The 143,603-nt window shown below is 38.8% G+C and overlaps 10 protein-coding genes, 3 long non-coding RNA genes and 4 pseudogenes across 18 annotated transcripts; 11 read left to right on the top strand and 6 right to left on the bottom strand.

Moving 5' to 3' along the window:
• Positions 1–895: 895 nt before the first annotated feature.
• On the bottom strand, positions 896–4,888 carry LOC121804841 (alpha/beta hydrolase domain-containing protein 17C-like). Of its 2 annotated transcripts, XR_006051218.1 has the most exons (6): positions 4,259–4,888; positions 3,684–3,720; positions 3,232–3,468; positions 3,109–3,156; positions 1,354–1,745; positions 896–1,037 (listed from the first exon to the last, which is right to left on the bottom strand). XR_006051218.1 is itself a non-coding variant. In XM_042204537.1 (5 exons), the coding sequence occupies exons 1-5, from the start codon at positions 4,558–4,560 to the stop codon at positions 1,485–1,487; spliced, it is 885 nt and encodes a 294-aa protein (XP_042060471.1). In that variant the 5' UTR covers positions 4,561–4,888; the 3' UTR covers positions 1,088–1,484. The 2 variants fall into 2 exon arrangements, 1 of the variants encoding a protein (XP_042060471.1); XM_042204537.1 differs by lacking the exon at positions 896–1,037 and having other exon boundaries at positions 1,088–1,745.
• Positions 4,889–12,175: 7,287 nt separating this feature from the next.
• Positions 12,176–17,089, bottom strand: LOC121804924. Of its 3 annotated transcripts, XM_042204638.1 has the most exons (9): positions 16,911–17,089; positions 16,784–16,834; positions 15,241–15,262; positions 14,976–15,090; positions 13,494–13,526; positions 13,245–13,370; positions 12,871–12,977; positions 12,714–12,785; positions 12,176–12,612 (listed from the first exon to the last, which is right to left on the bottom strand). In XM_042204638.1, exons 1-9 carry the CDS (start codon positions 16,947–16,949, stop codon positions 12,263–12,265), a joined length of 915 nt encoding a protein of 304 aa, XP_042060572.1. In that variant the 5' UTR covers positions 16,950–17,089; the 3' UTR covers positions 12,176–12,262. The 3 variants fall into 3 exon arrangements, with proteins under 3 accessions (XP_042060572.1, XP_042060573.1, XP_042060574.1); XM_042204639.1 differs by lacking the exons at positions 16,784–16,834; positions 16,911–17,089 and adding an exon at positions 15,493–15,825 and having other exon boundaries at positions 14,976–15,262; XM_042204640.1 differs by lacking the exons at positions 15,241–15,262; positions 16,784–16,834; positions 16,911–17,089 and adding an exon at positions 14,666–14,868 and having other exon boundaries at positions 14,976–15,117.
• A 613-nt stretch (positions 17,090–17,702) lies between these two features.
• Positions 17,703–18,299, bottom strand: LOC121803900 (annotated as a pseudogene).
• An 8,271-nt stretch (positions 18,300–26,570) lies between these two features.
• Positions 26,571–27,684, top strand: LOC121803899 (annotated as a pseudogene).
• Positions 27,685–42,593: 14,909 nt separating this feature from the next.
• Positions 42,594–44,270, top strand: LOC121803280 (nod factor hydrolase protein 1-like). Its single transcript, XM_042202959.1, has 3 exons — positions 42,594–43,035; positions 43,278–43,984; positions 44,086–44,270. The coding sequence occupies exons 1-3, from the start codon at positions 42,635–42,637 to the stop codon at positions 44,106–44,108; spliced, it is 1,131 nt and encodes a 376-aa protein (XP_042058893.1). The 5' UTR covers positions 42,594–42,634; the 3' UTR covers positions 44,109–44,270.
• A 21,069-nt stretch (positions 44,271–65,339) lies between these two features.
• Positions 65,340–66,626, top strand: LOC121803386. 3 transcript variants are annotated; one of them, XR_006050980.1, is made up of 3 exons: positions 65,340–65,639; positions 66,101–66,338; positions 66,473–66,626. It is a non-coding gene; the product is annotated as an uncharacterized LOC121803386 (long non-coding RNA). The 3 variants fall into 3 exon arrangements; XR_006050979.1 differs by lacking the exon at positions 66,101–66,338; XR_006050978.1 differs by lacking the exon at positions 66,473–66,626 and having other exon boundaries at positions 66,101–66,392.
• Positions 66,627–73,833: 7,207 nt separating this feature from the next.
• LOC121805415 (ATPase 8, plasma membrane-type-like) lies at positions 73,834–77,809 on the top strand. Its single transcript, XM_042205258.1, has 11 exons — positions 73,834–74,034; positions 74,106–74,324; positions 74,563–74,700; positions 74,782–75,096; positions 75,163–75,609; positions 75,676–75,798; positions 75,884–75,988; positions 76,058–76,361; positions 76,439–77,127; positions 77,200–77,358; positions 77,433–77,809. The coding sequence occupies exons 1-11, from the start codon at positions 74,002–74,004 to the stop codon at positions 77,511–77,513; spliced, it is 2,613 nt and encodes an 870-aa protein (XP_042061192.1). The 5' UTR covers positions 73,834–74,001; the 3' UTR covers positions 77,514–77,809.
• A 1,549-nt stretch (positions 77,810–79,358) lies between these two features.
• LOC121804575 lies at positions 79,359–80,204 on the top strand (annotated as a pseudogene).
• A 1,864-nt stretch (positions 80,205–82,068) lies between these two features.
• On the bottom strand, positions 82,069–83,040 carry LOC121803498 (the record flags this gene model as incomplete). The annotated part of the gene is made up of 1 exon (XM_042203152.1): positions 82,069–83,040. A coding segment is annotated over exon 1 (846 nt), but the record flags the coding sequence as incomplete, so codon positions are not given.
• Positions 83,041–86,442: 3,402 nt separating this feature from the next.
• On the top strand, positions 86,443–89,234 carry LOC121802127 (DNA damage-binding protein CMR1-like). The gene is made up of 5 exons (XM_042201704.1): positions 86,443–86,762; positions 87,036–87,666; positions 88,055–88,461; positions 88,586–88,684; positions 88,811–89,234. The coding sequence occupies exons 1-5, from the start codon at positions 86,626–86,628 to the stop codon at positions 89,022–89,024; spliced, it is 1,488 nt and encodes a 495-aa protein (XP_042057638.1). The 5' UTR covers positions 86,443–86,625; the 3' UTR covers positions 89,025–89,234.
• Positions 89,235–91,198: 1,964 nt separating this feature from the next.
• LOC121805323 (probable hexosyltransferase MUCI70) lies at positions 91,199–94,957 on the top strand. Its single transcript, XM_042205132.1, has 7 exons — positions 91,199–91,454; positions 91,551–91,727; positions 92,601–92,669; positions 92,759–92,997; positions 93,523–93,938; positions 94,109–94,293; positions 94,392–94,957. Exons 1-7 carry the CDS (start codon positions 91,385–91,387, stop codon positions 94,760–94,762), a joined length of 1,527 nt encoding a protein of 508 aa, XP_042061066.1. The 5' UTR covers positions 91,199–91,384; the 3' UTR covers positions 94,763–94,957.
• A 4,122-nt stretch (positions 94,958–99,079) lies between these two features.
• LOC121803897 (probable serine/threonine-protein kinase glkA) lies at positions 99,080–100,331 on the top strand. Its single transcript, XM_042203474.1, has 3 exons — positions 99,080–99,391; positions 99,474–99,683; positions 99,762–100,331. Exons 1-3 carry the CDS (start codon positions 99,080–99,082, stop codon positions 100,329–100,331), a joined length of 1,092 nt encoding a protein of 363 aa, XP_042059408.1.
• Positions 100,332–100,370: 39 nt separating this feature from the next.
• Positions 100,371–101,818, top strand: LOC121803896. The gene is made up of 3 exons (XM_042203473.1): positions 100,371–101,096; positions 101,234–101,518; positions 101,759–101,818. The coding sequence occupies exons 1-3, from the start codon at positions 100,371–100,373 to the stop codon at positions 101,816–101,818; spliced, it is 1,071 nt and encodes a 356-aa protein (XP_042059407.1).
• Positions 101,819–108,284: 6,466 nt separating this feature from the next.
• LOC121802245 lies at positions 108,285–110,164 on the top strand. The gene is made up of 2 exons (XR_006050751.1): positions 108,285–109,785; positions 109,887–110,164. It is a non-coding gene; the product is annotated as an uncharacterized LOC121802245 (long non-coding RNA).
• Positions 110,165–117,992: 7,828 nt separating this feature from the next.
• On the bottom strand, positions 117,993–122,731 carry LOC121805859 (DNA replication licensing factor MCM5-like). Its single transcript, XM_042205885.1, has 18 exons — positions 122,380–122,731; positions 121,876–122,019; positions 121,620–121,799; positions 121,451–121,549; positions 121,221–121,351; positions 121,031–121,142; positions 120,781–120,915; positions 120,619–120,696; positions 120,338–120,442; positions 120,138–120,229; positions 119,923–120,055; positions 119,734–119,829; positions 119,395–119,486; positions 119,213–119,303; positions 118,915–119,024; positions 118,568–118,697; positions 118,391–118,492; positions 117,993–118,275 (listed from the first exon to the last, which is right to left on the bottom strand). Exons 1-18 carry the CDS (start codon positions 122,665–122,667, stop codon positions 118,192–118,194), a joined length of 2,202 nt encoding a protein of 733 aa, XP_042061819.1. The 5' UTR covers positions 122,668–122,731; the 3' UTR covers positions 117,993–118,191.
• A 173-nt stretch (positions 122,732–122,904) lies between these two features.
• Positions 122,905–123,221, top strand: LOC121802971. The gene is made up of 2 exons (XR_006050883.1): positions 122,905–122,995; positions 123,114–123,221. It is a non-coding gene; the product is annotated as an uncharacterized LOC121802971 (long non-coding RNA).
• A 2,150-nt stretch (positions 123,222–125,371) lies between these two features.
• On the bottom strand, positions 125,372–133,321 carry LOC121803895 (annotated as a pseudogene).
• Between the last annotated feature and the right edge of the window lie 10,282 nt (positions 133,322–143,603).

Here is a 143,603-nt window from a genome sequence, read left to right as displayed (position 1 = left end):
CACCTTCAAAACACCCAAAAATTAAGTAACACCAATGATATCTTCTACATTCATATTCCAAAACTTGAAAGTTCTTCTTTATATATACGACTATCTTTGTTCAAGATTAAGTTTGTCTTTTGGATTATTTTTCTTTTTATTCCCATACCCATAATATGTGTAGGTGTCATTCGGTTGATATGATTCGTTATCATATGATCATCCAATTAGGATTAAGTTCTGAGATTACTTTAGTTAGAGGTGGTGGCTATGACTCATTATCATATATATCTAAGATTAAATCGTGAAATTCAATATCATAAACCAAACATAATACATATTCAATCCTCCCCCGTCCCATAAAAATATGGAATTTGAGATGTCACGAAAATTAATACATAAATGGTAAAGTAAGAGAAAGATAGAAAGAAAAAATAATTATAGTATTATTAGTAAAAATGAGTCTCACTTTATTAAAAAGAAATAAGTTACCAAAATAGAATAGAATATTTTTATGGGACATCCCAAAATAAAAAATATCCTTATTTTTATAAGAAGAATGGAGTATTATACTATTATCTTTCAAATAGAACGGACCTACAGTTTGTTTCTTTCCATCTTGTTTCCTATTTTTGGTAGTTTTACTTTTATGGGTTTTCATCATTCATCATGACCCAGAGTTCAGTTGAGGATCTTGGCCGTTGGATTTTAATAAATCTACCAACATTTCCGGCCCTTGTTTCTTGGGTTGCATTTGAAAATTTTTAATCTTAATTAGTTAAAAATATTTATCGGAGTGCGTGTATGGTTTAAATTACTGTTATAAATCAGAATCTTAGAAATTATTTCCAATTTGAATGCTTTTACTTAATCCTTTTTTTTGGAAAATTTGAAAACTATGGACTGGAATAATTTTCATTGATATACAGATGAAGTGTACAAGATCAATGTAAAATCAGAGGACATGCCATATAGAAATACATGTTTTTTATTTATTTTTTTCAGGAAAAATTATGCTAGAGATAAATAGAGGGAAAGAAACCAACAAGAATCTCCACCTGCGAGGAACATGCAATAATCTCAAAAATAAATCAATAAATATGTAGAATAAACAATAAGGAAAAGCATGAAAGAATTGTATAGAGCCTCAGCAGGTGTATATGCACAAGAGTTCACATAAATGTTAGAACATCATCACAACCACGTTCTCACGAGCATAGGCACTATACGAGAATGAATAACGGTGCATTGTAAACAATCTATTACTACACTAACTCTTGCAGCTAAACAAAGGAATTCTAGTAGTATACACTAGGTGATGATAAGTCGAGTTTTCGGGAAATATAGGCATCACAGACAGCAAATCAATTTTACCTTGATGGATTGCGAAAAGCTGTTGCGTAGATTGGATCATATTCAATCTTGATATGCATCTTCATCCCCTATACAGCTCTGCAGCTGAATTGAGTAACTGGTTTTGTTGAGGTGAACTTCTATGAATAGAGCTATTTTTTTGTAAACATCATGCATTTGTTGGTTTTTAATTCTCCCGAGGCAGGGCTAGGATCAGTTTGCATCTTGTCTCTTTTGGAGAAGGAAAGTTTTTCCATTGCATTTACGAATTTCCTCAAATGTTTGATGTACTCAGGAAATGTTTCTATATTGCAGTGGCCTGCACCTTTAACCCACAACGGATCATATTTCTCCCTGGCAAGCTCCCATAGTCGCTTGCCATGTGAGAAGTCAACAATCTCATCATTTGTACCCTAGAAGCAAAATTCCATATTTAGATGCAAGAAATAAAGAGTTGTCACCAAAAAGAAGGGAAAAATGACACTATCTGCAGCAGTAGGCATTGATTGCATCCTACATTATCAGAAACCTTAAGTGGCAAATAAGCAAATTCTGGTACCAAATAATCGGAGATAATTTTGAAGATAAGTATCAGGCTAAAGGAAGATCCAACAGCTAGGCTTTAAGTTTCACCTCTTGGTCTTAAAATCATGAACGATAATAACTAGAAAAGAGATGAAAGCCATTCTTAATTCATCCTAAAGTATTGCAATATAACGGAACTTCGTTTCTGGACGCTAGAAGGAAAACTTGCTTTCTGTTCCTTCTTTTGAGAGACTGGAGACGCTACTGATCACCATCAATAAAGAAACAACACTCCTTTTATGTCTGTTAGTACTACCTACACTCTAGTATCTGAAGTATTACATACAGAAGATTTTTTCTTTCTTTCAAAGTGGTAAAAAGCCTATGCCAAGAATTAATTATGTAGTTCTGTCATAGTTGAGGATGATCAGGACATTGTATTCCTCTGTGTTGCTTTTATGCTACATCCTTACAAGATACTTAATGTTCGACAACTACAGCTGTAAATGTTCAATTAATATCCGTAAAGGAAATTTTGCAAGAAATCCAAATACTTGAATCAGAGTTTTGAAGCCTATAGGATTAGGAGCAACAATATATGTATGGTCTATTCTTGGTTTCTGTACAAGATGAAGTTGACGAGTCCAATTCCTACCTACTTGGTAAAAGGTTCATTAAGAGTGAGCATCAAAACTTTATAGCTACAGCATTAATTTAGCCAGCCAGCCCCCCATCACACTAGTAAAGCTGGCTTTGAGATTCAGCTTAACCAACAAAGAATTCACATGGATGAGGATTATCATCCAACTAGGGCGGACACAAGGAGCAGTATAAGGTCAATGCCATAGCTGGACAGAAAACATCAAAGTACTTAATATGCCTTATTGTAATTAGAAGAAGAAACATTTATTATCATGTGGCATTTTCTAGAAATTTAATGGCCATTATTCCTGAGCCAGGACAAAAATAAATGTTTCCTTAAGTTATTGAATCAGAATCTCACTTCTAACCCTCACGGTCCGCACCCTTCATGATTGTGCCAGAACAATATCAAATCAAATCCTGAACTAAAATATCACTGCATTAAGTATGGCCTGTCCTCGAATTTTAAGGTTGTTTTTTGAGGATTTTAGGTGCCTTGTGGATCAGCTTATAGTTCCGGACAGATTTTGGTAAGAGTTTGACGCAGCGTATACTAAGAGGCGCAAAACAGTGCCAACACATAAAAGAGAAAAGTTGCAGATTACTTACATGTATTACTAGAACAGGGCAGTTGACATTCCTTATCTTGTCTATGTTCTGCACAGAGATTTTTCAGTTAGACAACATCAGCAATAGTAGCAGAAGATATCTGTCAAAAGGTTGAGAGCTTACTTTGAAAATGTCGAACCAGAATGTGACCTTTACATTATAAAGAACTCGTATCCCCGAAAGAATAGCACTGTGGAGAACTACACCTCTCAACATAGGAAAGCGAGATGCAAGATGTAACGTGGGACCGCTCCCAACAGATTGGCCGTATAGAATGACATCCTCTTGCTTGATCCCATACTCGTTCTTCAAACATTCATAGACAGCCTCAATGTCGTAGTATGTGTTTAATTCAGACGGCTGCAGCAATTGTAAAATTAGTTTACTAAACCAAGTGGTCAATGCTCAAAATTATAAAGAGTTGTGTACTCTTTTTACAAATTATAATTCCATTTACCTCCCTTTACAAGGTAAGTTTGAAGCATAGATCACCTTTATGTTGGATAATAATCATTAATCATTAAACAGTACTATAAAAGGAATCTTGACATTAGTGCATGATCAAAATTTCTCACCTTACCAGAGGATGCTCCATATCCAGAATAATCATAGCTGCAACGAGATGAAGAAAATAAAAGTCATTAAGAGTGAGGTAAGCATATACTAGCACAACACAAAACACTATCCAATCCAACTAACACAGATCACTTGCCAAAAAAAGGGATAAAACATAAGTGCTTGCAAGAACTCTTATCTGTTTGTGTTACTAATCAAATCCCAGGATTGAAATTTTATCCATACAAATATAGAATAAAACCATACTCACAATCAAATTGAAGCAAACGACAAAGAATGACAGATGAACCCTATCCTGAACTAGAATGCAAAATAACATTCATCACCATCAATTCAAGCAAAATTCAGAATCCCCAATTCCCAAACATCAAAACTCTAATCACCAATTCCCCACACAATCTCACCCACATATCCAATTTTTGGATCAAAACCACCTATTTTTGCCATTTCTGGAAAAGGTCAAACAAGCCATCACAGATTCACAGAGCACCTCAAGCAACCCTAGAAAAAGAAACTAAAAATCCAAAGCCCACAACACCCAGAAAATCAAGAATCACGAAGTCTACACACGCACCTCATGATGTTGACACGTAGATGCGCTCTGAGCTCAAGAAAGAGCTCCAGCATCTGCCCCAAATCGGCGGCGTTCCCGTGAGAATAGAGCAGCGTAAACCTCCCCGCCGGGTGCCTCCAAAACGTGGCCACAATTTTATTCCCGCCCTTGGTGTCCAATAAATGCACGTCGACGTTCTTCTCCGGCGAAAGCCCGCTCATCACCAGCTTCCCCTCCACCTCATCACTGTACACGTCGTACGTCGGCGGCTCCGGCGGGAAAAAGGCGAACTTTGCAGCCACGTTCGATGTCACATTTCCCATTTGGTCTATTCAATCAAATGCACGCCAATATTCCACCTTTCAACCATCAACAGCCCTGTTTAATTTTCTATTTTCTCGGGTTGTCAAAATATCGGATTTTTCTCCACCCCTTTTTTTTTTCTCCCCGTATTATTTATTAGTCTGCCTTCTCCCTATTTCTCCATCTTCTAATTTTTTTAAAGTTTTCTGGAAATTTGGGCGGTTTGTGTGTTGACGACGATAGAGATATTGGAAGATCCGATCTAAGCGGGAGAAGGAGACAGGAGAATTGAAAGAAGCGAAAGAGAGAAGGGAATTGGATATGTATCTGTGTGTATGTATTTGTGTGTTGCATGTTTGTTTGTTTCTATTTTTTATTGGTTTCTGTACACTTTTCAAACATGCAAATATTTTTATTTTTTATTTTTACTCTTATTTTCATTAGAGAATATCTTTTTAGGTTCACGAACTATGTCAAAGTATCATTTTAAGTTCGTGAACTTTGAAAATGTCATTTTAGGTCCGTCAACTACAAGTTAATATCATTTGCGGTATTTTAAACCTTTTCTGGACGAAAATGCCCTTAAGGCATTCAAAAGACAATTTGGACAATTCTTTCGCCACTCATCTTGCATCAAAGACCTAGAGTCCAACAATTTCTTTTACTACTATTTAATTTAATTACCATCCAAATTGAATTTAAATATAATTATAATTTGACGTAAAAAATATGTGTTAATTTTTCAATTATTAAATGACCAATTATTTAGGGATAGTGAATTGAGACTTGATACTTTATTTTATTTTTTCAATCTAAACTGCATTTTAAGAACTTACTATAGGTGATTTGTGAATTATATTTAGTTTATTTATTTTGAAATTAGATAGCTATTAATTTGGATTGTCATTCGGAGTATTATTTATATGAATTTCAGAATGGAGAACAATTAACATCCAAATTGAATTTAAATATAAAAATTTGTCATTAAAAATTGTTGGACTCTAGGTCTCTAATGCAAGATGAGTGGTGAAAGAATTGTCCAAATTGACCTTTGAATGTCTTAAGGGCATTTTCGTCCGGAAAAAGATTAAAATACCTCAAATGATATTAACTTGTAGTTGACGGACCTAAAATGATATTTTCAAAGTTTACGGACCTAAAATGATACTTTGACAAAGTTCGTGGACCTAAAAAGAGGTTCCCTCTATTTTTATAATTTTATGGTTATGGACTGCCACCATGCTTCACCAATTGTCGGTTTTGCCCTGCATTTCCTATATATATTCTCATAAAATTTTACATTAATTCATATAGTACTATGGAGTGTTAAAACTTTGGCACTTGGCATGACAATACACAATCTTTTTAATAGATTATGGGGTGTTCGGTTTGCAAGATTGTATACGAGATTAAATTTATAGTGTGTTTGGTTTATGAGATTCAATCACACAACTTAATCCTAGATAAATAATTATGAGATAATTAGTCATAGCTAATCTTCTATGGTGGCGTTCGGTTGCCATGACTAATATCATTGAAACTATCCATCTAGGATTAAGTTGTGGGATTATTTTAGTTGGAGGGGGAGGCTATGACTAATTATCATGAAACTATCCATCTATGATTAAGTTAAAGGGTTCAATCTTATGAACCAAACATGATACATATTTAATCATGAGATTTAATCTTGCCAACCGAACACCCCCTTATGACTAAAATAATCTCACAACTCAATTCTAAATTGTATCTTGTATTATTTTATCTTGGAAACCGAACATCACCTGTGTATTATGTCATACTAAATATATTCTTAAAAATCTTAAATTTTATGTATAGTATTAATATCAAATTTATTTATTGGGTACTTGCATGTACTATTATAATTGACAAATAAGGTAGTAATATAATCAATTTACAATTGGAATAGTAGCTGGATATCTAGAATAAATCACAAGAAATTCGATTTTTAATTGGATCCAGATTTTATCAAAATTCATTTGAGCCATAGGGTGATCGTGTGTACTCATCTATCAATATTCACGCTATTATTAGTTTGCCATCATTAACATATAATCAGATAATAAACTACAATTTCATTGGATAACTAATGCAATTACTACCTTCGTCCCACAATAAGTGTTACATTTTGCCATTTCTGTCTATCTCACAATAAGAGTCACATTTCATTTTTACCATAAATGGTAAATAGATCTCACGTTCCACCAACCAATTCTACTCATATTTTATTATAAAACTAATATATATATATATATATATATAGAGAGAGTCGTGATCATATGATAACCCCTAAATATCGTAATAACCCTATAACCAAATTTGGACCACACATATTTCTAATCATGCGGTTGAGATTCAAACTTAGATTTACTTCATAAAAAAAAGCGTGGGGTAAAACTGTCATTTCTCTCATTTAATTTCTGAATTTTGCCAAATATCACGTAAAGTGATAAAATGATAGGTTTATTGCATAGAATGATAGTTTTGAGATTCAAACTTAGATTTACTTCATAAAAAAAAGCGCGGGGGTAAAACTGTCATTTCCCTCATTTAATTTCTGAATTTAGCCAAATATCACGTAAAATGATAAAATGATAGGTGTATTGCATAGAATGATAGTTTTGCCGGATAGAATGATACTCTGAGTTGATAAAATGATACTTTTGATTGACTGATAAAATGATAAAATGATAGGTTTATTGCATAGAATGATAGTTTTGCCGGATAGAATGATACTCTGAGTTGATAAAATGATACTTTTGACTGACTGATAAAATGATAAAATGATAAAATGATAGGTTTATTGCATAGAATGATAGTTTTGCCGGATAGAATGATACTCTGAGTTGATAAAATGATACTTTTAGCTTATAAATGTTAGGTTTACTGCATAGAATGATAGTTTTGCCGGATAGAATGATACTTTCAGCCGATAGAATGATACTTTTGCCGGGTAGAATGATACTTTCAGCCGATAGAATGATAGGTATTTTTGGTGTATAAAATAACATTTTTGTTTAATAAAATGATACTTTTACCTGATAAAATGATAATCTAAGCGGATAAAATTACAGAAACCTTATAAAAATGATAGTTTTTCCGGATAGAATGATACTCTGAGTTGATAAAATGATACTTTTAGCTTATAAATGTTAGGTTTACTGCATAAAATGATAGTTTTGCCGGATAGAATGATACTTTCAGCCGATAGAATGATAGTTTTGCCGGGTAGAATGATACTTTCAGCCGATAGAATGATATGTATTTTTGGTGTATAAAATGACATTTTTGTTTAATAAAATGATACTTTTACTTGATAAAATGATAATCTAAGCGGATAAAATGACAGTAACCTTATAAAAATGATACTCTGAGTTGATAAAATGATACGTTTACTGCTTTGTAGGTTTGTATATTATGTATTGTGCCGATTATATTAGGTTTATTGCATAGAATGATAGTTTTGCCGGATAGAATGATACTCTGAGTTGATAAAATGATACTTTTGACTGACGGATAAAATGATAAAATGATAGGTTTATTGCATAGAATGATAGTTTTGCCTCCGGCTGGTAGTTCGTACTGCCGGGGGCGTACTCTTCGTTCGTTGCCGGAGGTGGCAACTTCGTCGTGACGTGCTTGGTCCGCTTCTTTCTGGCGGGAGTGGCGGCGGCGGCGGCGGCGGCGGCCGCGCGACGTGAAGCGGGGGCATGGCGAGAGCTCCATGTCGGAGAGATAGTACGAATCTGTACTGAAGTTTGGATCGTACGTTTGGTTGGCGTCGAACGATCGATATTCACCAGGATGTGTACCAGGCCACCGTGCGACATCTCCAAACGTCAGGCTATTAGGACTTGAGTATCCACCGGAATCCATTGTATAGCGTAATTTGAGAGTTTAAAAGTGAATCGAAAAGTTACAAATGAAAAGTGAAGCCAGGGTATATATATAAACAAAATTTTTGAATTTTAAAATAAAAAAAAAACTAAAATGCGTTGCATCGTCCGCGCCATATCGTCCGCGCTTCATCCGCGGACTAAGCGTCGGGCGCTGACGACACATCGTCCGTCGTCCGCGGTGTCACAATGGCGGACGATAGCGCGCCCGACGCATCGGGCGCGCTATCGTCCGCCCCATTGCTGATTCTCTAAATTTTTTAAATTTAATTTATATTACAAATTAGTTTTGTTATTACTCCTACTATATTACAGTATTGTGTATAATAGAAGTGATATGAAAAATTTATGATAATTTTTCATATAATTTCAATGATTCGAAATAAGTATATAATACTCCCTCCGTCCCAAGGTAGTTGAGTCGTATTCCTTTTTAGTTTGTCCCAAGGTAGTTGAGTCATTTCCTTTTTTGGTAAAATTTTTATTCCTTCTCTTACTTTCCTCTCTCCACTTTAACCTTTAACAAATCAATTTCTTAAATCTCATGCCCAAAAGAAATGCCTCAACTACCTTGGGACGGAGGGAGTATTCAATAAAAATAATTTGTATAATGTGTGTAATGTGTGCAATATGTGTAGTATGTGCAGTGTGTAGTATTGCAATGCATGTAGTGTGTAGCTAGTGTATATTCTGTTTATGTGTGTGTGCAGTGTGTATAGTGTGTGTGCACTTTGTGTGTAGTGTGTCAAGTGTGTGTGTGCGTTTTGTATAATGTGTGTAGCGTGTCAAGTGCATATGTGCATTTTGTGTATAATGCGTGTGTAGTGTGTATATTTATGTATAATGTGTGTAATAAGTGTATTTTGTACTGTGTGTATTTTGTGTATGATGTCAGTGTATGTATTTTGTGTCATTTGTGGCATAAAATAAAGAAAACAGATTAATTTTGGCAAACAAAAACGTTGTAAATCTTAAGTTAGCTTCTTGAGGTTTTATTAGGTATTGGTATTATTTGTGCATACTTGATTGAATCGATTGTTGTGGACTGTGGATTAGTCTTATCCAATTTAATATTTGGACATGGCTATTTGAATATTATATCAAATCAAATACTCCTACAAGTTTTATCCGAAGAAGAATAAGGTTTAAGTCTAGCAAAGTAATACTGATGTTAAAAAACAATACTACTATACTAACTCTTTTAGAAGTTGATGATAAGAAAAAACCCATCCAAAGTTTCTATCATTTATGACGATACAGTTAAAACCACCATTGAGTTGGACCACTACTTATGTGAACTCATTTTCTGAAGAGAATCAATAAAATGTTGTGTTTTTTAGGAAGGAACAAGAAATTTAATTAGGTAGGGCAAAAGGTGGGGTGAACTAAACACGAGACACTTGCAGTGAGGGCGGACCACAACAAGTCCAACAACTTTAGAACGTGCCCTACCATTCACTTACCTCTCAATTGGAGCACCAAAATAATACCTCCAATTACAATTATTTGATAGCCATGTAAGGAAAAGTCTTGTTAGTTAGTAATTTGGTTTCTTTATTTTGTGTTGTGTGTTTAACATGACATATTCACGTATAAAAAATTGACAGTAGATGTAGAAGCTTCTAAAATCGCTATAACACTGAAAGTTTCATGAACAAAAATAATAAAACGGTAGTATTAGCTAAGAATAGATTTTATGTTATTATTCCATCCAAGTCTTATTAAGCGTGAAGCATTTGTTTTTGTTTTTTTTAGCATGAGATTTATATTGTTTTATAAATTGAATAGAGAGAAAATGATATTATTTTAGAAAAAATGTCACTTAGAAAAAAAAATGCTTCACATTGGACATTGGACGTAGAGGAGAAACTAATGGAGCTCCCTTTGATTATAGAAAAATAATGTAGACTCGACCTTCGACAGTCTAACAAATAACAAGCATTTGCGAGAGTGGTTGGTCTACCAAAAAGTAGCCATCATTATTATTAAAATGACAAATTTGATATTTATTCATCTTTTGAGTGTTACTGCAAAGACAATGCAATTACTATGTGTGGGGCTATACTTCAGTGCTGTCATAGTATCTAGGGGAAAAAATCGATATAGAAGATTTATCTAGAAAAAGGGTTAGCCATAGAGAGAACATTTTCATAATTTAAAAATGATACTACTATACAAAAAAGTAATAAATCTAAATTGATGTACTAATCTCATTTATATATAGTACTATAATTTTTTGCATATTCTCATATATTTTGAAAAATAGAGTGAATTATATTTTTAGGCTCTATACTTTCAACGACGAACATTTGCAGTCCCCATACTATACAACTTGCTCGTTTTAGGTACTTTTACACTTTTTTACCACGTTTTTGGACAAAAACGCCCCCAAAAGCCTAAAGGGCATTTTTGTACACTTACTCACTAAAATTAGGTATTTATATTGATATTTATGTTAGTTTGAGTACTTTAACTATGATTTGTGTTTTATTCGAATAATTTTTGTTTGGATTGGTTATGGGCGGAACTAGTAAAAAGAAGGTTGTGGCTTAAGCGCTTACCCAATTTTTTTTTTCCGTTTTCTTCTTCAAAACTTTTCTAAATTTTTACAAATTATGTTTAGCCCTTGTAGAAATTCTGCAGAAGAGTAATTGGTCATTGTTGAATGAATGAGAAGGGATGAATCTGTGAGGGTATAAACTTACAGAGATTTAAAAATGATTTTTGAGAGCGTCAGGAAGAAGCAACCTAGTCGGCAATAAAAATGAATTAATAGCAATATAATGTTATTTTTAATTGCTATCACTCTATACTTTTGAAATATTAAAATATTAAATTATTTGTGCTTAAAAGCCACTATATTTTAAAGATTTCTAAATACTTTTAAAATGTGAACCCCTTTTTTTTTTATAAATCATCATTTCAATTGATTTATCTTAGTTTGAGGAAATAGAATATGTGCTTTATAATAAATCGTTTTTTATTAAGTTTAAATCCAGGATTAAAACTATGCGTATTTTTTATACTATAATCAATCCAAACAAAAATTATTTGAATAAAATATAAATCACAGTTAAAGTATCTAAATTAATATAAATATCAAAATAAGTGTATCTAATTTTGGAGAGTGAGCGTATAAAAATGCCCTTTAGACTTTTGGGGTTGTTTTTGTCTGAAAATTTGGTCAAAAAATGAAAAAGCACCTGAAACGAGCAATTGGTATAGTATGGAGACCGCAAATGATATTTTGCAAGTATACGGACCGCAAATATTCATCGTTAAAAGTATAGAGCCTAAAAATATAATTCACTCTATTTTGAAAAATGCTCTGTCTCTGTTATTGATAGTAAAATAAGTTAGTAAAAGTTAATGAGGGTCCATATGAATATAATTGGACTTCATCTACTACTAAATGGATGCTCTGAAGTTGCGAAAAGCCAAGGTTGCATGGTAGTTGATGCACCAATAAAGACATGCCTTGATCAAAGTGAAGATGAAAATGAAGCAAAAAAGGGCCACCCACAGGCATAAATGTTTCATAAATAAAGGAGTCAAATACATCAATAATATGATTCGTTAAATTTGTTGCAGTTGCAGACCCCCTTTGCTTCCCTTTGTTCGACATTATTAACTACTTTTGACTAGTTTCTTTGAATTTGCTCTTTTATCTTTTTCAGTGAATAAATAATGGCAGACAACTTTGTACATTAACACCACCACAAAATCAAAGCTCCTGTTTTAATACCACAAATCACACAAATTGAACAATGTCATAGATGATAGTGTCACAATATCTCTTTCTAGGTACCTACAGCAGCCTCGCTCCTTTGCTAAGCAATACCAGCTCCTCCTCTACTCTGATGTCATCTCCGATCACTGAAACCCAAGTTTCGGTGATTTTCTCCAAGTTCCCGTCTGATATGTCAGCAACAGTGAAGGCTCGTATAGTGCCTGATGCAACTCCTTGTTCATTGCTGCTAATTGTTTTAACCCTTGGAACAACAGCTCCATTGAGGTACACGATGTTGTCATCCTCAACCACTATCATTTTCCGAAGGCCATTTCCAGAGGCGAGCTGTTTATATGCGTGACCAAACACTACCAACTTGATTGACAATTTGGTGCTCTCTTTTAGTTGGGATATGGCATGTGCCAAATCTATTTTTGTCATCACATACATGTAGGGAATACAACAACGGGGGGTTAAGAATGCGAGAAACAAACATAATAAAACCCAAGTAGTAGAGAATCAGAATTACCAGGGTCACCATAATCACCACCTCCAGGTATCCAATCTTTTCCGCATATATCATCCATATTGGAACCTAAGCCTGCGTGAATTACCTGCGAGTTTAATATAAAGCAACTCTTTGGCACCATGTGAAAAAACAGATTTTGCCCATAAATTTACTACACCTGATGGCCCGTTATGAGCAAGAAATATAACTGAATGATCAGCAGGAGTTCCTAAAGCAGCTTGATAAATCCGCTCCGCACTTCCATCCATATCATGTATGCCATATCTAGGGATACAATTGCAATGTGCACAGAAGGAATTAGGTAAGGTCAAGATGAGAGAATGGCGTGCTAAATATGCCTATAGGTTACGTATAGCTTCCTATTCATCAATTGGTTCTATATGCATAACATTATAAGAAAGAAGAAAGTATTTCTGACTAGAATAAATTTCAATAAATCGCTCGAAAAGCAAATGGGCTTCTATAAAAGGATGATGCGAATTGCATATGTGAAGAATAAAATTTGAGAAGTGGCACAGATGGTCTACTGACCTAGCAGTAAGAAGTTTTTTCCGGAACACCTGTGGACCACCACAAGAAAATGGCCGTCCACCAACTATACTCAACTTCAGATTTGAAAAATCCATACGACGGTAGCCAACATGCTCATCACCAAGGCTGGTTCACAAATATTTTATACACAAATTGTTGAAAGTACGGCAATTTCAACATCTCGAATAATATGGCAGAAGAAAATATGTGGAACATGTAATTCTACAAATTATGACTTGTAAGACTTACCATTCAAGCTGCAGTTGAACAGCATCTTTTTCCCTGCATTAAGAAATGATGCATTTAGAAAAGGTAAATAATTTATACAGGATGATACAATGATACGATCCCACATCGGTTTCACACGAAAGTGTGGAATAGCATATAAGAGGGAGTCAACCCTTTGCCTTTGACCATGGTTTTGGGTTAAGTTAGGGCTTCCTGTCTTATATGCTTATCATACAATGATGAAGGTAATTATTCACCACAGATATCAGACACATTTGCAATTTTTACATGTATTCAACTAATGATAGGATGCAAACATAGCAAGTGAGAAGATTTCCAAGAGATAGCGGAAATCAAGCAGGGCAGATACATGATGTTATGGAGCAAGGCTAATCATGTTTCTAAGCCATAAGACTACATTGAATCCTGTGTAAACTCATCTTGTTTCCCCATTAAAAAATGTACTATTGTTTCTAATCACAGCATATATGTGTTTGAGTATCTGTCAAAATTATTACCATCTTAGAATCGCAAGCATTTCATCCAGGCATCCTAACAAGAAAGAACATAACACAATTTTATAGAGGATGAAGGGGTATTAATCTTAGTTCAGAGAACAGAAAATAACTAATCTAAAGTATCCACTAGCCGAGTCCAATGGTTGCGAGACACAAACTCCATGATATTAAAGTCCCTGCAGAGCACTGCTCAATACAGAGGCCGGATCCTTTAGAACATACGAGTGTACTAATTGATAAACATTCACTTTCGAATGAATTAACACCCAAGTCTCATGGTTTTCCTACAACTAAAGATAGAAAAGGTAAAGAGTACCAAAAAAGTGGCAATACTTAAAGAAATACGCCCAAGGAATAGTCCTGCAGTAAATGCTCACCTATCTCATCAGGACTTCACTAGGATAGTTCGTTCAACTGGGGCGGAGGGGGGATCCAAATGCCACAAGTCGGTATCAATACTGGTCTCTATATGATAATATGTTTTATGTTTGATTGATAATGCTCTGGCAATCAATATGATTCCTAATATTAATCTTGAGTTGTAACACCTATTCCACAAGTAAAGAGTACTGAAAAATCATTATATATTTTGTTCAGAAAATTTTATCCTTTCAAAACTGGAGGACAAGGAAGTTTGAGATTGAGTGTGACAAACTATTCAAAAGCAATGTTTACCAGCATGAAACATAAGGGAGCACCACAAATTGAGCAAATTTTTTGCTTTTCATCCAAGTAGACTGCTAGTGTAGGTGGACTCTGAAGCCGATACATGGATGGTCGGCAGATCTCAGAGCATGATGCATGTCCATATCATAATTGATCATCCAACTTAGTGGGTGTTTGGTTGAGCTTATAAACTCTTTAACCATCCAACCACCCTGTGGAACCCACCCAGAAAAGGAAAATGTAGAGTGATTCTTACTTAATCATGGAAAACGAACGCAATAACTCTATTTCAGGGATTTCATTCATCATTTAAGCTAACCTCGCAGAGAACTTCTGGGTGTTCCAGGCATCATGGTTCCCCAAAATGACTGCTTTTGCAAAATCAACAGTTGAAATACGTTTAACAAGTTCAACATTCTCATTGCCAAAATCACCTGAAGAAAAATCCCACAGCATAAGCGAACCAACAGAATCTAAGGTACCCCTCAAATTAATCTAGATAAATGCAGGATGAGATGACTCAGCTCAGCTGGCATGCCCATCAACAAACAGCCTGACTAGAGAGTGAAGAAGAGATCACCTGCCTGTGAACAGCACAAGATCCGGCTGCATTCCCCAGAAACATTTATTACAAGAAGAAATCCAGAGAGTATAAAAACATTAAAAGAAACTGCGAGGGGTGTAGCCAAGTTGATTTTATTTAATGAGAAAAGTAACTTTAATAATTGTAAGAAAATTTTTTACTCCACATAGGAACAAGGAAACACACAAAACATAAGAATACTGAGAAGATGAAAGTGTACTATTCCACATCCAGTTGAATCCTCTTCCCATACCTGATAAACGGATTCCTCTGAGTTCTCAAAAGTTATTATTATTTCCTAAGCATAGGGACCAACAAAGAGTGGGGACTATCACTTCCCACGATAACTGTCCCATTTAACTGATGAAAGTTCCAAGTTTTGATGAGAGAAAATCATGGAAAGTACCAAGTCAATCAAAACAAACACTTTTCACTCCTTTTACATAACTTTTTCTCAATTTAATAAGGGTATCCACAGTGGTGATAGCCCAGCAATAACCCAGCCATAGCCCAGCCACAAACTCCTCCTGCCACATCATCAATACTAAAAATCCTCCTGCCACATCAGAAATAGCCCAGCCATAGCCTAGCCATATCATAAATAGCCCAGCCACATCAATAGCCACATCACTAATAACACAATATACGGAATTTAATTTACGAGACATATACGGGAAACATTAATAATACTATTTTAATTTTAAAAAAAAGTACAACAAATTAAAAAGTACAATAAATTTTAAAAAGTACTAAAATTTTAAAAAAGTACATTAATAATAAAAATTACATTAAAAAAAAGTACATTACTTAAAAAAAATCACTCGTCCCTGAACTAGGCTCGTTGTTTAGATCCATTTCTCGGTGTTGATCTTGTATAGAAATTAAGATAGAGAGAGTATTCGTTAATACAAGTGGTGCGAATAAAAATGAAGTGCAAATCGCGTATATATAGTGTCTCGAAAATTTAAAAAAAAAACAAAAAAACCGCTGGGCGATCCCGACGCTGCAATGGCGCCGAGCGGATCGCCCAGCGCATCGCCCAGCGCCCGTCGACCGCCTAGCGCTAGGCGATTTTTAATTCCGAAAAACCGCTCGGCGGTTTTCGGAAGCTGCAATGGTTCGCCTAGCGACCGCCTAGCGCCGGCGCTCGGCTAGGCGGTGCGCTAGGCGCCATTGTGGATAGCCTAAGTAAATCGCAATTCCATAACTGTCCCATTTAACTGATGAAAGTTCCAAGTTTTGATGAGAGAAAATCATGGAAAGTACCAAGTCAATCAAAACAAACACTTTTCACTCCTTTTACAGAACTTTTTCTCAATTTAATAAGTAAATCGCAATTCCAACAAGAATCTGCTGATAACTTTCTCATGATCAACAAATCACAGAGAATGCAAAACTTTCCTCACTCAAATAAGAAATCAATTCATGTAATCGACAGCTAGTCATCAATTACATTAAAAAAGAGAGTTGACCACAGATAAACTGAATCAAAACAAAGTACCAATAAATTGATCACATAAAGTAGTAATAGCGAGAAAAAAAACCTTCAACAGTTGCAGAGCTTTGGTATCCTCTTCGAAGCTCCAATCATCATGCTTCGAGGGGGAAAAGAGTCAGCAATCGTTTTCAAAAGTTAAAAAATTCAATCACAGAGAAGTGGAGAGAGATTACGACGTCGCCGACGACGGCGATGCGGCAGGAGGTAGGCATAGGAAGGTTGCAGCAACAGAAGGTAGAGGCCTGCGGAGGGGAGATTCTACAGCGGCGCGTGTAACCACGTGCAATCGCTGAGCACTAACATGTGCGCATTTTTTCACACCCTTCATATTCTCTTTAGAGGCCACATTCGGTAATTCGCATCTTTAGAATTAAATTATTGGTTTTATGCCATCATTTGATTGATTAATCACAAATATTAATTTAGGTGACATTTTTGCCTGCAACATTTTTTATAAATTTAATGTGTATTTTTGTTTGCTCAAGCCCACATAGTAATTACCAACACAAATAGAATTATTTTGAGTATATTTTGAAAGTCAATGCATGAGACTCTACTCGTACCAACATGATGAATCTTTTAAGAAAATACACAACCACAATTAATTTCCTATTAAGCCCAAATGAATGCAATACAGCTTGATTTCTGCACTTAATTGAGATCGATCTCCCTCGATCAGAAGCATCAAAATCCCTGTATACGTTGAAAGGAAATAAATAAATAATAAAGAGGTTGAGCTACTAATGAATCATATCATATTAGTAATTAATGCATGTATATATGCCATCAATTAATTAATAAATGTATTAGTACCTCTTAATTATTTTGAAAAGGTAGTTGACCAAGCTTTCCTCCACCACCAATATTGCCATTTTGAGCAGTCACTCCTAATTAAGAAAGCAGAATTAATATTGAGAAGAAGAGCAAAGATGAAGAGGATGCACCTACCAATACCATTACCAAGATCACGAATATTTTGTTGTTTTTGCTACATATTTATCATCGAGTGGCACCGGTTGTTGAAAAGAGAACTGCGACAGCTTCATCTTTTCTTCCACATACCTTGGATTGTCTTCCATATACCTGAATTAATTAAAGCATTGCAAATTGAATTCCACAAATACAATTTTAAGGGGTTTGGATTCAAAATGTTGATTAATCTAATTATGCACATCAAAGAGAAAATAGAACGACCTTCTGAGTTCAACCATAGAACGTAGCCTCTTGTTTGATGGAGAAACATAATACCTGTGAATAAATAAATAAAATCAATCTCAAACCAACCAAAAAAAGGGATGCAATGCAACTGACACATCAGCAAATTTGGTGCCGCCTTCAGCCCTAATCCTTAAAATGAGCTGCCACCTGAGGTTAGTGTCATCCTGGTTTACATCTCGAGCTCTCTCGCATTCAAACATCTGTTCGCCCAATTAAGCCCTAATCTCTTCGTATTTGTGTTTGGAGGGGATGAGTCTCCACTTGGAACATAAACCGCATCGAACTGTGTACAGCTTCACCGATTCCCACACCTTCTTTGCTTGCACCGCATCTGTTTCTTCCATTGCACTAATCAAATTATTCATTGCCGGCTACTTAGAGAAAGAAGGGTTTATATGCATGTATTTATGGGGATAATTAAGTCGTATATTATTTCCCCAAAAATGGTTGTGTGTTGTGTCGTTACATGTAAACACATTGAATTCTAATAATTAACGAGATTAATACACCTTTGATTTCATGGTATTATGGAGATTCATGATATTTGGTGTTTGCCAAAACAGAACAAAGAAACATGACAGAGAAGAAGAAAATAGCACATGCATACATAGATAAATAGATTTTCTCCACTCAAAATACCAGAGAAAATCAATATAGCAAATCACTTTCTTTGTTGAGAATATGTAACTAATATTCCATATAAGAATACTAGAAAAAAGGGTGATAGGGTCCAAACTTAAAATAATTATATTCAGTTTGTTTACATACAATAATATTAAGTTATAATTACAAGATAAGATTATTAGTACGATCTTAAAGTAAAGAGTTAAAGATTAAGTTTGTATTCATTTTATGTTGGAGTCTCGCTGACTTACAAGTTAGCGACTCGCTGGGATGACACAAGAATTCAGAATGGGCCAGCGAGTCGCAGAGTTGCAACCTAGCGACTTGCGGCGGATAAGTTCGATTCAATTTCAGATTTCTACCTATTTAAGGGCCGGGCCGCAAACACACCTCCAAAAGCGCACACACGTCCTATGTCACGACCGCCCCCTAGGGTTAATAAAAGCGGGCGATCGCGACTTAAAGGGGCTTAATGAACGGGCATAGAAGACTAGGGTTTCAATAAAGGTTTGACCAAAAATTTAAGTTTAATAATTAAACGACCAAAGATATTTATGTGAAAATAAATGCAAAGACCAAAGATTTGACATTATTAAAAGGTAGCAAGTTTTCAACTTTCAACCAAACAGTTTCATAGTTAAATAAAAATATAAGTAAAGAAAATATCACAGCGGAAGCATCTAAGAGAAGAGTGAAGTCATGTGTGAAGACACAACGACACTCGGAGTTTCAAAACAACCATAGCATTTTATTAATTCTGCTCAACACCGCCAACCGCTCGTCGTTGCTCAACCTGCACATAGAGAAAACATATGCAGGGCTGAGTACTTTTGAAAATACTCAGTGGCTCATGCCGAAAACATTTTAAATAAGAGTACATATTATCATGCCATACGTAGGTAACCATCGGGGTTTGAGCTTTATAAAGGCCCGAGGCACCAAAATATTTTCCATTGTTCAAAATAGCGACTGCGCAGTCATTTTTCCCCATCGTCATCAATCATATCTGCCAATACATGACAAGGAATGCGGCCGCAAACCAGGTCAGTAGACCGGCCAGCCCGTACGCTAGCACACAGTCTACCATAGGTGTACACTAATCCAAGTAGGGTTTGCGGCCCTACGAGGACCCGAATTCGATTTATATAACAGTGGCAACAGCCACATCAGATAGACACGTTAAAACAAATCACGGCATGATAATCGCTTTAAACCACCCTTATAGCTCCACAGTCATACGTAAAAGATTTTAGTAAAAGAAAACCCACAAAAATGTAGGGTAGAAAAGAAGCCCACCTCGACCGTTTAGATTTCGACTACTGCTTTCCCTTTGTTATCACGCTTCGCGCACGAGTTATTACCTTTGGATAATATATATATCTTATCAGTCACAACCATCGACTTAATATTATGCATGTCTCTATCGTTTTCCCTTTTCCCCCCTTTGAACAGCGCATCATGTCATCACATATATCAATCAAGTAATTCACTTATAACAACATAGTGTTTTTGTCAAGATAGAAATCTGGCAGCACTGCGCAACCATTTGTAAAAATTATTAAAACTTCACCCGACTTCCGTTGGGGCTAAAACTTTACCACAAAGCAGTAGACTCATCAAATAACTTCCAGTTTAAAAATCACGCCAAAATAACCTTTTTAGGTCGACCAAATAGAAAACGTAACCTACTGGTCGAGAAAACAGTTTCTGCCAGAATTGCGCAGTCAACTTTAAAAATTCACCAAAAATCAAATTTTTATCCAAATGAGTTGAAATTCACACACAACACAAAAAACATCATCATGAAGTTTACTCAGGAAAAAGAATCGATCAAATTGGAGTTCATTTGGTGGGTCTAATACGTATCGGAACCTACTGTCCGAATTCACAGTTTTAAATGCTTCAAAATTTCGAATTAGGGTTTTATCCCCATTCATTCAAACACAACCTTTTCATGGTTTTAACACACAAACATGCTTAAAAGAGTCCTCACACTCATGTTTTCATAACATCATATATCATTCACCATAGATTCATTAGATCATCATACGATTTCATTCAAAACGCATACACACATACAAACACAAATTCCCACCGATTAAATCCCTTAGATTTTAAATCCCTACACTCACTAGATGCATGAGGGAAAAAAAAGAAGAGTTGGGATGGAGAGGATGAAGAATGGAGGTTTGATTTTACCTTCTTTGGACGAAACACACGGTAGGAACGAATAAAAGTCTTGCTTCTTCAACAATCTCCTGGAAATTCGAAAGGATCTTTGAGTAGAGTGGAAGAACAAGCGGGAGAGAAGTGGAGCAAGGGGAGGGGGCGTGTGATTTGGGGCTAGGGTTTGGGGTTGGTTATATTTATAAGGTTAGAATAAAATCTCCCATTTAATTGCATGAAGATGTGGAGGATTTAAAAGATATTTGGAGGAGATTTGAGGGAGGAATTGGCGTGAATTGGAGGGAGGAATTAAGGTGAGATTTTCAAAAATCATGGCTAATTAACTAGCCTTTGATTTAATTTGGTATTTTCACGGAGCAGAATAAAATAATACGGAGCAGGAAAATTAATACAAATTCTCCCCAAATTAAATGGTAGTAGGCGTGTGATTTAACTCCTTCCCCAAGGAATAATTTCCAAATCTTTAACAAAATAAGACAAGGCAAGATTTGCTAGGATATTCCAATTTAAATCATGGAAAGAAAATAATTAAGGGATCAAAATAAATAATGAATAATTTCCTTCTCCCACAAATTAGGAAATTTCGAAATCTGCCTTAGGAAAAATAATAGGGCCGATTTTTATCATGAAGAAATAAGATAATTAGGCTTTGGATTTAATTTGGACAATTATCCCAACACAAATAATTAAATCCAAGAAAAGAATTCCTCTCCAATAACCAATAGTGGTCGAAATTTTCTCCACAAAAGGGCAAGGTAATTATTTATGATCCTAATTAAATCTCACTCCCCTTAAAAAAATAAGTTACCGCAATATATTTCATTCCACATCAATTAATTTAAGCCACGTCATAAAATCAACGAATTTGACTCGGTCAAATCAAAATTAGGTCACCAAAGCAAACACATAACGATTCGCCATTTAATTGCGACAATCAAAGCAATAAATGCAATGTCATAGGGTTCCAAAATTAGGGTTCGAAAAGTGGGGCGTTACATCCTAATCATCATACCTTCGTCGCAGAGCAAGATGAAGGCACCCAGAAGACTTCCAACCGTCCAGCTTTCTCCATGACATCCATTCTCCTATTGTTCATGTTTTTATTGTTATCAATCTAATATTTTGCTAGATTACTTATGAACAAGAGTAGTTAAAAACCTTTCTATGTTTTCGTGAAGGCTACAAATTTATGTTTTGATTTATGCAATTGAACCTTTTTAGCTAGCTCTTATGATTGTTTTGAGTGTTCTTGTGCTTTTACTGTTCTTTTGCCTAATCAACATGAAAACTATGCTTGTTTAGCTAAATTAATCAAGAGATAGTTAGCTTTACATGGCTAAGGGAACGATCATCACTTAAATTATCTACACTCGAGAGAGGGGATCCTTTATGAGGGATTTAGGTCTGTGATACACTCGGATTTTGCACTATTTTAAGGCCTTTATTTGGTCTGTTTTTAATGTCAAAACCACAATTCATGTCCATATTTTGCATATTTTCTCTATTTTGGTATTTTGACGTGTTTTGTGAGATTTGTGCGCCTAAAAGACAGCAAAAGGTCGAAGTTGGAAATCTGGAGCATTCAAGATGCCCAGCGGTCCGCTGCAACATGCACAACGATCGCTGGGGCCCAGCGACTGCCGAACCAGTAGCTGTCCGCTCCGGAGAAAGTTGTGCTGAAACGAAGAACACGCCCAGCGACCGCTGGGGTGTGCGCAACGACCGCTCGAAGAGTTTCCGAAGCTACTGGAATATTCACAATGACCGCTGCAACACAGTGTAGCGACCGCTACCAAGAGGCAGAGGCTACGGATCATTGTGCAGCGACCGTTGGCCAAGGTACAACGGCCAGCTGCGAAAACGCGGGGCACGAAATTGACCTACTTTCTCCCCAAGATTTACCAAACTTAGCCACTTTTTGTCTTATTTGATGGAGCTTGATTTTCCCTCTATAAATAGCCCCTAAAACCTCTTCATTAGCATCTTCTTTTTGCCATATAATTTTAGAGCATAAAATTGAGAGAGTTCTTCATTGTGCAAGAGGTTGAAGAAGGAATCAAGAGAAGATCAAGGCTACAAGGATTCAACATTTGGGTTTTATTGCTTTAGTTCTTATGTTCACTTTATTTTCCATTCATTCTATGTTTTTAGCTTATTCAATTATGTGTAACTAAATTCATAGGATTCTAGGGATGTGTTAGTAACGACTTTGGTTATACAATTCCGTTTTGCTATTTAATATACGTTTTATTTTTTACTTCGTTTCTTCCCTAAGTCGTTCTATAATACTTCACGTTTGAGTGACACATTCAGTGATGATTTAATATAACTTGCTATATAATCGTGAGAGGAGGTTGGCGAATTAGATCCACTTAGACACTACAATTAGCTTCCCTTAAAACGACACTGTTAATTGAGAGTGAGGACTTTATAAGGGTCTTAGGAGCTTTTAGGAGTTACGGATCTAGGATTGACAACCCTAGTGTTAGTAATCTACACTTGTACCGCATGAGCAAAACTTAGGTGACTCGTTCTATCGAAGTATAAACTGTGCTAGGGTATTGTAGTTGGAATTTGTATAACCATAACTGGAAAGGGTTGGTAGCGGAAGCATGCACTTGTTTGATCACATAATATCTTGATCTATTTAGCAGATTATTTAGACAAAATCTATTCGCGTAATTCTCACTAACTTGAATTTTATCATGCTTTAGCGTAATTGAAATCTAAAATATGCTTACTACGGAGTTAGCCAATTCACCTCGTTAATTATCCAAAGAATCGAAGTTGGCTAGCGCCTTCTCCACGTGAAGATCTTGAGTACTAAACCACAGATCTTCTGACTAGTTCGCGGACTGTAAACTGATATCAGTGTGGGCTGATCTCACCAGAATACTAGGACTTAAATAAAGAAGACGAAAATTGCTCACGGAGGGAGCTGAAAAAAATCGTCCTTCTTGTGCAGGGAGAGGGGGACGAAAATTTGGAGAAATATTAAGTGTGTTTTCTCTCTTCTTTATTCTCCTATTTATATTAAGTCACATATTGGGCCCAGTCAAGGATCTATGGAAGAATTTGGATATGGCCTCCCCCAATTAGCTTCTTACTAATTAAATTGAACCCACAATTTTAATATAAGCTTATATTGGAATATTACGAGCAGCCACTACAGAAGTAATATTGCACTGCCCATCCAAATCCGAAATTACAAGTATTCCAGGATTCTATTTATTTGTCGTTCATTTTCCGTACTTAAGATAGAAACGTCCATTAATTAATTAATGTCTGCTATGAACTTAATTAATTTAACATATTATTAACTCCAATAGTAGACTTTGCATGAAACACTTCTTTATTATTCATGCAGTAATCAAACTCCAACTGGCTAGGTTCCGAATAATAAAACCTTGTTTCGAGCTCCTCTTGTGGACGTTATCAAACGAGACTCACCTCGCGCACGATTCAATATAATAGCAATCCTAGCACCGCTAGATAATAATCACCACTACCCAATATACCAGGATTCTTGGGTTGCGAAAACCCCGCACCATTTGATAAGTCAAAGTAGTGCATAATCAATACAGTATGCTCAATGCTAACGTACATTGATTAAGAAATTAATTATCAAGACCTCGTCTTTCAGTAGATAGCATAAAGACTCGTCTTGCTGTTAGATCCAACTGGCTAGGTTCCGAATAATAAAACCTTGTTTCGAGCTCCTCTTGTGGACGTTATCAAACGAGACTCACCTCGTGCACGATTCAATATAATAGAAATCCTAGCACCGCTAGATAATAATCACCACTACCCAATATACCAGGATTCTTGGGTTGCGAAAAACCCGCACCATTTGATAAGTCAAAGTAGTGCATAATCAATACAGTATGCTCAATGCTAACGTATATTGATTAAGAAATTAATTATCAAGACCTCGTCTTTCAGTAGATAGCATAAAGACTCGTCTTGCTGTTAGATCCAATTCAGTGCTATACCACACCAATGTCATCTTATTTCAGTAAGGCTTAGAAATATGCAAACTGACATTACAACCTTTCACGATAGGTAGTCTAGGCCTATCTAGGTTGTGAAATTCTTATTTTTCTTTATTCAGAACTGACCGTGTTACCTTAAAGTGGACGACGCCCATAACCGGTCTACTAAAACAAAGACTTAGACTTTGTTATGTTGCTTATACATTTAAATATGCAATAAACATTCATTAAATGTAAAACATAACAACATTATGATAAAAATAATCCGTTGCATCCATTGAAAAATAAAATATAGAGTTTTACAGTATTCAATCACTCGAAAGGTGATTTCTAGTATACAAACTCTAACATAATTGTGAACGCACATCCCTGGAATTCTCTTATCTCTCATACTTTTACCTTTTTAATTATTTGCATTTAGTAGTTTATTGCTTTCAAACTGTTTTTAGTTTTCAAAATCTCCAAAATACTCGATTTTCCAAATAGTGAACAAAGCTTAGTAGAAGGTAGTCAGTCTGTGACTTTATTCCCCGTGTTCGATATTCGGTACTGACTTTTAGCTATATTATATATACTCTGTATACTTGCAGGTTTATTTAGTGTTAATAAAAAGTGCATCAGTCTGGGAGTTTAAGGAGATAGAGTCTAATCTATTGGAATGAGACTTTGTAATTACTACCTCCGTCCTATTCATGATATTCATCTTTCTTTTTTAGTTTGTCTCACTCAAGAAGTCCACTTTTTATATTTGGAAAGAATCTCTCTCTCTCCTATCTCCTCATTAAAAAATATAACTACTTTTTTCTCTGTATTTACTCCACCTAACAACTTCTACTGAAATCCCGTGTCACTCAAGAATATGGACATCTTGAGTGGGAGTGGGAGTGGGAGTGGGAGTGGGACGGAGGGAGCAGAATTTAATCTACTAAATAAGTGCATTCGAGAGAGAGGTTATCCTAGGATCGCGACTTTCCTTGCAACCCTAGAGACACAAAGTAGGTAATAGGTTTAGTTAATTGAATCAAAACAGAGACTTGTCCGTTACTTCCGAAAGCTATGCTTCTTCTGTATATTTTAATCACAACCAAATTGTCTTTTGCTTTGTTTTACTTTTATTGCTTTAGTTAGTAATTTTAGAATCCTAAAACAAACCCCTTTCTGTCGTCTAGATGTTGAACGATTATAATTCGAGCTATTGAAGTGCTAATTAGTCCACATGAACATGATACTCTAGGTTGCTTTTACTACAGTATCATATAGCTTCGTACACTTGGAGAGTATTGCTTACACAAAGTTAGGCGAGGTGAGTCACCTACTTAAAACTAAAATGAAATAATGATTTTGATCTAATTAGACTCTAACTCCTTAAATGTCGTCCGTGAATATGATATTATAAATTAATTGGAAGAAGGCATTGTTCTTTTGAGAGGTTTACAATGATACTTTAATCAAATGCATGACTCAAATCCAAATCGATGGAACAACTAAAGGCTTATGTAGAGATCTATTTAAATTGAAGGACGCGTTAATAATTTTGTGTATCCAATTAGATTACAATGAAATGATGCAACTATATATATGTAGGTTTGAAAGTTTCTTAAGTTAAAGTTGAACGCGGCTTAAAAATATCCCAATTGATTTATAAACGATAGGGAAGGCTGGTGAAAGAAGTACTATTCAACATTGGTAATGCATCAACTTCAAAAGAAACTTTCAAACGCATCTCTCTCCACAGACAAGGATATATATATATATACACACATAGCCATATGCATAGCAATCATAACCCACAGTTAGCTTCCAACTCCAAGAATGGCAGCAGCAATCAAAGGCGTGTATTACCCTTCATGGTCTAACATGGACCCCTCCTCCATCAAAACCAAGCATTACACTCACATCTTCTACGCATTTCTCAATCCACACAACTCCACCTTCCAATTCCAAATAGACCAAACCCAAGCTCCACTACTTCGCAACTTCACCTCCACTCTCCATGCAGCCAATCCTCCCCTCATCACACTCTTCTCTGTAGGTGGCGCTTCCGAGGGCACCGCCCTTTTCTCCCGTCTCGCCTCCAACCGTTCCTCACGCCACGCGCAGATTTCATTCACTCCAGCATCCAAGTCGCAAGAAATTTAGGGTTTCTTATCTCGTCTTTGTTAACTAATTATGTATGTATTGGCCCTAAAATTCAGGTTTGTTGTTGAACAGATTTGATGGAGTAGATTTAGATTGGGAGTTCCCTCAAACTCCCACGGAAATGGAAAATTTGGGATTCCTGCTGGACCAGTGGCGCGAGGCGGTGCAGAACGAGGCGGCCAACACAAGGCGGAGGCCGCTCCTCCTCACAGCCACGGTGTACTACTCGGCCGAGTTCTCCTGGGGTGTGCCGCGGGCATTCCCGGCGGCCTCGATGAGCAGGAATCTGGACTTGATCAACGTCATGAACTACGACTACCACGGCTCGTGGAACACGTCCTTCACCGGAGCCCATTCGGCCCTGTTAGACCCGAACGGCAACATGAGCACGAGCTACAGGCTCGGGTCGTGGATCCGGGCCGGGGTGCCTCTCAGGAAGCTGGTCATGGGGCTGCCCCTTTATGGGAGGACGTGGAAGCTCAGGAACCGTGGGGTCCACGGTGTGGGTGCTGCGGCTGTCGGCGTGGGGCCTGGCAGTGATGAGCCATGTATGCTGACTTATGCTGAGGTGGTGGAGTTTAATTGGACTAACAACGCGATGGTCGTGCATGACGTGGAGACGGAGTCGATGTACTCCGTGGCGGGTGATAATTGGGTGGGATACGATGATGAGAGGACTGTGGCTGCCAAGATTGCTTATGCTAGGAACCTTGGCATTCGTGGCTACTTCTTTTGGGCTATTGATGGTGATTATAACTGGACCATCTCCAATGCTGGTCATCTCTAAACTACAACTATTATGTTATGTAAATGTTATCAATCCTTTTTTACATTGATTTAAATTTAAATTTACTCAAGTTTGAGCTAACTTTTTCTTGCTATGTTGTGCTTTGCAGCTTCAAATCTCATGTGGTGACTGAAAGAAAGCTTCGGAAGCCATGAACACACACACAAGAGATATATTTGCAGAGAGCTCTCAAATCGCATTTTTTTATATTCCAATGTAGCCAGATGCAATACATATATACTACATTCAAACGATCTAAAACATTGTACTAATCTACTTTAACAAACTCTGAACATCGTACTAATCTACTTTAACAAACTCTGCAAGGCTTGTTTCCTCTTTAAACCGCGCAATACCACGTCGCGCCAAGTACATATGTGGTCCTCCATCTTAGCTGGCTTGTCCGCGGTTTCAACACGTGCGAGGTTGATCATTGGATCCTTTTGTGCCACACACTCCTTACTCTTCTTTGTCCCATTCTCAGCTTCAGCTCTCGTGGAGTTCATGATTGTTTTGGCTCGCGCACAATGCATTGCAACTTGATCAGCTTGACGGTCCAGTGACTTGAGACAATGTACTGCAGCTTGATCAGCTTGGCGGTCCAATGACTTGAGATCAGACATTGTGGCTTGTTGATCAACTCGGCATGTGGTGGCTTGATCAACTTGGTTAGCAGCGGCTTGATCAAGTTGGTTAACAGTGGCTTGATCCAGCCTAGGCGTCCGATCATCTCTTCCTTGATCAACAGCTTGATCAATTTGGTATGCAACGGCTTGATCAACTTTGATATCACTTCCAACACGCCCCCTCAACCCAAGCGAGGCTAAGGACACAACACCTAATCTCTCTCTTAGCTTCACGAAGGGTTGACGACTTATAGGTTTGGTGAAGATGTCTGCAATCTGATCTGCAGTAGGCACATATCTTAACTCAAGTTCTTTTCCAAGTACTTTGTCACGAACAAAGTGTATATCCAACTCAATGTGTTTAGTTCTTGCATGGAGAACAGGATTCGAGGCCAAAGCTATTGCACTGAGGTTATCCACCCAAATCACTGGACTCCCTTTCCTTTTAATTTTCAATTCAACAAGTAGAGATGACAACCATGATACTTCTGCCGCAGCTTGAGCTAGACTTCTATACTCTGCCTCTGTACTAGACCTAGTCACCACGGTTTGTTTCTTAACAAACAAGAAACAAGATTTCTTCCATGATATGCTCAAATGCATGTAGTGGACCTTCTGTCATCCAAATCAGATGCCCAACCTAAATCTGAGAAGGCTGATATTTCACCAGTTAACTTCTTGATCCGAATTCCATAATCTAAGGTTCCTGAGAGATACCTTAAGATTCTCTTGACAACTCTCCAATGTGTATCCAGGGGGTTCAGCCATATACTGACTTACTTTGTTCACAGCAAAGTTAATATCTGGCCTAGTGATTGTTGGATATTGCAAGGCACCAACAACACTTCTGTAAAGTTTTGAATCAGTGACCGGCTGTCCAGAGTGCTTGCTTAACTCAGAACTTGAAACCATGGGAGTTGGACATCCCTTAGCCCCTGACATGTTAGCTTTCTTTAAGAGATCTTTGATGTAGTTGGATTGACAGAGATGGAGGCCTCCATCAGTAGTCCTTACAACTTCAACTCCTAGAAACAAGTTCACCTCCCCAAGATCTTTTAAAGAAAAATGCGAATTCAATTTAGAGATGACCCATTGGATAGAAACTTGAGAGTTTCCTGTAATAAGCATGTCATCAACATAAATAAGAAGATAGATGATTTTCCCACCCCTCTGTCTAATAAACATAGAATCATCAGGCTTAGATTGTGAGAATCCAAGCTTGAGGAGAACAGAGTGCACAGTGAAAAACCATGCTCTAGAAGCCTGCTTTAAGCCGTAAAGTGCTTTGTTGAGTTTACACACCAGATGAGGTCCACCGTGTTCAAAACCAGGAGACTGCTTCATATAAATATCTTCTTTAAGATCACCATTCAAGAAAGCATTGTTGACATCAAGATGAGTTATTCGCCAACCAAGAGAGACTACTAGACTCAGAATGATCCTGATAGTGGTAGGTTTGACAACTGGACTGAAAGTCTCACTAAAATCAAAACCAGGTTGTTGAGAGAATCCCTGTGCAACCAATCTGGCTTTGTATCTAGCAATGGCTCCAGATAAATGCATTTTAAGTTTGAAAATCCAAGTGCAGCCTATAAGATTCTTGCCTGGAGGAAGTGTGGTTAATATCCATGTTTTATTGTTAAGAAGTGCAGTAAACTCACTCAGCATAGCAATTTTCCAGTTAGGAATGAGAAGGGCTTCTAAGGCTGTCCTAGGCACAAGAGGTGACAGTGCAGAAACAGTAAAGACCTTAGGTTTAATGATGCCAGATTTGGATCTGGTTGTCATTGAATGTATGGGATGAGATGAGTCTGATGGAAGTAATGTAGGAGATGGATCAGGATGAGATGATGCTTGAGAGCCCTGTGGATGGATATCAGAGTGAGGCTGATCTGGTGATGGAGCATCGTGGTCAGGTGTTGAGACAGAAGGTGAGTGAGGTGAGGAAATAGATGGAGTAGATGAAGGTGGATTATCTGGAATGAAAGGTGCAAGAAAAGGATGTGAATGTGATAGGAAATGATGATATGGGGAAGCTGATGAATCAGTTATGGGCGAATCAGAAGACTGATTTTGAAAGGGGAAAATGGACTCATCAAAAATGATATCTCTAATTACTATCACCTTCCCATCAGGTAAGAGTACTTTATATCCTTTGTGAGGGAGACAATACCCCCAGAAATGTTCCTCTAACTAATCTAAACTGAAGCTTATGTCTATTATAGGGCTTAGTATAGGGGAAACAAAGGCAACCAAACGCTCTTAAAAATGAATAGTCAGGCTTTTTGAGGAAAAGAGTTTCATGTGGAGAGATGTTGTTTATAGGAGTGTCGAAACAGGTACCCGCACCCGACGAGTCGGGTACCTGCACCCGATTTTGGCTGAAAAGTTAGTCCCGATACCCGTCCCGCATTTAGTCGGGTATTACCCGATACCCGAGTCGGGTATCCCGCACCCGACACCACGGTTACCCGACCCGAAACATTTTTTATTTTTTTTGAAATCTTTTTTTTTAATATTATTTGTATATTTTAGATGTTTTTTTAAAAATACTACTTGATGAATGTAATAGTCTTACTTGAAACTTTTTATTATTATTTAATTTTGTTGAGAATTGAGATCAAGCCATGTAAAATATTAAAAAAATTACATCACGAAGAGCAAGTATTAAAATAAAAAAATAAAAAATTATAAAATATCAATATATATCGGGTATTTTTGGGACTATCGGGATTACCCGGTCGGGTATCGGGATACCCGATACCCGCAAAACCCAAAATTATTATACCCGACCCCGCCCCGTTTTCCGATTCCGTCGGGTAACGGGTACCCGATACCCGGCGGGTAACGGGTCGGGTTCGGGATTACCCGTTACCCGCTACCCGTTTCGACACCCCTAGTTGTTTATGATCTTGGATGGCATCAGATTGATCAAATAAACGGCTGTAACAAAAGCATCATCCCAAAATCTTTGAAGAAGAAAGGATTGAGCTAGCAAGGCCAGACCTGTTTCAACTATGTGCCTATGTTTCCTCTCTGCTAAATCATTCTGCTGTGGGGTGTATGGACAGGAGACTCTATGAACAATTCCACACTCTTTTAGGAAATGAGCTAGACCTTGGAATTCACCTCCCCAGTCAGACTGGAGTTATTTGATTTTTGAACCCAACAAGATCTCACTCAAAACTTTGAATTGTTTAAACACAACGATCAGATCATTTTTGTGTTTTAGTAGAAAAATCCAAGTGAACCTAGAAAAATGGTCTATAAATGAGACGTAATATGAATATCCATTCCTAGATTTAACAGGAAAGGGACCCCAAAGATCACTATGAACAAGCTCAAGAGGTGTTGTATACTGAGAAATGAACTGAGACTAAGGTAGCTTATGAGCCTTAGATACACAGCATGGGTAGCAAAGTGAAGGAGATTTCATTGCATGATAAGAAATATTACAACTATTAAGAGCAAGTTTCACCACATCTAGAATGGGATGTCCTAGTCTACTATGCCATAGAAACAAATCTGAATTACAAGATTGACTAGAACTACTGCTGGCCAAGCTCAGGGAATGAATAACTGGTTTCTCTGGACTGGAAGAAGAAATGGGGACAGTGCCTCGCTTGATTGGGGAATGGTCTACCAGGAAGTGGTATAAGCCTCTCTCGAGAGTTCCTTTGAGCACAATTTCCTTGGTGCTCAGATCCTTAACAAAACAAAAGCTTGGGTGAAATTCAAAAAATACAGAATCATCTTGAGCAAATTTGGAGACACTCATCAGATTTTTGGTTATGTTAGGAACATGCAGGAGATTTTTGAGATGATGAGTTCTATAAAGGTTAGCTGAGTGAGATTTAAATGCACTTTCACCAATATTTTGAATATTAACCGCAACACCATTTCCAAGCAATAAACTCTTACCTCCAGTATACTCAGTACTTATGTTGAGGTTGCTCAGGTCATTCGACACATGGTGTGTCGCTCCCGAGTCCGGATACCAGCTTGAAGAGGCATTGGAAGCATAGCCAAATTCTGATGGAGTTCCAGTTGAGAAGGCTGAAGGGGATCTGGGGACTGATTGCACCAGATGGGCTAAAGGATTAAAGAATCCTTGATTTTGTTGTTGAGGAGCACTCCCTCTAGGCTGAAACTGAGGTGGTGTGAAGTTTTGCTCAAACCTATGCCAGCACTTTGCAGCTGAGTGTCCTGGCTTTTCACACTATTGACAAATGATTTTGTTGTTGCTACCTCTGCCGTAGCTTCTTCCACCTCTTCTTCCTCTATTAGATCTGCGTCCAAAGCCTCTTCCACCACTCGACTCAAATCTGTTGTTACTGAAGCTTTGTTGCTCCCTTCTTTGCCCAGGTTGCTGTCTAACCATGTTGAGTGATGGCTGAGATCCATCTGAGCTAACGGAGTGTGATCTTGTTGACTCCATTCTTGACTCAAAGCTGAGCAAGAAGGCACTAACATCTCCAATGCTCCATGGATCAGATCTGGAGGTTACTGCACAAACTGCAGGATCATAGTCCTGCCCAAGTTCTCCAAGTATATATGTGAAGAACTTTCTCTCCTTCTGAGATTCTACACCCAACAAAGGCAAGCAAATCAAAATAGGTTCTCATTTTTCCTAAGTAGTCATTCATTGACATTGATTCTTTCTTCAAATTCTACATCTGCTGGCGATATTGCATCACTTTAGTTGTGGAGCGGCTTGCAAAGTTGGTCTCCAATGCACTCCAAATGTCTCTAGCAGATCTGAGCCCTACCACTAAGGTTAGAGCATTCTCTGATAGTGAACAGAGAAGCCATCCAACCACCATTCTATCTTGTCGCTGCCAGGTTACGAAGGCTGGATTTAGCACCATGGACTCTCCATCTCGATCCAGAATCATCTGTGGAGGAGGTTCTGATTATCCTGTGACAAATCCTTGAAGGCCATTGCCATACACAGCAACATCAACTTGTTGCTGCCACATGAGGAAATTTCCTTCAGTGAGCTTCACTGAGATTGGAGGCAACTGTGAGAATATGGGTGGCAGTGTTGCCACGGGGATTGCTTTATTGGCTTCTGCCATTTTCTTAAAAGGGAAAAACTAAAAAAAATGGATGGGAGCGACGGGATCACAAGGAACCTGCTCTGATACCATGAAAGAAAGCTTCGGAAGCCATGAACACACACACGCAAGAAATATATTTGCAGAGAGCTCTCAAATCAGCATCTTTCTTATATTCCAATGTAGCCAGATGCAATACATATATACTACATTCAAACGATCTAAAACATTGTACTAATCTACTTTAACAAACTCTGAACATCGTACTAATCTACTTTAACAAACTCTGCAAGGCTTGTTTCCTCTTTAAACCGTGCAACACCACGTCGCGCCAAGTACATATGTGGTCCTCCATCTTAGCTAGCTTGTCCGCGGTTTCAACACGTGCGAGGTTGATCATTGGCTCCTTTTGTGCCGCACACTCCTTACTCTTCTTTGTCCCATCTCAGCTTCAGCTCTCGTGGAGTTCATGATTGTTTTGGCTCGCGCACAATGCATTGCAGCTTGATCAGCTTGACGGTCCAGTGACTTGAGACAATGTACTGCAGCTTGATTAGCTTGGCGGTCCAGTGACTTGAAATCAGGCATTGTGGCTTGTTGATCAACTCGGCATGTGGCGGCTTGATCAACTAGGTTAGCAGCGGCTTAATCAAGTTGGTTAACAGTGGCTTGATCCAGCCTAGGCGTCCGATCATCTCTTCCTTGATCAACAACTTGATCAATTTTTGATCAATTTGGCATGCAGCGGCTCGATCAACTTTGATATCACTTCCAACAGTGACCCTGAAATCAAAGTGAAATGCATAATTATGTTTTTGGAATAAGGTCGACTGTATTTTGTTTTATAAGATCTATTACATCACTAAAATTATTTCCTATATTTTCTTCGTGTTTACTTACATCTTTGTCCTTTTTCCTCTGTATTCAGTTGATGACCAATGTATATATAAATTGATTGCGTGGTTTTTGGAATAAGCTCGACTGTATCTTTGTTCTTTTTTCTCTGTATTACATGTTGTTTTAGTAAAGTCATCACCAAGCACCCTGTGAAAAACAATTCCACAGTTGTGTTGATCGAAAAGAACAAACAAATAGCAACAAGCAAAGAAGAAGAACGCAAGCAATTACGTGGTTCGGCGTAAGCCTACATCCACGGGCAGAATCTGGTGTGTTTCTTTATTGATCACTCAAGAACTTACAATTACAAGAACACTCAATGCTCTCAAGAATTACAAGATGAAAAACTCTCAACTCGCCCGAAAACTTCTTGCTTCGAGAGCGAACAACGCACAGCTGAGATATATCACTCTCTCTCTCGAATTCTCTTCTAATCGCTCTTGATTTCTGATGATGTGTTGTTGTGAAGTCATCGCAGCTCTATTTGTATCGTCGAGCTCAATCAATTGAGCTCGAAGAACCGCCAGCAAGCTTCTTCCAAAAATCAGTTATAACTGTCCCCAACGGCTAGTTCCGGTTTCAGCTTCCAACGGCTATTTTCAAATTAGTACTTTCATGAGCTTAATCTGATCTTGATGAGCTCAAACACTAACAAATCCTCCACCTTGAGCGATTCAAGATCGACCACATCCAGTTCCACCTTTCTCCCGTACTCACAAATTTCGAACAACCCCAACCAAATCCAAGCAATGTCGAAACTTGGATCTTGGTAAGGCTTTAGTAAGTGCATCAGCTGCATTGTGCTCAGTGCTCACCTTTTCAATTCTGACTGCCCCCTTTTCAACTTCATCTCGAATAAAATGCAACCTCACGTCGATATGTTTGCTGCGTTCGTGATAAGTTTGATGCTTCGAGAGACAAATTGCGCTATTACTGTCACACTTAATCACAACACTTTCTTGCTCTACTCCAAAATCACCAACCATACCCTTAAGCCAGAAGCTTTCCTTCACCGCTTCAGCGAGTGCTATATACTCTGCTTCCGTCGTCGACAGAGCCACCACGGATTGGAGATTGGATTTCCAGCTCACCGCAGAGCCGAACAAGGTAAATATGTATCCAGATTGTGAGCGTCTATTATCAAGATTAGCTGCATAATCTGAATCACAAAACCCAACAATGCTATCCTTATTTCCTTCGTTTTCTGACTTGAACATTATTCCCAGATCACTACTTCCCTTGAGATACTTGAGAATCCCTTTCAAAGCCAACCAATGCTCTCTTCCTGGACAAGACATGTACCTGCTGACTACACTCACCGCATGAGAGATATCAGGCCTTGTGCATATCATCATATACATCACACTGCCAACTATGTTGGAGTAAGGTATCTGGCTCATCTCTTTCTCTTCTTGCTGATTTCTGGGACATTGTGATTTGGATAGCTTTGTCTGCTGTGATAATGGAGTTGATGTTGTTCTGCTTTTATCAATCTGATATTTTTGTAATACTTTCTGAATATACCCTCCTTGTGACAGCCATAACACCCTCTTATCATCATTTCTGCATATATCCATTCCCAAAATTCTGCTAGCACTTCCCAGATCTTTGATCTCAAATCCTTCTTTCAATAAGCTCTTTACTCTGTCCAACTCTTGTCTATCTGGCCCAGCAAGTAGTATGTCATCTACATACAATAGCAAATACACAGCTGGTCCCTCAGAGTTTGATTTGAAGTAGACACAACTGTCATACCTGGAACTTATGAATCCCATATTCTGCACATGCTCATCAAACTTAATGTGCCATTGTCTACTTGCTTGCTTCAAACCGTATAGGCTCCTTTTTAGTAAACAAACCTTATCCTCACTTCCATGCATCACAAATCCCTCTGGTTGATTCATGTATATGGTCTCCTCAAGATCTCCATGAAGAAAGGCAGTCTTCACATCAAGTTGGTCCAAAAACCAATTTCTTTGAGCAACTATAGCTAGCAAAATTCTGATTGAGGCATGCTTTACCACTGGAGAAAACACTTCATTATAGTCTATTCCCTCCTCTTGTGTGAAGCCCCGAGCCACAAGCCTAGCCTTGAACCTAATCTTGTTCCCAACCTCCACCTTTTTCTTGTATATCCATTTACAGCTCACTGGTTTCTGTGTGGTAGGTCTTTTCACAAGCACCCAGGTTTTGTTCTTGAGTAGAGATTGTATCTCCTCTATCATAGCTTCCATCCATTGCTTGCTTTCCTTAGATCTCATGGCTTCCTTGAAGGTTGCAGGCTCTGCATATTCTATGTTTTCTGCAACACATAATGCATATAACAAGTACTCTTCTTCACTGTATCTAGTTCATGGCTTAGGGGCTCTTCTGACTCTGTCTCTAGCCAGCATATACTCACTTAAGTCCTGCTGATCTCCCTCAGTATCCAAACCACCAGCATCTGCTCCTTCTGGTTCATCAAGATTTTCCACCTGCTGATCTGATTCAGTCGCTCTACTGGCCCCAGAAACCTCCACCCGAACTGATCCCTCAGTCTCTTCAGGCTCTGAAATTTCTACTTCCATGAATCTCTCAGATTCTGGCTCCTTTCCAGACTGAGATGACCTATCTTGAGCCTTCTCCAGAAATGGCATTCTACTTTCTTCAAATTGCACATCTCTAGAAATAATGACCTTTTGATTGCCTGGCTCTATGCACCACAGCCTGTAGCCCTTCACTCCCTTTTGGTACCCAATCATCACACATCTCAAGGCTCTTGGCTCTAATTTACTTTGCCTGATGTGTGCATATGACATGCAGCCAAATATCCTCATATTCGAATAATCCATCACTCTCCCATGCCATCTCTGATCAGGAGTATCAAAACCTATAGCTGAAGAAGGACTTCTATTGATGAGAACTGCTGCCATACTCACAGCCTCACCCCAGAATCTTTTAGGCATTCCAGAGCTGAAAAGCATGCATCTAACACGCTCTAGGATGGTCCTATTCATACGTTCAACAACCCCATTTTGTTGGGGATTACATGGAGCTGTTCTATGCCTCTTCACACCTCTCTGCTTGCAAAAAGAATCAAACTCACCACTCAAGAATTCCAGCCCGTTATCTGTTCTTAAACATTTCAAAGAACACCATTTCTCCACTTCCACTTCTCTACACCATTCCTTGAATTTCATGAACGTCTCAGATTTTTCTTTCAAGATAAACACCCACAACTTCCTAGAAAAATCATCAATAATGGATAGGAAATACCTTCCCCCACCCAATGTAGTTGGTGTAGCTGGCCCCCACAAGTCACTGTGGGCATAGTCTAGTGGTGAAGTTGAGCTGTGGATTCCTCTTCCATAGGGGAGCTTCTTACTCTTGCCGAGCACACACTGTTCACACAACCCCAACTGCTCATTGAGATTTTCCAGTTTAATCAGCCCTCTCTTGGCCAATTCTTTGACTCCCACCTCTCCTAGGTGTCCAAGCCTGAGATGCCATGTTCTCAGATTCAGCACTTGTACCAAGTTTATTGATCCAGCAACCACACTAGCCTTTAGGTAATATAGGCTTCTTCTTCTCTCAGCTATCATGACAACATCACCATTCTTGACAATATTCATCACTCCACCAGATAATATGCAGCTGTACCCAGCAGCATCCAAGACTCCAATAGAGATTAGATTCCTCTTGATCTCTGGAATGAACCTCACACCAGTAAGTAGTCTGACAGATCCATCATGAAGCTTGAGTCTTATGGTCCCTATCCCTCTGATTCTACATATCTGATCATTTCCTAACAAAACTGATCCAGTAGCCTCTCTGATCTCATCAAAATGGCCTTTGGTTGGGCACATGTGGAAGCTGCACCCTGAATCCATGATCCATGGAAGCTCCTCCACATTCTCAGCCACACACAAAGCCTCTGGGACTGCCAACTCTTCTGCAATATCAGCATTATTCTTGCCATTCTCTTCCTCGGTCTGCTTCTTCTTCCAGGACCAACAATTTTTCTTTATGTGCCCCGGTTTCTTGCAGTAGTGGCATGACCTGCTCTCCTTCCATTCACCTGTCTTGTTCTTCCATGGCTTCTTTTGTGATCTCTTCTTTACATTCTTCTTATGATCAGTGACATTCAGACTCTCAGACACCATTTCAGTGGATTTAAGATTGGTTTTCTGGATCTCCTTGAGTCTCAAAGCAGAATATACCTCTTCATATCCAATCTTGGACTCCCTACCAAGAAGTATAGCATCCTTGAAGTGTTCATAGCTGGGAGGCAGAGAATTTAGCAACATCAGCGCCTTATCTTCATCTTTAATTTCTTCATCAATGTTCTCAAGATCATCGATGCACTTCCCAAATTCTTCAAGTTGTTCCAACACACCCTTTCCATCACCAATCTTGAATGTGAGAAGTTTCTGTTTCAGATGCAGCCGATTTGCCAAGGACTTGGCCATGTACAATGACTCCAACTTGGACCAAACTCCAGCCGCTGTCTCTTCCTTCGAAACTTCTCTGAGGACTCTGTCATTGAGGTTGAGTATCAAGGTGCTATATGCCTTGTACTCTCTGTCTTGAGCCTTCGCCTTTTCTTTCTCATCAGGTTCAGGCTTCTTCTCCTCAGTACTACCTCCACCATTTAGGATTTCCCACAAACCCTGTTGCATCAAGATTGCTTTCATCTTTAGCCTCCATAGGCCAAAATCATTTCGGCCTGTGAACTTCTCCACATCGAACCTTGCTGCAGCCATCATTCAAACTGATTGAACTCTTTCTTGAATCGCGAAGCACCAAGAAAAGAATTTTCCCAAACCTCACGCTTTCTCGATCAATTTCCAGAAGTAGTTCCCACAGACGGCGCCACATTGTGAAAAACAATTCCACAGTTGTGTTGATCGAAAAGAACAAACAAATAGCAACAAGCAAAGAAGAAGAACGCAAGCAATTACGTGGTTCGGCGTAAGCCTACATCCACGGGCAGAATCTGGTGTGTTTCTTTATTGATCACTCAAGAACTTACAATTACAAGAACACTCAATGCTCTCAAGAATTACAAGATGAAAAACTCTCAACTCGCCCGAAAACTTCTTGCTTCGAGAGCGAACAACGCACAGCTGAGATATATCACTCTCTCTCTCGAATTCTCTTCTAATCGCTCTTGATTTCTGATGATGTGTTGTTGTGAAGTCATCGCAGCTCTATTTGTATCGTCGAGCTCAATCAATTGAGCTCGAAGAACCGCCAGCAAGCTTCTTCCAAAAATCAGTTATAACTGTCCCCAACGGCTAGTTCCGGTTTCAGCTTCCAACGGCTATTTTCAAATTAGTACTTTCATGAGCTTAATCTGATCTTGATGAGCTCAAACACTAACACACCCAAAAGGGATAGCCTCTAAACCCTTAAGCCCAAACGAAAATACTTCGTATTGTTTAATACTCTCTCGTCCGTGAATAGGAGTCATATTTCATTCTGGGAATATAAAACATAGAAAAATAAAATGATGAACTACAAAACAAACAAGGGATCAAAATCATTTGGTGATTGAAGTTGAACATGATAGATAAATGCGGCATATGCAAATATCTAGGGATGTCAATCGGGTCGGCCCATCGGGTTTCGGGCCGGCCCTACTCGGGTTGCGGGTCAATCGGGTGCGGGCTAATCGGGTTGTGAATGTTTTCGGGTTGTAAAAGTTCAACCCTAACCCTAAAAGCTCGGGTTTTGGGCTAGCCCAGCGGGTTAATCGGGTTGCTACCGATAAGGTTAACATGTAATCAATCCAATAAATAATGATGAAAATTAGTTATATTTATAAAATGTAAAATATTTAATTATGATACATTTGAGATATATGGTCAAACTCAATCATAAACATGATCAAATACTAATATATGAGATATTTTGAGAAATTTTAATGCATGTTGTAGAAATTTAAATATTTTTTAAGTGAATTTGAAGTTTTTAATTTATTTATCAATTATTATATTAATAAAAATTCAATATATAATTTATATATTTAATATAAAATTGAAAGTTATTTTTTTAGTTATCTATATTATAAAATTAATCAATAAAATGTCGAATTATGAGTAAAAAATAGAATAATAGAAATTTTATCGGGTTTTCGGGCTAACCCATCGGGTTTTCGGGTCTAGCCCTAACGGGTCGCGGGTTAATCGGGTGCGGGCTAATCGGGTTTTAATTTTATCGGGCTAGAAATTTCCAGCCCTAACCCTATAAATTTGGCCTCGGGTCAGCCCACGGGTTGCGGGCTACATTGACATCCCTACAAATATCTATATACTCCCTCCGTCCCATAAAAATATGTGCACTTTTCATTTTCGTCGGTCCCACAAAAATATATGCATTCCATTTTTGGAAATTTATATCAATTTAATAATATAGGTCCCACTATCCACTAACACTATTTTACCACACCATTCTCCTCCTCTCTCTTATTTTACCACACCATTCTCCTCATCTCTCTTACTTTATCAATTTTATCTTAATTCTCGTGACATACCCATTGTACATATTTTTATGGGACAGAGGAAGTATTTTATAGTCAATGAAATCAGAAATTAAACCATGTTGGAAATATTGACTTGCTATTTTTTCACTATAAAAACTATCCACTAGTGTATGGAATCATTGCAATAACAAGTAAGAATATCATATTTCACATAGACTAATGGTAGCATACATCGATTTTTCGTAAAATTAAATTCTCCTTTCAAAAACATATAAGAATACCAGAGAAAATCAATATAGAAAATCAAATTTCAGTTGAGAATATGTAACTAATATTCCATATAAGAATAATAGAGAAAAGGATATGATACGGTCCAAACTTAAAATAATTATATTTAATTAGTATGCTGATACGGCTATTATTATTATTATAATTATTTAGTTAGTTAATTATGGATTTTCATATCTTTTTCATATCTTTTGTCTTGCTCATTAAGTTAGTATCCACTATTATAAATAGTGGACATTGTTCTTTAGTTCTATCATTCAAGAAATATCAATTATCCTTCTATTTTATTTTCTCTTACTCTCTTTCCGTTCAAACGTGCAAAACGCACAAAACCCTAATTTTGACGCCGGATTGATCGACGGGCAAAAGCTCCCGCGACGTTCGACGCGAATCAACGAGTTAAGGAACTTCATCCTTAACATATGCATAAGATAATAATAAGATACAATTAAGATTATTAGTACGAGCTCAAAGTAAAGAGTTAAGATTAAATTTCTATTAATTTTTATGTTGTAGTCTGGTCGATTAGATTATTTCGTAGATTAAGATAAATTCTCCACTCAAACCTTGCAACAAACACTATAAAAAAACATAACTTTTCTTCTCATATTTAAAAAACTATTTCCTCAATTCCTCAATATATGTCCAACTTTGATCCAACACGAGTTTTAAGAAATACCGAAAAAAGTTGGTGGAAAACAGTTAGTGAAATATGAGTCATATTTATTCTATAATAAAATATGAATTGAATGAGTAAATGGAATGTGAGGTCTATTATTAAAAATAATATTAGTAATAGTAAAGCGAGACACATAAGAGACATTCCAAAATTTAAAAAAAATGGGATACGTATCCATTAATTTTTTTTACTAATTTCTGTACAATTTTTAAAATAAGTTGAATTAAAGTGAGACATTTGTTTATGGACGATAAATATATTTATTGATTTGGTGCCTGAATTTGAAGAAAATAATAATGAGCACAATCCTCATACGATTAACTGACACGTGTTCTATAAGGGGCTTAATTATGCAAAATGAAATAATGATATTTGATTCATAGGAGTCTAAAAGATACTTAATGACGTCCGTGAATATGACATTGGAAATTAATTGGAAAAGGCTTTGTTATGAGACATTGAAAGCGCTTATAATGATGATACTCTAGTCAAATGACTCAAATCCAAATTAATGGAACAACTAAAAGCTTATATAGCAATCAATTTATATTGAAGGATGTGTTAGTAAATTTGTCTATCCAAATAGATTATATCGAATTGCAACAACTACATATATGTACGTATGTAAGATTCTTCAATTCCAACAAATAAGTCAAAAGTTTGAGTAAAGTTTAGAAATTTCCATGCGGCTTAAAAATATCCCAAATCCCAATTGATCTATAAACAAAAGGGACGGCTGGTGAAAGAAATATTCAACCTTGGTGATGCATATTTTAAAATTGGTCCTTCATAAAAAACTAGCCGAAACTTACAAATGCATCTATCCAAAATAGGACGTAAAATAATCACATATTGTAAACAACTCTCCTCTCTCTTTCTCAGCACAGGCATGATATAAACACATAGCCATAGACATACCACTCATAACCAAGTCCTAAACATGGCAGCAGCCCAGAAAAGGATCGCGGTAGCGTGCGTGATCGCAGCATTGTTGACGACTCTCGCAGTCTCATCGCCTTCGTGCATTCCCGTCAAAGGGGTGTATTACCCTGAATGGTCTAACGTGGATCCCTCCTCCATCAAAACCAAGCTTTACACTCACATCTACTACGCTTTTGTCACTCCACACATCGACACCTTCCAATTCCAAATAGACCAAACCCAAGCTCCACTGCTTCTCAACTTCACCTCTACCATCCGTGCAGCCAACCCTCCCCTCATCACACTCTTCTCTGTCGGCGGCGCTGCTGAGGGCACCGCCCTCTTCTCCCGTCTCGCCTCCACCTCTTCCTCGCGCGCACCTTTCATCCACTCCAGCATACATGTTGCAAGAAAATTCGGGTTTCTTATCTCATCTTTAATCACTTTTGTTTAACGTTTAAATCATGAAATTTGATCAAATTCTAGTCTGTCGCGCAAGATTGGAATATTAATTCGTTTTGAATACCATCAAAAGCCACATTTTGTATGTAAAAGAAACAAATGAAAAAAATTGAAACATTTTAATTTAATAATCTAATTTTAAACCAAACTTCATAAATTAAATGACCAGTAGCCCTAAAATTCAGTTTGTTGTTGAACAGATTTGATGGAATAGATTTGGATTGGGAATTCCCTGAAACTCCAACGGATATGGAAAATTTGGGATACCTTCTGGACGAGTGGCGTGCGGAGGTGCAAAAGGAGGCGGCCGCTACAGGGCGGCCGCCGCTCCTCCTCACGGCCGCGGTGTACTACTCTGCGGACACGTTCCTCGATGGCGTGCCACGGGCGTACCCGGCGGCCTCGGTGAGCAGGAATCTGGACTTGATCAACGTCATGAACTACGACTACCACGGCGCGTGGAACAAGTCTGTCACCGGCGCGCAGGCAGCCCTGTTCGACCCGAGCAGCAACCTGAGCACGAGCTACGGGCTCGGGTCGTGGGTCCGGGCTGGGGTGCCTCGCAGCAAGCTGGTCATGGGGCTGCCCCTTTATGGGAGGACGTGGAAGCTCAGGGACCGCGGGGTCCACGGTGTGGGTGTGGCGGCGGTGGACGTGGGGCCAGGCTGGAACGGGACGGGTGTGCTGACTTATGCTGAGGTGGTGGAGTTTAATAAGGCCAACAAGGCGAAGGTCGTGTATGACGTGGCGACGGTGTCGGTGTACTCCGTGGGGGGTGATTATTGGGTGGGGTACGATGATAAGAAGACTGTGGCTGCCAAGATTGGTTATGCTAGAGCACTTGGTCTTCGTGGCTATTTCTTTTGGGCTATTAATGGTGATTATAAGTCTAGCATTTCCAAAACAGGTAATCTCTAAACTACTATAGCCATTATGTTACCAATCTTTCTTTTTCATTGATTCTAAGTGAATTGAACTAATTTTTTCTTGCTATGGTGTGTTTTGCAGCTTCAAAACTGTGGCATCTCTGAAATCAAAGTTGAAATGCATAGTGATGGTTTTGGAATGAAGTTGATTGTATTTTGTTTCATAATTAAGATCGATTGTATCACTCAGAATTATTTCCTACATTTTCTTCGCATTTTAATATTTACTCTTGTCTCTCTGTATTCAGTTGACAACCAATGCTTATATTAATTGATCACTTTCAAATTTAATAGGAATAGCCGCTGAGCTCTTTAGCCTAAAATACATATTGTTAAATATGGTTTGAATAATTGCCTGAAAAACTCTTCGTTTTGAACCTCTAAAAGTACTATTGTATTTAATTAGTTCTTCAAAAATACTCATCTAAAGGGGTACATAAATGCGGTAGATGCAAATATTCAGTAGTACCCATTAGAAGTCCCGGTTTACTATTTTAGTCTGTCCGCCATTAGAAGTTTCGATTCATTATTACTATAAATGGTAGGTAGGCATCACTTTTCACTAACTCATTTCATCCACATTCTATTACTTCCTTTGTTCTGGCTAAGGTTATATACATTTTTTAGTTGACACGGAATTTTAGGAGTTGTAGATTAATGTTGTTACTTGGAGAGAGAAAGAGTGATATAAATCATGAATGGAGAGAGAAAGATAATTGAATATTTAATTGGAAAGAGAAAAAATTGGTTGGGTGCATCAATTGGAAAGAGAAAATTACTAAAAATAGAAATATACCATCTTGGATTGAACAAACTAAAAAGGAAAGTGTGTCATGTTAGTTGAGACGAAAGGAGTATAAAACTAATAGTACTATATAAAAATAGACCTCACATATATTCCACTATTTTTTCTCACTCACTTTTCTTTACATTTCTTAAAATCCGTACAAACTCAAATATGACTTTTAATGGCGGACTAAGTATATTTTATAGTAAATTGTGAAATAAAATATTAGAACATGTCGAAAGACAGGTCTATAGTGTTGGATATTTGACACAAAATATAAGACTCAATGATGACATATGGAGGATAAGAAAAAATTATTCTTCTCACAAAAGTTATACCAAAAACACACACAAACAAAAGTGGTTCAGCACTGCAAAATTTCTCTCTATCTATTTATAAGCTCTGTCTCTTTCTCTTGCTCTCAATTCTTTCAGCTTGCAGCCATGTTTGGATTCATATTCTTTAAACTTGTATTAATTCAGAAAATCATTCATTGGATCATCATAATGGACCCTCTTCATCATGAAAGCTTCCACACGCTTTTCAATCCATCTGTTTGCTCTCATCAACTCTGGCCTCGTCTTCTTTATTTTGATTCTCATTCTCCTCTATTCCATCGTATTTGAGCTTGAAAATTCTTTGCATCTCTCTCTCTCATGCTATAATTTGGATCAGATTTCCACTTACTTTTGGATTGATTTCCTTTCCATCTTCATCCAATTCGGCCTCTTCAAAATATTCGATTTAATTGACATGCACCAGGAAGAATGAATGATACCTCTAATTTGTGGTTTTATATTTAAGAAAAAAGTTAACATTGTACAATAACGAATGTTTCAATTACTACTCGCTCCGTGTCATGATGTCTCACTTTCCTTTTTAGTTTACCTTACTAAAGATGTCAAATTTTCATTTTTAGAAAAAGTTCTATCTCACAATAATATAAATATTATATTTTCTCTTTCCCCCTAACACACAAAACAAAATCTCCTAACATCTCGTGCCGTCCACCTTTTGTGGGACGGAGGGAGTACTATTTAATTAAAACAAGTTTACATTAGTTTCAATTATTTTGTATAAGGAAAGTTTGATTTATTTAATTAACGCAAGAGATATCATTATAAGGAAAGTTTCAATTATGTAGCATCTTTAGTAAAAACACGTAGTATTAGTGAGGAAAGTTGTAATGTAAATTGGGCCGTTTGGGCCGTGTGAGTCGGCCATTGAGTCCAGATCGGCGTCTATATATATGAATGTAATTTCCTCAACTCAAATCAAAGTAATCAACTCTTATATTACTTATAGCATTATAATCTAAAATTAAGATCAAATCTATACCCTTAGATTTTAAAATAAATAGATAAGATTAAATTTCACGAATTTCAATAAATAATAGACAAAATATCAACAAAAGGGTAAGATCGTCATTTAGTTAACATATGATAATTTTCGAGATTTTTTTTATATCAACATAGTGTTCAGTAATACGAGAATCTCAACACAGTTTTATTGATATTGTACATGCATAATATTGAGATTGTTTGATGCATTTATTGATAAAAATCAGTTTATTAACATATACGTAAACTGAAATAAAAATTACTCAAATTTCATCATTCGAATGTCGTCGGAGCATATGCAATTGAGATCTCGTTAGAATCTTATAAAATTATCTTTAATTTGATATATTTTTTACGAAAAAATAATTTAAATCGAGATAGTTATGTAAATTTAAAGTTTTGAGATGATTTAGAAGAGATAGAAAGTAGTTAGTTTTAACTATATATTTATGAATTGACATTAATACCATTTGAATTTATTTAAGTATTATTTAAATTTATATTATAATCCACCTACATTATTTCAACCACTAGATCTCCTCGTCTAACGGTTAAAAATTGGTCTCAATTCTAGATTACTAATTAGTTGGCAATTGATCACCAGCTTAGAAGAAAAAAGAGAAATTTCGGAATATGCGTTTAAATTCGCTGGCCTTTCGAGATAAGGGATTCGCTCACCTTTCGAAATATGGGTCCGAGACACGCGAATTTTTCGGAATAAGGGTTTTACACCTTTTTATATTTATTCTGTTCACTTTTCTTATTATTTCTCTTCCAATAATTATAGATTTACTAAACTATCCTTTTAACCCATCTCTCAAAATTTTCATTTTACCTCCCTCCAAATGATTTGTGCTCCACTCTTAAAAGTCAATCTTCTCTCTCAAATTCTCACGTTCACGCCGCCAAGCACTTTATTCTCACAACCTCAGCCCTTTTCCAGTGGCTGTGTATATGTTCCAGTGTGTTATGTGTAACACCTCCTCTCCCTATCATCACATTGGGATCCAAATCAATCAATTCATCAAGGAAAGCAAACATATTTTATTCACAACGTTGAAAACACCATGGTCGAAACTTACTTCGCGAAAGGCAGACCACTCAGGCTGCTCCTTGTACTTGCTCGCTAATCCTTCTCGGCTCCCACTATCTCCAATTGTAATGTGTACAAATCCACAAGGATCGGATTTGCCATTGAAGACACGTTTCTGTGTAGCAAGATATTTCAATCAATCAATTCTGTGCAGCTGAAGCAGAGGCTAGCCGGAGGAGAGAGCGGAAACGTGGATTATTACGCGTTGATGGGATTGAGGAGAGGTTGCTCGAGATCGGAATTGGAAAGAGCGGCGTGTACAGGCGTGTGCCTTTCGCGTGTGGATTTCTCACGTGGCAGCCGTGTAGGCTTTGACTGTGCCACGCTTGACAATGTGTCAAGCCACTTAGATTGCTGACTCGGCGGTGGTCTAAAAAGATTAGTAATGGTCCAGACCCAAGCCCAAAGACCACCCAAAGACCAATTGCCAAGATCCAAGTCCAAGTCAAGATCAAGATCGAGATCGAGATCTAGATCGGGATCGGGCCCGGGTCCTAGGCCCGCGACCGCTACCACGACCACGACCACGACCACGAGCATGGGCTCGGGCTCGGGCTCGGGCGGGCGGCGGCGGCGCGCGCGTGTGCACGTGTGTGGGCTCTTTCACCCATCTTGATCCACTATAATTATCAAGTAACATAAAGTCACTTAATTTAAACACATTAAAAGATGTGTTACTTCTCCAATGTGGGATAATTAATACTAGTTAATCATTCCCTAAACTCTAACTTAAAGCTTTAATTAAAAGCTAATTATGCCCAACTTTGTGTCAATTGCGGTCTTGGACACCACTTTGGATTCATAAGTGTGTTTTATGAAGCGACCACACTTCGCACTTACATAGGTGATTCTTAGTCAAGTACCTTGCCATACTTGGTCTTTTTGAGAACTACATCTCTTTGAGATCCTTAAGAACCATTAAAAGCCATAGACTTAACCTTTACCACTAGGCAAGTTCTTCAACACTCTATTGCTCTTCTAGAGAATAGATATAGTTGAGTGTTTCTCATGAACTCTCATAGCTTAGTTGTCCCTTTGAACCAAGTTCTTGGGATCTCCAGTCATCATGGTTGGGTTACCACTATGATAATTCTTTAGTTTGTGGATTTCAAACCCATTCCCTCTAGCAACTTATTCATCTGATCACGGTTTAACCCTTTGGTTAGCGGATCCGCTAGATTATCTATTGACTTCACATAGTCAATTGTAATCACCCCTGTTGTGATCAAATGTCTCACAGTGTTATGTCGTCGACATATATGTCGAGACTTACCGTTATAGAAACCATTGTTTGCCCTTCCAATAGCCGCTTGGCTATCGCAGTGGATCAGCACTGGTGGCACTGGCTTAGACCAACATGGAATATCTTCAAGGAAGTTCTTAAGCCACTCAGCTTCCTCACCCACCTTATCTAAGGCAATGAACTCCGATTCCATTGTTGATCGGGCTATACATGTCTGTTTTATGGATTTCCACGATACAACACCACCTCCAATAGTAAAGACGTATCCACTTGTTGAAAGTGAGTCTCTATTTTCGGATATCCAATTTGCATCACAGTACCCTTCAAGTACCGGGGGGTATCTCGAGAAGTGTAGCCCATGATTTTGAGTATGTTTCAAATATCTCAAACCCCTCACAAGAGCTCTCCAATGCTCTTTGCTTGGATTGCTCGTGTAACGACTCAACTTGTTCACGGCACAAGCAATGTCAGGTCGAGTGCAAATAGTTATGTACATAATGCATCCGATGACCCGTGCATACTCTTCTTGTGCAAGGGGCTCGCCTTTGTTTTTGCTCAAGTGAACGTCGAGTTCAATTGGAGTCTTAACCGGCGCGCCATCATAGGCTTTGAATTTATTCAATATCTTCTCAACATTATGTGATTGTGTTAAGATGATTCCATCAGACGTTCTTAGAATCTTCATTCCAAGAATTACATCGGCTAGACCCATGTCTTTCATATCAACGTTTCTCTTTAACATAACCTTTGTATCGTTAATTACTTGAGTGTTGCTACCCAAGATTAACATATCATCAACGTATAGACACACTATAACATGGCCGGTTATTAGTGCTCTTGATGTAGACACATTTGTCGCACTCGTTGATTTTAAACCTATTTGATAACATCACATTATCAAACTTCAAGTGTCATTGCAATGGCGCTTGTTTTAGTCCATATAGAGACTTTACTTGCATACCTTTCTCTCTTATCCAGGTACTACAAACCCTTCGGGTTGTTCCATATAAATTTCATCTTCTAGTTCACCATTTAGAAACGCGGTCTTTAAATCCATTTGATGAATCTCAAGATTGTGCAATGCAGCAATAGCGAGAAGCACTCGGATAGATGTAATCCTTTTTATAGGTGAGTAGGTATCGAAGATGTCATATCCTTCCTTTTGTTTAAAACCCTTTACTACTAATCGGGCTTTATACTTATCCACTATTCCATCGGCCTTAAATTTCCTTTTAAGTACCCATTTGCAACCTAGAGGTTTCGCACCTTCAGGTAGATCTACCAACACCCAAGTGTGGTTTAGCAAAATTGAATCAATTTCGCTTTGAACAACTTCTTTCTAATGTAGCCCGTCTGGGCCATCAAAGGCTACTTTTATAGATGTCGGTTCTTCATCTAACATAAAAGCAATATAGTCAGGACCAAATGTTTTTGGTGTTCTGACCCTACTACCACGTCTTAGAACTGTATCATTTGGATCGTGCCTTGCACGCTTGCTCGATTTAGGTTTCTCATCCACTGATTTAGAACTAGTGGCTTCAATATCCACTGGTTTAGAACTAGTGGCTTCTTCTTCAATTCTTGTCTCAGAATTGGTTAAGACTTTTTCCTTGTCTTTGCAAGTAAATGTATTTTCGAGAAATACAGCATTCCTTGACTCAATTGTTGTTCCTACAGTAATAGTCGATATTTCAGACTTGTGAACAATAAATCGATATGCACTACTATTAAGTGCATATCCAATGAAGATGCAATCAACCGTTTTAGGTCCGATTGTAACTTCTTTGGGCGGAGGAACCATCACCTTAGCCAAACACCCCCACACTTTGAGGTATTTGTAGGATGGCTTCCTTCCCTTCCACAACTCATAAGGAGTAACATCTTTTCCTTTGAGAGGGATTTTATTCAAGATATAGTTGGCTGTCAAAACAGCTTCCCCCCACATGTTATGTGGTAATCCTGAAGTCAGAAGCAGTGCATTCATCTTCTCTTTTAGAGTTCGATTTTTGCGTTCTGCAACACCATTAGATTGTGGTGAGTATGGTGCAGTCGTTTGATGAATTATACCACTTGCGTTGCATAACTCCTCAAACGGGGCTACATATTCATCTCCTCTATCGCTTCGAATCGTTTTGATTTTACAACCAAGTTGATTCTCAACTTCGTTCTTATAATTTTTGAACGCTTCTATTGCTTCATCTTTACTTCTTAAAAGATAAATATAGCAATACCTTGTGCAATCATCTATGAAAGTGATAAAGTACTTTTTACCACCTCTAGTTTGCACCATCTTTAAATCACATACGTCTGTGAATTAATTCAAGGGGTTTTGTGCTTCGTTCAACCGAGTGAAACGGCAACTTAGTCATTTTTGCTTCAAGACAAATTTCACATTTATCTTGGGAATCCACTTCATTAGCCTTTAGTAAATCTAAATTTACTAATCTTTTAATGTCTTTTGAATTTACATGTCCCAATCTACAATGCCATAAATTTGAAGACTCAGTCAAATAAGATGAAGTAGATGCTTTATTATTATTAGCCAATGGCTTTGCAACACTGCGAGTTGCTATACTAAGCTTGAAAAGCCCATCGGTTACATAACATTTTCCGAGGGATTTTCCAAACTTATACAAAGCAAACCTATCAGACTCAAATACAAGTTTAAACCCCTTATTAACTAGTATTGATCCTGACACTAAGTTCTTGCGGATGTCCGGGACATGCATCACATCCTTCAAAGTGATAGCGACGACAGACGTCATCATGAGAATCACGTTGCCAATGCCGAGGATCTCGGACGATGCTTGATTCCCCATGTTGATCTTCCTCCCTTCAACAGCAGTGTAGGAGGCAAACTTGCCCCTATCTGAGCAGACATGAGCAGTAGCACCGGTGTCGATGTACCAGCCACCCTTGTTATCAACAAGGTTAAACTCTTCAGTGACCACAACAAAGAGGTCGTTTTCATCCCAGTCCTTGAACTCCTTCTCAACGACGTGGGCAACCGGCTTCTTCTTCTTGCTGCGGCAGTCATTTGCAAAGTGGCCCAGTTTGCCACATTTGTAGTAATCGCCTTCAAACTTCTTTGTAGGTTGCTTTCTCTTCCCTTTGTCATTTGGATGATTTGGGCGAGGGCGTTTGTTGGAGGGACCGCCCCGCTCCAACAGATTGGCTTTGGCTTCAGGTGGGGTGAAGCCCTTAGCCTTTTGGTCGCTTTTGCGCACATCAGCCTCAATGCGCAATTTCACGATCAAGTCTTCAAGGGTCATCTGCTTTCACATGTGCTTCAGATAGCTCTTGAAGTCATTCCAACTAGGAGGAAGCTTGTCAATGATCGTGCAGCTTAGGAATTTGTCGGGCAAGGTCATCCCTTCAGCGACTAATGCGTTGATGATCATTTGGAGCTCTTGAACTTGCTCCATGATGGGTCGAAAATCGACCATCTTGTAGTCCATAAACTTAGATGCTACAACTTGTTCAATACCTGTAGCATTATCTAAGCTATACTTCTTTTCTAGGCTTTCCCACATTTGTTTAGATGTGGTTACATTGGAGTATACATTGTAGAGGCTATCATCTAATACACTTAAAATAAAATTTTTACATAGATAATCCCCTTTTCTCCAAGCTTCATAGTCCGCCATGACTTCAAGCCTAGTCTCTTGATCACTTGACGCGGGCGGCTCATTTTCCGTGAGGAAGTTGGCGACGCCCAATGTTGTCAAATAGAACAACATCTTTTGGTACCACCTTTAGAAGTCAAATCCTCCAAACTTTGGTGGCTTCTCGGCAGGTGGCATCATTCTTGGTGCCAAAGGTGCCGCACTTGGTCCATGGAAGGAACCAATTCCGTTGCCCCCGAAGGAGCCAACAACATGGTTGGGCAAAGAGCCCCCACCATTCATGTTGGGCATAGAGCCCGCCATGATCGTACTATCCCCGAAGAGACTAGCACCCGCATGAGACCCGAAGGCCCCAACATTCCTGTGAGACCCGAAGGCCCCAACACTCGATCCATTAAAGGATCCGTACCAGTGTGCCAAATGGGGTTAACGAACTCCATTGGCGCTAACTTTAATCCACTATTTCTCACTCACCGGAAATCGGATTAGAGAAAGTGAATATACTATTTTTATCTACGTAAAATGTAGATTGGCGCTATATCATTTAATTTCATAAAATTAAATATCTCGTTACATTTATTATTTGGTCAAAATCCATTGACCTGGCATATTTAATCCATGATTTTTACAATCCCCCACATGAGTGGAAATAGCCAAATGCATATGCATGCAGACACAAGCTCAACCCTCGAGAGATATATAAGCATAAGGATAGGTAGTTGTTGGCTTTGAACCTTCCATAGTCGACACCATCGGATACACAGACGGCTTAGTAGTGCGATGCTTTGAACTAATCCCCCACGGTGTGCACCGAGACAATGGTGTTAACGCTTAAACACCTCAACCTCATCCGTTCTCACGTTTTGTGTCAATTGCGGTCTTGGACACCACTTTGGATTCATAAGTGTGTTTTATGAAGCGACCACACTTCGCACTTACATAGGTGATTCTTAGTCAAGTACCTTGCCATACTTGGTCTTTTTGAGAACTACATCTCTTTGAGATCCTTAAGAACCATTAAAAGCCATAGACTTAACCTTTACCACTAGGCAAGTTCTTCAACACTCTATTGCTCTTCTAGAGAATAGATATAGTTGAGTGTTTCTCATGAACTCTCATAGCTTAGTTGTCCCTTTGAACCAAGTTCTTGGGATCTCCAGTCATCATGGTTGGGTTACCACTATGATAATTCTTTAGTTTGTGGATTTCAAACCCATTCCCTCTAGCAACTTATTCATCTTATCACGGTTTAACCCTTTGGTTAGCGGATCCGCTAGATTATCTATTGACTTCACATAGTCAATTGTAATCACCCCTGTTGTGATCAAATGTCTCACAGTGTTATGTCGTCGACATATATGTCGAGACTTACCGTTATAGAAACCATTGTTTGCCCTTCCAATAGCCGCTTGGCTATCGCAGTGGATCAGCACTGGTGGCACTGGCTTAGACCAACATGGAATATCTTCAAGGAAGTTCTTAAGCCACTCAGCTTCCTCACCCACCTTATCTAAGGCAATAAACTCCGATTCCATTGTTGATCGGGCTATACATGTCTGTTTTATGGATTTCCACGATACAACACCACCTCCAATAGTAAAGACGTATCCACTTGTTGAAAGTGAGTCTCTATTTTCGGATATCCAATTTGCATCACAGTACCCTTCAAGTACCGGGGGTGTATCTCGAGAAGTGTAGCCCATGATTTTGAGTATGTTTTAAATATCTCAAACCCCTCACAAGAGCTCTCCAATGCTCTTTGCTTGGATTGCTCGTGTAACGACTCAACTTGTTCACGGCACAAGCAATGTCAGGTCGAGTGCAATTAGTTAAGTACATAATGCATCCGATGACCCGTGCATACTCTTCTTGTGCAACGGGCTCGCCTTTGTTTTTGCTCAAGTGAACGTCGAGTTCAATTGGAGTCTTAACCAGTGCGCCATCATAGGCTTTGAATTTATTCAATATCTTCTCAACATTATGTGATTGTGTTAAGATGATTCCATCAGACGTTCTTAGAATCCTCATTCCAAGAATTACATCGGCTAGACCCATGTCTTTCATATTAAAGTTTCTCTTTAACATAACCTTTGTATCGTTAATTACTTGAGTGTTGCTACCCAAGATTAACATATCATCAACGTATAGACACACTATAACATAACCGTTATTAGTGCTCTTGATGTAGACACATTTGTCGCACTCGTTGATTTTAAACCCATTTGATAACATCACATAATCAAACTTCAAGTGTCATTGCAATGGCGCTTGTTTTAGTCCATATAGAGACTTTACGAGCTTGCATACCTTTCTCTCTTATCCAAGTACTACAAACCCTTCGGGTTGTTCCATATAAATTTCATCTTCTAGTTCACCATTTAGAAACGCGGTCTTTAAATCCATTTGATGAATCTCAAGATTGTGCAATGCAGCAATAGCGAGAAGCACTCGGATAGATGTAATCCTTGTTATAGGTGAGTAGGTCTCGAAGATGTCATATCCTTCCTTTTGTTTAAAACCCTTTACTACTAATCGGGCTTTATACTTATCCACTGTTCCATCGGCCTTAAATTTCTTTTTAAGTACCAATTTGCAACCTAGAGGTTTCGCACCTTCAGGTAGATCTACCAACACCCAAGTGTGGTTTAGCAAAATTGAATCAATTTCGTTTTGAACAACTTCTTTCTAATGTAGCCCGTCTGGGCCATCAAAGGCTACTTTTATAGATGTCGGTTCTTCATCTAACATAAAAGCAATGTAGTCAGGACCAAATGTTTTTGGTGTTCTGACCCTACTACCACGTCTTAGAACTGTATCATTTGGATCGGGCCTTACATGCTTGCGCGATTTAGGTTTCTCATCCACTGATTTAGAACTAGTGGCTTCAATCTCCACTGGTTTAGAACTAGTGGCTTCTTCTTCAATTCTTGTCTCAGAATTGGTTAAGACTTTTTCCTTGTTTTTGCAAGGAAATGTATATTCGAGAAATACAACATTCCTTGACTCAATGGTTGTTCCTACAGTAATAGTCGATATTTCAGACTTGTGAACAATAAATCGATATGCACTACTATTAAGTGCATATCCAATGAAGATGCAATCAACTGTTTTAGGTCCGATTGTAACTTCTTTGGGCGGAGGAACCATCACCTTAGCCAAACACCCCCACACTTTGAGGTATTTGTAGGATGGCTTCCTTCCCTTCCACAACTCATAAGGAGTAACATCTTTTCCTTTGAGAGGGATTTTATTCAAGATATAGTTGGCTGTCAAAACAGCTTCCCCCCACATATTATGTGGTAATCCTGAAGTCAAAAGCAGTGCATTTATCATCTCTTTTAGAGTTCAATTTTTGCGTTCTGCAACACCATTAGATTGTGGTGAGTATGGTGCAGTCGTTCGATGAATTATACCACTTGCGTTGCATAACTCCTCAAACGGGGCTACATATTCATCTCTTCTATCGCTTCGAATCGTTTTGATTTTACAACCAAGTTGATTCTCAACTTCGTTCTTATAATTTTTGAACGCTTCTATTGCTTCATCTTTACTTCTTAAAAGATAAATGTAGCAATACCTTGTGCAATCATCTATGAAAGTGATAAAGTACTTTTTACCACCTCTAGTTTGCACCATCTTTAAATCACATACGTCTGTGAATTAATTCAAGGGGTTTTGTGCTTCGTTCAACCGAGTGAAACGGCAACTTAGTCATTTTTGCTTCAAGACAAATTTCACATTTATCTTGGGAATCCACTTCATTAGCCTTTAGTAAATCTAAATTTACTAATCTTTTAATGTCTTTTGAATTTACATGTCCCAATCTACAATGCCATAAATTTGAAGACTCAGTCAAATAAGAGGAAGTAGATGCTTTATTATTATTAGCCAATGGCTTTGCAACACTGCGAGTTGCTATACTAAGCTTGAAAAGCCCATCGGTTACATAACATTTTCCGAGGGATTTTCCAAACTTATACAAAGCAAACATATCAGACTCAAATACAAGTTTAAACCCCTTATTAACTAGTATTGATCCTGACACTAAGTTCTTGCGGATGTCCGGGACATGCATCACATCCTTCAAAGTGATAGCGACGACAGACGTCATCATGAGAATCACGTTGCCAATGCCGAGGATCTCGGACGATGCTTGATTCCCCATGTTGATCTTCCTCCCTTCAACAGCAGTGTAGGAGGCAAACTTGCCCCTATCTTAGCAGACATGAGCAGTAGCACCGGTGTCGATGTACCAGCCACCCTTGTTATCAACAAGGTTAAACTCTTCAGTGACCACAACAAAGAGGTCGTTTTCATCCCAGTCCTTGAACTCCTTCTCAACGACGTGGGCAACCGGCTTCTTCTTCTTGCTGCGGCAGTCATTTGCAAAGTGGCCCAGTTTGCCACATTTGTAGCAATCGCCTTCAAACTTCTTTGTAGGTTGCTTTCCCTTCCCTTTGTCATTTGGATGATTTGGGCGAGGACGTTTGTTGGAGGGACCGCCCCGCTCCAACAGATTGGCTTTGGCTTCAGGTGGGGTGAAGCCCTTAGCCTTTTGGTCGCTTTTGCGCACATCAGCCTCAATGCGCAATTTCACGATCAAGTCTTCAAGGGTCATCTGCTTTCACTTGTGCTTGAGATAGCTCTTGAAGTCATTCCAACTAGGAGGAAGCTTGTCAATGATCGTGCAGCTTAGGAATTTGTCGGGCAAGGTCATCCCTTCAGCCACTAATGCGTTGATGATCATTTGGAGCTCTTGAACTTGTTCCATGATGGGTCGAAAATCGACCATCTTGTAGTCCATAAACTTAGATGCTACAACTTGTTCAATATCTGCAGCATTATCTAAGCTATACTTCTTTTCTAGGCTTTCCCACATTTGTTTAGATGTGGTTACATTGGAGTATACATTGTAGAGGCTATCATCTAATACACTTAAAATAAAATTTTTACATAGATAATCCCCTTTTCTCCAAGCTTCATAGTCCGCCATGACTTCGAGCCTAGTCTCTTGATCACTTGACGCGGGTAGCTCGTTTTCCGTGAGGAAGTTGGTGACGCCCAATGTTGTCAGATAGAACAACATCTTTTGGTACCACCTTTTGAAGTCAAATCCTCCAAACTTGGGTGGCTTCTCGGCAGGTGGCATCATTCTTGGTGCCAAAGGTGCCGCACTTGGTCCATGGAAGGAATCAATTCCGTTGCCCCCGAAGGAGCCAACAACATGGTTGGGCATAGAGCCCGCCATGATCGTACTATCCCCGAAGAGACTAGCACCCGCATGAGACCCGAAGGCCCCTACATTCGTGTGAGACCCGAAGGCCCCAACACTCGATCCATTAAAGGATCCGTACCAGTGTGCCCAATGGGGTTAACGAACTCCATTGGCGCTAACTTTAATCCACTATTTCTCACTCACCGGAAATCGGATTAGAGAAAGTGAATATACTATATTTATCTACGTAAAATGTAGATCGGCGCTATATCATTTAATTTCATAAAATTAAATATCTCGTCACATTTATTGTTTGGTCAAAATCCATTGACCTGGCATATTTAATCCATGATTTTTACAATCCTCCACATGAGTGGAAATAGCCGAATGCATATGCATGCAGACACAAGCTCAACCCTCGAGAGGTATATAAGCATAAGGATAGGTAGTTGTTGGCTTTGAACCTTCCATAGTCGACACCATCGGATACACAGACGGCTTAGTAGTGCGATGCTTTGAACTAATCCCCCACGGTGTGCACCGAGACAATGGTGTTAACGCTTAAACACCTCAACCTCATCCGTTCTCACGTTTTGTGTCAATTGCGGTCTTGGACACCACTTTGGATTCATAAGTGTGTTTTATGAAGCGACCACACTTCGCACTTACATAGGTGATTCTTAGTCAAGTACCTTGCCATACTTGGTCTTTTTGAGAACTACATCTCTTTGAGATCCTTAAGAACCATTAAAAGCCATAGACTTAACCTTTACCACTAGGCAAGTTCTTCAACACTCTATTGCTCTTCTAGAGAATAGATATAGTTGAGTGTTTCTCATGAACTCTCATAGCTTAGTTGTCCCTTTGAACCAAGTTCTTGGGATCTCCAGTCATCATGGTTGGGTTACCACTATGATAATTCTTTAGTTTGTGGATTTCAAACCCATTCCCTCTAGCAACTTATTCATCTGATCACGGTTTAACCCTTTGGTTAGCGGATCCGCTAGATTATCTATTGACTTCACATAGTCAATTGTAATCACCCCTGTTGTGATCAAATGTCTCACAGTGTTATGTCGTCGACATATATGTCGAGACTTACCGTTATAGAAACCATTGTTTGCCCTTCCAATAGCCGCTTGGCTATCGCAGTGGATCAGCACTGGTGGCACTGGCTTAGACCAACATGGAATATCTTCAAGGAAGTTCTTAAGCCACTCAGCTTCCTCACCCACCTTATCTAAGATGGATAGCGCCCGGGAGTGGGTATCATCGTCGGAATCGACGAAGTATTGACCGGTCCAATGGTCGCCATGGTGGAGGGAATGGCAGCGGCGGAGGTGTAACACCCCTTACCCGGTAGGTAAACCCACCGAATACGTGATGTCACGTTTCAGTATCGACAACCCGTATTGAAATTTTCGTATTTTCTTTTTAGCTTAAAAAGCACAATTAAAATCTATTACATTTAAAAACTTAATATTTATCCAGCAGAAGATCAAAGATCGAACTATTATACAACATGCCACGACTTTTAACCATGTTGACCACCAGTGACCCGCCAAAAATTGCAAAGCTACGCAACCACACTGACATACTATCAACTCTAACCTGCAGGGGGTAAAAGAAGATAGGAGTGAGCTTTCCACAGCTCAGTAGATATAATCAATTATCTAATCTAAACTATATTGAGACTTTTACATTATATATCTTTTACTTATAAACATTCATTCTTAGCACTTCCCACTTTCATAATTTACTATAATAATCTTTTACTCATCAACACATATTAATTTCCGTATCACCTTCCACATGTTGTCATTTCTTAAGACATCATATATCATCATTCTTTTATTGTATTACCATATATCACTTTATTACAATATCTATACGTTCACCGTGTTTTCCAGATAATATCTCATATTAATACTATCGAATTGTACCATAATTCTTCATATACTTACTTACAAAATACATGTTTCCATATAATTCCTTAATTTATCCAATTAGCTAATTATCATTTATTCACACTTATTCTTATCTTATAAGCATATTACATCCCATAATATGTCATACGTCCTATTTCCATATCCAAAGTCATTCAGTCATTTATAACTTTGTGTCACATTCTTATCCACACACCAACGCAGACAAATCGCAAACGTTAACCCATTTTAAACACATATAACGATCACCAAAGTACACATTTACCGAAATACATATAATCAGAAATAATATACAACCTATATCATAAACAATTTCATATCCATATACATATGCCTCTCTATTCCTTTTTATTATTCTGTGACGGATCTAGCCTGGTATCTGCCCGGGATTTCCAATATGATTGACCCGAAGGTCCCAATATGATTTGACCCGAAGGTCCCATTGTGATTTGACCCGAAGGTCCCAATATGATTTGACCCGAAGGTCCCATTGTGATTTGACCCGAAGGTCCCATTGTGATTTGAGATCCAGGGCAAGACCGTCACAGATCCTCTTTAGTCGAATGATTCATATAATTCCAATATCATATGCAAAACATATCAATTTCATCAATCACGTATACATACCTTATCCTACCAAATAATTCGAATATAACATATAAAACATATCTTTTGCACCAATCACATATCCATATCGTATTCCACCATCAATATCAAATAACGCAAAACCATATTTAGTTCACACCATATAACCCAAATATTCATCACAATATGTAAAATTAAAAGTGTGATTCATACACATTCAACACATATTATCACATTTCACACCAAATTATTTCTATCATCGTCATATAATTATATTTATACCATTTCTTTGTAGAACTTTCATATCAGGTTTATAAATATCATAATAATTCCATTTGTGTCTTCTAATGACATATATATAATTATCACATAGAATAACATATTATTATTCAATTAGTTCGCATAGTTAAACCAGAAGTAAAGTTCATAGTAAGGATATCCTACCTCTTAGGCTTATGAACATAAGCATATTTCACCTTGATACTTCTCTACCTTCTAGGTTCACTCCTTTGTCTCCAAAACGCACTATAGGTTCCTTCGCCTGGATATGAATGATAATCTAACTGCACTTTTGATTCCATTTTCCATATATAAACACCGATCCTCATCTTTTTCCTCTTGACTCCGTTTCCTAAATATTTCTCCCTCTACCGCTCTTTATATATATTTTTTATTGTTTTCTTCTCTATCTCCATCTCCTCCTTCCTATGAGATATACTTATATCCTATATATATATATCCAATTTAATAATTGTGATGTACTTTAAATAATAGCTACATTGTGTACACGTAGTAATTATATAGTGTACATACATAGATATTCTATAAAACATACATAGAAATTGGGTGACTAACCTATTCCATGCAATTACACGTGTATACACTGATATACATATACGAGCATATAACATATTTTATTATATTAAATTAATTCTATCTCACCACATATTTGCATGCACAAAATTAATACTTCCATACACACTATCTCGTTTATTACATATGCACATATGACTACTATTTAATATTTAAGATAGCACATATACATATAATATATAATAGTATTTATTTGTAATTACTTTAAAGGGTCTAAATCTCAGATAATTAATTATATTGACTATTCTAAGATTATCAGATACTATATTACTTTTGTAAATACTTTGCATTACTTTTATAATACTCATATACACAATAATTTCAGATTTTTCAGATTAGGGATGTTACAATTCTTCCCCCCTTAAAAGAATTTTGTCCTCGAAATTTCACTTGATTTAAATAGCTATAAACATTTATCGTATCATATCATCTAATCTCATATTATCTTTTAATTTCGCACAACCTTCATATTTTCATATAACATCATTCAATCTCTTATAATCACATGTAACTTTATCCAATCTTACTTTGACTTCCCGGGACTTACCGAAGTCACAATCCTATGCCACTTCATAAAATTTATAGAATATAATAGGAAAAGTGCACAACTTGATAATAGCATATCACACAAATTATTGTGAGTTAATTCAAAGAATATATCACAATCTTAACACAGCCACATAATAATATTATTATTATTATTATTATCTTTTATCAGTCATTTAGTACGTCATGCTTTCTATCTTATCACAACCATTTATTCACATCATAGTTACATACATTTCTCTGAATTGTATCACATACTTTTATTTTAGGTCGCCTTGCACTACATATCACTTCCATTATACTTATTTTCGCTTATTACCTTTTTTTTATCAAACCAACAAATCACAACAAAGTTCAAATATCAAGTCAGTATTCATAAACAACCACATTTATTTTCAAATTTCATCATATATTGGTCATCAATACATTTCACATTCTTTCAACACACATATGATTCATTGGATTTCATACTTTCAAGCATAGTACCCTTTTTCCTCATATCGCTCAATTTCAAGCTCATATATTTATTTCATTTAAAACTCACATTTTTAGACATATCATTTCATATATATTATAGATCACTTAGAGCACCCATTTTCATTTTCCATTTCATTTCTAAATCCTCATTTCAATTTCCATATTCGCTTAGCTTGTCTTCGAGCGCACACATAGTTCTTACGGAGTTCACATTCTAATCTGATCACATTTTGTATCACATATCTTATATCATGTGCTTATATCTTTATCGCATCACATCACATCACATCATATTTCCTATTGCCCAATTCCGAGCACACATATACTCTATACAGAATTCATACTTCCATTCACATCACATAGCTCGATCTCGAGCGCATATATAACCCATTCAAGGGCACACAGATTCAGATCCCATCATTTATTTCTCATTTTCCCTATAACCAACAAGTGCCCATAATCCAATAGTAGGCAATATCAATCACAGAACATGTCAACAGTCATCAGTATTCACACAATCATCAAGTATTCCACATGATATCCACACATCACATCAATATCACATATCACATCCATATCCCCATTACGTGCTCAACTGTTTAATTTCAGCATTTACAAAACATCCCAACATCAGTTACAACTACAACAGAAACTACTAATCGTATCGTACAGCAAACCAATCGTATCATAAAGCTGCCAAATTGCATCGTATAATACCATACAGAACTCCAGCATAACATATATCATCTCAATCACATCATATAGCCCCACTTGAGGTCCGATCGAATCCTTCTATCACACCGTATATCGCGTATCATATCTCCGATCACATCATATTTCATATATTAACACTCATTTCCTACAATTCTCAACATAGCATGCCAACATCTTATTTTGACATATTATCGAATAATACAATTGAAGCAAATCTCATTTCTTTCATTAGGACACACTTTTCATCACTATTTTCAGACACACCCTCCCTGCACTTTTTAAGTCTTTTACACAAATTAATGTTACCGAGAGTCAAGCTATATGAGGTGGCCAGTCTCATATAACATCTTTCTCGGTCACACGGGAAACTATGTCCCGTACTTTGCTAACTTCTTTCCACTTTATACATAGGCAGGTGCATCGAGTCACTGGTACTAACAGACATTTACTCCTATGTGGCATGTTTCTACACACTTTACTAAATCACTTCTCTCCAGAACCGCCTAAACCTTTGCTCTGATACCAACATGTAACACCTCTTACCCGGTAGGTAAACCCACCGAATACGTGATGTCACGTTTCAGTATCGACAACCCGTACTGAAATTTTCGTATTTTCTTTTTAGCTTAAAAAGCACAATTAAAATCTATTACATTTAAAAACTTAATATTTATCCAGCAGAAGATCAAAGATCGAACTATTATACAACATGCCACGACTTTTAACCATGTTGACCACCAGTGACCCGCCAAAAATTGCAAAGCTGCCCAACCACACTGACATACTATCAACTCTAACCTGCAGGGGGGTAAAAGAAGATAGGAGTGAGCTTTCCACAGCTCAGTAGATATATCCAAACTATGAAAATCAATTATCTCATCTAAACTATATTGAGACTTTTACATTATATATCTTTTACTTATAAACATTCATTCTTAGCACTTCCCACTTTCATAATTTACTATATTAATCTTTTACTCATCAACACATATTAATTTCCGTATCACCTTCCACATGTTGTCATTTCTTAAGACATCATATATCATCATTCTTTTATTGTATTACCATATATGTCACGACCGCATTTTCTAAGGATAGAAAACACGGTTGATCGCGACTAGGGGAGGGTTAAAGAAGCGGGGAAGAAAGGGGAAAAAAAGGGGAAAAACATCAAAACTCGACCATAGCTCCAAACAAATGGGAATAACTCGAAATAAAATCAGAGTTTTGAACAAAACAGACTTGAGTCTTTTAAGATGCACAACGGAAGCAAATGAACGCGGTTCCCTGTATGAAGACATGAACCTCCGAGAGTCAAAATCTGACTGAATTAAATGTCTTGTCTCAATAGCACTTCCTCCACCACTTCGCTGCTCAACCTGCACATTTAGAAATATATGCAGGGCTGAGTACAAAAAGTACTCAGTGAACACATTGCCGAAAATTACACATATACATTTGAAAATATTGTCAAGCCATCATCACAGTAACACTCGGGGTGTTGTTGAAAAGACCCGAGCTTACTAAACATATCACATTGGGCCCTTTTTCCTGTACTTAGCCATATCTGATCACATTGTGCCGTCGAGATGGTGTTCTCGCACGGTCACCTTCTCTGCCCATCATGTCAGAGGTATCCTTGTGCCGGGAAGGTGGCCACCTTCCTCGGTCACCTGCTCTGCCCAACATGACAGAGGTAGCTTGTGTACACTAGTCCGAGCGGGGACACCACCCTCACTGGGACCCGAATTCGACTTATATCATCATTCATAATTCCTTTGGCCTTAGCCAAACAGATAGGCATCATACAAAAACATTTATGGCAAGGCAACATCTTTAAGAAACACGAACATGTGTTCGTGTTTTCATAAAATACGATTTGTATTTTTTTAGTATAAGAAAGCTCACCTCGTTCGCTTAAAACTCCTTAATTTGAATCTTTCGTTCCGACTCCACCCTTAACTCACGGAGATAGCCTTCTGAAAACAAACAATGTACTTAATAGAAATTCACATACTTATAGAAATGCATGCCCCTACTCTATTTCTTTTATCATTTGCTCACCGTTAGAAAATTTTAGAAACTTGCATATTAATTAAATTGGGAAATTTAATTAATAGCACTTCTTTATTATACTTAATTATTTCTGTGACTTGAGAACATCGTCTCCCTCTTTCTTTCCATTTCCTTAGCGGCCGCCTGAGGCGTCGCGGGGCGATGCCGGTCGGCCGCTTACGCGCATAATTCCTCCGTTAGCTCCTCGTATTTTCCACCATAATGTCGAATTAGTTCCCAAATAATATAAGCGCGTAACCGAATTATCACAAGTATTTCCCCTCGCAATTATATTTATTTTGAAACTTGGGGTAAATTATTCATACTTCAAAATTATTTCGGAATTTAATTAAATAATTCCTAAAAAATTATTCAATCCGATGATTAACTTATCGTAATAATTTCCCACAGTGTTTATATTTATTTCGGCCTTGGAAATATTCTAAAATTAATTATACAATTCCCCATATTTAATTCAATTATCAACCCAATGATTTATTTACAAAACCAAATTCTCCACCTTATCTCTCAAATTAATATTCTAAAGCCCCAAAATAATTTAAGTGGAGCCCAACTTAAATAGATCATCCAATTAATTTATTAAGCCCAGAAATTAATTAAATCCGAAAATGGGCCTCACACTCACTATGTATCGCAGCCCCAAGACAATTTGAAGGGAAATGGACTCGAATTTATTTCGCAAAGCCTATTCTAATTATATTCATGGCCCAAAACCTTTAATTCATTAGCCCAAGTTAAAACTAGCCCAAATTAAGAAATCCTAAGTTAAAACCTAAGTCTTTCTTCTTCCTCCCTCATTCAACAAAATGCACAGCCTCTCTCCCTCTCTTCTCTCCCTCTCTCCCTCTTCTCTCTTCCTTACGCCGCCGCCGCCCCCCCCTCTCTCTCGCCACCGCACCGCCGCCGTTGCTACCGCGGATCCGCCACCGCCGTCATGCAGAGGCAGCGGCTTCGCATCCCTCCTCCGGCAGTACGGTTGTCTCCGTACAACAGTAGATCGGTGCTCCCTTCCTCCTCATCCCTCTCTCTTCTCTCCCCTCTTCACCGTCGCGCCACCATCGCCGCCGTCGCGGAGGATCTCCCCCTCTCCAGCCGCCGACGCCGATATCCGAGAGGTAAGGAATGATATTTATTATTCTTCTTGTTAACTACTCCATCCTATATCTTCTAAGTTCCAACCTTTATTTAAAAAAAAACTGTGTTCTTTGGTGATGGGGCAGCAGCTTTTTGTGTAAGTTAAATCTCTGTGTTCGAAATTGTTATTTCTATAATCTTTGCTATAATTGTAAACTACTAGATTTTTGGCAGATTCTAATGTAATTTGTTGGGGGTGGCAGATTCATCTTTTAAGATAAGTTCATATCATTAATTGAGAAACTGCCATTTATGTCATAGCAACTATGTTCTTGATTGGTTATATTACCTACTTGCAACATATTGAATATTGTAGCTATGTTCTTCAAGACTAAGTTTGTCTACATGTACGGTTTTAATATGTGGATAACTGAGTTGTGGTACTTACTTTTGTTTAATTGTGAAAATGAGTTGCTGAATTTGCTTTCTCCTCTTGCTTCAGCTTTGTTGGAAGAATGATTGTGGAGTAAATGTTTATGTGGAGTTTGTGAAGAGAATTTAGGACATGCTGATGGTGATGTGTTATAGTGAAGAAAGTAATTTATATAGGAGTACATGTACATAAAAGAAAGTGGCGTATATAAGAAAGTGAAGAAAGTGATTTGTATATAAGATGCAAGCGGATACATGTATCTCCTAATAATATTGTTTGTCAGTAATGATATCAATTGTGTCAGAGGGTATGATTTCTTCTGCAATCTATTAATGTAGTACTTAATGCTTTGTCTGAAAAATATCGGCCCTCTTTTTTTTTTTAATTTTTTTTATTTATTAAAATAATTATTTGAGTATTTGTTCACTTAATTTGGTGTAGGTATAATCGGTTCAAGTTCGTGGCCGTCCGTGCTGAAGTACCCGATTTTCTTAGAACGCATGATGTATAGATTAAATTTTGTTGGACTTTTTGGTTGGATGTATCGGACATTAAAATTTTAAATTTTGAGATCTTATTTATTTATTTATTTAAATTTATTGTATTCATATAGGTGTAATATATTTACGTGTTCTATTCACTTTCCTATCGTCAAACAAACAACAACAACAATCTATCGTGGCTCGGATTTAATCGCACAAAAGTTACTTATTTAGATAATTGAGCTATTAATATTGATTATAATAATATCGGCTTAGCGGGTCGTTGCAATATATCACTTTATTACAACATCTATACGTTCACCGTGTTTTCCAGATAATATCTTATATCAATACAATCACATTGTACCATAATTCTTCATATACTTACTTACAAAATACATGTTTCCATATAATTCCTTAATTTATCCAATTAGCTAATTATCATTTATTCACACTTATTCTTATCTTATAAGCATATTACTTCCCATAATATGTCATACGTCCTATTTCCATATCCAAAGTCATTCAGTCATTTATAACTTTGTGTCATACCACCACAATCCATCTCAATTCAAGCTAAAGAGGCATTAAATCAAGACTATAGAATTATCACTAAAGATGCACCTAAAGTAATAAATTCATTCAATTAAATAAGTAGTAATAACGAACATGAGATAAAAACGAGCATAGAATAAATCACGAAATCAAAATGTCATACTACGTGTTTGGAGCAACACAAGATTCTTAGCCTAACATAATTAAACCAAGAACAATGATAAATGGAGATAAAACCCTAGAAATCATGGAGTAAATTTGGAGCAGATGATGACTGGAATTTTCTCCGTTCTCTTCTCTCTTTCTCACGCTGAATTCGTCTGAGATCCTCCCTTCAATTGCTCAATGGAATTCTATGTATTTCTCTCTGTTTCGTATGGTCAAAAGTGGCGTCTGCTTTTTCTCCATCCCTTTTTATATTCTTCTTTCCTCATTTTTCCAAATAGGTCACGCCCCTTTCTTTCTCATAAACATTGGGCTTCTTTTATTTTTTCACATAATAGTTGATAAGGCCCACTTATATAACTTGCCAACAAATATGGCTGCTCCACGTTTATAGTTGCTGACCAAAACAACTAAATCTCAAATTAGATTTTGTGCAACACATATAGCTCCAATTTACATATATCAACTGATTTAAAAAATAATAAAACATTAATGATAAATTGATATATGAGTTAATATAAAAATTAGGAGAAATCTTGGAATAAAATTAGCATTATTTGATTTACATCAACACTTGATGACGAGCTAAACACAATGCACTGCTGTTGTCACAGTGCACTGTTATTGCCTTTTGATGAACCTCAAACTCAGCTGACATTCCCTTGATCCAGCAACTCTCCTTGACAGCTGAAGTTAGTGCTATATACTCGGCCTCTGTAGTTGAGAGAGCCACTACACTTTGTAGAGAAGACTTCCAACTAACAGCCGAGCCAAACATAGTAAAGACATAGCCAGTTTGGGACTTCCGGTTGTCTAGGTTGGCTGCATAATCAGCATCACAGAAGCCTTGTACTGCTTCTCCTTCAGCCTTATCCCACCTTTTGTACATAATTCCAAACTTCTCTGTTCCTTTCAGATACCTAAGAGCCCATTTCAGAGCATTCCAATGCTCTTTCCCAAATGCAGACATGTACCTGCTTGTCACACTCACAGCATGTGAGATATCTGGTCTGGTGCACAGCATTGCATACATGAGGCTGCCAATGATATTTCCATAAGGGATACTCTCCAATTCCTTAGCTTCTTGTTGGTTGTTGGATGCCTGAGCTTTGCACAGCTTGAAGTATTGAGCAATAGGTGTTGCAGCAGGTTTTGCAGCAGGTTTTGCATTGCTTATGTTGAACCTCTTCAACACCTTTTCTACATAATCTTCTTGAGATAACCACAGAGTCTTCCCTTTTCTATCTCTGAATATATCCATGCCCAAGATCCTCTTTGCATCTCCAAGATCTTTCATCTCAAAGCTTCTGTTCAGGCCATCTTTCACCAGCTGCACTTCCTCTTTGGATGGGCCTGCTATTAGGATATCATCTACATAGATCAGTAGATAGGCCACAGGAGTTCCATTCTTTTTCTTAATGTACACACAATCATCATATCTTGATCTAGTGAAGCCACTATCAGACATATGTGCATCAAACTTCTTATTCCACTGCCTTGGACTTTGCTTGAGTCCATAAAGACTCTTTTTCAACAAGCAGACCTTGTTCTCATCTCATTTCTTCACATACCCCTCAGGCTGATGCATGTAGATAGATTCGTCAAGGTCTCCATGTAGGAAAGCAGTCTTTACATCAAGTTGCTGCATTTCCCAATTTCTTTGATTCACAACTGACAGCAGAATCCTTATAGATGCATGCTTGACTACTGGAGCAAACACTTCGTTGTAGTCAACTCCCTCTTCCTGAGTAAATCCCCTAGCTACAAGCCGAGCCTTGTATCTGATGCTCTCAGTGCCCACTGACTCCACCTTCTTTTTGTAAAGCCATTTACAGCTAACCAATCTCATAAGCTCAGTTTTCTCCACCAAAATCCAAGTCTTGTTTTTGATTAGTGAGTCTATCTCATCATTCATAGCTTTGATCCATTTCTTGCTTTCACTACTAGCAATAGCTTGGCTGTAGGTAGCAGGTTCTGAACACTCCAGCTTCTCAGCAGTACACAAGGCATATGAGATAATATCAGCCTCTGCATATCTTGCTGGTGGCCTCCTATTCACTCTTCTAATTCGATCTCTTGCTAGCTGATAGTCACTGAGATCATCTGCTTGAGTGGCATCTTCATCTGTATCTGTATCAGATCCAACCTCTATTGGCACTGAACCTGATTGGCTGTCAGTAGCTGCAACAGGTTCCAGAAACTTGTCAAGAGACTCCACCTCAACTTGAGTAGACTCTTTCTCTTTTCCCTCATCTGATCTTTCCAGATACGGCATGATGTGCTCAACAAAGGTTACATCTCTACTAATGATAACTTTCTGCTTTCTCTTATCAACATGCCACAGCCTATAGCCCTTGACTCCTCTCTGATAGCCGAGCATGACACACTTCAAAGCTCTAGCATCTAACTTGCCTTGCTTGATGTGGGCAAAGCATTTGCAGCCAAATGTTCTGATTCTTGTATAATCTGGTTGGTGTCCATACCACCTGAAATCTGGTGTATCTCCTTTCAAGCTAGTAGAAGGGCACTTATTTATCAGATATGCAGCAGTAGCAACAGCTTCCCCCCAGAATTTCTTGCCCATACCAGAGCCAAACAACATACACCTCACCCTCTCCATGAGTGTTCTATTCATGCGTTCTGCTACTCCATTTTACTGTGGAGTACCCGGGACTGTTCTATGCCGCTTGATACCATTCTCCTTACAATATTCATCAAATTCCCTTGACAGATACTCCAGCCCGTTATCTGTCCTCAAGCATCTCAGCTTGGTGCCCTTCTCAGCCTCAACTTCTTTGCACCAATATTTGAACTTCAGAAATGCCTCTGACTTTTCCTTCAAGATGTAGATCCACACCTTTCTGCTATAATCATCAATTATAGTCATGTAATACCTTCCACCACCAAGAGTTTTCACTGGTGCTGGACCCCACAAATCTGAGTGTGCATACTCAAGAGGTGAGGAAGAGTGATGAGTACCCGTAGGGAATGAAGTCCTTTTTGCCTTGCCAAGCACACACTGCTCACATGGCTCAAGTTTGGAGCTGACATCTCCTGGGATCAGCCCTGACTTCACCAGCTTCTTGATACTTCCTTCAGCTGGATGTCCTAGCCTCTCATGCCATAGCCTCAGATCATCAGTTACCACTGAATTTGAATCCCCAGTAACAGCCTCTGCCATCAAATAATAGAGACTATTCTTTCTTTCAGCCACCATGACAACTTGACTCCCCTTCCTAACCTCCATTCTCCCATTGGATGAACTAAAGGTGAACCCCTTCTTCTCCAACAATCCCAGAGACACTAGGTTTCTTTTTACCTCGGGTATATACCATACATCACTCAGCATCTTCACAGAACCATCATGCATTTTCAGCTTCACCATTTCAATCCCTCTCACATTACAGATATGATTATTTCCCAACAAGACAGAACCAGCAGCATCTTTCAACTCATGAAACCAAGATTTATTTGGACACATATGAAAGCTACAACCAGAATCCATAATCCACACCCCACTCAAACCATTCTCCATCACATTAAGAATCTCTGGTGTAGTACAATCTTCAATGCAATCAGAGGAGGGATGAGGTTTACCTGATTCGGCCTGCTTCCTTTTCCACACATAGCAATCTTTCTTGATGTGTCCGGGCTTCTTGCACCAGTAGCACGATCTGGTCTCTTTTTGAGCTGGTACAGGAGACTTGCCTCCATCTGGTTTCTTGTTGAACTTTGGCTTCTTGAATTTCTTCACAAGCAGACTCTCAGGTACAGCCTCCGAAGACTTAGCTGAACCATTCTAGAGCTCTCCTGACCGCAAGGCTGATTAAACCTCAATGAGGGTAATAGTTTTCTCCCTCCCATACACCATGGCATCTCTAAGGTGATCATAACTCCTCGGCAAGGTATTCAGTAGCATGATTGCCTTATCTTCATCATTGATTTGAACATCGATGTTCTCCAAATCATCCACAGCCTTGTTGAATTCTTCCAATTACTCACTGATTCATCGATCCTCCAAGAACTTGTATGAATACAGTCTCTGCTTCATACACAGGCGATTGGCTAGAGACTTGGTCATATACAAGCTCTCTAACTTTTCCAAGACCCCAGCCGCTGTTGTTTCCTTTGAGACTTCCCTCAATACCTTATCTCCAAGGCAAAGGATAACCACGCTATGCGCCTTAGCGTGGATCTCAGCGAGCTTGATCTTCGCCTTTTCATCCGGTACTTCTCCAGCCTTCTGATCTGCGGCTCTATCCTCCAAAGCTGCAGAAAAACCCTGCTGAATCAGTAGCGCTCTGATCTTCAAGCGCCATAACCCGAAATCATTTTTTCCGTGAATTTCTCGGCCTCCAATCGCGCAGCCATCTTGTAATCGATCTCACTCAATTCGCGTTCCCACAGACGGCGCTAATTGTTAATAATCGAAGGTGTTTTGATTGAACGAGAGTGACAAGAGTGAGCTTAGACTTGAAGAAGAAAGCTTGAAGAAAACGTGTGAATCTTATTCAATGTGAGAGAGCAAAAGTTGTTTTAGCAACTACTTGATTCTACACTTATATTCCTTCAACTAGCACCCTAAAACGGCTAACAGAATCAAGAAGAAGAAGAAGAAGAAGAAGAAGAAGAAGAAGAAGAAGAAGAAGAAGAAGAAGAAGAACGCTCCTAACTGATTCTAACGGCTAGTTCAAGAAGTTTGAACTGGGCCTTCTCATCTCTTCCACTCTTGGGCTGACTTGATAAATGGGCTGGGCTGCTTTATGCATTATACTTCACAGAAATTTACACATGTTTTATTTTATTAATGGACAAAATGTTAGGAAACAATGATTTAAATTTGTATACTGGAAATAAAATTGTTACAAGACGTCAAAATAATGAGTTTTAACTTTTAGAAAATGAATAGTCATGTCTCACAACTAAGAAATTTCATTTTTTTATGCACAACCCTCCCATTCGTTGGATGATAACAAGTAGATAATAAGTATATATACTACTAGTATTTTACAATTTAAAATTGAAAACATTGGTTAACAAAAAAATAATTTGACGTGCACGACTATTACTATTTCGTTGGATTACATATAACATTAGGAAATTAAGTATATATACGAGGTAGTCGTTTTTATAATTTAGAATTTTAATAATTATTTAACACTAATAAAATTGTTTGATGCGAATGACTGTATATATATACATGTAGTCGTTTTTATGACTTTGAATTTTAATACGGATAAAACAATTTGCGATGAATATTATCCTTTCATTAGAGGATAACAAGAAAAAATTAAGTATAATATTTAATACATGTGGTCATTTTTATGACTATGAGTTCTAATAATTATTTAACACAAATATTTGACTAGGAATTTTAATAATTATTCAAATATAATTTGATGCGGATGACTACTAGTATTTCGTTGGATGATAACAATTAAAAATTAAATATATATCTATGTACGTATATATTCTAGTACTAGTTTTTTGCAATTTAGAACTTTAACGATTATTTAACAACAAAATAATTATATATATATATATATATATATATATATGTGTGTACGTATATATACTAGTTTCTTGCAATTTAGAACTTTTGCAATTATTCAATAAATAAATAAATTGGATGCGAATGAATATTACTATTTCGTAGGATGATAACACTTAGAAATTAAATATGTATATACATGTACTCGTTTTCATGACTAGGAATGTTAATAATTATTTAATATTAATAAAATAATTTGATGCTAATGACTATTACTACTTCGTTGGATGATAATAATTTAAAATTAACTATATATTTACGTACCTATATATGCTATAGTTTTTTTTTACGATTTAGAACTTTAACGATGATAACACTTAGAAATTATTCATACATGTAGTCGTTATTATAATTAGAATTTAATAATTATTTAATACTAATAAAATAATTTGATACGAATTTTGGTGGATGATAACATTGAGAAACTAAGTAAACATGCATGCAGTTGTTTTTATAAATTAAAATATATAAGAATTATTTTAATATTAATAAAATAATAGATGTGAATGACTTTGATGATTGAATTCAAATGTTAATGTTGCGATATGAATTTGCTAATGAAGAGTAGTAATTTTGATTGATGTATGTTTAGATAAAAGAGTAGTAATTTGATATGAGTTGACTTTCCTTTTATAATAAATTGATACACATATATTTATTTAATTTTTGTTTTATGTAAAATAAGGATATATTAGTCCATATTGAAATTATGTTTATGGCAAAGTGACATAGGATATTATGGCATGGAGACATTATGTCTCTAAATCACTACCTTTTTTTAATTATTTTTACGTATTTAAGTTATTATTTTTTATTACACATATGTTAGTAGTATTTGTTAATTTTTCATAGATACATAATTTAAAAGTTGTTTATTAAATGTAGAGGTGAAAATGGTTGAGTTGTTGGTGTGTTGACACAATGGTTTTACCAAAAAAAGAAAATGAAAGGAGCGGGAATGTAGAGATGTGAAGCAACAGCTGAAATTAGGCATATATAAAGAGAAGATGTGGCATCTAAGACCGAGCTAGAGTCTCCCTCTCATCTCCTCTTTTTTGAGGTTATATTTTTGCATGGGAGGCACAGACATCTATCATTAATCCTTTCGTGTGAAAACAACCTTTGTTTTTGCAGGGAAGATTATAGAGAAGAGTATTGCATGCTCTTGATCTTTCTTCCCCAACCGACCTCTCCTCGTTTCTTTCAAGATAATATCCATGGGCGCCATCAATATTCAAGATGTCGACCTTGTAAGTACCTCCACACATATATATAGATATATTTTTAAAAAAAAATCTTTTACTCATAACCTCAAAAACAGGTGAAAATTCCCATTGATGAAGTTTTCGGGCACCTGAAATGTTCGAGGGAGGGTTTGACGTCTGCAGAAGCTGCAAAGAGGCTTGAAGCTTTTGGCGCCAATAAGCTTGAGGAGAAGAATGAAAGCAAACTTTTCAAGTTTTTGGGATTCATGTGGAATCCTCTTTCATGGGTTATGGAGTGTGCTGCTATAATGGCCATTATATTGGCAAATGGAGGGGTATTACTAATTATCCCTTTTCTTATTGTGTCATTCTTGAACATTCCTCACTATTTCACAAAACAATATGACATTTTTCAATTCATTTTATGTTATGCTCATGTTATCATAGAAGATGAAACCCTATTGTTGTCACATCACGTGTTTTTTAAGGATTTGGGTCCCTGCTGTGGCTGAATGCACTGTGTTGTTGCTCGCACTCGTTTTTTAAACAATGAATGTTATTTGATTGATTTAGGGAAAACCTCCGGACTGGCCGGATTTCGTTGGCATCACGGTGCTGCTAATTATCAACTCCACGATTAGTTTCATCGAAGAAAACAGTGCCGGAAACGCTGCAGCCGCCCTCATGGCCGGCCTTGCTCCCAAAACCAAGGTAGTACTACATTTTATTCATCACATCTAATTTATTGGTTCCTGATATAACAATATGTATATGATGATGGAAAAAAAAAAGGTATTAAGAGATGGAAAATGGAGTGAGGAGGAGGCATCCATTCTAGTTCCCGGAGACCTGATCAGCGTCAAGCTCGGCGATATCATCCCGGCCGACGCTCGTCTCTTGGAAGGTGACCCTCTCAAGATTGATCAGTCAGCTCTCACCGGCGAGTCCCTGCCTGTCACCAAGAATCCCGGCGATCAGGTCTACTCCGGCTCCACCTGCAAGCAAGGCGAAATCGAGGCCGTGGTTATTGCCACCGGCATCAACTCCTTCTTCGGCAAGGCCGCGCATCTCGTCGATAGCACCAACAATGTCGGACATTTCCAACAGGTAAATGAAAAATGAATGATTTTTTTACCCAATTCGACAGCTCTCTACTGTGTGCTTGTTGATTAGGTGTTGACTTCGATCGGCAACTTCTGCATCTGCTCGATTGGTTTGGGAATGCTGATCGAGATCATAGTGATGTACCCTATTCAAAAGAGGGCGTACAGGCAAGGAATCGACAATCTATTGGTGTTGTTGATCGGAGGGATTCCGATCGCCATGCCGACTGTTTTGTCGGTTACAATGGCGATCGGGTCCCACCGGCTGTCTGAGCAAGGGGCCATCACGAAGAGGATGACCGCGATCGAGGAGATGGCCGGAATGGACGTGCTCTGCAGCGACAAAACCGGAACTCTCACTCTCAACAAGCTCACTGTTGATAAATCTCTAATTGAGGTCTTTCCGGCTGACTTGGATGGCGACGGCCTCCTCTTGCTTGCTGCTCGAGCCTCCAGGGTTGAGAACCAGGACGCAATTGATGCTTGCATTGTTAACATGCTCAAAGATCCTAAAGAGGTAAGCATCCTAATTTGAAATCACAATTGTTGTAGCCTTGTAGCTCCCAATGATATCATTTTTCAGGCAAGGGCTGGCATTACGGAGGTGCATTTCTTTCCCTTCAATCCCGTTGAGAAGCGGACTGCCATCACCTATTACGACTCCAATGGCAACTGGCACCGCTCCAGCAAAGGTGCTCCTGAGCAAGTATACACCAATCATTCAACTTTACTAACACTACTTATATTTTGTATGAGTTTTGTATGAATAATACTACAATTTGCTCTGACAGATTATTGAACTATGTGGACTGAGCGGAGAAGGGTTGTACAAGGCTCAAATGATCATCGAAAACTTTGCGAATCGCGGTCTTCGCTCTCTTGGCGTTGCACGACAAGTAAGCTACTACACCTTATTTATAATTAATAGATAGAAGTAGTAATTAAATTGGATGATGCATATTCAGAGTGTGCCGGAGAGGACGAAAGAAGGCAGGGGCAGAGCTTGGGAGTTTGTAGGGTTGCTCCCATTGTTCGACCCTCCAAGGCACGACAGCGCAGAGACGATCAGAAGAGCTATTCAACTTGGCGTGAGTGTGAAAATGATCACCGGGGATCAGCTAGCCATCGGCAAGGAGACGGGCCGTCGGCTTGGCATGGGCACCAACATGTATCCATCTTCTTCTCTGCTCGGGCACGGAGAGGACGGGTCCTCGATGTCCGTTGATGAGCTCATTGAGAAGGCGGACGGCTTTGCTGGAGTCTTTCCCGGTAATTATCGCCATCATGTACTACTATGACATATAGTATACTAATTAATTAAAACCATTTTGATATCTTTCAAGTAGAGCACAAATATGAAATTGTGAAGAGGCTGCAAGAGAGAAATCACATATGCGGCATGACGGGAGACGGCGTGAACGACGCACCGGCGCTGAAGAAGGCAGATATAGGCATAGCCGTAGCAGATGCAACAGACGCTGCTCGAGGCGCATCGGACATTGTGTTGACGGAGGCAGGGCTGAGCGTGATCGTGAGCGCCGTGCTTACAAGCCGCGCGATCTTCCAAAGGATGAAAAACTACACCATCTACGCCGTCTCCATCACAATCCGCATCGTCCTCGGATTCATGCTCATCGCCCTCATCTGGAAATTCGACTTCTCCCCCTTCATGGTCCTCATCATCGCCCTCCTAAACGACGGCACCATCATGACCATCTCCAAAGACAGAGTCAAGCCTTCCCCTCTCCCCGACTCGTGGAAGCTCAACGAGATCTTCGCCATGGGCATTGTCCTTGGTACCTACATGGCCGCCATGACCGTCGTCTTCTTCTACCTCGCAGCGTACACCAACTTCTTTTCAAACATTTTGGGTGTTAGGTCGATCAGAGGGACGACGGATGAGCTCACTGCTGCACTCTACTTGCAAGTCAGCATCATTAGTCAGGCTCTGATCTTTGTGACGAGGTCACGAAGCTGGTCGTTCGTGGAACGACCGGGCGTCTTGCTAATGAGTGCGTTTCTGGTAGCTCAATTGGTGAGTTAGTCACATTATTTAAGATTTTGGAGATTGATGTTTTGATATTTAATTAAATTTGTTGAGTTTCAGTTAGCAACGGTGGTTGCGGTGTATGCAAATTGGGATTTTGCGAGGATGAAAGGAATCGGATGGGGATGGGCCGGAGCGATTTGGGTGTACAGCATTGTCACCTATTTCCCTCTTGACATACTCAAATTCATCATTCGATTTGCATTGGAAGACGTTAAGGTATCAAAATCTAACATAACAAAATTTGAGCCAATTAGTCATATTGATTTTTGTTTTATTCATTGTTAACGCAGACAACGAAGAAGAAGTACGGTGATGCCGACAAGGACGCACGATGCTCTCTAACCGACCGCCTCTCCGCCTCTGACTTCTGATGACACTTAATACTCCAAAGTTGACGATGGGGTGTCCATTTGGATATTCAATTAATGGTAACAAAATCATAGTTTTCACAAAAATTAAAGTTTATGTTTTGAGGGAAAATGTGATTCTCAAAGAGTACATAAGAATTAGTACTACTATAAATTTGAGTTTTTTGGACTCGTTCATACTTTTATCTATAAAGGTCGCAAATTTCCTTCATGCATCAGTATTTGATGACAGTATTTGTTTTACCATAAAATGTATGGTGACATTTGTTATGGTTTTATTTATTTTTGGGACAATCAGATTCGCCAAGTTTGTATGGTGACATTTGTTATGGTTTTATTTATTTTTGTGACGACCAGATTCGCCAAGTTTACACTTATTATCGTGGGGATATGATATGTTTATACTAACTCCGTCTACTAAAAATAGACAAGGTTATGAATGACACATGTTTTAACGTATAATTAGTAAAGTAAGAGAGATAGAAAAAAGTAAGAGAGAGCGAGGAAAAAGCTAGTGGAATGAGTGTTAGTGGATTGTGAGGTCCACATTTAAAATGATGTGTAGAGTTAGTATTGGTTGAAACTTTTCATTTTTAGACACAGTATAATTTTGGTGGACACCCCAAAATGGTAAAACTAGTCTATTTTTGTGGACAAGGAGAGTAACTGTTATTTAGTTGACATACAAATATCTTCGTGTTAACGTCTATAACATAGATTGTTGACATAGTTGTCAGTTATTAATTTAAGAAAGTCATCAATCTAACATGACCCTATAATTGAGATGTCATTTTAGATGTTGTGTGAAGAGATATCAACGAATGAATATACGAGAGTATGCAACAAAGTACTCACTTCGTCCCTAAAAATTTGTCACATTTCACTTTTACCATTTTTGGTAATGGACCTCACATTCCACTAACTCATTCTCACAAACATTTTATTATAAAACTAAGAGTAAGGCCCAATGTGGTCCCAAACATATGACCGTTTTACGAATTTGGTCCTGAACATTATCTTTTTTATTATTGGGTCCCTCACAAATGAACTTGGACCGGAATCAGTCCATAATTGACGGCGGCGTTAAGAAATAACAGTGATTGCCTTGTAATCCGAATTTGACCAAATTAATTTACTAATTGTAATTAGTTACACCTAATTAAAGTCCTTAATTTATATTAGCAAAAGGTGGAAGCAACATACGGAAAATATATTAAAACTAATACAAAAACTTTTTTCAAAACCAAAAACACAACACTTAGAGCATCCACAATAGCGCCTAGCGCACCGCCTAGCCGAGCGCCGGCGCTAGGCGGTGCGCTAGGCTATCTATTGCAACCGCCTAGCGGATTTCGCGATAAAAAACCGCCTAGCGCTCGACGGTTCCGCGGCGCTAGGCGATCCGCTAGGCGCTATTGCAGCGTCCGGATCGCCCAGCACACCGCCTAGCGCGAATTTTTAAATTTTTTTTTTCCGAAACACTATATATACGCGACTTGCCTGTCATTTTTATTCGCACCACTTGTATTAACGAGTACTCTCTCTATCTTAATTTCTGTACAAGATCAACACCTAGAAATGAGTAACACCGGTGGTAGTGGTGGGAGTGGTGGGGATGCTGAGGAGTACGAGCGTATAATGAACGAAGCGCTAGAGGCCTATACGAACCGTAAGATTGATCAATGGATGCAGAGGGCCTTGCAGCCGGCGGTACCTCGACCTCGACCAGTGGTACACCGCCGAGCGGTGATTGATCGTGATCACGTAGCTGCACATCAGCGCCTATACGAAGACTACTTCGCACAGGAGCCGCGGTTCAACGCCAACCTTTTCAGGCGCCGTTTTAGGATGAGCAGGTCCCTGTTTATGCGTATTGTTAACGGATTGGAGCAACGATATCTGTATTTCCGCTTTAGGCACGATGCGTCTGGCAGACCCGGCCACACTCCTATTCAAAAGTGCACTGCGGCAATCCGGCAGTTGGCCTACGGAGGCGCTGCAGACATGTGGGACGAGTACCTCCACATCGGTGAGACGACTGCCCTGGAGTGTATGAAGTATTTCTGTCAGGGCGTGATTGAAATATTCGGTGATCAGTACCTTCGAAGCCCTACCACCGATGACTGCCGGGATTTGCTGCGGATGCACGGGGAACAGCATGGGTTCCCAGGGATGTTAGGCAGCATAGATTGTATGCATTGGGAGTGGAAGAACTGCCCCGCCGCCTGGAAGGGGATGTACACTACCGGCTACAAGGGAAAGAATCCCACGATGATCCTCGAGGCCGTAGCTGATTACCAGCTGTGGATTTGGCATGCGTATTTTGGGATAGCTGGTTCGAACAACGACCTCAACGTCCTCAACTCGTCGCCACTTTTCAACGAGCAGTGTCAGGGTGTCGGTCCGGCCATCAGTTTTGTCGCCAATGACAACCGATATGATATGGACTACTACTTGGCGGATGGGATATATCCTAGGTGGCCCGTCTTTGTGAAGACAATCTAATGCCCAGGAGATGAGAAGAAGGCCTACTTTGCGGCACGGCAGGAGTCGGCGCGCAAGGACGTGGAACGCGCATTTGGTGTGCTCCAGGCTCGATGGGCGGCAGTTAAGGGGCCAACGCGTTTGTGGCACGTCGACTGCATTGCTGATATAATGTACGCATGTATAATCATGCACAACATGATTGTCGAAGATGAAGGTGGACAACTGACTGATTGGGCCAACGACGATAATGAAGCCGGTCCAAGCCACGGCGTAGCCGCCCCTAACGTACGGAGTGGGGTACCCCACGATGAAGACGGCCGCCTCCAAGCACATGCCGACATGCACCAAACGGAGGCTCATATTCGACTCCAAAAGGATTTAATTGAAGAGTTATGGACGCGGAGGACTGCACGACGTTAGTTTTTTTTTAATTATGTAATTTTTTTTAATTAATGTACTTTTTAAATTTTATTAATATTAGTGAATTTTCTCGTTTTTGTGGCGTAAATTTAATTCCGTATATTGTGTGATTGTTAATTATTTCATTTTGTATATATTTGTTAATAGTGATGTGGATAGTATTATTAATGTTTCCCGTATATGTCTCGTAAATTAAATTCCGTATATTGTGTGATTGTTAATTATGTCATTTTATATAATTGTTATTAGTGATGTAGCTATTGATGTGACTGGGCTATTTATGATGTGGCTAGGCAGTGGCTGGGCTATTTATGATGTGGCAAGAGGATTTTTAGTGCTGATGATGTGGCAGTGGCTAGGCTATGGCTGGGCTATTGCTGGGCTATTCCTATTGTGGATTGCCTTAGGCAAAATAAAAAAAACAACACTTAAAATCACATTCAGAAACAAAAGGAATTTGAAGCATCGCTCATCATCGTTCTTCTTCTCAAGCAAATTTCGCCGAAACCCTACCCTATTCTTCGAAACGGCGCGCAATAGCACGCCGGAAAAAGAGCGAATAAACCCTAGGTCTCGGCTGTACAAACCCTGAATGCGGAGGAGGAAGGCTGTTTCTTCAGGTGATGGTCCTTCGACGGCGACTGTAAATACACCCCAACCCCCGTTGCCTCAAAACCCGCCACAACCCTGCCGCCTCAAAACCCTCTGCAACCCATGCCGCCTCAAAACCCTCTTGTACGAGCTCCGCCTCAAAATCAGCCGCGTTCGACCCGTGAAGGTAAAATTTTTATCTCTGTCAGAAGAGAAGCAATTGAAGGAGTTTCTAGCCTCACATCATTTCAAGGAGGTTCTTTCTTTTATACTTGAATATTTTGACTTATTTCGTCGTAGATTTTAGAATTTGGACAGACCAAATCTATAACTTGCAGATTAAAAGATTTTTCCACTCTCATTTTAAGGTGGATAGAGAGTTGCAAGCATATGTGTTATTGTATGCTTTTCAAGGCCATTGAATTCGTGATGATACCAAATTTTGCAGTGGTGGTTGAACAAGTGAAGAACTAGTTTGTAGGAAGTTTTTAGTAGTGGTGTCGTGACACTTTTTTGGGGGAGATAAATTTATCAGCTTTGTCCTTTAGGCCATCCACAATAGGAATAGCCCAGCAATAGCCCAGTCATAGCCCAGCCACTGCCACATCATCAGCACTAAAAATCCTCCTGCCACATCATCAAAACAAGCAAATAGCCCAGCAATAGCCCAGCCATAGCCCAGCCACATACTATCCACATCATTATTAACAAATATATACAAAATGAAATAATTAAAAATCACACAATATACGGAATTAAATTTACGACACAAAAACGAGAAAATTCACTAATATTAATAAAATATAAAAAGTACATTAATTAAAAAAAATTACATAATTAAAAAAAACTAATGGCGGTCAATCCTCCGTGCCCATAACTCTTCAATTAAATCCTTTTGGAGTCGAATATGAGCCGCCGTTTGGCGCATGTCGGCGTGTGCTTGTAAGAGGCCGGCTTCATCGTGAGGTACCCCACTCCGTACGTTGGGGGCGGCCACGCCGTGGCTTGGACCGGCTTCATTATCGTCGTTGACCCAATTGGTCAGTTCGCCACCTTCATCTTCGACAATCATGTTGTGCATGATAATACATGCGTACATGATATCAGCAATGCATTGGACATCCCACAAACGCGTTGGACCCTTAATTGCCGCCCATCGAGACTGGAGCACACCAAATGCGCGCTCCACGTCCTTGCGCGCCGACTCCTGCCGTGCCGCAAAGTAGACCTTCTTCGCATCTCCTGGGCATCGGATCGTCTTCATAAAGATGGGCCACCTAGGGTATATCCCATCCGCCAAGTAGTAGCCCATATCATGTTGGTTGCCGTTGGCGACAAAACTGATGGCCGGACCGACGCCCTGACACTGCTCGTTGAAAAGTGGCGACGAGTTGAGGACGTTGAGGTCGTTGTTCGAACCAGCTATCCCAAAATACGCGTGCCAAATCCAAAGCCGGTAATCAGCTACGGCCTCCAGGATCATCGTGGGATTCTTTCCCTTGTAGCCGGACGTGTAGAACCCCTTCCAGGCTGCGGGACAGTTCTTCCAGTCCCAATGCATACAATCTATGCTGCCTAACATACCCGGGAACCCATGCTGACTCCCGTGCATCCGCAACAGATCTTGGCAGTCTTCGGGGGTAGGCTTTCGCAGATACTGATCACCGAATACTTCTATCACTCCCAGACAGAAATTCTTCAGACATTGCAAGGCAGTCGTCTCACCGATGTGGAGATACTCGTCCCACATGTCTGCCGCGCCTCCGTAGGCCAACTGCCGGATTGCCGCAGTGCACTTTTGAATAGGTGTGTGGCCGGGTCTGCCAGACGCATCGTGTCTGAAGCGGAAATACAGATATCGAGACTCCAAAGCGTTGACAATACGCATAAACAGGTTCCTGGTCATCCTAAAACGATGCCTAAAAAGGTTGGCGTTGAACCGAGGCTCCTGTGCGAAGTAGTCTTCGTATAGGCGCTGATGTGCAGCTACGTGATCCCGATCAATCACACTGCGGCGGTGGACCACTGGGGGAGGTCGAGGTATCGCCGGCTGCAAGGCCCTTTCCATCCATTGGTTTATCGCGTTGGTCGTATAGGCGTCCAACGCGTCGGCCATTCGACGTTCGTACTCCTCAGCATCCCCTCCGCTACCACCACTACTACCACCAGCATTACTCATTTTGCGTTGTTGATCTTGAACAGAAATTAAGATAGAGAGAGTACTCGTTAAAACAAGTCGTGCGAATGAAAATGACGAACAAAGCGCGTATATATAGTGTTTCGAAAAAAAAATTTATTTTTTCGCGCTAGGCGGTGCTCTGGGCGATCCGGGCGCTGCAATAGCGCCGAACGGACCGCCTAGCCGACCGCCCAGCGCCACATAACCGCCCAGCGCTGCGCGGTTTCTCTCTCCACTCAGCCGCTGGGCGGCTGCAATAGACCGCCCAGCGAACCGCCCAGCGCCGGCGCTCGGCTGGGCGGTCGCTGGGCGCCTATTGTGGATGGTCTTACAGCAGCTGAAATCCCATTTGTTCTTTTTTTCCCACCGTGTAGTTTTGAATAGATTTGAGAGAGAATATTTGATTGAAAAAGAGGCACATTCATCGATTTTTTTCTGAAATAATTAAAAATATTAATTAAACCAGTTAATTTGGTCAAAATCTGCTTAAATGAAGTTGACCGTCTGTTTTAGACGGTTCCGTCGATTTTGGACTGATTCTGGTCCGAGTTCATTTGTGAGAGACCTAATAATAAAAAAGATAATGTTCAGAACCAAATTCGTAAAACGACCATATGTTTAGGACCACATTTGACCTTTACTCTAAAATTAATACTTCATTCGTCCTATAATAGATGTCACCCTTTCTTTTTAGTTTGTCCGACTAAAGATGTCACATTTCTTTTTTTGGAAAAAGTTATCTCTCACATTAATATATATATATATATATATATATATATATATATATATAGGGGGGCGTTATTCTGCTTTTCACGTCTTAGATCCTTTTTCCTTTTTAATATTACGCGTTAGATCTAAGGCATCAACAGATCAGATTGATTCTATAAAACTGGTTCCGTGTTGCATTATAAAAGGTGGTTGTATGCATTACAGGGTTATTATTGACATTTGACGGAAAAGTAACTGCCACATTTTGGTATGTGCGAATAATGCACCACATGGTCACGAGTAATGCATATAATTGACTATATAATGCACAATATGTGAACTGCAATGCATACGAATAAGATGTACCATGTTATGATGTTTGGACACACGTTTCTTGTTTCCCCTAAGGGTTTAATAAGCTTAGGGGCTAGGGTATAGTACGTAGACACGTATGTAATCTTCACATGGTAACGAGTAATGGATATAATTGACTATATAATGCACAATTTGTGAACTGCAATGCATACGAACAAGATGTGTTGTGTTATGATGTTTGACACACGTTTCTTGTTTCCCCTAAGGGTTTAATAAGCTTAGGGGCTAGGGTATAGTACGTACGCATTAATAACAAATTATAAAACGATACGAATAATTCACCAAATTGTCACGAGTAATGGATGTTATTAACTATATAATGCACAATATGTGAACTGCAATGCATACGAATAAAATGTACCATGTTATGATGTTTGACACACGTTTCTTGTTTCCCCTAAGGGTTTAATAAGCTTAGGGGCTAGGGTATAGTACGTAGACATTACTAACAAATTGTTGTTATTGGAATATACGTATGTGCATTATTTGGTTTAGGTAGTGCATTATGTAGCTGTTAATTGTCATTATCTCAGTATATTATGCATTATTAGAGGTATTGTGTATATGGGTTAATCAACGGATTGAAGATTACATACGTGCATTTAGTAATGTCTACGTACTATACCCTAGCCCCTAAGCTTATTAAACCCTTAGGGGAAACAAGAAACGTGTGTCAAACATCATAACATGGTACATCTTATTCGTATGCATTGCAGTTCACATATTGTGCATTATATAGTTAATAACATCCATTACTCGTGACAATTTGGTGAATTATTCGTATCGTTTTATAATTTGTTATTAATGCGTACGTACTATACCCTAGCCCCTAAGCTTATTAAACCCTTAGGGGAAACAAGAAACGTGTGTCAAACATCATAACACAGCACATCTTGTCCGTATGCATTGCAGTTCACAAATTGTGCATTATATAGTCAAATATATCCATTACTCGTTACCATGTGAAGATTACATACATGTCTACGTACTATACCCTAGCCCCTAAGCTTATTACACCCTTAGGGGAAACAAGAAACGTGTGTCAAACATCATAACACAACACATCTTGTTCGTATGCATTGCAGTTCACATATTGTGCATTACATAGGCAATTATATGCATTACTCGTGACCATGTGGTGCATTATTCGTAGCGGTTTCCAGCCATTATTAGATTACTATTGTACCCTCATAATGCACAAAATAGGACAAATAATGCAACACGGGATTAATTACCCAATGTTGATCTTGACCGTCCATTTCTCTAATCTAGTGGCTGATATTAAGAAGGACAAATGAGGAAATATAGGAAAAGAAAATGAATACATCCCTATATATATATATATATATATATATATATATATACTATTTCCTCTCTCTACCTAACACACAAAACAATATCTTCTAAAATCTCATACCATTTTCCAACTATGCCATCTATTATGAGACGAGAGAGTATAAAAAAGTAGGACTTACATGCTACTAACTTTTTTAACTCGCTTTCTATTACTCCCTTCGCCCCGGCTAAGATGACACATTTCTTGGCCGGCACGAGATTTTAGGAGTTATTGGTTAAAGTGCTTAATTGAGAGAGAAAATGTGGGTGTAAGTATTAAAATAGAGAGAGAAAGAAAGATGAATATTTTAATAGGAGTGAGAAAAAGTGGTTAAATGTATTAATTGGAGAGAGAAAGTTTCCAAAAAAGAAAATGAAATGTGTCATTTTAGTTGTGACAAACTGAAAAGCAAAATGTGTCATCTTAAGTGGGACGGAGGAAGTACATTTTTTAAAACTCGTGCCGTGTCAAATGGTGACAAATTATAGGAACGGATGGAGTAATAGAAATGATGAGATCTAAACAAAAATAATAACCCTCGGTCCAAGAAAGATGACTCAATCCTTGGACGACACGAGATTATATGTAATTTTTAATTTTATATGTTGAGTGTTGAGAATAAAATAATAGATAAAATAAAATAGAGATAAAAATATTTGTATTTTTGATAATAAATCATTTTGATTTTGATTGACGCAAAATAAAAAAATATAAAAAATATGATTCATTTTCAATAGAAGAAGGGAGTAGGAGTACTAAGATTTAAAAGATTACATAACAGAGAGAGATGATATTCATAGCCATTAAAAGATTAAAATAGTGGAAACTGTATACATTTTAATGATATTCTAGAAGGAGAATTATGGCCACGAACACGCCACGTTATCCATATTGCAGTTTGGCGCCAATTCGAAATCTCCCGCCCGCTTGATTTTACACCCGCCGCCCACAGCAGTAAGCATTCATTCAGCATATTAATTTGAATGCAGTAACCGTCGACAGATACTCCCTCTTTCGCTATGGGAAGCAAGGGGAAAATGACAGACTATGAGCGGCGGAGGCTGGAAAACATTCAGCGAAATAACGAAATGTTAGCCGCGCTCAAGGTCCACTCCAAGCTCAATGACCTCTCTGCCGCTTCCGCCAAACGCACCAGGTTCTTTTCCTCCCTGCGTCCTTCTGTTTCCTCTTTGCGTTTCCCCCAAAATTGATGTGTTTACAGAGTTTATTGTGAAATAATTCTGTGGCGGATTACCTGTTTGACGATTTGTCTGATAGAATATCTCAGATTTAAGAAAAAAATGTTTCGTTGCGCGTGTGTGCTTACTCTTAACGAATCTATGATACTATCAAAGAAGACAAAAAGAATTATTTTTCGTGGTTATTTTTTGGTTTTCTGCCCTTCCTTGACGGATCTATTATATAGCAGCGGTGAGATCAAGTCGTATAAACCTGGTTACGTGAAGAAGCCCAAAATTGAAACCCCTTTAGTACTGCGCCGGTCGCTTAGGGCACGCGGGGTGCCGCCTGATGCCTCTACAGCTAATGGTCTTGACGATGATGGTGTCATCGACAAGCAGATTAACAAATCCCGAACCATGAATTCCAACTCTGTACCCAATGTATCCCCTCGAAAGCAGGGACCAATTAGAATGCACGATTCATTTTGTGGTGAGGATGGATTGGAAAACAAACTCTCAGAACTTGTTAAGGGATGTTCCCAGAAAGTCCTTCTGAATGGGAATGGTTTGATTTCAAGTGATTCTGTTGATGTTATTAAAGGCTGCAAATCTACTAAAATCGGAAAGAAATTGTGGAGTCACGTGGAGGAGTTGGAATTGAAACCGGAGAACATAGCACGAGTGGTTCCTGGGAGAATTATGAGTTTGAGGTTTTTCCCTACTCGGGACATGCAGATGGTTGCTGTTGGCAACAAATTTGGAGATATCGGGTTTTGGCATGTTAATGGCAAGGATGAGGATGGTCATGGAATTTATTTGTACCACCCACATGCTGGGCCAGTTTCTGGAATTGTGATAGATCCGTTTTCTGTATCGAAGGTAAGTTTGTGTACTTGTTTTTTATTTATTGCATTTGAAGAATCAACTGTGAGTTAATTTTTTGGTAATTTGAGTACTTAGGATTGCCATAAATTGAATGGTGATGGGATGCCCTTGTAGGTTAAGTCCTTTGACTGGGAATCAGACTGAATATTTGTTTTGAACCTGATTTTAGCTCTGGCTAAAATGGTTTTCTGATAATCACTGAATACATAAAATACTAGTATATTTTCTGGATGATTAAGATCTAATTTGGTAATGAGATTATCATGATGGGAATAAACGTGTTGGCTACTGCATCGTCTTCATTTTGTAGTCTTACTTCTATTTTAAATTATTGTTGTAATGCACTTTTGAAGGGAAAACATTCCTCTCATTGTTTATGTAGATGTATAGCTCATGCTACGAAGGGTTTATCAGGATGATGGACGTGGAGAAAGGGGTGTTTGATATGATATACCACAGTGAGTATTGTATATACTCTATAGCATTGAGTCCCTATGACGTAAACTCCTTATACTTTGGTGAGGGCAAGGGAGGGTTCAATAAGTGGGATGTGAGAACAGGAAAATCTTCTTTATCGTGTGATTTACATGAAGATAGAATCAACACCATAGATTTCAACTCGGATACTGAGAATATCATGGCTACAAGTTCCACTGATGGAACTGCTTGTATTTGGGATCTGAGACTCATGAAAAAAGATAAAACAACCCCACTTAAGATTGTTAAGCACAAAAGAGCTGTACATTCTGCTTACTTCTCACCTTCTGGGAAGTTTCTGGCAACTACAAGGTGTGTTTTTGGCTTCTTGCACATTGTGCAGTTGTATTTGTTACTCTCTGTTCTGGGCTTAGTTATTTCTTTTGGTTTGGAAGCTATTTTGTTGAAACGATGTTTTTCTTATCCGCTGTTGCAGTTATGATGACAAGGTTGGTTTGACAAGTGGAGCTAATTATGAGAGCACTTCTATGGTACACCACTACAACCAAACAGGCAGATGGATATCCACATTCAGGTATGAAAATAAAGGGTATTTATTTCACTTTCCTTTTCCAGTTGTATTATTTCCAAAAATTACACTCACAAACTGCTGCATGTTTTCCACCTGAGAACTCTGTTGATTCTTCTGCCAAATGCACAGAGGCATATGGGGTTGGGACGACTCATCGATCTACATTGGTAACATGAAGAGAGGGGTAGATGTCATTTCTGTTGACGAGGGAAGACTTGTGTCAACCTTACAAAGTGATATCTTGTCGGCAATTCCATGCCGGTTTGATCCGCATCCGTACAACGTAGGGGTGCTTGCAAGTGCCACAAGTGGAGGTCAGGTTTACATTTGGACTCAGCCATAACAAGATTGTTTACTTGTGAGAAGAAACGAGGTTGTGCATCAACCAATGTATGTTGTGATGAGGAAATAGTTTTGCTAGAGGATATTACTAATAGCATCTCCAATGGGAGAAGTAAATGGAGAGGTAAAGTCATATAACTACCATATTTACCTTTTTTCTATGAAAAATCATTGGTATATGAGAAAGTATTATACATTTTCTCATTTTTAAGAGGTATCTTTACCTCTCCATTTTTAAGAGGTATTTTTACCTCTCCATCAATGGAGAGGTAAAATCTTATAACAACCATATTTGCCTTATTTTCATGAAAAACCATTCTCCAATGGAAAGGTATTTGAGAAAGTAAAACACTTTATATTTTTTAATACATTTTATACTATTATTTTATTGATTTACCTTTCTATATATCTTTTTCATTTGGAGTATATTATTTTTTGAAAAGGTATATTTCACTTTATGAGAAGGTAAATAGATAATATACCTCTTTCATTTACCTTTCCTTGTTGGAGATGCTCTAACTATTCACGGTTCTTGTAACTGTAATGCAATTTGTTTGGTGAAGAATGATAGAAAGGTATTTTGTCCCCCCATATGTTCTTTGGTCCAATTGGATTATAAAATAATTAATTTATTTTAGACTCCATAAAAAATATAAAAATAGTGAAATTATTAAGTCCACCGCTGAAACATGAACACAATTATGTCATCCATATTTCAGTTTCGCACCAATTCGCAGTCAGGCGCGGCAGCTGAAATATTTTGGACTATATAATTTGCTTAAAAGCAAAACCATTGTGTGGTGTGTTCTGTCAATTCACTACGGAAAACGATGGGAAAATGAAAAGCATGAGTTGTTGATGAACAAAATCAAGATTTTATATCTTGCTGATAGGAGCATCTCCATCCATGCTCTTACCTAAAAGCATGGATGTGGGCTCGGATTCACTTTTATTCATTTTTTGCTTCCTGCTCTTTGGTAAGAGCACAACACTCACATTCATACTTTTCCGTAAGAATATGCTAAAGGGTTCTACCATTCTATTATTCAATTTAAATAAAAACATTTCCACAATAATAAAATGTATTAAAAATATCCAAAATACTATTACTAATTACTAAAAAATTAAAAATTACATAATTTAAATCCTAAAATTAAAAATTACATAATTAAATTCATAAAATTAAAAAAACCCATTACTCGTGGTTGAATTTCGACCAAAATGGTTGATGGATGTTTGTATTTATAGATGATTTTGGGATTAAAAAATTTCAAAAAAACGGTAACAAAACGGCTATATTTTTGGGAATCCGAAATTTTTTTTATTTCTGGTATTATTTTCGATTTAAAAAAAAAAGAAAAAGAAAATGCCAACAGCATAGCCGTTGGCCAATAGAAACGCGCCATGTCGCCCTGCTCAGCATCACGGACGTGCTCGATGCATCGAGCAGAGCCGTGACGTCGGCAAGAGCACAGCGGCGGATTGGGGCATGCCGCGCCGACGGCACGGACGCTGTTCTTCCCCACAAGCACCGATGTGGATGCTCTAAGTACACAACATAGATGCTGATTGAAGAGAAAAAAGAATTTTGTATGAACAAAATTCAATGGAAAGAATCAATCCAAAAAGGGATATATATCAAGTTAAATGTTGATATTTTGATGTGTTCGAGCATTTTAAGAGCCAATTTGGAATTCCTAAGAGATATGATAAGAATGAGCGTGAGTAGTTCGATACAATCGTGAGTATTGAAATATACGTTACACATCTAATCAAGCAAAATTTGTAATTGTAAAATTTAGATGAAAATGTAAAAATGAATTCCTTAAAGATGATGGTTGAGATATTTATGAAAACACTCATAAATGATGTAACAAAAATAACTATTTATGCCTTTTACTGTTATTATATAATTAAGGTAAATTATGCAATCATATAGTACTCATTTATCTCTTAAAATAGTGGTCATATTTTCATTTTGGATGTCCCAAATCAATGATTCTTATTTTTACATTTTTGTTATAATTCTTTATTTTTAAAAATACTTTCTCCAATAATTTATAATCTTAGTGACTCATTATTTCATCATTCACATCATACTTTTATCTAGGAACATGATTTAAAAATCGGGGTATAATCACATATGTACAATTTGAAAGGATAAATGAATGAATAAATAAAAATAATTTATACACAGCCGATCTAGCTACGCTGTACATGTGCCGATACCATTAAAGGGAACAATTGAAGCAGTGATAAAAATCAGATCTTTGTGATTCCATCAACTTTTCCCCTTGATCGTAATTGAATAATTTATGTGAATAAATAAGCATAGCCCAGCCAAATTGAGGCTTTCAACTCATGGAAAATGATTTGGTTCGGTCCGTTTCTTCACGTGCTACCAGAAGAAATCAGCACCTGCTCACTAAAGGTATGCATAAATTCTCAACATTTTAGTTTTTGGTTTCAATTTTTGTTTGGGGTTAGGGTTTTGTAGATTTTAAGGCGAGATATTTCGTGAATGCAGATGGTAGAGGGTTATTGTACACCGAGAAACTATCGCCAGAATACACAATGAGGCTCACTTGGAAAATGGGTTTCTTTCGGTTGCTTCTGACGGGAGGAATTATTTGGATGCTGATAATTCTCACTGTTCTGTGCTTTCATATTTGGTCTTGTCAATCCTCTGTTGCATTTTTTTCCGGTGAGTTGTCATTTTTTATGCATCGGAAATGCTGGCTCTATTTTGATGCATCGGTCAATTTGAAGCTAGGTTTTTTTTGTTGTGAATAAGTTGGTATTAAACGAATTTCAATCAATTTTTAATTGTGTTCGTTCTAATGAATGTGGAAAACATAATTCTGTTTGATTCACTTTTTGCAAAATTTTAACTAACAAGAATGAAGTATATGCTTAAACTGTGGAGTGTTGAACTCCGTATAATTACTGCCTATAGTTTTATACTTAATCTATTGCTGCAATGTGCTGCCGTTTAAGTTTTTAGGGGAAAATGATTGTTGTTTTAATAAACTGAAGAATGAGTTTAGACTTGGATCAGTTCAAGGCTTGACAGTAGCTAGGTGAGATTGTGCTTCTGCTCATTCTACAGTGACTGGGAAAGGATTTATGAATCAACTCAGAATTCATTTCCTGATGGTAACCTGTTATTTAAGGGTTGATCTACGTGATACTATAGCATGCGCCACTGGTGCTTGAGGGGCTCATAAGGGTTGAATTCCTGAACTGCGTATGTAGTAGTATTTCCCCTACATTCGCCTACAAAAGGCATGATAAAGTGAATAGAAAGTAGAGGCTCCCCCCTCTCCCCAAAGAAAAAAAAAGCAGTGTTGTAATGCGTCTGTTTTAGGGAGGGGGAAGGGGTGGGGATTTGCGGTGCTTCAAATTGAGACTAGTAGTTGCATTGTTAATTTTGTGCACTTGAAATTTTATAAAGGCTGTTATGTAGTTGTTTCCTACATTTAATATCATTGATATGTTGTTATTGTTCTGAAGAGGTCTATTATTTTTTAATCCTTAACAACAACTGATTTCTAACTTTGTTCAAATTCGACTGTAGCTCTTTGTAACAAAGACAGCAAGGTATATGGCATGTTAAGTACAATGGGGATGGTGACACCACCGCATCGTAAGTTTATGGAGAATTTTATGCTAATATCCTTGTCATCTTATATGCAATTGATTGACTTTGAGCAATTTGCTTCTCACATATATAAGGTTGTCCTATCCCTGTTGCTGGTGACCCGAATAAAATAGTCATTCCAAAGAAAAGGTCGCCTGAAAAGCTTGTCCGGAGACTATCCTATATCATGGAAGATAGTCCTATAAATGACAGATCAAAATCTTCTCCTCTCTATAGAACTGCTATTAATGGAACACAATCTACTCCTCTATTTGGTGGGCATCAGACTTGGCAGCAAAGAGATGAAAGCTTCAAGATCAAGCCAACTATGGAGGTGTATAAGCTACCTTTTTTTTTGTAAGCATATATCTGCCTGCTTTATTGCTACTGACGAAAAGTGTGTTGATAATTTTCTACAATATACATGAAATTTTTTAGTTAGATTGCTAAGTATCCTGTATAGAGCTGTAGAGTGAAAAAGATGATTGATATCTTTAAACAATCTCTTAATACTCTCAACCGATACTTGTCCTTGGCTTTCTTGTATCGGAAGCTTACTGTAAGACATTGCAATTGCCTTTCCTGAGAGTTTTCTGGTATCAGAATTACAATGTCTTACAAAATTCTGTTGCATTTCGACATTTATGAAACATTTGTTCTCCTAATTGTGCTAGATCGGGAGGTTTTTATTTTTAAATATTTTCTTTGTTTAGGTTATCTGATAGCACAAATGCTGAGTATATGGCGAACAAAGTTGATTTCGCAAATAATCTAATTTTTAGGCATAGTCATATACCATCGGCTAGCAGCTACGTTAACTTATCTCACGCTAATAAATATCCTTCTGTGGTACCTTCAGGTCCATTGTGGATTTATGAAAGGTGGAGGAGAAGAAATGGATCCAAAAGACGCTGAATATGTGAAGACATGTAAATTTGTTGTTGCAACTGGAATTTTTGATGCTTATGATATGCCTCATCAGCCATCCAACATTAGTAAACGGTCACAGACTTTATTTTGTTTTCTTATGGTGGTTGATGAAGTGTCCCTTGAGTTTATAAAAAATAATGCCAGTGTCAGAGTGGATAGTGCTTGGGGAGAATGGGTGGGTATCTGGCGCCTGATTCTCCTTAAGAACCAGCCCTACGATGAACCTAGAAGAAACGGGAAAGTTCCCAAGATATTAACTCACAGGCTGTTCCCTCAAGCAGAGTACAGCATCTGGATTGATGGGAAAATGGAGCTCATAGTTGACCCATTGCTTCTACTAGAGAGGTGTGACAGTATTCTATCATGATATCTTGAACAAGACTGCATTATTAGCTAGGCATGTTAATACTAAACTTTTATGTATATTGTTAATTTGATGCTTCTATTTTCACATGATAATTGGGAACCTTGGGTCTTGTTCACTGTGTAAACCCAACTTATTTGTTTACTTACAGATATTTGTGGCGTGGGAAGCACACATTTGCTATTGCTCAGCATAAGCATCACCGAAGTATATATGAAGAGGCTGATTCGAACAAAAGAAGGAAACGATATGCTCGCCCTCTCATTGATCTTCATATGAAAATATACCGGTACGAAGGAATGGAGCCTTGGAATCCACAGAAAGACACCTGGAGTGGTAAGGAAGCCAAAAGTCACATCATTTGTTAAGAGATGTTCACCTTCCTACTTGCACATACCCTCCATCAATTTGCTAAATGCTTTAGTTGAATGCAGACGTCCCTGAAGGAGCGATCATCATACGTGAACACACTGCGCTGAGCAATCTGGCTAGTTGTTTGTGGTTCAATGAGGTCCACCAATTTACGCCAAGAGATCAGCTAAGCTTTGGATACGTAGTCTATAGGTTAGGTGGTATGTTCAAATTCTTTATGTTCCCCAACTGTGAATACAACTCGATCTTTGTGTTGCACCCGCACATTCGCGAGCATTCATCCAAAATAGAGTGGGCTAAGAGTATGGCGGAGTTGAGAAAACGCCCCGAGTTGATAGAGAGCAAAGGGGGATTAGGGTTGTGGACGCCATATCCAGGTGATCTTGATTTGGTTGTGATACCACCGGTAGCAAGAACATCTAAAGCTGGTTGATGCTGCTTTCTTTTTACTACTACTAAACTTTGTTGTAGTTTTCACTTTTCACTTTTCACTTTTCACACTCCCACCATTCCTCATTAACATTACTCTAAAAATTTGAATCTTAGTTGCTGTTTTTGTACATGTATAGTAGTATCCATTGTACGGATAATTTCGAAATACTTTTATAAATTTTGGGATATTGTGTAATATTATCGTCGAACCCTAGATATATTTTTAAAACTTTACTAATTGTAACTTGTCATATATTTGTTGATTGAGGCCAACTTAGGTTACTTCCTATTATCACAGTTTTACTTGACAATTTTGAGGGAAATGACAGAATCCAGAAAAATGCTAACTTGTTGTTTTATACTTTTTCGTTTTTATTTTTCTTTTTTGGTTTAACCACATATATACCGAACCTGCCTTTGGTAGAATCCGACTAATCCTTCTTGATCGGGTTTATGGATTAAGCCCGAAAGTCTCGCAGTGGGTGGTGGGGTTTGAACCCGTGACCTCAAGGTCACAACAATTTCGCGCTGTCAACTACGTTATGACCTGTTGATATCAATCTTATGCCAGATGTACCGAACCCGCATTTGACAGAATTCGACTAATCCTGCTTGATCGGGTTTGTGGATTAAGCCCGAAAGTCTCGCAGTGGGTGGTGGGGTTTGAACCCATGACCTCAAGGTCACCACAGTTCCGCTCTGTCAACTACGTTACGACCCGTTGATATCGATCTTATGCCAGATGTACCGAACCCGCCTTTGACGGAATCCGACAAATCCCGCTACGCTACTTTATCGTTATTTTATTAGTACTATTTTGCTATCGATCTTATGCCAGATGCATAGATCTATCAAGGATAAAATTTGAATCATTTGATATTTTAGGGGTACAGAGTGCAGAAGCGTGATAAATTCAACTAAAGATAATGAGAAATTAATAAATATAGTAAAAATGACACTAATATTTTTAGGTGGAAAAACCCTCCGTAAATGGAGGTAAAAAACCACCGGAGAGAGCCAAAAAATTCCACTAAAATATTGACGGGAGTACAAAATATTTTCTCCAGACTAACAAAACAAGTAGCCCACAAATTCTCTACGGATATAATATATCCAAACAAGAAGCAGAGAATGTAGAGAGAAAATATAATTGGAGGAAGAGTTATGTATTTGGTGTGAGTGGCGTATGTTGTGCTGCTGGGGTTGCACATTTGCAACGAAGAGGAAGCCTATTTATAGGCAAATGCAGCCAACTACTTGAAGATTTAGAGTATGAAATCATTTAAGGCCATTAATGAGATAAATGAGTATGATAGAATGGCAAATGTAGTTGAAGGTTGGCCGCAACTTTTGACTCCATAAAGGAGAACATTCCCAACAAATCTCCACCTTGGTCTTCTTTTAAGTGGAATACTCTCTCGACATAAACTCCTGATTAGTTACGAATTATGCCCGCTAAGTCCAAGCAATGATCGAACTTAGCGGCTGGAAGTGGTTTCCCAACAAATCTCCACCTTGGTTTTCTTTTGAGTGGAATACTCTCTCGACATAAACTCCTGATTAGTTACGAATTATGCCCGCTAAGTCCAAGCAATGATCGAACTTAGCGGCTGGAAGTGGTTTGGTTAACATGTCTGCAGGATTTTCAGCTGTGTGGATTTTCTCCACAGTAATATCTCCTGCATCAACAATATCACAGATAAAGTGGTGCTTAATATCAATATGCTTGGTCTTTGAGTGATGCTTGCTGTTCCTAGTCAAGTGGATAGCACTCTGACTGTCGCAGATGATAAACTCATGCTTTTATCGGTGTAATTGGTATGTTGAAGTGCTAAATGCCGAGTTTTCACTCGAAATTGCTTTGTCTAGCCAATTATTCTATATTTTCGAGTTTTATGTGTTGTTGAGTGTTTTAGGAAAAATTGATGGAAAAGGAGGCAAAATGCGGCTGAATGGAGCAGTAAGGAAGAAAAGAGCATCACCCGGCCGGGTGAATTAACCACACAGAAATTACACCCGGCCGGGTATCATATATTCAGCATGAAAGAGTCAGAGAGGGGCCTAAATTGACCACCTGGCTGGGTGGATTTTCAGCACAAATATCCTACCCGACCGGATACTTCGATTTGACGCGCTTTGTCAGCAGAAACACAATTTTTTGACGAAAAAGATCAGAAGAAAAGGCTAGGGTTCCAGTCTACGAGATTCATTCTACACCTACCACCTCCAACACTCACACACACCCCGAATAACACTTTGAGAGAGAGAATTGAAGATTGAAGACTTCCAATCGGAAGATTGAAGTTGTCATTCCGTAGATTCATTCTCACAAGAGTATCTTAATCTTTTCTCCATGTATTTCATAGAATCTTTTGTTTCAAACATGGTTTTTGTGAAGAATATGAGTAGCTAAACATTTCTTGTAGAGTTCTTTGTGATGATGCACTAATTTCATAGTTTTTATCCAATTGATTTTGTTCTTACCTTGCTCTTGTAGTTGTTTGATTATTCTTGGGTTTATTCCTTTCAATTGCTTAATCACCACTTGATTGTGTATGATTAATTAGATTAATCGGGAGATGAAATAATTAATCTGGAAAGAAGAATAATTCACACCTTAATACAATAGAACTCGGGAGAGTTGAGGTTTTGAGTGAGGTCTTTGATCTTATCGAGCTTTTGGAGTTAGGGGTTTAGGATTAAAAGGGGACTTCAATCCTAGCAGCTAATCTACAGGTTTTTCACCTCAGGAGGGGGTGTAATCTATAATTATGGTAGACTTAGTAACTCTAGAGAGACCAAAAGGTAAGGCAATTTGATTGGATAAGAGCTTGGAATTATGCATCGGATCCTTGAGTTCTACAATTTTCTCCATATTATCTTATCATTTCGTGTTTACTTGTTTTCACTTGTTTATTTGCTTTTTATATGCTTTTAATAGTATTAGAACAAACCAAACTTTTCCCGATTGTCTAGATAGTAGTTAATATTTGTTTGTGGTAGTTAAGTTGGTACAATTTTGTCTCTGTGGGATACGATACTCTTGCTTGCTAATTGCTACACTAACCCCATACACTTGCGGGTATCACTTGTTTTAAAACAAGTTGAGTCAAGTCTTTGGCACCGTTGCCGGGGATATTTTTGTGTCGTTAGAGCTTAATATCGTGATTATAATTGAGACTACTAGTCTAGATTTTATTTACTTTATTTTTATTTTTATTTTTGAGCTCTCTAATCTTTGTGTTTCCTTGCTCAGGTTGTATGCATACGCGTTCTAAAGGTACACCTTTAGAGCCTATCGATCCCCGAGATCGAAGCATCCAAAAGAAAGAGGAACGCGCAGAGGAGGATAGACCAAAGGATTCAGGTATCGTCACCCGGTCATAGGCGTCCACCTTCTCATATTCAGAGAACTCCATCACCCGGTCCATCTCCACTTCCATCACCCATACAGAACGAGCCGTAGTCTCCAATTCTGATGGAGGACGAAATGGAGAATAACCAAAATGAGATTAACAACAAGGGGAACAACAATGGAAACAACAATGAGGGACCTCAAGATCCTGTCATTCGTCAACTCCGTGAGCAGATGGCAGCCATGCAGGGGCAATTGGATGAGCAGAACGCGAGGCCAGTACCTGTACAGAATCAGTTTGCCTACAGACGGGTTGCTAATCCAACAGTCAACAATGAGGGGATAGCCGCCAATCGTTTTGAACTTAAGCCGGGGTTGATAAATATGGTAGAGGCGAATGCATTTGGTGGCAGGAGCGCAGAAGATGCCAACAAACATCTGACCAAATTCATACAGATCAGCAATACTGTGAAGGCTAATGGCGTGTCAGATGAATAAATCCGCCTCAAACTATTCACATTCTCTTTGAAAGACGATGCTAAGGATTGGTATGACAGCATGGGTCCTAACTCCGTGCCAACATGGGATGCAATGGTAGAGCTGTTCTTTGAGAAATATTATCCACCTAGTGAGGCACTCAAGCGGCAAGCAGAAGTCATTCAGTATGCTATGCAGCCTCAGAAAAATGTTCAAGAGGCATGGAAAAGGTTCAAGTATTTGATGAGAAGATGCCCTAACCACGGTTTAAGCCCGGGACAACAAATCCTAACCTTCTACAGGGGAAGCACTCTGGAGGCAATGCGCGAATTAAACATGAGCGCTGGAGGATCACTCTTGAAGTTGGGAGAAGCTGAAGCACTTGAGGTGATCGAGAGAGTAGCTTCAAATGATGAGGGGTGGAGAAATGAAAGGAACAAATCCTACAGGGTAGCATCCACCTCTGACTTTGATAGGATGTAGACAATGGCCAAGCAGCTGGACTTCCTAACTAGCAAGCTTGGGTACATGGGAACAAAGCCGATTGGGTTAGAGAATCAGCCGGGAGTTGAAGATGGCAACAACAGAAACTTCAACAACTACCGCCCCAATCAAGGGGGTGGCAATTACAACAACTATGGGAACAAGGTGCATCCCAACTTGTCTTACGGGAACCCAAATAATGCCTTGCAACCACCACCTGAATTCCAGGTATCTAATGGCCAAGTCAAGGAGCCGAAGAAGGAAGAGCTTGGAGATGTGTTGATGGCTTTCATGAAGCAAACGAGCGAGTGTATGGCAAGACTCCAACAAAAGGCTAGTGAAGGTTGAATCGGAAGTGCAGAACTTGAATACTCACATGAAGAATATTGATATTCAGATAAGTCAGATTTCACAGGCTGTGGGTGTTCAACACCAACCAGGCCAGTTTCCCTCACACACCATTGTCAATCCTAAGGATTGCAAAGCCTTCAATTTGAGGAATGGGAAAAGCTATGAAGGTCCAACCATGCCTGAGGAGAAAGAGAAGATTTCTCAAGAAGAGGTAGTTGTAGAAGAGGTGGTGGAAGAAGAAGAGCCGGTGGAAGAGGTACTGCCTCCCAAGGCAAGCACTGTGATACCTGCACCCCCAGCTGAGGTCAAAATTCCATTCCCACAACGTGTGTAGAAGAAGAAGCTAGATGACCAATTCTCTAGATTTCTTGACATATTCAGAAAGGTTCACATCAACATCTCGTTGGTAGAGGCGTTACAGCAAATGCCTAGCTACGCAAAATTTCTAAAGGACGTGATCTCCAAGAAGCGAAGATGGGTGGAGCACGAGACCGTCAATTTGACGGAGAGCTGTAGTGCCATTATCCAGAAGAAGCTGCCCGCTAAGATGAAAGATCCTAGAAGCTTCACTATATCATGCATTGTGGGGGATAGCCAAGTGGGCAAGGCCCTATGTGATTTGGGGGCAAGCATTAATCTTATGTCTTTCTCGTTCTTTCAGAAGCTGAAGATTGGGACACTGAGGCCCACCACCATCACACTCCAGATGGCCGACCGATCTGTGTCGTATCCTAGGGGGATTGTTGAAGATATACTCGTCAAAGTCAATGACTTCATCTTTCCTGTGGATTTCGTGGTGCTCGATATGGAGGAAGACCGAAAAGTTCCTCTTATTCCGGGAAGACCTTTCCTAGCTACATGGAAGGCAATGATCGATGTACAGAAGGGCAAGCTCACACTCTGACTTAATGAAGAGAGCGTCACCTTCTCCATCTACAATGCAATGCAGAGGCACGATGATGAGGATGCAAGGAGAGTGGAGCACTGCAACATGGTTGAAGTGGTTGATGACTGTGTGAGGGAGGTGGCCCAAGCCATCTCTCCACAAGACCAATTGAAGCGATGCCTATCGCAATCTATCTTTTCTCCTTATTACACTGATATTACTGAGCCTAATACTGATTTGTTAAATTTTGTAGGTGCTCTTAATTCGGCTGAGGAGGTCCCAAGGTTTCGTCAGAAATTCTTACCATTGAGGGATCCAAATGAAGAGGAGAAGGAGGAAAAGAAAGAGGAGCTGAAGCCGTTGCCGTCACACCTTAAGTATGCATTTCTCGGGGAGAATGCTACTTATCTGGTAATTGTATCATCCTCACTCACTACTAATGAACTTGATAAATTGCTGAGAGTGCTTTGGAAGCATATGGGTGCAATTGGGTGGTCCATCTCGGACCTTAAGGGGATAAGTCCTACGGTTTGCATGCATAGAATTCTTCTAGAAGAGGGGTATAAACCCAAAGCCCAAAACCAAAGGAGACCTAATCCGATAATGCAAGATGTGGTGAGGAAAGAGGTGCTTAAGTGGTTAGATCCCAGGATTATCTATTATGCTATCTCGGATAGTGATTGGGTAAGTCCTACCCAAGTGGTAGCTAAGAAGGGGGGAATGACGGTTGTGAAAGGGGGAGATGATGAGATGATAGCCACTAGGTTGGTAACCGGGTGGAGGGTATGCATAGATTATAGAGCCCTTAATGCCGCGACTAGGAAAGACCATTTCCCACTCCTTTCATTGACCAAATGCTAGATAGGTTGGCGGGGTATGAGTATTATTGCTTTCTAGATGACTACTCCGGATATAATCAGATCTTAATTGCCCCAGAGGATCAATATAAATCTGCGTTTATTTGTCCTTATGGTGTGTATGCTTACAAGAGGATGTCATTTGGCCTTTGCAATGCCCCTGCCACCTTTCAGAGGTGTATGATGTCGATATTTCACGACATGGTGGATGATATAATGGAAGTTTTTATGGACAACTTCTCCGTCTTTGGTAGCTCCTTTGATCATTGTTTAGGGAATCTAACCCGTGTTTGGCAGATATGTGAGGAGACAAACTTGGTGCTCAACTGGGAGAAGTGCCATTTTATGGTGAGAGATGGTATTGTGCTTGGGAACAAAATCTCTGCATGAGGACTTGAGGTGGACAGGGCCAACATAGTGGCAATTGAGCAGTTGCCGCCACCATCCAATGAGAAGGCTTTGAGGAGTTTCCTTGGACACACCGGATTCTATAGGGGGTTTATTAAGGATTTCTCTAGAATAGCTAGGCCTTTATGTCATTTACTTGCCAATGATGTTAAGTTTGATTTCTCTCTTAAATGTTTGCAGGCCTTCGAGACATTGAAGAAGGCGCTTGTGAGTGCACTCGTGCTCATCTCATCGGATTAGTCATAGCCGTTCGAGATCATGTGTGACGCTAGTGATGTGGCCGTGGGATCTGCTTTGGGGCAGAAAAGAGAAAAGATTTTCAGGGTGATCTACTACGCAAGTCGGACACTAGATGCAGCCCAGGGAAATTAATCTACTACAGAGAAAGAGATGTTGGCGGTGGTGTATTCGTTCGACAAGTTCCGTCCCTATCTCGTTGGGGTGAAGACTATTGTGTTCACTGACCATGCCGTTATCCGCCATCTCTTCGCCAAGGTGGATGCCAAGCCGAGATTGATACGATGGGTCCTGCTTCTGCAGGAGTTTGACTTAGAGATCCGAGATAGGAAGGGAAGTGAGAATGTGGTGGCTGACCACTTGTCGAGATTGGAGCATTGTTTTGAATGGGAGAATTTGAAGGTTCCCATCAATGAAGAATTTCCCGATGAGCACCTCTTCTATGCTCAAGGCTCATCTCCGTGGTTTGCAGATATTGTAAACTTTTTGGTGGCGAAGATCATTCCTGAGGATTACAAGTCCTATCAGAAAAAGAAGTTCTTCAACGACGTCAAGTTCTATTTTTGGGACGAGTCGTTCTTGTTTAGGTGATGTGCGGACATGGTGATACGAAGATGCGTTCCCAAAGATGAATGGGAACTTGTGATGAAGAAATGTCACTCTAGTCCTAGTGGAGGACATTTTGGAGCTAACCGAACGACAATGAAGGTGTTCCAATGCTGTCTCTATTGGCCGAGTACCTATAAACATTATCAAGCCTTTGTACTCCATTGTAATGAGTGCCAAAGGACCGAGGGAGTTTCGAAGAAGAAAGAAATGCCCTTGACTACTATTGTGGAGGTGGAGGTTTTTTATGTATGGGGGATCGATTTCATGGGTCCCTTTCCACCTTCATCCGGGCATCAATACATACTGTTGGCGATTGACTACGTCTCGAGGTGGGTAGAGGCTATCCCCACCCACGCCAACTCCTCCAAGGTCGTGATTAGCTTTGTTCAGAAAAATATCTTCACAAGGTTTGGGGCTCCAAGAGCGTTGATTAGTGATGGGGGGTCATACTTCAAGAATAGGTGGCTCGAGCTCATGTTGCAAAAATTTGGTGTCAAGCACCGAATCACCACCCTCTATCACCCTCAAGCAAATGGCCAAACGGAGTTGGCCAATAGAGAAATCAAAAGAATACTTGAGAAGACGGTGAATGCCAATAGGAAGGATTAGTCGATGAAGCTTGATGATGCTCTTTGGGCATATAGGACGGCGTACAAGACGCCGATTGGCATGTCACCATATCAATTGGTGTTTGGCAAATCTTGCCATCTTCCCATGGAGCTAGAGCATAAGTCTTATTGGGCGGTGAATCAATTCAATTCCGACTACTACAAGGCGGGGAAGGAGAGACAACTCCACCTCAACCTTCTCGATGAGTTTAGAAATGAGGCCTTTGAGAATTCCTCCATCTACAAGTAGCGTCTCAAAACCTATCATGATAAGACGATTGAGAAGAGGGAGTTCGTCCCATGAGATTTCATCATACTCTTCAATGCACGAATGAAGCTTTTTCCCAAAAAGCTAAAGTTCAAGTGGTCCGGGCCGTTCAAGGTGAAAACGGTGATGAATAATGGAGCCATAGAGCTTCAAGGAGATGATGGAAGAATTTTCAGGGCCAATGGCCAAAACTTAAAGAAATTCCATAGCTATGAGCAAAATGAGGAGGTCTTCGTGCTCACCTTGGAACACTCCCAATGAGCTTGTTGAAGCGTCAAGCATACGACAGTAAAAAGTTGCGCTATAGGGGAGGCAACCCCTAGTAGGTAATTTTATTGCTTTTGTGTGTGGTTGCGTTTTATAGTTTTTGGCGTGTTTTCCCTTTTTCCTTTTGCATGTGTGCTTTTGTTTAGTGCGTTTCCTCCGTAGTTCATCGTTTTATTTTCTAGCTCTTAGTAGTAGTAGTTTCATGTTTGGTACTTGGAGTTGGTGTTTCGGTGTGCTTGGTATTGAATTTGGTCCAGGGATTTGAAAATGGGAAAGATGAAAATTTCGCCAGAAAGCCTCCAGAAAGCTCCACCCGGCCGGGTGTTTTTTTTTTCAATTCTAAAACTCTACTTGGCCGGGTACAATGTACACTGAATAGAAATTCCAGAGAGTGGTTTAAAAAGAGCACCCGGGCGGGTGAATTAACAGTTCAAAAATTCAACCCGGCCGGGTCTAATGCGAGATGTTGTTGAGTTCCAGAGAAGGGTCTAAAAGTGTCACCCGACCAGGTGAATTTATAGTGCAAAAATTCGACCCGCTGGGTCTTGTCTCGTGAGCCCTAGAAATATATAAGGTACGATTTTTCCCTTCTTCTTCATTTTTTTCTACACCCGGCGGCTACCCCCCCCCAAAATTCGAGTTCTTCCTCTCAATTTCACACAAAATCCACCACACCCACCTCAAATACACTCCGCCCATCACTTTTACTTGTGATTTAGAAGAGTTTCACCGATTAGTTTGGGGGGCTTTGCTCAAGAACTCAAAGAGGAAGCAAATTTTCGAAATTTCATTAACTCTAAACACCAAAGGTATGTTTCCCCCTCCAATCTTCACTCTCCATGGATTTCTAGTTGTATTTTGTAATGGGTATGAAGTTTGTTGCATCTATGAGTTGAATTGGTGATTGTCTTGTACTTGAGGTGTTGATACATGGTGGTAATTGATGAATGTTGCTAGTGAATGTAGCTTTTGTCTATGAATTGTTGAGTTTTGGGACTACATTGTTAATTGCTTAGAGTGGATGCTTGATGTTGGGTATGAAACTTGCTACTCTTTGGATATGATAGTGTTGGATTTTGTGAGCTTTATGGATTGTGTCTATCTCCCTTTGATGATTGTGTGAGGAATGGGCATAGGAATCGAGTCTATCTCCCTAATTTGGTTGAATTGTGTTATATGGGTTTTAGAAATTGAGTCTATCTTTCTAAAATCTAACATGTTTGTTTGCCTTATATGCTTTGCTTGGTGCTAGTGCCTTTGATTTTAGGAATTGAGTTTATCTTCCTAATTTCACCTTATCTTGCCTACATTTATAAATCCTTGGTTATGGACTAAAGTTTGGGGGAGTTGGCTGTTTGTTGTGGTGTATTTCAGGTACAATCTGACATGGCCAACCTCGCTAACCCACAGACTGTGAACATGACTTTAAGAGGCAAGGAAGAGAAGGCAAGGTGGGTAGCCCTTGCTCCTCTTGATAGCATGCCCTCTCGGTACCCTCAAAGCTGCCTGATAAATGATATGCATCCAGGTAGCTTGGGAAGGGCTCGTCGAAGCAGGACACCTGACGTTCACCTTTGTTCAGCAATACCCATCCTACAAAGTCTTGACCTTAGAACTCCTATCCACCCTGCAAGTTAACTATGAAAAACAAGGAGTTGGTATCTATTACCTTCCGATTAGCTAATGTGGAGCACATTTTCTCCCTGTCTGAGTTCAATGCCATCTTCCGACTGCTAGGTGAAGATGAAGAGGCCTGCATTGATGAGCCCGCAGATTACAGCAGAAATGACTTATGGGGAAGGATTACACTAGACGAAGCCACTTCGAGCCAGGGACCTGCTTTCAATCCCTCCCGCGCCAAGATCAATTCCATTCGGAATCTAGTGTTGAAGTACATGGCCAGGGCTTTGGTCTGCTACCCGTTCGCACACAAGGAATTGGGTAACATTTATTCCAAAATACTCTTTATACTGTGGGGAATGTTGGCCCATCGGAGGATCAACACTGGCTACTTCATGATCAAACATTTAGAGAGACATGCTAGGAAAAAGAGTGGCAAGCTTTGTTGCGGAGGTGTGGTCACTGCCTTGGCCTACCACTACCAAATTAGTGTCGAGGATCGGGTCCCAGACATGGGCAGCAGGGCGATCGACTGGGACATCCTGAAGAAGTCGGGGATAATCACGATGGATAGTAGGGGTGTTGGGTACTTCATTCTAGACGAGAAGACGTTCTTTAGGTTTCCCGTCTCCCAACTCACTGCCGTTGGAGGGTGAGGCTGGTTAGAACCCAATGTATGTGGCCCCACACTACATCCTGTCACGACCACATCTCCCTAGTCAAAGAAAGTGTAGCTATATCGCGACTAAAACTTACTGAAGCTGTCTCAACTCATCATATGATGCTTAGATCAAAGGAAAACATTGTCTGAAATGTGTTGAGGGTACAAACATACTGAATCAGAGTATTTATGGAACAATTGTCTTTGCTAAAAGCAAGTTCTAAAATTTGCGCAACGGAAGAGTACCAAGATAGATGTAATATGTATGAAGACATACTACACCAGCTATCCTTCTGCTTATTTAGTCTTCTGTCCCAACACCTCCTCGGCTTCGACAACAATCAACCTGCACATTAGGAAAAACAAAATGCAGGGCTGAGTACTTGATGCACTCAGTGGGCTCATGCCGAAAACTGTTTTTTTTTTAGTTGTCAGCCAAGCTGAGTGAACGCAGGGTTTTTCTGAAACAAGTCTCGGTCACTAAAATCCGTTATTTCTTTCTGAAAATAGACTGCAGTCATTTAAACTTTTGATGATATGCCATATCAGCTGCGTGAATCGGGAATGTGGCCACATTCCACGACCACTGGGCCGGCCAACCTGGCGCTAGCTCACGACCCACGAACCGGCCAACCTAGCGCTAGCTCACGGTCCCTATGTGTACACTAGTCCGAGTAGGATTTACTGACCTACCGGGACCCGAATTTGATTTAGCAGATAGGCAACCACAAAACAAAACATGGCATGACAACTCATTCAAAAAATCATGTTTTCACATAAAACACGCTTTAAAAGAAGGAAGAGAAAGAAGCCCATCTCAATTGCTTAAACTCTTGCAAAAAGGGTGCTTCCCTGTCCTGAGATTATGCGTCGAGCGACGACGTTCCTTTACAAAATTTAGTATACTTAAATTAGGCTTTAAATAATTATCCATCTTGCATGAATGCATGCCTAAGCGTGTGCTTATTATTTCTTTTCTTTCTAAATTTAGAAAGCTAAACTCATTAATTAAATCGGCGATTTAATTTATGCGGAATCTGGCCGAACTGTGCGCGTACACTAAATTCCCGATTTATCTTATGTATTTTAAAATACTTTATGTGACTAATTAAATTCTCATCTATTTATTTTCTGGGTACTAATTCAACACGGCTTAGTAGTTTCTTCCTCCCGTGGCTTAGGAATTAATTCTCTTCTTTAAACCCGAATTTATTTTGAGTTGTGGCCCACCGAAATAATTAAAGAAATACGGCCCAGATCAAATTATTAATGGCAAGTCCCAAATGTGTAATAATTTCTGATTGCCCAACTTAAAAGAAATGGGTGGTGGCCCAAATTCTTTTTATTTAGAGGGAACATCATTTTTGGTCCACGAACTTTGCCAAAGTATCATTTTAGGTCCGTGAACTTTGAAAATATCACTTTAGGTCCGTGAACTTTGAGTTAGTATCATTTGAGGTACTTTTTACTATTTCCAAGTTTTTTTGGACGAAAATACCCTCAATAACTTAAAGTATATATATTTTTAATAAATTTATCATATACTCATAATTTTTTATAAATATCTTTACAATATATTTTTGACAAATTTTCTAATATAATTTGACCTTAAATATTATCACTTAATTTTATGACATGCAAGTAAAATTGCTTCTCAATTTTTTATATTAATTTTTTTTTAAATTGAATAAAGAACTTTTCTTTAATAATAAAAAATTGAATAAAGATCTTTTCTTGCATGTCACAAAATTAAATGATAATATTGAAGGTCAAATTATATTTAGAAAATTTGTCAAAATATATTGTAAAGATATTTATAAAAAGATCTTTATTCAATTTTTTATTATTAAAGAAAGTTCTTTATTCAATTTAAAAAAAATTAATATAAAAAATTGAAGAAGCAATTTTACTTGCATGTCACAAAATTAAGTGATAATATTTAAGGTCAAATTATATTTAGAAAATTTGTCAAAAATATATTGTAAAGATATTTATAAAAAGATCTTTATTGAATTTTTTATTATTAAAGAAAGTTCTTTATTCAATTTAAAAAAAAATTAATATAAAAAATTGAAGAAGCAATTTTACTTGCATGTCACAAAATTAAGTGATAATATTTAAGGTCAAATTATATTTAGAAAATTTGTCAAAAATATATTGTAAAGATATTTATAAAAAAATATGAGTATATGATAAATTTATTAAAAATATATACACTTTAAGGTATTGAGGGTATTTTTGTCCAAAAAAACTTGGAAATAGTAAAAAGTACCTCAAATGACACTAACTCAAAGTTCATAGACCTAAAATGATATTTTCAAAGTTCACGGACCTAAAATGATACTTTGGCAAAGTCCGTGGACCAAAAATGATGTTCCCTCTTTTATTTAACAAGCCCACTCCAAATTAAATGGGCATTGCCCAAATAAAGAAAATACTCCCTTCCACCGTCGGCCTCCTTCTCAAAAGAATTCTCCCAATTCAATTTCTCACATCCCAAAACATGAAGAGGAAATCCCTATATTAGAAGTCTCCAAATCGAAATCCGTCGCTCCCTCGGCTCGCCGGAACGTCACCGACGAAACCTCTCGGCGTCTCTTTCTCGGCGTATCACTACTCCGGTCGGCGCTCTCTCTGCACCGTCGGAGCTCGCCCCCTCCTCGTCCTCCTTCCTTGACGAAATCGCCACTCCTCACGGACGTCGGAGCGTCGACGGCTCCAGCTCTTCAGCGTCCCGGAGTCTACCAGAAGTCTCGGCCTTCGTACATCTCTCTCTCTTTTTCGGTCAGCACACACCTCCCTCGTCTTCTCCGGCGACCTCGCGCTCGGAGTGAACCTTTTAGTGGTGACTGACGCTGTTCTCTGCTCGGTCAGACAGCCTCCTTCAGTCGCTCCAGCCTCCGTAGCCGTTCCTTTCGTCGCTGGTCTTGCGCCGCCGGAGAAAGAGCCGAGGCATCGCCTCACTTCCTTCCTCCATGGACACGGCTTCACCCGGCGTTCATGAAGCTTGTCAGAGCGGTGCCGCCTTCGCACCAGGAGCTTCCGTGGCTGCCTTCGCGGCCTTGCCGTCGTCGGTGGTCTCCGGGCAGATCCTTGTCCCTAAAGCTAAGTCTCCTTACTTAGCTAATTTACGACTTCCTTAGGCGACACCGGTTCCGATTACACGATTTAGCATTAGGCAGATTATTGTGATTCGGTTAAGAGGCTCGAACTAGAGTTTAAACTGCAAATCCTTACGTTATAGTTCAAATAACACTAAAGACATTTGAACACAAACTCTATTGGTTCTGATAGTTGCTGGCTGCCGTCGCTAATTCATGTTGCTTACTGTTATGGTGTCCTAAGGATGAAATGATGTTGATAACATGATTGTGTGTGTGTTCTCATGGAGGAAAGGATGTGATAAGGAGAGTTGTGGTGGTTTACCTGTTGTGGTGAAAGGCCAAAAGGAAAGAAGTTGTTCTTGCTTGTTCACAGCCCCTTTTACAAAGCTTACTCTCTCCCTCGGTGGTTATCTGAAAGGTTGAAGTGAAGGAGTGGTATTTGGGGTGGAGGCACACATATATATACAGGTTTTCTTGTAACTGAAAGCTTGCAAAAGCTGGTTGTGTGGCTGGAAAAAGGGCTTAAGGCTGCTCCTGTGTTGGCTGGCCTTGTGAGGGCAGCACCAAGGTGTACTCGTGCATTAAATGGTGTCGTTCCCTCCATTGTACCCCACTGCAGAGATCCCTCCCCTCTCCTTTATTTTGCAACACCTTCAACTGATTTGCAGGTGTGTAATACTGTCTGATGAGCTGCCAAAATAGTCTTGCAGTTGTTGGGCAGGGCTGGTGAGCTAGGTGGGATGCACCTGCCGCTGCGCAGTGTACTTGCTGGACAACCTGCTGGAAGGGCGGGCCATCTCTGGTTGCGGCAGCCTTCAGCCTTGCCTAATTTGGTGAGTTTTCGGTTCTCCCATCAACATGGTAATGCCTCCCATTCTCATTTGGTTTGGCTTATCTAATTGCCTTGTCTTGCTAATGTGCTTTCACATGGCAGGCTCCGGTTGCTGTGTTGGTACAGCCTTTAGGCCGGCTCACGGTCTTAGTCGCTGGTTCCTTTGGCTCGGCCCTCATCTACACTCCCAAGTTGTAATAGACTAATTTTATTTATTATCATTCTTGTAAGCTAAGACAATAGCCTTGAAAGTAGTATATCGTTCTTTATTCATCTACGAATAAACGAGCATTGCTTCTGTTGAAATCTGTAGCTTTGAAAAAAACGGAAATTGTATTTATACTCTTATTCGAGAAATAAAAAACTCATTCATTATTAAATACAATTCTAGCATTTTATTTCATAACTCTCGAGAATCTAAGTCTCGGCTATTACACATCCAGTGGCCCGAGATTCCCATTCCGCCTCTACCCATCCAGGATGCTGCACCGAACAGGGAAGACGAGGAAGAAGAGGAGGCTACGGAGCATGAGGCGGAGGAGAGCAGCCAGCCGAAGAGAAGACGTCCAGTTGGCCGACCTTCAAGGGACAACCGACTGTCAGAAATAGCTGCCGGGGTCCAAAGCCTGTAGCTCGGCAGGCCAACCAGTGGGAGTACATGCAGAAATGGCGAGAGGAAAACCAGATATGGATGGCCCAGCAAGAGTCCCGACTAGAGTCCTGCGAGACGCAGATTCAGCACCTGCAGGCTTAGGGCGATGCTAGATGGACCGAGGCGCATGCTTTCTACAGGGCTTACTATGCAAGGTTTCCACCACCATCCAAGTAGAGGTAATCCACACCATCCACTTTTCTTCAAACTTATTCATTCTTTCGCATTGAATAAGTTTGGGGAGGGGGGGTCTGACGTGGACTGGTGATGCTCTCCCTCCCAACTATCTTTGTTGATGATAAACTTCTAGAATGGTTGATGATTGTGAACTATTTTTATTTTGTTTTTTTTTTAATTTTTATTTGATTTGTGTACGTCCCTCCTATGGGACTTGAATATGGGGATAATATGATCATATACTTATTCATACTGTGAGGTGTTTATTTTCGGGCGCTTGTGATGATTTCTTGTTGTTGTTTCCAGAACTTGCTCCTAATCATATTAAGTCTACATAGTGAATGTGAATTTAGGAGATGACGTTAGGCATTCTTTGTTTTTCCCTTCACAAGTGTATATTTTTTTGCCTTAATCTCTAGTTAGCCTTCCTAGCCTAAAAAGTGTCGATTGTTAATTAAATGTTAAATCACTCTCAAAAGTGATAAGCCTACAAACTTGAAAGCACATATGGGGCGTTGTAAAAAAAATAATGGAGGTATAAGTCCAGAGAAAAAATAAATAAATAAATTGTGGAGGTAATCCAAGCCTCCTAGCTCAACTGGTTGAGAAGAGAGGCAAGGATACCGCCCATCCATGAGGTCATGAGTTCGAATCCTGGATGGCGCAACTTGGGATTAATTTCCCCTGTGGGCCTTTGGGCTTGGCAAGCTTGCAGACCCCGACCCACTTGATGGCGAGAATTTACGGTCCCGACCCCGGCTACCTCGGCCCCGTCGAACGGGGGGCTAGAGAACGAGCCTGAGGAGGGGCTTGCTCACAGGCTGGTGCGCGGCTGCGGGTGTCAGGGCTAGTCTTCGAGCCATGAGAGGCTATGTGTCAGGGTTAGCTCGTTTGCCGAATGTATCACGCAATCCGATGTGTGTGTGTGGGTGTGTGTCTGCGTGTGTGTGTGTGTGTAAAGAAAAAAAAGCTAGACGAAGTCTAGAAGAATTTTTGGTTGGGTTTCTAAATAAGTGGGGACCGGATGGGAGGAAAAAGTTCGACAAAGTCGTACTTATCTGAGATTTGTATTGGAAATGGTGTTTTTTGGGAATCGTAATATGTGGGTACTTGCGCTTCGTATTCTTTTCAACCACTTTAGCCTAAATATTCTCTATCATCCAAAGAGCCACATTACAACCTTAATAAAGTCCTTTCTGATTTTAGATTCACTTTCACATTCTAGTAGAGGAGATGTTTGATTTTGAGCAATCCTATGGTAAACACTACTTGTATTTTGATTTGAGTGATTATTATTGAACCTCAATACACTTGAGAGTGAGTGAAGCATTAAAAAATTACACTTCATGAACCTGTGAGGGCATTGAAACCAAGTGATATACGAGACAGTAGCTCAGTGTAATGTTTGATAGATTTTGTATATTCCATGCCATTGTCTTTTAAAATCTATATTTGAAGCAAAGCCCAATTTCACCTCTTGTATAAGTTTATTTTTTCTGTGATCTTCTTCTTCTTATTTGAGGACAAATAAGGTTTCAAGTTTAGGGGAGTTGATAAACTCATGTTTTTATCGGTGTAATTGGTCTGTTAAAGTGCTAAATGCCGAGTTTATCACTCAAAATTGTCTTTGTCCAGCCAATTATTCTATATTTCGAGTTTTATGTGTTTGTTGAGCGTTAGGAAAAATTGATGGAAAAGGAGTAAAAATGCGGCTGAATGGAGCAGTAAGGAAGAAAAGAGCATCACCCGGGCGGGTGAATTAACAGCACAGAAAATACACCTGGCCGGGTATCACATATTCAGTGTGAAAGAGTCAGAGAGGGGCCTAAATTGACCACCCGGCCGGGTGGATTTTCAGCACAAATATCCTACCCGGCCGGGTACTTCGATTTGACGCGCTTTGTCAGCCGAAACATGATTTTTTGACGAAAAAGATCAGAAGAAAAGGCTAGGGTTCCAGTCTACGAAATTCATTCTACACCTACCGCCTCCAACACTCACACACACCCCGAAGAACACTTTGAAAGAGAGAATTGAAGATTGAAGACTTCTAATCGGAAGATTGAAGTTGTCATTCCGTAGATTTATTCTCTCATGAGTATCTTAATCTTTTCTCCATGTATTTCATAGAATCTTTTGTTTCAAACATGGTTTTTGTGAAGAACATGAGTAACTAAACATTTCTTGTAGAATTCTCTGTGGTGATGCGCCAATTTCATAGTTTTTATCCAATTGATTTTGTTCTTACCTTGTTCTTGTAGTTGTTTGATTATTCTTGGGTGTATTCCTTTCAATATTTGATCACCATTTGATTGTGTAGGATTAATTAGATTAATCGGGAGATGAAATAATTAATCTGGAAAGAAGAATAATTCACACCTTAATACAATAGAACTCGGGAGAGTTGAGGTGTTGAGCGAGGTCGTTGATCTTATCGAGCTTTTGGAGTTAGGGGTTTAGGATTAGAAGGGGACTTCAACCTAATACCTAATCTACAGGTTTCTCACCTGGGGGGGGTTGGTTTAATCTATAATTGTGGTCGATTTAGTAACTCTAGAGACATCAAAAGGTAAGACAATTTGATTTGATAAGAGCTTGGAATTATGCATCGGATCCTTGAGTTCTACAATTTTCTCCATATTATCTTATCACTTTGTGTTTACTTGTTTTCACTTGTTTATTTGCTTTTTATATGTTTTTAATAGTATTAGAACAAACCAAACTTTTCCCGATTGTGTAGATAGTAGTTAATATTTGTTCGTGGTAGTTAAGTTGGTACAATTTTGTCTCTGTGGGATACGATACTCTTGCTTGCTAATTGCTACACTAGCTCCATTCACTTGCGGGTATCACTTGTGTTAAAATAAGTTGAGTCAGTAGAACACAACAAGAATGTCTTGTTGTAGACCAAGTTCAGTAACCAAGCCTCGGAGCCAGATAGCCTCTTTCACTCCTTCAGTGGCAGCAATATATTCTGCTTCAGTGGTGGATAAAGCTGCAACAACTTGAAGTGATGAATACCAACTGATAGCAGAGCCGCAGAGTGTAAAGATATAGGCTGAAAGTGACCTTCTCCGATCTAAATCACCACCATAGTCGGCGCCAACATAACCAGCTACGCCTCCTAGATCAGACTTATGTCTGTCAAATACCAAACCAATATCAGGAGAACCCTTCAAGTAACGAAGGATCCATTTGACAGCTTCCCAATGTTGTTTGCCAGGATTGTGCATGAATCTGCTAACAATGCTAACAGCATAAGCCAAATCTGGCCTAGTACAAACCATTGTGTACATAAGGCTTCCGACTGCGTTAGAATACGGGACATGTAACATGTGCCTTTGGTCCTCTTCGGACTGTGGACACTGATCTGATGACAACTTGAAGTGGGCTGCAAGTGGAGTATTAACAGCTTTGCAATATCACATTCCAAATCTGTCAAGCATCTTCATAACATACTTTTCCTGTGATAGAAAAAGTTTTCCAGCTTGACGATCTCTGTTAATATCCATTCCAAGAATCTTCTTGGCAAGACCTAGATCTTTCACATCAAATTCATTGTTGAGCTGCACCTTTAATTTGTCAATAAGAGTTTTATCTCTTGCAGCAATTAACATATCGTCAACATATAATAACAAGTATATAAATGACTCATCAGATGTCCTTTGAAAATAAACGCAATTATCATAACTACTTCTCGAGTAGCCATGTCCAGTCATAAAGGAATCAAACCTCTTATACCATTGTCTTGGTGATTACTTCAGACCATAAAGAGATTTCTTCAAACGACATACATGGTTCTTCTTTCCAGGAACAACGAACCCCTCCGGCTGCTGGATATAAATCTTTTCCTCAAGATTACCATAAAGAAAAGATGTTTTCACATCTAACTGTTCTAGCTCCAAATCACACAAGGCAACTAGAGCAAGTAATACACGAATTGAAGAATGACGAACAACAAGAGAAAATACTTCGTTAAAGTCGAAACCTTCCTGTTGATCAAAACCTCTTACAACAAATCTTGCTTTGTACCTTGCATTCTCAACACCGGGGATGCCTTCTTTTCTCTTAAAGATCCACTTGCAACTGATGACTCGTTTGCCTTCTGGCAACTTCACCAAATCTCATGTTTTATTTTTTAGAAGACTCTCGATTTCTTCTTGCATAGCAGCAGTCCACTTTGATGAGTTGTCACTAGAGATAGCTTCAGAATAATTCTTGGGTTCACTGTCTTCACCCATCTCATGTGCAACAGTTAATGCATAAGCAATGTTGGCAGATTCTGCGATCAGTCTTTGCGTCGGCTTTCTGGGTCTTTGTGGTGGAAGTTCTTGAGCCATAGACCACGGCTGTGGTAAACCTCGACGTTGAGGTGGATGTTGTTGTGGACTCCTTTGGTCAACAGTGACTTCATCTTCTTGAGTAGTGGAAGAATTAGGGACATTTGCTTCCTGAATGGGAGCTTCAGTCTCAAACTCCACCTTCTCTTGAACATCCTCCTGATCACATGTATCAGTGGAAGGAACAACAATATCTTTCCCGGAAGATAGCATAGCATTTTCATTAAAGGTTACATTTCGACTATGAAATATTTTGTGAGACTCAGGGTCATACAAACGATAACCTTTAACCCCTAAGCCATAACCTATAAAAATGCATTTCTTAGCACGAGGTTCCAATTTTCTCTCGTTCACATGAGAATAAGAAGGGCAACCAAATATTCTAAAATTAGAATAATCAACAGGGTTACCTGACTAAACTTCTTCTGGAATTTTGCAGTCGAGTGATCGATTTGGTGAGCGGTTTATCAAGTAGCAGGCTGTTGAACCTGCTTCCGCCCAAAATTCTTTCCCCAAAGTAGAATGGGAGAGCATGCAACGAACTTTCTCCAAGATGGTTCTATTCGTCCTTTCCGCAACTCCATTCTGTTGTGGAGTTCCTGGAATGGTGAAATGTCTGGCAATACCTTCTTTCTTGCAGAAATCATTGAACCCATTTGAACAAAACTCGAGGCCATTGTCTGTCCTTAGCCTCTTGATTTTCTTGCCAGACTGGTTCTCAATCAATAATTTCCACTCTTTAAAAGTGAAAAATGCATCATTCTTTTGCTTGAGAAAATAGACCCAGAGCTTACGTGAGAAATCATCAATAAATGTCAACATATAGTGACATTTACCTTTGGAGGGAACTCTCGATGGACCCCAAAGATTTGAATGGATGTAATCCAAAGTACCTTTGATCCTGTGATGGCTTTTGGAAAACTAACCTTTTTCCGCTTACCAAAAATGCAATGATCGCAGAAATCTACCTTGCCAGTACAATGGTTACCAAGATAGCCATTCTTCATGAGAATTTGGATTCCCTTCTCACTCATGTGGCCCAATCTCAAATGCCACAACTTGGTGTCGTCTTTGTTGGATGAGGCGACGGCTGCAGAACCTGTAACAGTTGAACCCTACAACAAATACAAACTACCAGATCGAATTTCCTTTAGTAACACAAGAGATCCTTTGGACACTTTTAGAACTCCACCTTCAGCTGAGTATCTACACCCTTGAAATTCAAGAGTGCCTAAAGAAATGAGATTCAGTTTCAAATCAGGGACATGTCTGACACCGGTCAAAGTTTTAACAACTCCATTGTGTGTCTTGATTTTAATTGTACCTTTGCCCACAACTTTGCATTGAGCATCGTTGCCCATTAAGACAAGACCACCATTAAATGATTCATAGGTGGTAAACCAATCTCTATTAGGAGACATGTGATATGTACAACCAAAATCAAGAACCCAGTCATTTTTAGACCTTAGATCAATATCAGAAGCAATAAAACAGTCCTCATCAGATTCGGTTTCTGCAAAACTAGCTTCGGCAGATTTTTCGGGTTGCTTACCCTTTTCTTCTCTGTTTTGCTTATTTTTCAATTTATAGCACTCAGAGATTTCGTGCCCCTAACTAATAGTCCCTCACCCGAACTTTCAGAATGTATTTGGGTGTCAAATTTTTCTTTGGACAGTAGATTAGATTTGACATCATCAAAGCTCAAGGTAATACAATTACCGTAAAGCATAATTTCTTTGAAATGTCGATATGAGGGTGGCAAAGAAACAATAAGTAGTATGGCTTTATCCTCATCATCAACTTCGACATCCAAAGTTTCCAAATTAATTATGATGGAATTGAATTCATCAAGATGAGATTGAATGAGAGTACCTTCAGACATACGGAGTGTAAAGAGTCGCTCCTTTAATCGGATATTTGCAAGACTTTTGGTCATGTATAAAGACTCGAGTTTAGTCCATATGCCTGCAGCATTTTTCTCATTGATGACTTCACGAAGCACCTCACGGGACATACATAATTGGATTGTGGGCAACGCCTTTTCATCCATCCCCTCCCATTGCTCCTCCGTAGTAGTGGCTGGCTTCATCATTTTGCCGGATAGAACCTTCTTAAGGCCATTCTGGGTAAGAACAACCAGCATCTGGACTCGCCAGATAGCAAAACTAATTTTACCATCAAATTAATCAATGTCGAATTTCGTCGACATATTTAGAAAAAATATCCCGGTTGAACTATCGTGGCTCTGGTGCCAATTTGTAGGGGTACAAAGTGCGGAAGCGTGATAAATTCAACCAAAGATAATGAGAAATTAATAAAGATAGTAAAAATGACACATCAAGGTCACCACAGTTCCGCGCTGTCAACTACGTTACGACCCGTTGATATCGATCTTATGCCAGATGTACCGAACCCGCCTTTGACGGAATCCGACAAATCCCGCTACGCTACTTTATCGTTATTTTATTAGTACTATTTTGCTATCGATCTTATGCCAGATGCATAGATCTATCAAGGATAAAATTTGAATCATTTGATATTTTAAGGGTACAGAGTGCGGAAGCGTGATATATTCAACTAAAGATAATGAGAAATTAATAAATATAGTAAAAATGACACTAATATTTTTAGGTGGAAAAACCCTCCGTAAATGGAGGTAAAAAACCACCAGAGAGAGCCAAAAAATTCCACTAAAATATTGACGGGAGTACAAAATATTTTCTCCAGACTAACAAAACAAGTAGCCCACAAATTCTCTACGGATATAATATATCCAAACAAGAAGCAGAGAATGTAGAGAGAAAATATAATTGGAGGAAGAGTTATGTATTTGGTGTGAGTGGCGTATGTTGTGCTGCTGGGGTTGCACATTTGCAACGAAGAGGAAGCCTATTTATAGGCAAATGCAGCCAACTACTTGAAGATTTAGAGTATGAAATCATTTAAGGCCATTAATGAGATAAATGAGTATGATAGAATGGCAAATGTAGTTGAAGGTTGGCCGCAACTTTTGACTCCTTAAAGGAGAACATTCCCAACAGATATAACTAGAGCATTAAGATTAAAACCCTTGTGGAAGTAGTAAACCGCATCGATATAATTAGTTGTAAATATACAGTGCTCAAATTATAAATTGACAAAGATATCTCTCCTGATGAGGCACTCTTTCTCTGCATCTTACAACAAACATTCTTCTACAATGGAGATTGAGCTGCGGGAGCTCTACCTTGCTATGACTTCAAGCTTTACGGGCAATCATTCGTCTTTCTCGTTTGTATTCTACTTCTTCTCTTTGATGCATAATCAGCAGCGCTCTTCTAACCTGTAACAAACACGCACGCACGCACGCACACCACACCAGGTTCAAGGAGATGTCAGATATATCACATGTCGATTACTAAACTTATTGTAAGTAGTATAAAGGCTTTTGACCCTACAATGGATTCATTCAAGCCCATTCTAGAAAGCTCATCAATCAACCGCCTCTCTGATATATGGCTTCCAATTCCCATCCGTCTCTTGATCTGGGTTTCCGCTTGCTGCGATTTTTAAAAGAGTTAGAAAAGTGTAGTTGAAGATGCATTTGAATTAAGGCAAGGCAAATTGTATCTTACCTTTATCTCATTTGCCATCTCAGGAGTAAGGTTTATATGCTGATTTAACCCAGAACGTGCAGCATCCATCGTAGAGTTGTTGAAAAGCCTGATGGCTTCTAGGACATGGTTGTCATTTGCAACGTGAGACCTAAGCGTCAGAGAGAAGATTCAGTAATGGCTGTTTTAATTCTACTCCAAATATCAAATGTGTACATGCATACAATACTCTGGCAATTTGCAATACCACCAAGTACATCTATAGCAAACATTGATATTATCATCTTTGTATACTTGGTATCATCTTTGCAACTACAGATTACGATTATACAGATTAAAGTGAAGCATGAATTAGAGAGTCAACTTACAGAGTCATTTTGGCAAGTGCTTCACTTAACCTCACTATAGCTTCCAACTGCCTTACTGTAATTGGAATAACAGCAGCCTCACCAGTTTCATTTGCTTGCTTTCTCATATCCTGCAACAAAAAAGTGCAGAAAGAGAAACTTATATAACATAGTTTGTACCATTTGCAGAACCATCAAAGTACAATAAAAGTGGCCCAAAACCAGTCACGAGCCATCAAAGTACATAAAAGTGGCCCAAAACCAGTCACAATAGAATATGATTGCATCTTTTAAGATTTAAGACCAGTGTGTCATCTACCTGTCTGATTTTCACATAGCTCTCTTGCAATCTGGATGCTGCAGACTCTGATAGGCGAGGACGACATTCAGTCCGACAATAGTTTATATACCTGTTTCAGAAATTTATTAACTCCAGATGATGAATATCAGTTAAATAAACCATCAAGATAGATACAAATTACAAATGATCTTGATTCAAACCTTTTCAGCCAATTGTCTTCTTTGGAAGTCCTTGTGTCGCTCATGGTTCCATCAGCTGATGCATGAATTTTGATAATGTGGCTGGCAATATTCTGCAAATGTATAACATCTGTTGAAGTTTTGCATTATACTATCATTTAACTTTGTCAGACTGACCTCTGGTTTAACATTCTTAGTAACAATCCGTCTTTACTATTCTGTAAAAATATTTTAAAGTACCATCCATTTAATTATGTATATCAGAAATCACATATAGGAGCATATATATTTGATGTATGATTTTTTTTTCAAGTTGAACAGGATGTGGGAAATATGCTAAGTCAATCAGTAACTTTGTACCTTGTCTTGGGCATACATTCTGATATCTTTTACGATAAAAATCAAATCAAATCTTGAAAGAATTGTTGTCTGTAAATCAATGTTGTCTTGTGCGGTCTGAAAAATAAGGTCTGTTAGTTTCTCCAATTACATCACAAGCCCTAAAATGGAAATGATGAAAGAATAAACAAACAATTGACACAAACTAACCTTAAGGTCATCATAACGCCCAGACGGAGGATTGGCTGCAGCAAGCACAGAGGTCCTTGAGTTGAGTACCGTTGTTATTCCAGCTTTAGCAATGGATATAGTTTGCTGTTCCATAGCTTCATGAATGGCAACCCTAAACAGATCAATAGTTTGAGCCTCTACTGGTAAGTGGAATCAGGAAAGCAGTATGTGATTCTAAGTCAAACAAATGTCACCTGTCTTCTGATCTCATTTTATCAAATTCATCTATGCAAACAACTCCCCCATCTGCTAGGACCATGGCACCTCCTTCTAGATAAAACTCCCTCTGTATCAAAGAGGCCGAACGATGACAAAATGATTCAATTTTTATGATAAAAAGTATAGAGGACATTTATCTATTTCCCTGCATAAACATTAGGAGCTGCAAACTTACAGTGCTATTATCTCGAATTACAGAAGCAGTCAGACCAGCAGCAGATGAGCCTTTTCCAGAAGTATAAACAGCTATTGGAGCAGTCTTCTCAACAAACTTGAGAAACTACAGTGGAGTAGGACAAAACTCAGAAATAATTTTACGGTGTTATTTGAAGCAACGAAGATAACTTTTTAATCTTTAGATCTCAGCATATATAGGTAAGTTTGCACATAAAGAGGACAATTATTAAGCATGAAATGCAATTGTATCACTACTAAAAATAAAAAATCTAGACCAACCTGCGACTTGGCAGTGGATGGATCCCCCAAGAGCAACACATTGATATCACCTCTTAATCTTACACCATCAGGCAAAGCCTGCAATTTCAAAGATAGTCTTTTCAAGTAATTAAACAAATAAAGTAAAACTAATAGTAGTAATAAAAAAAACTAATACAATACCTTTCTTGAACCTCCAAACAAAAGGCATGCAACAGCCTTTTTCACGTCTACATGGCCAAATATTGACGGGGCGATCTTGGAGCATATTTCTTCATATGCATTAGCCTCTGATGCAAATTTTTTGAATTCTTCAATCTGAGAGAGGTACAGAGAGTTAGCATGAGACCATACCATGGTCAATGTTAAAAATAGTTTCCATTCAAGATTGATGTTTAATTTTTTTTAGAGCCATGAAAACCCCAGGCATTACCTCATCTCTGGTGAAGTTGGTAGGCCCTCGAGAACTAGCCTCAGAAGTTTCCTCTAATCCAACAACCCGAATATAGGGCTGCCTTACTGCTACTGCTCCTTTATGACTGCTCAGACAATTCAATTAAATTGATTAAAAATTGACCGGGCTAGTTAAAACTTAAAGCATATTTGCAAATCCTTAGGAAGCTGATGAGTTAGCAGCTTGAAAGACACTGTATATCCCCATGATCGTCAATCTTGTTCCAGGAACAATTGTTTGCACAAGATGGCGATCTACAGATAGAAGCATGTTCCTTGGCAACTCTCCAGTGGGGACATCCTTCAATTTCAAGAGTAAAAGATGTGAGTTAGACAAGAATAAAACTTCTGGAACTATCATAGAAATAAAGCATTATTAATTCCAGAAGTAATTACTCACCTCGGGATTCTCCTGCAACTTTAGTGTCTGTTGATCCACATACTTACTTTTATCAGGAACCACAAGCCAGGGATCAATTGGACATGGCTCTTCTCCAGGCTAAAAAAGTTTAAGACATTAACATGAAATTAATTGAAAGAATAAAACCCAGAAAGTGTATGAGAAGTACCTGAGGAGCATGATCACAAGATCGCGGGACAATTGCTCCACCAAGCCCTGGACGACACGGAACAAGCTTCACATTCTTGCAATTCTTACATAACAGTGTCACATATGTAGCTTTTGCCTTAGTCCTTGAGGCAGCTATAACAATCCCAGAAATCTTTACTAGTTTTGAAATATACTGCGCCTGTAAGTATATTTACCAGGATAAGTATGAGTACAATGAACATTATATACAAGGTAACTTGAGGTGATCAACTAACCCCCAGTGATCGCATTGATACAGGATCCTGTACTGACTTCAACAGCACTTGCACTTCTCCTGGCACCGGCTCCTCCATTTCTCCAGTCTCTCCTTGAACCCTAGCTCTGAGACCTGCCAGAACCTCTGCTGCTGCATTTTCAAACTGGTTTGTTTTCCATACAGTAAAAGAGAGTTCAATAAGTCAGTCCACAATACGCAGATGCAATCTCAAAGTTGATGCTACTGTGTAGTAAGAGGAATCAAAGTTTCACATTCATCTTTGGTTAATGAAAATTCTTTTCCAAGTAAGACATACTGAATTTCTGATATCCCTTAATTAGATTAAAACAGGAATGCCTTATATCCATAAACGTATCCTTGAAACAAATAAAAATTCCAATTCTCTGACACAAACAAAATGCCGATTCATATGTGCATCAGGTGAAATTACAGCAATACACGACCTAAAAGCGATTTCACCATCCAAAGACGAGGCAGAAGATAGTTGATGAGTAAGCCTTACCAGCGGGAGATAGTCGGCGGGGTTCTGACGGAGGAATTGGGGAAGGATTTGGTCAGGATCGTAGGATATGAGGTCGGCGAGATCGACAAGCAGGAATCTGGGGTTTGACAAAAGGGCCTCTCTGTATGGGAAGACGTTGGGCTGGCTCTTGTGCTGGAAATTTCTTATGAATTCCTTGAATTTCTGGAGCGCTTGGTGGCGGTTGGCGGTGTCCGCCTGGTCGCCTCCGCCATGGGGGAATTGCGCCTGATCGCTGTAGTATACTCCTCCTTCGTCCCAACCAGACATCTCTCTCTCTTTCTGCGACTGTGTGTGTGGGAAATGCGCGGGTTGTGAATAGAAGCCGAGGATTTGAGGAGTGTGGGAGAAGATGGCTCTTTTGGCGGGAAAGAATGGAGCACGTGACGACCACGTGCGGAGTAGAGTAACTCATCCAATTTTTTTTGTTATTATTATATGATGATCTTTGTCTTTGTAAAGGCCCATAGTTAAATGGGCCATAAATAATTCAGCCCACGACCATAATGTGCTCATATTTAAACAAAATCCCTCTTTTACCATTCTAGGGTTTAGACCAGAGGCTTCGTCCACAGCTCAATCTCCTCAAGTGAAAATGGTGACCGTTCTCTCTGTTTCTTCTCCATGATTTGTGTTTGTCTTTGTGTGGAAGTGTGGATTGTTCGTTTATTTCTTTTCCCTTATTTGTATTAATAACTTAACGAAATTGTTAACAGCCGTCGCACAAGACATTCATGATTAAGAAGAAGCTGGCTAAGAAGCAGAGGCAAAACAGGCCGATTCCTTACTGGATCCGCATGCGCACAGACAATACCATCCGGTACTTTGCTTTTGCTAATTTTTCAGTTACTTTGAAAAAAAAAAGAATTTTAGGTTAAGTTCAGAGTCGATCTTGTTTTTGTAGGTACAACGCGAAGCGCAGGCATTGGCGCCGTACCAAGCTAGGGTTTTGAAGTGCTGCTTGGGGATATTTTCCCATTCTTTATGCTATAATGGGTTTTAGGTTTGTTGCTTCATTTATCGACTATATATAGCCTATCTCCCGAGACAATGTTTTTTTTGATTAAGATGAAAGTTTGAAATTATGGATTATTACTGTTTTCTTTCTCTATTTTGGCTTTCCAATTGACGAGTAATGGTTATGATATTATTTCTGGCTTTCTGCCATTTCGTATTTCCATTATCTGGAATTAATACTGCCATTTCATGAATTTGCTCTTACATGTTTGCTTGTTTTTATCATGGCTAATAAAATTTGAATTTCAAGAGTTTTGATATGCTTTCATTGCATTCTATGGTGATTAAGGTTCTTGTGGTGTTTAAGTAGGTATTTAATTGTGCTTATTCAAAGAATCCTAGGCCAATTACAGAACTCAACAGTTTTCTTACTTAAAATCGTTAGATATCGTTTGTGTACGAATCATAGATTTCTTAAAATGTAACCGAGCCTTAAAAGTGAAACTACATTAAATTGAGGGATGCAATTTTCAAGAAATAATCTGTAGGTTTCAGGTATTTGCAGAAAAAGCCCTGGTGATTTCAGTAGCATAATTGCATCAGTGATTAGAGCATCCACTACGCGTCGCGCCGGCGTCCCGCGACCTGTCCCGGAGAGACAGGTCCGTCGCTCGACGCGTTGCAGCTCGCCGTCCCGTCCCGCGCCCCGTTTCGTGTCCCGTGTCACCGAGACAAGCGACGGGCTGTCTCGCCACGCGCCTAGGCGACGTTGCGCGACCCGGCGTCGTGCGTGACGCCCAGTCGCCGGCCCATGAGTGGGCGTCGTCACGTGCTGACGCAATAAATCAATTTTTTTTAAAAAAATTGAATTTAAAAAAAAATACTTTTTATTTATAAAAATTATTTTTATATTTAAAAACAATTTTTACAAATAAATAAATACAAGAAATTCGTAATAGAGACAACCTTGAATGTTTTATGTTCCACTTTCGATGTGAGACAAAGTCATTCTTGGTTGCTTCTCTTTTATAGAAACAACCTAGTATGTTTTATGTTCTACTTTTGATGTGGACAAAGTCATTATTGGTTGCTTTTCTTTTATAGAGACAACCTTGAATGTTTTATGTTCCACTTTCGATGTGAGACAAAATAATTCATGGTTGCTTCTCTTTTATAGAGACAACCTTGAATGTTTTATGTTTCACTTTCGATGTGGGACAATGTCATTCTTGGTTTCTTCTCTTTTATAGACACAACCTTGAATGTTTTATGTTTCACTTTCGATGTGGGACAAAGTCATTCTTGGTTGCTTCTCTTTTATATAGACAACTTTGAATGTTTTATGTTCCACTTTCGATGTGAGATAAAATCATTCTTGGTTGTTTCTCTTTTATAGAGACAACCTTGAATGTTTTATGTTCCACTTTCGATGTGGGACAAAGTCATTCTTGGTTGTTTCTCTTTTATAGAGACAACCTTGAATGTTTTATGTTTCACTTTCGATGTGAGATAAAATCATTCTTGGTTGTTCTTCTTTTATAGAGATATCCTTGAATGTTTTATGTTTCACTTTCGATGTGGGACAAAATCATTCTTGGTTGTTTCTCTTTTATAGAGACATCCAAGAATGATTTTGTCCCACATCGAAAGTGAAACATAAAACATTTAAGTTGTATTTTTATTTTATGCTGGAATGTTATTTTAATTTTAATGAAGTGTGTTTGTTTTGATTGAATTGAGTTGGAAAAAAAAATAAAAAATGAAATTGAATGAATAGTAATTAAGGGACGGTAAGGGACGGAGAGTTGCAGATAAGGGACGGAGGAATAAAGTACAGTGGGGCCCTCAAATAGTGGTCAAATAGTAGTTAAGGGACGGTAAAGAGACAGCGTAGTGGATGACCTTATACGAATTCATTGAGCGTGACAGTTTAACTATCCAAAAAGTAGGTATATGTTTTAGTTTGTGTTGGTAAAAGTTACCACTAATTGTAAAGGATTATGTTATCTTAAGTAAATAAAACAATAATTCAGTACAACTTATATAAATTTTTAGTAGTATGCAAGTAGTTCTACAATATGGATTCAGTTGCATTTACATACAAATGCTACAGTTCTTGTCAGAAACATTGCAGAAAACCATCTTCCTCTCCTTACATACATACCATTTACAATTTTACATTCAACACCAAAAAAACAGCCAAGGATTTTACACTCTGAAATCTAACAAACCCCTTAATTTAGTCTCTTACAAAACAACAGATGTTCTTGACTCAAGCAGCACTTATCAACGCAGCAATAACAGCAGAAATAAGCTCTGTTTACAAGTCGAAAGCTGCACATGGCGAAATCTAGTGATGCCTTCTGCTCTCTGGCCCTGGCAAAAGCTTCAGTGCATCTTGCATGGTAGGCCTATCAGATGACCTACTCCTCGTGCAGAGCAGCGCAACCTCAACGGCTGACTTCATGCCCTCGTACAATGACGAGGAGGTAACAATGCCGTTGTCATCTCCAACTTGCCCAATCAGATCCTCCCTTTGAAGGCTCTGTGATGCATTCCCCACTCTGCCATTTGTTAACACCTCAATAATGAGCTCTCCGAAGTTGTACACATCCATGTCGAGTTCATCCCTTACCGATGTTCTGAAACTACCTGTGTCACAACATTTTGATGCTTTAGGCATTTCACACTTGACACTCAAATTCCCAAGTATTAACAATCCATAATAAGCATATAGGCTCAATGTCAAATGAACATTGCCTGAAACAGATTATGTAATAGGATTAAAATGAGTTTTATAGAACTACATAAGCAATTAAGGACCATTATGCAAACAGAAAAGGAGCCATATATTAGTACTATAAAAATATACCTGTGATCTCCATTCTAATCTTTGCTGGTAGAGGAGTCTATGGTGATTCAACTATTGAACTGAGTCCATACTCGGACAAATGGGGCTCCATATTTTCATCGAGAAGCACGTTCCTCGCCTGGAAGCAGTCATGATGAAGGAAGCATAAAGCCTTTGCAACTCCATGGATTATCCTGCACTTGGTCTCCCAATCTCTGCTTATCCCAATCTTCTCTGCTAGGTTTCCACTAGGTATGTAGTCATACCACAAATAAGCAACCTGATTACTGTAGCATATACCGACCAATCTTACCAAATTATCATGCCTTATATCTCCGATTCTAGTAAATACTGCAACATCTCCTTCGCCTCCCACTCGATCTTCTTAGCTGAGACAGTGATCCCCGTGGGCAAAACCACTTTGCAGATTGGAAAAGCCGTAGTTGTAAGTGGTGCCAAGAAAATACTTTACAAGCATTATTCCAAGAAGACCAATGAAAGTAAATATAGACTTTAATATAAAGCTATGTCCTCTTAAGAGCAAATTTTAATAAAAAATTATTAGAAAAAAAACGTGAAAAGTGTAATTAACTTTGATTTTTCAAACCACAAAAACTCTAAGCGCCTAACGAACTTATTAACATTGTACTGAAGAGTCAAGAGAGTTTGTTTTGAAAATCTGAGCTTATTGCCTTTCATAATGGCCATTTTTACTCAGGCCAGTTCTCCTGGTTTACTATTTATATTCAAGTAGATGTGGGAAATGCAAATTCAAACTAAATGATTTTATTCAGCACAAATTCTTACGGTTAAGTTTTGTGCGTTCGTAGCCATATCTTGGAGGCCGATTCTTGTGTACAGAAGGAACCTGCAGGATTGCTGCACCAATAAATGTACATCATATTGTCAATCATAAGAACCATTGTCAGTTTTAACACTGAATCTAGAAACATAATTTGATGTTCACCTTACTACTTCTATCAAAAAAGCATTCACTGTAGAAGCATCACAATCAGAAAATTACAAATCCATAACATTTTATATTAACAGACACACAACTATTAAATCTTAAATTACTACAACAACAATGAAGAAGAAACACATTCATAGTATGCTTCAGATATCTGACATACATGGACAGACAAAATCTCAAAGGGCTCTACCACATGTATTATTCTCTGTTAACATGATGTAAGACTGAGCTTATATACAAATATAGGTGAATTGGATCTGATCAAATAATATATATGGATCACACCACACCAATGCCAAATTAACAATATCAGATCAATCAATTTCTATATATGCATTCATATAATTCGGTTATTTAATAGTTGAAGCGTTTCTTTTGGGTATGGAGGTTAAGGAATAAATGTTTTGTGAGTTAAGTGGAATGAGAATAAAGTAGATAAATGAATAGAAAATTAAATAAATAATTGAAGAGAGCGAATAAAGTAGGAGACATTAAGTGTGTTGAATTTGGCATAAAGGGAAATGACTCAACTTTAGTGGGACGACCCAAAAAGGAATATGACTCGCCTTTAATGGGACGGAGGGAGTAAAATATTAAATCTTGATCTCTGGCACAAACATCTACCACTTTTTAAAAATGCATTAAGCAATAATGCATTTTGTCCAAGACATATGAGAATTTGAATGATTTAAACTACTTATTGACAAGGTAAGCAGAAATATAGATTCTTACTATATGTTCCATCTTGTCCGTGAAACCATTGCCTTGAAAAGACGAAGTCCCTCTTTGATTGCCACCTGCACATAGTAAAAATCTCTGAATCGGCAGAAAATAAAATATAACCACCACAAGGAGCAAAGAAAATCCTATTCCTTTTCCTTTTCAGAAACAAAAGTGAAAAAGAATGTAACTATTGAATACTGAGCCCAAGACTGTCAAATTTACAAAATTAAAATGCAACTATGAGACCAACTTTACAGAAACAAGAATCTCAAACAGAGTGTCAAGCTTATGGTCTCATTACTGACTAAATGAACACCAAATCAACAATAACCATTGAACCCACATAACAAATGTCCAGGTTGGTACCTGTCATAAAGATATCTGCATTTCAGATTACAAAGAGATGGAGTATTACTTAAAAAGATGTACTACTTATTTTATCTTTAATGGGTAAAACTAATCCTCCATCCCAACTCCCAACACAATCTTCTATGTCCCAATTTTCATAGAATATTACCTTGGAGCTGCAAAAATAGAAATATTTGACACCTTATGCACTCAAACTCATTAATCAACTTTACACTAACTTAAAAATAAAGAGACTAAAACTTTATTCGTGCCATTGTTCATCTTCCTCTTTTACAGTTAGCGCCAGAAGAGAAAATTATATAGACTGAAACTTGTTGACAAGAATCACTCACCAAGTTAGATAGCGTGGATCAAAAGTCCCATATACAACATCATAGTGTCCATTTAAAGAATCAACCAACTCCAAGTCACCAGTCAAAGAATCCCACCTGTGAAAGAAACATTAAATTGATTTTTGTAAGAGCAGGCAAAAGACAACATTTGAAACACCTACTCATATCTCCTATGTCGATCAAGATTTAACACAATTTCAAATACAGTATCTGCACTTGCATCAATGACACCAACCGCTTTGACCAGTACCCCTTTGCCATTCTGTAAAACAAGGCATTGAGAAATTACAATACATAATTACAAGTCCCCCTTCAGACTTTAACCAAAGAAAATAAGAAATGTGTATTGTTGGATACAAATGAGGCATAATAGAGATGGATGGAGAGAAGTGGCAAATAAAGTTATCCCAAATAACTTTTGACAATGACATAATTCTACTTTTTGGCTTTCAAGCAAAATTTCTATCTATAATTTTCAAAACTGGGAAAAAACATTTTCATGATTGTTTAAAGATTTGCATGTCAATTTAGCAAAACTAAGTAACAGCTTCGTTCAATCACTGAATTACCGTGGAGCTAGTGGCATCTTCAAATATTCTCACACCTGAAACCAAAAGGAATGTTACAAACAGAGAATATAAGCAATTTTTAGTAACTAAACTACGGTAGATCAATATAAAACACATGCAAAAGAATCTTATCCGAGCCCGTGGACCTGCTGTTATTAACAAGATAGTCATCCTTTTTTCATGAGCTGTATGATTTCTAGAACTCAAGTACAAATTATATCAGAGACCTACAGAGGTACAAAAAAAGGAACTCCAACCAAGTTGTTATTGTGACAAATAATATCAGAATGAATGTACCATTGACTGTGCGGACACATCTCCATTCATGTGCTTCAACAGCATCACCACCATCTGCATCATAACATGTCTCTACACCATTCCCAGATATGCCCGAGGCTTTGCGCACAAGCATTTCTGGCCCTGTGAACAATAAAATCGAACAAAAGATTGAAGAACTTTTTGTAGCAATAAACAAATTAGATTAGAAATACATATTTATATAGATGTTCGTCACAGACAACAGAGACCTTCCGCTATAATACAAGCAAAAAATAATCTCAGCAGTTACTATGAATAACAGAGCAACCTCACCTTGTCCAATCCTAATTAGCCTTTTCAGACCATGAGCATAATGCCGTACTCTATGCCGATGACCCTCCAGGTCAATCCTTTCAAAAAATAAATAAAATAATCTTAGAGTTTATTGGAGCACTGCCAGCTCTAAATTTGAGTAGAATTTAGTACACATTTAAAATCACAGAGCAAAAGTATCCCACCAACTTTGCATTAATAGAGATGAACTGACCATTCTAAATTAACAAAGGAAATTGGAAACATCACATGTAAGATAGCATATCTATGAGAAATAGTGGCAGTACTGAAAGAACAAAGAGTAATGCCGAGCAAAAGTCAGATAATAAAAACCAGTTCAAACTTCTCAAGTTGCACAAATTTCTATCACAGTGTCTCCACCTTGAGGAAGAAGCTAACATGATAAGTTACAAAATATGATCCTTATTATACAAGACATGACAATTTTTACACAAGGGAAACGTAAACCTGGAACACTTTATTACTATAAGTATAAATATAGAAAATCTGAACATACTCATTCTCCATATTCAGCTTGTTTCTCACACTAGCACCCTGTGATAACTCGTACTCTACCTACAATTCAAAAGTAGTGTGAGACACTGCAGCAGTTAAAAAGAAAAAATGCAGCCATTTTAGTTCATTGCCATGTAGTTATCTACTGCCAAACTTGAATAATATCATGAATTATGTCTGCTACCTAATGAAAAGGAAGTAAGCATATATTACTCAGATAAGTTAGACGCGTTAATGAATGTGAATAAATCATAGTAGAAAATAGTACGGAGTATTAAACAACAGTATCAAAACTGTACATACGTCCAGCCAAATACTAAGAACATAAGGTTCCTGTGGAAGTAAAGTTGAACCAATGTAACCATAAAATAGCCAGCGTGGTTATTAATGGTGAACAAATAAAAGTATATAATAAACATATTTTATTTGAAAAGACCAAATAATAAATGCCTTATTTTGTTATTTTCTCTTGTACCACTTGTTTAGCATGATCAAATGCTTTCATCCATTTTCGGGGATCACCAGCTGTAGCACAAGCAATCTGAAGCAAGAAAAATCAACCTGAGTAACATCAAGAATAACCAAATCCCATATCAAACAGAGGAAAAACCAGAACAACTTTTGGCTATTTAAGGAGCCATTGCTCAGATTAAAACACATGTGTACTATATTGAGCAATGAATATAAAAGAGATACAGAAGATATAATTTCACACAGTCGTTAGCATGCATCACAAGTTAGTTACTCTAACGTGATTATATTAGAGATTGAGCTAACATTAAAACAAAATCAAACACAGGTGAAACTGCAGAAATGGATTAACAATTCCCAGTCTCTTCAGAAGATCACATATAATGATTTTATCACTTACTTCACCCTTTTTTGCTTCATCCAAACGATTGTAGAACCTTAGTGGATACACATCCTACAAAAATGATCAGCAATTTCTCTGAGAGAAACCATGTTCTTTATCTTTGTAAACAATAAGTTTCATGTAACTTAAGTAATACATTAATTCAGGGATAATAATATGTGATAAAAACAGCCAAAACATAAAGTCTGAGAATTAGAATTTGAACATAAAAAGACTGAGGGACTACTACAGAGGCCTAACACCATGGTTCACCTTCCGTCGACCCAATTCCTCTACCAGAAGTGTATGCCCTATGACACCGCCTTCGAATAGGTCTCTGAAATAAATGCATACGCTGAGTTATTGGATATCAAAGTCTTTGCTTTAAAAAACTAATAATATTTATTCTAGATGAGAATCATCAAGAACCTGCAACATATATATGGAGCAATACTTATATTTAATGAATAATCAAACACAAGAATATAAAAGGAGGTCATTCTTTGTAGATTAAGTTTTAGAGAAGTTCCACTCTATATCAATGTAGAATAAGTGGATACATGGCTCCAATCCAAACATGCAAGTGAAAAGTATAGTAACTAATTGGTGCATGACTCCAAAATCCCTATCTGTATTTACAACACTGATCCATAATTCAATCCGAAATCAATTAAGAAAACGTAACCCTGGAGCTAAGTGATCAACCACATTAACAGCTAAAATAAAACAAAAATCTAAAGAAAACAGAAAAGGAAATATGGAAGGTGATCACAGAGAGAGGGAGAGATATACAGTGCCGGGATTTTCCTGAGGGTCGCGTTTGTACATCTCCAAATACTTGCCGCGTATAAAGAGAAAGCGGAAGTGGCAATACTCGCGCCATATTTTATTGACACCGAGATGATAAACCCAGCCGGAATACTCAAACCTCTCGACAGTGCCGTCGCCGTCGCCGCCGACTGTTAAGGGTGCACTCCCTTAACAAGATTCCGACGAGTGGTCGACGACGGAAGGATAAAGGTGGACGTCACGGGCTTTCCCCGGGATCAGCTCCAAGAACAATACGGAAAGGTGGACGTCACGGGTTTCCCCGGGATCAGCTCCAAGAACAATATGGAATTGAAATAAAAGCGTGAAAATAAAATAGAAGGATAATTGATATTTCTTGATTGAATGAAATGAATAACAATGTCCACTATTTATAATAGTGGATACTAACTTAATGAGCAAGACAAAAGATATGAAAAAGATGTGCATCCCAAATATCTAACTAAATAATGCAACTAAATAATAATGCAAGATATGAAAGATATATAAATAATAAACGTAGCAACTCCCCCGTGGTTAAAATCCACCTTGTCCTCATGATGGGAACCACGACACAACGAAGAGCGACGTGAACATAAGCTTTGGCGAGCTCTCCCCTCCTGGATCAAACGCACACCAAATAAATATGCATCTTCTTTCATCATATCCCTCCAAAATCACCAATGGAGGACCGTGTTGGATACGAGTCACGGCAGACTTCGAAACAATATTGTGGTCATGATATTCCAGGGCTACAACAGGGAGCATGTCAACGCGTTCAATAATACTCAAACAATGTGTGTCAATGTGCGGAGGGATCAACCGTGCATCAGCGTCGAGCGATGTTGATTGATGTTTCATACTTGCAACATCACCGACATGCAAATCTACATAGAGAACGACAATTTTCGTCAAACCTTTTGGAATGACATATGCAACTTCATCTCCAACAAATGCACCTAGTTCAGCACCTCCTTTCTGAACCAATTCTTCAGATTCTACTCCAAGCTCATCCATAAACAACCTTCTCCTATCTTCTATTCCTACTTCAAGCTCATGCTTTGTTGTCTCTGATGCAGCCTTGTGCTCATCAACATGGACTTGAATCTCCGTTCTCTCTTCACATTCATGCATATTTGTTTCTAACTCCTTTATTGAGCTCGGAACTGCAGCTTGTTGAGGCAGATCAGAGGCCAATGGTGGTGCTGTCATTGGCAGTGGCGGCAGCTCAAAAGGCGGTACTAGACTTAGCTGTCGTGGCGGGCAATCTGATCGCGATAGTGGTGGTGGCTGCTGGTAGTCTTGGTGGGGCTGGTTTGCAGCGATGGTTGCTGTTAGTGGTGGTTCCCAACAATAAGTCTGTTTAGCCTGGGCTGATCGCATAGCTGAAATCCGAGCTGTTGTTGTCGGATAGGCCGCGGATCCCAGCAAGTGGGTTGTCTGAGTGCGGTGTGGTGTGGCTGCTGAGGCGGTTGATAAGGCTGATCATATGGTAAGTATCCCTGTTGCGTGCACAACCTTCGCGGGTCCCAACAAGAGGGCGGTGGTGGCGAGTACAAATCTGACCAATAGGACGATGGTTGCTGATACGCAATTTCTTGGCGCAGCCTTGGCGGGTCCCAGGAAGTGGGCTGACGGGCTTGGTAGGGATGGTGTTGTGGGTGGAGTCGCCCATCCTGTGGATGTGGATATGATGGCTGTTGATCGAACTCTCTGATCGGATGGTGCGAGGGATGATATACAGGCTGCTCAAGTTCTTCCATCGCGTCCAATCTCATGTTTAATCTATTGCAGAAAGCCGTCATCCGGTCACATAGAGAAACGATATCCTCGGTTGTGTAACGAGCCATGAGTACGACAATGATAGCACCAATTGTTAAGGGTAGTCTCCCCTAACACGATTTTGAGGTCGATGAGAGATCGACGGCGAGAGGATAACGATGGACGTCTCGAGCTCACCCCGAGATCAGCTCCAACAACTAGGGTTTTGCAAACAAAAGGAAAATATAGAAGACGAAAAATTAAAGGGGAAATATGTATTTCATTGATTGATTGAGAAGGATACAAATACTCCTATTTATAAGACTAACCTAATTTAATGAGCAAGAAAATAAAGATCCTAAGAGATATATGGGAAAATATGAGAAAGATATGCTAAATCAATAATATATGAAATAATAGATATATGTGGATATTCGTAGAGATATTCTCGTATCAACTCCCCCACGGTTAAAATCCACCTTGTCCTCAAGGTGGAAACGAAACAATGAAGAGAGTCGCTAATAACATAAGCTAGATGAGATATATCTCCTCCGGGATCAAATGGGCAGGAGTGTCGTCTTGGAATAAATGCAGCACCATTGGTGACCATTACCATTCTCTCACTTTGAATCAGATTCAATGTGGAACAGAAAGAGATGTCTTCCTTTGAAAATCCAACTCCCCCTATTGGAGATGAATGATTAACCAATTCTTCCAATATCCCAAATGTGAAACAATGAGCTCTCAACAACTCATTCCGCTCAACTATGTCACGACTACTGCACTTCTCTCCTCTCACTCGAGCAAACCTCAAAATAGCAAAAGATCCAACCTTCTCTTCATCGTCTAACAAAGCCTATTCAACTCCAATGATATCGGAGCTACACGGAGGAGCTGGCGGGGGCAGAGTCAAGGACGGAGTAGCGGCTGCAGCGGGCAGTGGTGCGGCTGAGCAGCAATGGCTTGTCGGGCTCGTCGAGCTCCAGCAAGAGGGTGAGCGCTGCTGTGGTGGCGGTGGAACAATAGGCGAAGCAAGTTGAGAGTACTTCTCAATATGCACCGGACCAATTTCTTCAGCCAGCACAAAGGCAAGTGATGAACACCCAGGCCCTTCTGATGGTGGAGTCGGTACTTCCTCATCAACTGCCTTTTCTGCTTCATCAACATACTCGAAACTAGCTACCTCAAAAGCTTGGAGAAATCCATCCTCCTCATCTACATCTAGCAATACTCCTCCCGCTCCAACTTGATCTCGGTTAGATAGTCGATCAATTGTAGTATTTGGACAAGATTCCATTGATTCATCATTATCATCGGCAATTAGTTCCTTTGAGTCATACCTGAAATCAGGACTGCGCAAAGAGATATCGAGGCTGGTGGAGGCTGGATAGCGGCGGTAGTAGGCAACGATCTTGTAGATGGAACGTGATGGAGATGGAGAGGCGAGAGGCATCGAGAATCAGCGGCATCCCACTGATCATTAGAGTCCCAATATTCCTTTGGGTAACTTATGAATTCACTCCTTCCCTCACCAACATATGAAAAAACAGAACCCAGGTCATTAAATTCTGATGGATATATTGTTGAATGTTGGTGACTCAGTGGACACCAGCCGTGAGGGAACGATTGATCATATGCAGGGTATTTGTCGGGGGTGTGTTGTCCCGGCGTGCCCCACGACGACCTTCCTCCGTGTGCGTGGTGATCGCTGAAGCGATTACCCCAACCATCCCATGCCAGGGGTGCGCGCGACGAGAGAGGCAGGTCCCAAGAGGTGTGTGCGCGCCGGGGGGGGCAGATCCCAGGTTGCGGGTTCACGCGATGTGGGGAGCAGGTCCCACAGTGAAAGAGTCTCCGGCTGGGCAAGGCGATGTGTCTCCCTTGAACGCATCGAGCCTGACGCATCATTAGGGTTTGGGCGAAACCCTTCGTACATGTTCAAGAAATGAGCGGTCGCCGGCAGATGCGGTGTGGAGACGGTGACCGCGGAGAACGGCGGCGCATAAGGCATGGCGACCTCCAACGATCTGGGAAGAGGCCGGCTGTAGGGAGGATCCGGTTCTGGGCGCGACGTGTGTGTTACTAACGCCGGGCGGCGATCGTAATGTCCATCCGCGCCTCCATCCTGGTCATGCCAGCGATCAGACGCTCGAACATGACGCGAATTGGAACCATGGGTTGCGAGTCTACTACTGTCGGCTGCAACACCGAATCTGAACTAGAGGGCAGCGAACACATAGGGGTGAGATCACAATGAAAGCACCAATTGTTAAGGGTGCACTCCCTTAATAAGATTCCGGCGATGACGAGCGGTCGACGATAGAAGGATAAAGGTGGACGTCACGGGCTTTCCCCGGGATCAGCTCCAAGAACAATACGGAATTGAAATAAAAGCGTGAAAATAAAATAGAAGGATAATTGATATTTCTTGATTGAATGAAATGAATAACAATGTCCACTATTTATAATAGTGGATACTAACTTAATGAGCAAGACAAAAGATATGAAAAAGATATGCATCCCTAAATATCTAACTAAATAATGCAACTAAATAATAATGCAAGATATGAAAGATATATAAATAATAAACGTATCACCGACCTTGTGGGATGCGGGGCTGGAGGCCATTGCCAAGAATCAATGGAGCAGAATTGAAATTGCGGAGGTAGTGTGTTGGAAATATTGTAGCCTTTTATACGGGCAAACTCTTACTATTACAAAGGAATCAAAAACTAGAAGGTAAATAAAACAAAGTAAATACAATAAAAGGAACAAGATGCAAACTATAGTCTTTTTTAAGTCGAGTCGAGGTATCCCTCTCTCCGCAAGACGAGATACGTCCCGACTAGTGCTCACGGATTGACGCAACGTCCCCAAAGATGAAACGACTTTTTTGAAGCACCTGAAACTCGTAGGCTCCGGCGAACTTGAATTGGGGGCGAGAACCGAGCAATGCAATGCTCCTAATGATGCGAACTAGAATGCTTGAGAGCAGGGACAGATCCAGAAAAAAAATCATTGAAGGGGCAAAAATACACGTGAGAATATTTGAAGTATTTGAGGAGGGGCATTTAAAGAAGAAACTGTTAGGATTGGTATACTGAAAAACATATTTCGAGCATGTTGCACGGATAGAATTGCTTGTATACAATAAACTCTACAATCCACTTTTAACCCAAGGCGAGAAGAATTAATCTTATCGCATTGGTGTTTGCTTATGCATTTATAAGATGTTTCTCAAACATTTAAATGTATAAGAAGCAAATAAGTCTAATTCTTCTGCATACTAGACTGGTAGTGAACGACGTTCACAGAAGGTGATGCAGTCGGTCCTTTGTAGAAGAGAAATAGAATTTCACAACCTAGATAGGCTTTATCTACCTATCGTGAAAGGTTGCAGTGTCAGACTGCATGTTTCCTTACCTTGGGAAATAAAACGACACTGGTGTGGTATAGCACTGAAGGATCTAACAGTTGAGATAAGTCTTTCTTGCTATTTACTGAAAGACGAGGTCTCGGTGATTGTTATTTCTTAATCATTGTTGATATAACATTGAGCATACGATATTGATTATGCACTACTTTGATTTATCAAATGGTGCGGATTTTTCGCAATCCAAGAATCCCGATATCTTGGGTAGTGGTGATTAATGTCTAGAGGTGTTAGTATTGTTATTGCAATGAATCGTGTGCTGGGTGAGTCCAGTTTGATAATATCCTCGAGAGGTGTTCGAAAAAGGTTTTATTATTCAGAAACCCGGCCGGTTGGAATTTATTCCAGAATAATAAATAAAGATTTTGAACTAGACAACTCTTGGAAAAAGATATTAATTAATTAAAGTCAAATAGCGGGCTTAAATTAATTAATGGATATTTATATCTTAAACACGGGAAATAATAAATTAAAGAGATAAAGTCTGGATTACTCATAATTTGGGATTGGACGGGCATTCAATATTATTTTACTATAGTGGCTGATAATAATATTCTGTTGGACTTGTATTAAATTGAGGCTCAATTTAATTAGTGAAAGTCCAACAGGTTTGGCCCAAGTCCAACCTCCATGGATCCCTAATCTGACCCATAATAAATCTATATAAAAGGAGATTAGAAAAAAGATTAAGTGGAATTTTATTCAATAATTTCGTGCTCCCCTCTGGGAGTGGACGAAAAAATCAGTTCTTCACAGAACTAGAGTTCTGTCTCCTTTCTAATCAAGCCCTTTTCGATTCTGACAAGCTTTACCTACCCAAAGGTTAGATTCTGAGTTCAGGATACAGATTAGAAGATTCGTGGTTGAGTACGAAGAACATCACGTGGAGAAGGCGCAAGCAATCGACGATTCTTTGGAGAATCAGATCGGTAATTCTAATCCATAGGAAATTCATGTTTTAGGTTTTAATTCCTTTTACATGATTTATGTGCGTTCTAGCATGCAATTTTGATTATTTAACATGTAGTTAATTAATCCCATAATCGGTCAAATAGATCTGTATGTTTGATTTATTTGTGAATGCATGACTTCCGCTGTGCAAGGGGCTCCAAACCCCAGCATAAACTAATATTAATTTTTTTCTACAATAGATTTTATACATAGATATGAAATTTTGAGAGAGTGCCTTTGCCCCTCCTGCTTGCACATTAGATCCGTCCCTGCTTGAGAGCTAGAGAGAAGAGAGAATGATTTGTTGGTCTATTTTTCACTCTAAGATCTAGCCTATTTATAGGCTAGAGAAAGCACTTGAAAGGCCTTGCAATCAAGTTATCTCTTTATGTATTTGGGGGTTATCTAAGATGAAAGGCCATAGGTCTTGGCCACATCAAAGGTCTCCCACATTTTCCACATGTTTCCGACAATCCCCCACATTGGTTAGAGCGCTGCAAGCTCAAATCAACACTAGACATGTATGCATGTATGCAGACTCTTTTGCTCAGTTCTCGAGAAACGATACTGTATTTGGAGAGGTAACTTGTGATTTTGAACCTTTCATAGTCAACACTATCGGACATACCGGCGGGCTAGTGGACGCGATGCCTTGAAATATTCCTCCTTGGTGTATGTCTAGTCAATAGCATCAACACAATATTGTCTCAACTCCATCAGTTCTCACGTTTGTGTCCATTTCGACCTTGGAACACCTCTTTGGAATTCATAAGTGACACACACACGAAGCGGCCCCACTTCTTACTTATATAGGTGATTTTTTCATGAGTATCCTGTCATACTACATCTCCTTGAGATTTCAAGAATTATTAAAAGTCAAAGACTTAACCTCTTACCACATACAGGTTACAACACTCAGTGCATTCTAAAGAATGGGCGAAGATTAAAATCTTCCAAGTGTTATAGCTAGATTCATATAGCTTCGTTTTCCCATTGAACCAAGTCAATGGGATCTACAATCGTATGGTTGGGTTACCACTATAATCATCTTTTTAAGATGTGGTTTTCAGTCTCATTCTTTTAGCAATTTATGCATTTGATCACGGTTTAAACTTGTTGTTAACGGATCCGCTAAGTTATCCACTGACCTTACATAGTCAACTGTGATAACATCACTTGTGATCAATTGTCTGACGGTATTATGTCGCCGACGAATATGTCGAGACTTACCATTATAAAAGCCACTTTGTGTTCTGCCTATAGTTATTTTGCTATCACAGTGTATCAATACTGCGGGCACTGGCTTCTTCTAACATGGAATACATTCTAGGAAATTTCTGAGTCACTCGGCTTCTTCCCCTGCTTTATCCAATGCGATAAACTCCGATTCTATGGTGGAACGAGCAATACACGTCTGTTTTGTTGATTTCCACGAGACATCACCACCCCTCCCACAGTGAACACATACCCACTTGTCGAAAATGAGTCATTTGAATCAGATATCCAATTTGCATCACAGTACCCTTCAAGTACTTTGGGATATCTTGTGTAATGCAACCCAAAGTTAATAGTATACTTCAAGTATATCAAAACTCTACACAGAGCTTTCCAATGTTCTTTGTTTGGGTTGCTCGTGAATCGGCTCAACTTGTTTACATGACAAGCAAGATCAGGTCGAGTACAGTTTGTGATAAACATCAAACTTCCTATGACCTTTACATACTCTTCTTGAGCAACAGAATCACTTATATTCTTGCTCAGATGGACATTGAGCTCCAAAGGAGTCTTTGCTGGCTTACAATCAAACGAGTTGAATTTCACAAGTATTTTCTCAACATAATGAGATTGCGTTAAGGCAATTCCCTCATTAGTCCTCAATATTTTGATTCCGAGAATCACATCAACTAGACTCATATCTTTCATATCGAAATTTCTTTTCAACTTTTTTTTGTCTCGTTAATAATGACACTATTTCTGCTCATTATCAACATATCATCAACATAGAGACACACAATAACAAACCTGTTATTTGTGTTCTTAATGTAAACACACTTATCACATTCATTAATAGTGAATCCATTTGCCAACATCACGTTGTCAAATTTCAAATGTCATTGTAACGGTGCTTGCTTCAACCCATATAATGACTTTACCAGTTTCCATACTTTACGCTCTTGTCCAGGCACAACAAACCCTTCGGGTTGTTCCATATATATTTCTTCTTCCAGATCACCATTCAGAAACGCAGTTTTCACATCCATTTGGTGAATCTCAAGATTGTGCAAAGCAGCAATCGCAAGAAGCACCCGAATGGAAGTGATTCTCGTAACAGGTTAATAGGTATCAAAAAAGTCATACCTTTCTTTCTGCTTAAAGTCTTGGACAACTAGACGACCTTTGTACTTATCTATAGTACCATCGGGCTTATATTTCCTTTTCAGAATCCACTTGCACCCTAAAGCCTTACAGTCTTCAGGCAAGTCTACTAACACCCAAGTGTTATTTTTCATGATGGATTCAATTTCACTATTGATAGCTTCTTGCCACCACGCTGCATCTGGGCCAGACAAAGCTTCCGCCAATGACTTTGGTTCACCATCCAACATGAAAGTTATGAAGTCTGGACCAAAAGTCTTAGCAATTTTAACTCTTTTACCACGTCTTGATTCTATATCCTCAGGACTTGACCTCGTCCTTTTTGGAGGATTAGAACTAGTGGATTCATCCATCATTCTTTCACTAGAACGATCCTCCTACTTCTTGCTTGGGTACACATTCTCAAAGAATATAACATTTCTTGACTCAATTGTTATTCCTTCAGCCACGCCAGACACAACTGACCTATGGACTAGGAAACGATATGCACTACTATTAAGAGCATGGCTAATAAAGATGCAATCGACTGATTTAGGGCCTATTGCAACTTGTTTATGAGGCATTTCTACCTTCGCTAAGCACCCCCACACTTTAAGGTATGAATACGAAAGTTTCTTGCCTTTCCACAACTCATAAGGAGTCACATCCCTATTTTTTAGTGGAATTTTGTTCAGGATATGATTCGCTGTTAACACAGCCTCCCCCCCACATGTTCTGGGATAAACCATAATTAATCAACAGAGCATTCATCATCTCTTTAAGTGTTCGATTTTTTCGTTCAGCAACTCCATTTGACTGGTGAGAATATGGAGCCGTTGTTTGGTGAATTCTACCACTTGCATGACATAACTCTGCAAACGGGGCTACATACTCACCACCTCTATCACTTCGAACACACTTAATTCGACAATTAAGTTAATTTTCGGATTCATTTTTGAAATCTTTAAACGCTTCAATTGCCTCATCTTTACTTCTTAATAAGTAAATGTAACAATACCTTGTGCAATCATCTATAAATGTGATGAAGTACTTTTCACCACCTCTAGTTTGCACAAATTTTAAATCACATACGTCTGTATGAATTAATTCTAGAGGTTTTGTGCTCCGTTCTACCGAGCGAAACGGTCGCTTGGACATTTTTGCTTCAACATAGACTTCAAATTTCTTTTGTGAGTTAAACTCGTGAACTTTTAGTAAATCAAGATTCACTAATCTTTTTATAGCATTTAGATTTACATGTCCCAATCTATTATGCCATAAATCAGAGCTTTCAAGCAAATAAGAGGATGTGTCATCTTCCTTATTGCTTATTCCTTTTCCACGGTGAATGGCCGTAACATTCAACTCAAAAAGCCCATTCACTAGGTGACCTTCACCTATGAACTTTTCATACTTGGTCAATATAACATTTTCACACTCAAATTCTAGTGAAAATCCATGATTTACTAGAAGTGAGCCTGACACCAAATTATTTCGGATGTCTGGGACATGCAACACATCCTTAAGGGTAAGAACCTTTCTTGATCCTAATTTTAGGAACACATTACCCACACCAACCACCTTAGAAGAGGCTTGGTTTCTCATACGTACTTTTCTACCTCCAACAGATTTGTAAGTAGAAAAAATGCTTCTTTCGGAGCACACATGACATATGGGACCAGTATCAACAAACCATTCATTTGAATTATTACCATGGTCAATGTCGGAGACCATAGCGATCACCTCGTGATCTTTGTTGTTTATAACAACACGTTCAAATAATTTGCACAATATTGTTTCCAATAATAAGTACACAATTATATTGAACCAAATGTGCATTGATATATTCATCAACCCATGCATCCCAATTACTACTACCAAATCTAAATTGGTCTTGCTTGCCAAATGACAAGCGATAAAGACAATTCTCAAGAGAATGGATCTCAAGGAATTAACCATTTCGTAGCCCATGAACATTGCGACTGTTCGTTTCTTCATTCCAGCTTCGGTCGACATGATTTCAGCAAGAGTTGCGATTGTTGGAAATATTGTAGCTTTTTACACGGGCAAACTCTTGCTATTACAAAAGAACCAAAAACTAGAAGGTAAATAAAACAAAGTAAATACAATAAAAGGAACAAGATGCAAACTATAGTCTTTTTTAAGTCGAGTCGAGGTATCCCTCTCTCCGCAAGACGAGATACGCTCCGGCTAGTGCTCACGGATTGGCGCAACGTCCCCAAAGATGAAACAACTTTCCTCCTATCGAGTTGAAGCACCTCAAACTCGTAGGCTTCAGCGAACTTGAATTGGAGGCGAGAACCGAGCAATGCAATGCTCCTAATGATGCGAACTAGAATGCTTGAGAGCTAGAGAGAAGAGAGAATGATTTGTTGGTTTGTTTTCCACTCTAAGATCAAGCCTATTTATAGGTTAGAGAAAATACTTGAAAGGCCTTGCAATCAAGTTATCTCTTTATGTATTTGGGGGTTACCTAAGATGAAAGGCCACATGTCTTGGCCACATCAAAGGTCTCCCACATTTTACACACATGGTATAGAATATAGATAATTATATGGGGAATTTGAAGTGAAATTGAAAGATGCGGGAATTGGAGTTTGATGTGAATAAAAAACTATATTGTCTGCATGATGCACAAACACCCTCCGCCTCATTGTGCGCCAGAAGATTTTCTGCAAATTTAAATGAACATTGTCGATCATGGGCAGGCAGACTTATCGATGGACGAAGGACTGCTATTTGCCTATTTCCACTCTCTTTCTACCTTCAAATAAAATCAAATAAAAATACTATGGTCTAAAATTTAGAGTTATTTTTAAATAGTCTAATTATTAGTAAAATAAAATTAATCTAATTTAATAAAGTATTGTAAAATGGCCCTCACTTAAATAAAATATGACCTAAACTTTAATAAAAGCAGTAAAATTAGCCTAAATTTTTAAAAAAATATCAGAGACTTTTTGAAATGGCGAGCTCTTCCCAGCATACTTGACAAACTTTTTCTAGAGAAAGAAAAGTAGTACTCCCTCTAGGGGTGTGCATTCGGGTTTCGGTTCGGTTTTTTGTCAAAATCGAACCAAAACCGAAAAACCGAATTTAGTTCAAAATCCAAACCGAACCGAACCCGAAAAAACCGAAAAACCG

The sequence above is a fragment of the Salvia splendens genome, chromosome 5, assembly GCF_004379255.2.
Source record: "Salvia splendens isolate huo1 chromosome 5, SspV2, whole genome shotgun sequence".
In the NCBI taxonomy this organism is placed as follows: Eukaryota; Viridiplantae; Streptophyta; class Magnoliopsida; order Lamiales; family Lamiaceae; genus Salvia; species Salvia splendens.
The sequence above is the reverse complement of the archived record's forward strand: the minus strand, read 5'-3'. Positions and strand labels throughout refer to the sequence as shown.

What these genes read in the sequence shown, in the direction of transcription:
- LOC121804841 (XM_042204537.1), bottom strand. Translation starts at nt 4,560, where the DNA reads ATGGGAAATGTGACATCGAACGTGGCTGCAAAGTTCGCCTTTTTCCCG. An exon ending in CTACGTGTCAACATCATGAG is followed by an intron (nt 3,721 to 4,258) that starts GTGCGTGTGTAG and finishes ATCTCGTTGCAG; the next exon opens with CTATGATTATTCTGGATATG. An exon ending in GCCCTGTTCTAGTAATACAT is followed by an intron (nt 1,746 to 3,108) that starts GTAAGTAATCTG and finishes TTTTGCTTCTAG; the next exon opens with GGTACAAATGATGAGATTGT.
- LOC121804924 (XM_042204638.1), bottom strand. Translation starts at nt 16,949, where the DNA reads ATGCCTACCTCCTGCCGCATCGCCGTCGTCGGCGACGTC. An exon ending in ACCCAGAAGTTCTCTGCGAG is followed by an intron (nt 13,527 to 14,975) that starts GTTAGCTTAAAT and finishes TTCTTAATGCAG; the next exon opens with GGAAAAAGATGCTGTTCAAC. An exon ending in AAAAAACTTCTTACTGCTAG is followed by an intron (nt 12,978 to 13,244) that starts GTCAGTAGACCA and finishes TTGTATCCCTAG; the next exon opens with ATATGGCATACATGATATGG.
- LOC121803280 (XM_042202959.1), top strand. Translation starts at nt 42,635, where the DNA reads ATGGCAGCAGCCCAGAAAAGGATCGCGGTAGCGTGCGTGATCGCAGCA. An exon ending in CATGTTGCAAGAAAATTCGG is followed by an intron (nt 43,036 to 43,277) that starts GTTTCTTATCTC and finishes GTTGTTGAACAG; the next exon opens with ATTTGATGGAATAGATTTGG. An exon ending in GTCTAGCATTTCCAAAACAG is followed by an intron (nt 43,985 to 44,085) that starts GTAATCTCTAAA and finishes TGTGTTTTGCAG; the next exon opens with CTTCAAAACTGTGGCATCTC.
- LOC121805415 (XM_042205258.1), top strand. Translation starts at nt 74,002, where the DNA reads ATGGGCGCCATCAATATTCAAGATGTCGACCTT. An exon ending in GCCTTGCTCCCAAAACCAAG is followed by an intron (nt 74,701 to 74,781) that starts GTAGTACTACAT and finishes GAAAAAAAAAAG; the next exon opens with GTATTAAGAGATGGAAAATG. An exon ending in GCAAAGGTGCTCCTGAGCAA is followed by an intron (nt 75,799 to 75,883) that starts GTATACACCAAT and finishes TTGCTCTGACAG; the next exon opens with ATTATTGAACTATGTGGACT.
- LOC121802127 (XM_042201704.1), top strand. Translation starts at nt 86,626, where the DNA reads ATGGGAAGCAAGGGGAAAATGACAGACTATGAGCGGCGGAGGCTGGAA. An exon ending in GCTTCCGCCAAACGCACCAG is followed by an intron (nt 86,763 to 87,035) that starts GTTCTTTTCCTC and finishes ATTATATAGCAG; the next exon opens with CGGTGAGATCAAGTCGTATA. An exon ending in AGATGGATATCCACATTCAG is followed by an intron (nt 88,685 to 88,810) that starts GTATGAAAATAA and finishes CCAAATGCACAG; the next exon opens with AGGCATATGGGGTTGGGACG.
- LOC121805323 (XM_042205132.1), top strand. Translation starts at nt 91,385, where the DNA reads ATGGAAAATGATTTGGTTCGGTCCGTTTCTTCACGTGCTACCAGAAGA. An exon ending in GATGGTGACACCACCGCATC is followed by an intron (nt 92,670 to 92,758) that starts GTAAGTTTATGG and finishes CACATATATAAG; the next exon opens with GTTGTCCTATCCCTGTTGCT. An exon ending in CCATTGCTTCTACTAGAGAG is followed by an intron (nt 93,939 to 94,108) that starts GTGTGACAGTAT and finishes GTTTACTTACAG; the next exon opens with ATATTTGTGGCGTGGGAAGC.
- LOC121803897 (XM_042203474.1), top strand. Translation starts at nt 99,080, where the DNA reads ATGGCCAAGCAGCTGGACTTCCTAACTAGCAAGCTTGGGTACATGGGA. An exon ending in AGCAAACGAGCGAGTGTATG is followed by an intron (nt 99,392 to 99,473) that starts GCAAGACTCCAA and finishes ATTGATATTCAG; the next exon opens with ATAAGTCAGATTTCACAGGC. An exon ending in AAGAAGAGCCGGTGGAAGAG is followed by an intron (nt 99,684 to 99,761) that starts GTACTGCCTCCC and finishes CAACGTGTGTAG; the next exon opens with AAGAAGAAGCTAGATGACCA.
- LOC121803896 (XM_042203473.1), top strand. Translation starts at nt 100,371, where the DNA reads ATGCAGAGGCACGATGATGAGGATGCAAGGAGAGTGGAGCACTGCAAC. An exon ending in GGTTGGTAACCGGGTGGAGG is followed by an intron (nt 101,097 to 101,233) that starts GTATGCATAGAT and finishes GGATATAATCAG; the next exon opens with ATCTTAATTGCCCCAGAGGA. An exon ending in GGGAGAAGTGCCATTTTATG is followed by an intron (nt 101,519 to 101,758) that starts GTGAGAGATGGT and finishes AAATGTTTGCAG; the next exon opens with GCCTTCGAGACATTGAAGAA.
- LOC121805859 (XM_042205885.1), bottom strand. Translation starts at nt 122,667, where the DNA reads ATGTCTGGTTGGGACGAAGGAGGAGTATACTACAGCGATCAGGCGCAA. An exon ending in CATCCACTGCCAAGTCGCAG is followed by an intron (nt 120,443 to 120,618) that starts GTTGGTCTAGAT and finishes ACTCCACTGTAG; the next exon opens with TTTCTCAAGTTTGTTGAGAA. An exon ending in AGATGGCAAATGAGATAAAG is followed by an intron (nt 118,493 to 118,567) that starts GTAAGATACAAT and finishes TAAAAATCGCAG; the next exon opens with CAAGCGGAAACCCAGATCAA.